Source organism: Vipera ursinii, assembly GCF_947247035.1.
Source record: "Vipera ursinii genome assembly, chromosome: 3".
Lineage (NCBI taxonomy): Eukaryota > Metazoa > Chordata > Lepidosauria > Squamata > Viperidae > Vipera > Vipera ursinii.
In genome coordinates, this window is record NC_139516.1 from 146231272 (window position 1) to 146375450 (window position 144179).

Below are 144179 nucleotides of genomic sequence, written 5' to 3' on the forward strand. Positions count from 1 at the left end.
ATGGTCAGTACCATTGATCAAGGTATCTTTCTGGAATACTTTCAAAAATGGGAAATTTGAGGCATTGTTTTATATTGTTATATTCCTTGAATGCATGGTTGAGCCCTTGTGCACTTCAGCATGGATTGTCCTATAGCCTGGCTCCTTCTCCCATTCTGTTCAACCTCTACATGGAACTCAGGCAGAACAGGAGATGCAGGGCAGGCTTGACCTGGCACCTGGAGGCTGTGAGGGACAATGGCAGTTGACAATAGCTGAATCCCAGCAAGTCAGAGTTATTGCTAGTTCAGAACTTGCTGATACCATGGTCATTCCATTTAGAACTTAGAGTTTGAACTTAGAATAGCTTTATTGTCACTTTAAATGTACACTACTGTAATTGGCATACATTAAAATGATATTTCATTGCATACAGCTCTCAAAGGGTCAACCCCTCCAATATAAACTACATCGATGTGACAAAAAAATTCATATACCCACATACCCAAATATATTCTATGACACAGAGAAACAACATAGTCTAGTTCGGATATATACATGTACATGGTAAGAAAAACAAATCTTGCAAGTTTACCAGACGGATGGCATAGGGAACAAAGCTGTTACAGAATCTGGTAGTCCTGCTGGAAATACTTCAAAATCTCCTCCCAGAGGGCAGCAACAGAAACATGCGTAAAGTGGGTGTGTGGGGTTTCTAACAATGCTTCGAGCTCTAAGTAAGTACATAGGGCTTATAAGCAGTGTCCTGAATATCGGGAAGTGAGCTTCCTTTATAGCTCTGAATGGGGCATTACTTCATCTGAAGAAGCTGATGAATAAGTGCACAATTTTTAATTGCTGAAATTTTAATGTTATTAAAGTATTAGATATTTCACAGGTTTTTACTGTATTTATCATGAACTATCTGGATGGACAATAACAGTGGCTCGACAAATTGCAGTCATTAAGTGAGGTATCATGTGAGTGCACCCAATTGTACACCCTTTTATGCTAAGGTTGTTAAGCAAATCACTATGGTTGTTGAGACGTCATATGACTGCAACTTGTGACCTTTCCTGCTGGCTTCCCCATTGATGTTTGCTTGTGTACCAAGTTCCTTTGTGCTGGAGTGAATAAGGTAGACGTTATGAATAAAAAACTATTCAATCTAATCTAATCTAAATCTTAAAACTGCCATGTTGTCAATTGCTAGAAAGGTCATGTTAACAGTACACTTTTTTGTCAAGAGACTATAAAACCAGTATTTCTGCCCAGTGTTCTTCAGTTTTCTTTCTGTTCTTTACATATAAAATGGGATTAAAAATGTAACAATGACAGCAACATCAATATTTGTTGCTTGCTCTACTTCCCAAACTCCACATTTTGCCTGCTAAATCTTATCCTGAACTAGGCTTAGTTTGAAAAGCATCGTGAATGAGCACTAGTCTGAATTAATCAATTACAATCCATAATACAAGCAGTTTACTATTCATTGTTTACTTGTTGCTAGGCATTTGCACAATATGGGAAATTGACATTAAACAATCCTTTCTGTGAAATATCATGCCAAGAAAACTTACTTCCACAGGAGAAAAAAACAAAAATGATGTTACACAAAGCTAACTCAGTCATGTTTCCTACTTCCTTTTATAAAAATTACTCATCTTTATTAATCTACACTACAATGTGACTTTCTTAAATAACATCAACTACAAAAGAAATTTATTGAAACATAAATAGACATCTGAGACGTACATCTTAACTAGTTTACTAAAATGTAAATCCCATTAAATTAAACAAGGCTTGCTTTTAAGTAAATGATTAAAGAATACGCAAGTGGTTAAAACAATGAAAAAATAATAAAAAGGGAATAGCATATACTCTGTTTGCCTCTGGGCTATTTGCAGTCAGTATGTCCATGCATTTCAAGAATGTATGTAGTATATTTATCTGAATGAGGATGGGATTCAATTATATGTTAGGCTGAAGTGAATAAAACAAAGGAATGATTTAGACTTTTGGACTAAGAAAAGCAAACCTTATTAAATGCTGGTTGCGATTTGCATTCTCTTTCATTGTGCTTATTCTACATTAAAACATCATTTATATGTTGGCAGCCATACATAAAGTATTTCTTTAAAAGTAACAATATGGTTTAAACTAACCTTTCCCAACATGGTGCCCTTTTGATCTATGAGATTGTTTTTATAATTCTTTCCGGTCAATAGAGGAAAACAAGAGTTCCCTAAAAATAATTTGACCTCCAAAGAGATAATCAAAATAGTTTTGCAAGATGCATGACATAGAATACCATCTTGGAATGTTGGAGAATGGAAAACCACAATAGGGACATTAAGTCATTATTTTATTTAAATAAAGATGTTGTTGTGATCATGCAGATGCAGGGAGAGATTAACTAGATTAATCACAATGTCTCAATCACATTAAAATAATCCATGATTTGGAGTAGAAGATGTCCAAGTGTAGGCTTGGAATGTCTGAATCCATTAAATTTCATGTCACAATGTTACATATCGTCCCCTCCCTGATTGGCAAAAAATGCTTTGACAATTCTAATTAAGATTAATCAGTGTGGCCTATTGCTGATCAATGTATCCATTTCTTCCCCTGTTTAGTAATAATGTATCAACCCTTTATGATGCTATCTGGCAAAACATTAGAATAGAATAGAATAGAATAGAATAGAATAGAATAGAATAGAATAGAATAGAATAGAATAGAATAGAATAGAATAGAATAGAATAGAATAGAAGGGACCTTGGAGGTCTTCTAGTCCAGCTCCCTGCTCAAGCAGAACTATACCATCTCAGACAGGTGATTGTCTAGTCCAGGGGTCGGCAACCTGAAAAAGCAAAAGAGCCACTGGGAACCAGTTCCATCACACATAAAAAAAGGTGGGAGCCGCACGCGTACATTCACGCACGCGCATGCACATAAAACAAAAGGTTTTGTGCATGTGCAAAATGTTTTGTTTTTTGCGCATGCACATGCGTGGATACACGCGTGCGGTTCCACTTTTTTTTATGTGGACGCACCTGCACACCAGCGGCGACGGGTCTCTGTGGTGACGGGCGCTGGATTGCGGTGCCGCCTTCAGCCCGGGCGCCGCCGGAGCCACCCCCGGGACCTCCAAACTGCTGCCCGAACACCCGTTTGGAGACCTGCTGGTGCCGGTTTAGAAAGGTGCCGCAAGCCACGGCAGCTTTCTAAACCGGCACCAGCAGGTCTCCAAACCGCACCTCGGCCTGAACACCAGCAGGTCTCCAAACCTCCGCCTGAACACCCGTTTGGAGACCTGCTGGTGTTCGGGCGGAGGTGCGGTTTGGAGACCTGCTGGTGCCGGTTTAGAAAGATGCTGCGGCCGCGGCAGCTTTCCAAACCGGCACCAGCAGGTCTACAAATGGGTACCGCCACTGCCCGTTCCGAGAGGTGCGCGCGCAGCTCTCCAAACCTTTGGAGTGGTGCGCGCGCAGCTCCTCTTGTTCGGAGTGGTGCACGCGCACCTCCGCCCGTTTGGAGAGGTGCGCGCGCACCGGGCGACTGGGAGACGCAGGAGACGGCTCAAAGAGCCGCAGGCGGCTCCGGAGCCACGGGTTGCCGACCTGTGGTCTAGTCTCTTCTTAAAAATCTCCAGTGATGGAGTGCCCATGATTTCTAGAGGCAAGCTGTTCTACTGGTTGATTGTCCTCACTCTCAGGAAGTTTCTCCTTAATTCCAGGTCTCTTCTCTCTGATCAGTTTCCAACCATTGTTTCTCGTCCTTCCCTCTGGTGCTCTGGTGAACAATGTGACCCCCTCTTTCTTGTGACAGCCCCTCAGATACTGAAATACTACTATCATGTCTCCCCTATTTCTTCTTTTCTTTACATCAGCCAAACCCAAGTCTTGCAACCGTTCTTTGTATGTTTTAGTCTCCAGGCCTTTGATCATCTTAGTTGCTCTTCTCTGAAATTTTTCCAAACTCTCAATATCTTTTTTGTGATATGGTGATCAAAATTGGCTGCAGTATTCCAGGTGTGGTCTTACTAGGGTTTTATAAAGCAGTACTAATACTTTGTGTGATCTTGATTCTATGCCTCTGATTATACAATCAAGGATTATATTAGCTTTTTTGGTTGCTGCTGCATACTGCTGGCTCATAGTCAAGTCATCGCCCACTAGGGACTTCAAGGTCCCTCTCACAGTTACTGTTTTTAAGCCAGGTCTCATCTAATCTGTACTTGTAGCTTTGATTTTTTTTGTAAAACTTTGCTTTTTTCCACATTAAAACTCATTTTGTTGGGCCCATTGTTCAAGTTTGTCTAGATCTTTTTGGATCCTGAGTTTGTCTTCTGGGGTGTTGGCTACTCCTATCAGTTTGGTGTCATCTCCAAATTTGATGAGTTCCCCTTCAATTTTCTCATCTAAGTCATTTATGAAGATGTTGAAGAGTATTGGGCCTAAGATGGAACCTTGTGGTACCCCACTGCTTACTTCTCTCCGTGTGGATGTAGTGCCATTGAGGACTACTCATTGAGTATGGTTTGTCAGCCAGCTACAGATCCATCTGGTGGTGAAGTTGTCTATTCCACCTTTTTCTAGCTTACCGAGGAGTAGGTTGTGATCTACTTTATCAAATGCCTTACTGAAATATAAGTATACTAAAGGTAAAGGTAAAGGTTCTCCCGCACATGCATGCTAGTCGTTTCCAACTCTAGGGGCCGGTGCTCATCTCCATTTCAAAGCCGAAGAGCCAGCACTTGTCCGAGACGTCTCCGTGGTCATGTGGCTGGCATGACTAGATGCCAAAGGAGCACGGAGCGCTGTTACCTTCCCACCGCAGTGGTCCCTATTTTTCTACTTGCATTTTTACGTGCTTTCGAACTGCTAGGTTGGCAGAAGCTGGGATGAGTAACAGGCGCTTACTCTGCTACGCGGCACTCGGGATTTGACCCGACAAACTGCCAACCATCTGATCAACAAGCTCAGCGTCCTAACCCACTGAGCCACCGCGTCCCTTAAAAGTAAAGGTTCCCCCACACATGTGTGCTAGTCGTTTCCAACTCTAGGGGCTGGTGCTCATCTCCGTTTCAAAGCCGAAGAGCCAGCGCTTGTCTGAGGACGTCTCCGTGGTCATGTGGCCAGCATGACTGGACACCAAAGGCGCACAGAACGCTGTTACCTTCCCACTGTAGTGGTCCACATTATTTCACTGGTCTACTAGTTTAGTCACTTTATTGAAGAATGAAATAAGATTGGTTTGGCATGATCTGTTTTTAACAAACCCATGCTGGCTACTGGTTATGACTTTGTTTGCTTCTAGTTGTTCGCAGATCTGTTTTTTCATTATCTTTTCTAGGATCTTTCCAGGCATTGATGTTAAACTGATTGGTCTGTAGTGTCCTGGGTCCGTTTTTTTCCTTTTCTTGAAGATGGGAACCACATCAGCCCTTTTCCAATCCTCAGGTATTTACCCAGTGCTCCCGGGTTTATGAAAGATGTGGTGCAATGGTTCTGAGATAACATCTGCTAGTTCCTTCAGAATTCTGGGATGTAATCTGTTGGGTCTCAGTGATTTATATTCGTCAAGGTCAGATAGGTGTTCTCTTACCATTTTCTTGCTAATTTTAACTTTTGTTTCCAATATCTCTTTTACAGTGGGTTTTTTGGTAAGTTGGGCCATAATTTCTTTTTGTGTGAAGACTGATGCAAAGTATGAGTTAAGCAGCTCTGTTTTCTCCCTGTTGCCTGTTATTTCCTTGCCCTGTTCTCTCTATACTGGGCCTACAGTTTTCTTGAATTTTTTTCTTGTTAATATGCTGGAAGAAACTTTTTTTTATTGTCCTTGATTTCTGTTGCAAATCTTTGTTCATTTTGAGCCTTTGCTTTCCTGACTTCATCTTTGCATGTTCTGGGTGTCTGCTGATAATCGGCTTTATTTATGTGCCCCTCTTTCCATTTTTTGTATTTGTCCTTTTTGTCTTTCAGTTTGTCAGAGAGTTCTTTGTGCAGCCATGCTGATTTCTTCTTGAATTTCTTGTTTTTCATTCTCAGTGGTATTGTGCTGGTCTGGGCTTTTATGATTGTATTTTTCAGGGTTTCCCATGCTTCTTGGGTTGTTTTCCCTTTTAGGGTTTTCATCCATGGGATCTTTCCTAGGTTCTCTCTGAGTTTGTTAAAGTCAGCTCTTTTGAAGTTTAAGACACTGGTTAGATTGTTTTCTATTGCTAGTGTTTGCATTATACTAAATTCCAGTATGATGTGGTCACTTTCACCCAAGGTTCCAGCAATTTCAATACCCTCTATCACTTCTTCTCTATTTGGAAGGATTAAGTCCAGTATAGGGTTACGTCTAGTTCCCTCCTCCACCTTTTGGGTAACAAAGTTATCGGCTAGGTTGGTTAGGAATCTGTTTGATCTCCCACTCACTGCAGAGTTTGTCTCCCAGTTGATATCTGGATAGTTGAGGTCTCCTATTACTACTGTGGTATGCTTCCTACATACGATTATTAACTGGTTGGCAAAGAGTTCATCTATTTCTTTGGATTGGTTGGGTGGCCTGTAATATAGACCTATGGCAATGTCACTTTTTTTCTCTTTTATATTGACCCATATACATTCTAAAAAGGGACGCGGTGGCTCAGTGGGTTAGGACACTGAGCTTGTCGATCAGAAGGTCGGCAGTTTGGCGGGTCGAATCCCGAGTGCCGCGTGAGCGCCTGTTACTCGTCCCAGCTTCTGCCAACCTAGCAGTTCGAAAGCACGTAAAAATACAAGTAGAAAAATAGGGACCACTACGGTGGGGAGGTAACAGCGTTCCGTGCGCCTTTGGCGTCTAGTCATGCCAGCCACATGACCACGGAGACGTCCTCGGACAAGCGCTGGCTCTTTGGCTTTGAAACGGAGATGAGCACCGGCCCCTAGAGTTGGAAACAACTAGCACGCATGTGTGGGGGAACCTTTACCTATAAACAATCTGGAGATTTTATCTTTGATCATGTGTATTTCTGTAGATATGTAGTGTTCTCTTACATGTAGTGCAACTACTACTCCTCTTTTTGTAGACCTGTTTCTTTTGAACAATTTGTATCCATCCATCAGTCCATTCCATTTATGGGTTTTGTCCCAGCAGGTTTCTGTTAGGCCAACTATGTCATACCCTCCCTCATTTATCATTGCTTCTAGTTCACCCTGTTTGTTCCCCAAGCTTTGAGCATTTGTATATAGGAAAATCCTATAGCACATATGATTATGGGTGTTAATTGCAATGTCAGAATATATGTCAGTGACAAAATGATGTGTATAAATATTATCAGAACATTCTCTCAGTTCAGCGAAAGCATTTCTCTTTAGTAGACTGTCTCTCTGTAATGATTTAATACAGCAATTATCCCTAGCTTGAATCTGGCAAAGGCATTTAGCAGATTTATCGATTTTGGATGGAGTTGAGAGAGATTAGTTTTAGTAATTTACATATTGGATAGATGCCAAAATGAATAAACTATTTGGCTATCTCCTACAATTTGTTGTAATTTCTGGGTAAATTTAGGGCTGATTGCTGCTTAAATAGTGACCATTTACCACGAGTTTTGGAGTTCCATTCCATTCTATACACTACATTTCAGCATTAAAACTTTTTTTAAAAAAAAAATCCAAATAGTATTTAATTGCTTTATAGTTTTGTGATGAGTAGAGTGCTCATCATTTTGCTGAAAATGCATTTGCAGACGAAATAGGCTTGTGTGTGTGTGTGTGTGTGTGTGTGTGTGTGTGTGTGTGTGTGTTGAAAGCCAGATGCTTACTTTATGTATCAGAAACAAAGAAAACAGGTGAAAGAGCAAGCAGAGTTTGCAGGGTGATGTTATCAATCTCTGTTTTTATCCATCGTTTGCTCACTTCTCTTTTGCATCCTCAGCAGTACAGGATTCTTCCAGGAGTGTTGAAGGTTTGAATTCAGCAGGAGCTTTTGCTAGAGGACATACGCCTGAACATCATAGAATGCTGAAGGAATATTGAGTAATTAATTTTTAAAAAAAATAGGTTTATTGTTTCCATCACTGGTTTTAACAGGGTAATTAATAAGCAGAAGTTCATACAGAGAAACACACACACAGCCCCTAATATAGTTTTATTTATTTATTTATTTATTAAATTTCTATACCGCCCTTCTCCCAAAGGACTCAGGGCGGTGTACAGGGCAATAAAACACAACATACAAAAATTAAAAATAAATTACCGGTAAATTAATTTAGCCCCAACAATAAATGGTTAAAAATAAACCCAAACCCTTAGTCCAGGCCGGCCTGTTCAAACAACCAAGTCTTCAGGTCACGGCGGAAAGAGCGAAGGTCGGGAGCCATCCGGAGCTCAACAGGCAGTTGATTCCAAAGGGCTGGCTCGCCCACAGAGAATGCTCTCCCCCTGGGGGCCACCAGCCGGCAATCCCTGACCGACGGCACCCTGAGGAGGCTCTCTCTGTGGGAGCGCACAGGACGAAGGGAAGTTGACACCGGCAGCAGGTGCTCCCGTAGGTAATCCGGACCCATGCCATTAAGGGCTTTTAGTTTTGATTGCGGTGTATGAGCTTAACCCAGCTATGCTAACAGACATTTATTATATCTGAAGTAAAAGATTAATTAAGACACGCACAGGAAAACCTCGCTTTTGCCTCTGCTACCTCTTGAAGAGAGAGAACGCACAAGGAAAAGATAGAGAAAAGGGAAGTACCCCCTTTCCTCCGAAACACCGAGCCCCTTCCTCTCTTTTATCTCTCGCCTTTTGTCCCGGGAATCAAACCAACTCATAGATGCAGAGAAATGATGTCATTTTCAACAATGAAACCACCAGAATTGAGGAAAGGGGGGGGGAACACAAAAACCACCCTGCCCTTTCCATTTGCTAATTTTAGCACTCTTTCCCCACCTCCACATGCCGGACAAATTGCAAGCTGCTTCTTTTTATTTATTTTTTTTCTTCTTTTGCCGTAAAAGAGAAAACCCGCAAGTTGTTTATTTCCTCTTCCTCTTCAGTGCTGTTGGATGGTAATCTGCTACTTGCATTTCCTGTCACCTAGAAGTTGCAAGTAGTGTTGGCTCTTTATAAGCAGCCCTGAGACTTGCTGCTGAGCAGGATTCATTTAGTTTTCATTTGTAATAATTAAATACAGAAACTGCTGTTTCTGGTCCTCGCTTTTCCCAGCATGCAGCAGATAATCTCTGCCTTCAGTTCTTTCTGCGTTCTTCCTTGCCATTGGAAGAACTTTTTAACTGACTAGGATTACAGGTTGTCCTTGACTTATAACCATTCGTTTAGTGACCATTTGAAGTTACGATGCCACTGGGGAAAAGTGACTTATGAATCTTTTTAAAATAAGATTTGTTTTTTAAGTGCTTAAAAAAAATCTTCAATAAAAAATCACACACACACACACACACACAATGTATTCCTTAATTTCTGGTGAAACCAATCAGGAGATTCAGGTTCCAGGTGATATTTAGGACTGTATAATTCAAGGATTTTCTGCTACGGTTAGGATTACATGGGAACAAAGTCAGTGCCTGAACCCAAAGCAACTTTGCAGGAGAAAGCTTCCAGACTATGACACAAAAAATTATGGGCTTCCCAGATTTAGAGCACATATAATACTTCCTTGATGGATGGAATTGCACATGGGTTGATCTTTGGGCAGTTATTAAAGGCTAAAGGATTGTTTGAAGGCAGCCAACAGTCAGGCAGAAGTGATCAGGTCTCAAGCACATAATGATATCTACAAATAATGCTAGCTGCTGGATTCCAGACGGCTGTTTATTTGGAGGGGAAGGAACAAAAGCAAGGCACACCTTCTACGGAGAGTAAAGAATCTAATAGTGATTTATTTTCTTACATCTTACCGTCTTGCACCTCACCACGTAAGGTGATACCTTAGAGCAGTTTTTATCTGCTTGAGATCTCTGTTTCTCTGTGTTATGTTTTGTTCAACTTGGTTGAAGCCATGAATTAGGGGTAGCCCTTTTTAAAAAATAGTTGGAAGTGTGACTCAGCAGTGTCCATGGGCAGTGGTCAAAACCAGCAAGAGGGTGGGCATGTGGTTGCTGTCTAGTCCAAGACCTACCCATGATTCACTGATTCTGCCAATGAATATATGGGTAGTCCTCAACTTACATCCACAATGGGAACCAGAATTTTCATTGCTAAGCAAGGGGATTGTTAGATGAGTCATGCCTACAGTCATTCATTTGTTAAATGAATCGCTGCAGTTGTTATGTAAATCACTCGGTTGTTAAGCAAATCCAGCTTCCCCATTGACTTTCTTTGTCGGAAGCCGGCTGGGAAGGTCTCAAATGGTGATCGTATAATCCTGTGGCGCTGCCTTTATCATAAATAGATGCCAGTTGCCAAGTGCCTGAATTTTGATAACATGGATAACATGAATTTTGATAACATGGAATATCCCAATTATTATTGGGATGCTGCAATGACTGTTATAATTCTTTATAATTTCAAATGATCATTAAACGAATCGTTGTAAGTTGAAGGCTACCTGTATTTATCTTTTTCTGGCTGCCTCCTCGAAAACTATTAATCTGTGGTAGCTTCAAGGTCTTAAATAAACTTTCATGTCGACCCATCTGACATTATATTGGTTTAAAACAGAGGAGGAGGAGAGAGGAATATCTGGAGTGGGATAATATTGGGGGCCACCCAATATTGATAGTGTGACTGTAATTGTAAATAGTGTAACTGGTAGAGAAGGTGATGACCTTCAGCTAATAGGGGAGAGGCATTATTGCCATGACACACCAGTTTTATGGGTTCTGTATTGATTATCATTGTTTTCCTATGTTTAGAACTGGTTTTAGGGCTGGTTTAGGGCTGGTTTTAGCCTATAAACCTCCATCCGGTTTGAAGTTAGAGACTTGGGAATCTACTATTCTTTAGACAGATGCAATTTGTTTGCATGAGGTTTGGTGCCTGATTGTTACTGGTGAGTCCTTTATGAACTGTTTGTTGATGCCAGATTGGTTTTTTAAAAATTTATTTATTAAATTTATTTGCCACCCATCTCAAGTTCCAGGCAAATACCTTACTTGGCATTATATTTATGTCAAGTGCAGGAAATCAGGAGTTCAGGCAATTCAAATGATGTATATAGGCACACTGGCTGAGCAATTCTGGGAGTTGAAGTCCACAAGTCATAAAAGGGCCAAGTTTGAAGACTCCTGCTGTATAGTAATGCTCTACAAGAATCTGACCTACTAATGGTAAAAGCAAATTGGCAGTTGACAAGAGTCAACAAAATTCAAGGTGGGCTGGACTTAGATCTCTTGTGAGCATGAAAGGTAAAGCCTGCTTCATGCATTATTGGAAAATCAATCAAATAAAAACAATTTTAAATAATTTGAACAGTGATAAAATAATTGATTTTCACTTGTTTTGACAGGCTCTCTCAGCAACTGAATCAAACATTGCGAACATTTCAATCTTTTAATAAGAATCTTTAATATAAAAATAAAATGACAATTTTCAGTCATAGAACAGATAAATGATTAGAATTTTCAATTATGAGCATTTAATAGCATTTTTTTGTATCCGTATATCCCCAAAAGTTTATGATTCGCACACTTGTCCCTTTAAAATAAAACAAGCATAAATATCTAGTCCTACTAGAACTAATAGATTTACAAAAGTTATCTCTAATAGCTGTAACTGAATTAAAACTGATTATAATCCCAACCCCAAGATATCACCTTATCATGCAAAAAAAACCCCACTTTTAATCATTTGAGACATTAAACCAAGAAAAAGAAAATTGCTATTTTTGTGAATGTGATAGTGGTGAATGAGTATAAATTAGTTCTGACCAGGGCTTTTTTTCTCATAGAACGCTCAGAATGGAGTTCCAGCACCTTTTTTGGATGGAACCTTGTAGGGTAGGTGAGTTCCAGCACCTTTTTCTTTTACAAAAAAAGCACTGGTTCTGACTATGATAAAAACAAATACAGCAATGTCTTTGTTAAGGTAGCTATACAAAATGGTATGTAGACTTTCAATTTCCAAGAATTCCTTAAATAGTGATTTTTCTTTTTTTTTAAAGTGTTAATGGTGATTAAGTTGGGGGAAAATATAATTGATATTTAAATCCCATCCTGACTAGCATCCATGGAGATTTTCAATCATCCTGGACATGGTTGTCCCAAAGGTGCTTTTTCCAAAGGGCAATTGGACTTTTTTGTTTTTTCTTTGAAAACCTTTCGCTTCTCGTCCCAGAACTGAAGAAGCTTCTTGGATGAGAAGTGAAATGTTTTCAAGGAAAACATCAAGAAATTCCAGTTGCCCTTTGCAAAGGCATCTTTGGGACATCTGGACTAGGGATAACCAAAACACCAGCCCTACCACACATGAACACACATATGTAAATACACAGATGCAAAAGCTTCTCGGTGTGCTTATATGAGTGTCTGTCTTTTCATTTACAAAATTGCACTAAGCACTGAGTGCATCTCTGGGATGATTCTTAATTTTTGAAACCTGAAACTTTCAGTTGGCAATGCCAAGAACTGAACCTGGGTTGACCGGGGAAAGGACAGCTTGCTTCTCAGAGGGCCAAGTATTATTTCAAGTGGAAAAAAATCCACCTTAGCCATTCCCAACATTTAGGGAAGGGGCCAATGCTGAGCAGTAGGATACATAGGCTACGGCTCATCTAAATTTATAAGGCGATTACCTCAAACTCAGACATTTTTCTTCAGAGTAATGAAGTTTTTATTCAGTTGTTCTGAAGGTTTCCATTAAAGAGACCGTATCTGTTTGGCCTTTAAAAATGCTTTTATTTTCTATGAAAAGGAAGAAACATTTTGACAGAATCATAAAGTGGAGAAAAATATCCTGTAAATTTGAACCAGTCTTGGGTTGTAACTCTCATAATCAAGAGCCAACATATTCCATTGCTCTTATTCCCAGAAAGCATGGCCAAACAACACTATGTCTGCACAAACCAAGATTTAACCTCAGTTTTTAACCCTTGACAAGGCATCTGATTGTTTCCAAATCAGATCCCATGTCACACAATCATTGGTTTGGCTAAGGACTACCAATATTCTTCTTATTACGATGATTTTATTCCATCACAGCACAACATTTTGCGTCTATGCTCTTCCTGTGTCCCCCCCACCCCATGGGAAAATAAAAAAGGATGGTCAAAGAAAAAGCAGGAACTTTTGCTGTAACATTTGTTCACTCTGCTTTTAAAAAACAAAGACTCACTAGATCAAAACAAGGTTGATTTAATGCATATGGTGACCTTAGTTCTCTGAAAATATAATATGAAACCAAACCAGTGGCATTGGTAAACAAAGGACTTTAAGAGGCCCAATGCTTATGGCAGACTAAATATGCTGAATGCCTGCATTAAGAAAAATAGAAATCAGCATTTGTGTGTGATAGAAGTATTCTGGAAGAAAATCAGGAGATACAAAGTATTTGTCCAGAGAGGTTTGGAAGTACAGGCAGTCCCTGACTTACAACAGTTCATTTAGTGACTGTTCGAAGTTACAACAGCACTGAAAAAGTGACTAAGGACCCTTTTTTGCACTTATGGCCACATGATCACAATTCAGACGCTGGGCAACTGACTCATATTTGTGACGGTTGCAGTGTTCCGGGGTCATGTGATCCCCTTTTGCGACCTTCTGACAAGCAAAGTCAATGGGGAAGCCAGATTCATTTAACAACTATGTTACTAACTGCAGTGATTCACTTAACAACTGTGGCAAGAAAGGTCATAAAATGGGGCAAAACTCACTTAACAAATGTCTTATTAGCAACAGAAATTTTGGGCTTAATTGTGGTCATAAAACAAGGACTGCCTGTACCATGGTTATACACATGGGCTCTCCTTGAGATAATCCTGGCTAAAAAAATTGCATTTCATGTACAGTATATCAGTTGCAGATATATGGGATATTTAAAGAATAGCAAGAAATCCACGGTATTTCTCTATGGTCCCTAGATGCTTCAGTCCAGTTTCACAATCACCATTTGTAATTTATAAAAAACAATTAAAATAAAACAGAGTGCCATCTACAGATACAAAAACATCAGAACTTTTCACACACATTTCCTCCCCTCCCTTCCCTCTAGGAGATACATCTACTTTTACAATGAAATTATATAAGCCATAGAGTTTTTCCTATGATAAAGTTAAATATCCTGCAGTCTGCAGCTATAATGCTAAGAACTGCACACATGCGTACTAGTCGTTTCCAACTCTAGGGGCCGGTGCTCATCTCCGTTTCAAAGCCGTAGAGCCAGCGCTTGTCTGAGGACGTCTCCGTGGTCATGTAGCCGGTATGACTAGACGCCAAAGGTGCACAGAACGCTGTTACCTTCCCACCGTAGTGGTCCCCATTTTTCTACTTGCATTTTTACGTGCTTTCAAACTGCTAGGTTGGCAGAAGCTGGGACGAGTAACAGGCGCTCACTCTGTTACGCGGCACTCAGGATTCGACCCGCCAAACTGCCGACCTTCTGATTGACAATACCTAATTAATATTAAATTACTTTGGTGCAATACAGTAATACATAGTATTTGGACTGAGAAGCAAAACCCTCTGTCTTATTTCCTGATGTTAAGACAGTCCTGTGATGATTTCAATGGATTTTTTTTTAACTCTGAGTTGGATTCATACCTACCATATGGCTCCCTTTCTACTAAAAGAGAAGCTAATTTATATTATTGTGATCTTTTGAAATAATTATTGACCTCAGACTACAACATAATAGTTCATCTTTTTGTTGTTGTTTTTTAAGGCAGAGACCAGAAGATAACTAAATGATTACTGACAGTCATCACTAATCATAGCTAGGGACACATACAAGCATCAGCCATCCTTCAGGCTCAGGGAAATTGCTGGAATCCTTTGGCAATCTGGAATGGCATCCACATTTCAGCATTCCAAATAGTAGACATATACGGACTTAAAGGGTTTACATTCCCTCATAATAAGTTGGCACACCCTGTTCAGCTGATGTTAGGCCTCTATCTTTACACTTAGGATAGGAAAGTTTCCTCTGGAAGTTATTTTTCACTTAAGGGCTTTTAACTTTGGCATATATGTAGGAATATAGTTGATATCCAGGTTGGACAGAAAACATCATCCACTGGAATAATGGAATTATTAATGTGTTAATGGCATGACAGGTAAAGGAGCAGCCCCCTTTCACCTTTAGTGAGTACCTTTGTCAATCAGGCATCCTCTACTCAAGCCTCATTGTATCAGGATTGTGTTTCTATCTTTCGATGTAACTGAAATTTGTGCATATTGCATTCAAAGAAGAGAGATTTCTGTATACAGGTAGTCCTTGAGTTACAATCATTTGTGTAGTGACATTCTAAGTCACAATGGCACTGGAAAAAGTGACTTATGACTTTTGTTTCACACAACCATTGCAGCATCCTTGTGGTCATGTGATCAGAATTTGGATGCTTGGCAACAGGCATCTATTTATGTCGGTTGCAGTGTCCCAGGGTCATGTGATCACCTTTTGTGACCTTCTGACAAGCAAAACCAATGGGGAAGCCAGATTCACTTACTAACAACTGCAGTGATTCACTTAACAAACGTGGCAAGAAAGGTTGTAAAATGGGGCAAAACTCCCTTAACAACTGTCTTGTTTGGCAATGGAAATTTTGGGCTCAATTGTCATAGATTGAGGACTGCCTGTAGTTTTTTTTTCTTTTTTCCCTTCCACTGGATTGAAAAAAAAAAGAAAAGAAACACAAGTTCTTTCCATCTTGATTTGGCAAACCCTTACGAAAAACAAATCAAACATGATGTTCATCTCTCTTGCTTGCTACCCAGTCTTTTCACTGGAAATGATAAGCTGGAATTTTTAATTTGGGGTTCTTTTTAACTGACTACAGGGTTAATTTAATATTTTTTAATTTGGTTCTTAATTTTTGTATTTTGGATTTTTAATTCCCTGTAAACCGCCCTGAGTCCTCAGGGAATAGGGCGGTATATAAATATAACTAAATAAAAATAAATAAATAAAATAATCTTCTTCCTTCTAGCAGCTGATTTTTCCCCCCTTGATGTTTATTCATTTATTATTTATTAATTCGATTTATAGAGACTCGGGGGGGGGGAAGCTATGCCACATAAAACCACAATACAAAATAAGCATCAATTAACACAGTACAAAAAGTCTACAATGGCAACCGAAGGCAAAGCCCACTCAACAATGAAATGGCTTCAAGTATCTTCCCACTCTTCATCCCCAGGAATGTTTCCAAGGCTTTAGAGGCGGAACCTAAAGATTCCTAGTTTAAGAACGATGTACATTGAATGTACTTCACCCATTCGTAAATAGCAACCTCACCCCTTAAACTCAAAAGCTGACCTGGTAAGAAATGAACATTTCAAGGTGACCTTTCTCTCTCAGGAGCCTGCCTTTTTGACAGGATGACTGAAAGGATCGTCGCTCTTCCTAGAGACCATTTTGTTTTTAAACTGAATCCCAATTTACCAGAATATTTTATGGGTTTTTTTTTCTTTCTTTTCTGTGCTACTCTGGCCCTTGTGTGGGGAAATGGCAAAATGATAAAATAGTAACATGAAACTAAATCAGTAAATGAAATAGATCAGGGGGGAAAAACAACACGCAAACTAATCTCATCGAAAGTATAATGAGCTGACAGATGCTAAGGTGGGTAGGTAGGTACACCGGGAGCCTTCCAGCTGAGTTATTCTGCAGTCATTCCTACATACATCATATGGGCTATGGCTACGCTGTCCAGAACCCCAAAAGAAATGCTCGATAGAGGACTTTGTCTCATTGCCATTGGTAACTCTTCAGCTTTTATATGTGGCATGTAAGGCAATGGGTAATATCTTGATTTTAGCTTCCAGCGGCAAAATCTTTGGAATCCCAGTTCTGGTTTAGTGATTTCCTTAGCAAATGTATAAGGCTGGCCATCTTCAGCAAATACCTCTGGGCAGTTAACAATAACAACAACAACAAAATAATAAACACAGTGTAAACAACCCAAGACCACTGATGATAGTTGAGGCATCCTTAAAAATGGCACTAAAATTAAAAGATGAAACACCCATACAGGCTCCATGTGTCGGGCTCGGCATGCCCGACATTCGGGGAGGCCGTGGAGCGACCTGCCAGCCCCCGAGACCCGCCGCCGGCACACGCGGTCTCCCGAAGAGCCGGGGAAGGGCGCAGCCGGCAAGACAGCCCAGCAGCCGCCCGCCCGATGCCTGGTGAGGCCGCAGAATGACTTACCAGCCCCCAGGAACAGCCGCTGGCACCCGCATTCGCCCGACGAGCCAGGGAGGAGCGCAGGCGCCGAGACGGCTCGGCAGCCACCCGCCTGTCATTCGGAGAGGCCGCGAAGCAACCCGCCGGCCCACGTGAGCGGCCGACAGCGCCAACGTTCTACTGATGAGCCGGGGAGGAGCGCGGCCGCCAAATCGGCTCAACGGCCACCCGCCCCGCACCTGGAGAGACCGCAGGGCGTCTTACCGGGCCTCGGAAACAGCCGCTGGCACCCGCGTCCCACTGACAAGCCGGGGGAGAGCCCAGCAGCCCCGGGGCCGTCCGGAAGGCCGGGGAGCAGCCGTGAGGAGGCGCGGCCGGCAGTTGCCCAGCGGCCAAGCAACAGACGGAGGAAGGGCGCCGGGGCGGTCCAGGAGGCGGCAGGGCCGCAGACGACGCGTTCCGTTGTTTTGCCGGCCTCCTTGCGTGCTAAGGGACTGTGTGATAGGCTCCAGCGGCGGATGGTCCGAGCGGCGCAACTCACGGCGGTTTGGGGACCTGAGGGGGGAGGCGAGGTCGTGCGGGGCTCAGGGGAAAAGGAGGGCGGTCTGGGCTGGGGGGTGGCTTACCGGCTGCAGTGGTGGTGGGACAGGGACGGGATACGTACCTGGGGGCGGGTGCCGAAAGGCAGGAGCCAAGGGGGGCGGTAGTTAAGTAGGGTGAGGGCGTGGGTAGGCAATTAAGGGTGTGGTGGTGGGTGTCGGTTCTGCCGGCTACTTAACAGCGTTGATTGTGCTGTGAAATCAACACTGACTTCGATCGTCTTCGAGTGTCTGTTTGTGAAGTTAATAAACGTGGCTCAGGAGAACCAGCTCTCGTTCCGGACTCATTCTTCCTGGTGATTCGTCGGACGGGGGCTGAAACCATGAACAACTCAGCCCCTTGCCTGGGAGAAGAGCCTGCTGAAAGTCCGTTAGGACTCATCATTCAAATCTTTTCCATAGGGGAGATCCCAGAGAGAAGCCAGCTTCCTGGGTCTTACCAAGTGACGTTGCTTCACTTGAGGGGACCTGGAGCATGTCCATTTTGTGAGAAAGACCAAAACTAATGGAGTCAATATAAAAGGCTTGTGTCTGCGTTTTTCAGGCACCTCAAATGATTTTTCGACTTTACCAGTTGTTCACATTGTGACCATTTATCCATAACTAGCTCTTTCTGTGTGGTCCTTCCATGGTGCTTGCAAAAAAGCCATTCCCATCTTCTGTTTCTCTCCAACTGGATTTCTCTGAGGGTCAGATGGTACAAACAGAAATCATCTGGTTTAGTTTATGGCTTTACTCTGAGAACGGATACATGCTTGCACTCAACAGCTTTTGGGGGGGGGAAACTACTGCCAACTTTTTTATATAATAATTTTCTATTGCTTAAGAAAGACTTATAGACAAAGATCTAAAGCTCTGATATCTTCTGGCAGTGTACCTCAGTGTGAACCTAAAAATAATCAGACTGGTTTTTCATAAGGGAACCTTTGGCATTCGCAAGACAGAAAACAGACTTATTTTTTACCTGGTATGTGTTACCTGAAAATAATGGGGAAAAATATGTTCTTGATTTAAAGACAAGCTTTATTCAGTTATTCTAGCTTTGTGGAATGAATGTGTATATTAAAAGAGAGGAAGAGAGAGAGGGAGACTATTTTTGTAACATATGTCCATTCCATATGGTTTTGCAGCAACATTCTCATAAAAATGTAACAGACAGTCCAGTGCATGTCTGTGTTGACTATAGATTTGGTTTGATTGCATACAATGACCTATAAAGCAATGCTTAAAAACATTTGACAAAATCCCCTGTAATATCAAAACTGGTTGGAGTAAAAACTCTAATATATTTGCTCTCTATGTGTTGCCTGTTTCTCTGCCTTTTTTGCCTGTTCTCGATCCCCCAGCCATTCATCATAAAATTTACAAATGTCCAGACAGTTATAAAAATAAAATTAAATCCAAGCATACATTAAGGCAGAAGAAGTTGGTCCACACCAAGGATAAAACACACTAACACAACCTGAGCAATGTGGTACATGCGATGCAATGCAGGACATGTGCAGATCTGCACACGGGAGAAATAAAACAACCTCTTCACAAAGGCACTGCACAACACAGGAGAACAAACCCATCAGGACAAGATTCAGCAGTCCATCTGCATCTGAAAGACAAAGGTCACTCTTTTGAAGACAGCAAAGTCCACATTCTGGACAGAGAGGACCGCTGGTATGAAGGAGGGGTCAAACAGGCCATCTATATTAAAACTGAACGGCCCTCTTTCCTCAGAGGGGGAGGGATGCGACACCACCAATCTCCTGTCTACAACACAGTCCTTTCAGCTGTCCCTAGAAGGTTCCACACCCATTTGCACTCTGGTTCAGGTGACCCTGAAGGTACAGATAAATCCCCAAGTAGCCACAACGACTCTCAGAAAGCTAATGACTGATTTTCAAATGATCAGATGGCTGCTAAAGAATATAAATCCTTCCCACTCCCCACCATTCAGCTAGAAATGAAGAAGCTTTTTGGATGAGCAGTGAAATGTTTTCAAGGGGGGGGGAATCCAAGAAAGTCCAGTTGCTTTTTGAAAAGCACCTTTCAGTAGAAGCAGTTCTTAAAAGAGCAGGTGGGACAAAAAGAGACCCAAACAATAACAATACAATGAAATTGCACGTATATAATTTCTCCCTTCAAATACTTGAAACCCTGTGGGGTGGGAAGACTTCACAGCCCATCAGAAAGATCAATCTGCATATAAGGAAGGTCTACGCAAAAGGTCTAAAGTGTAATTTTCAAGGAGAAATATTCCCAGCTGCAGCCAGAAAAACATCTGTCCCAAAACCTAGCTGGTAAACGTGTACGTCCATGCATGCCCAAGACTGTACATAGTGTATTTAATATTTCTTCTTGGAGCTGTAAGAAAGGAAGATGCATTTTTAAATATCATTTCAAAGGGAGACGAAAGTGCTAAAATTTATTAGGTTGACAGAACACAACAAAAGCTTGTATTAGCAGTTGGGCTGGGAACTTTCCATCCCTTTCTCCAATTAGTGTTTGACAGGCCAAGCTGTTTTATGTGGTAAGAATTTATCAGGGATGGAAATAGTACACAGAAGTATATGGTTGTTGATATAACAACCGTTTTTCATCACGTCAGAAAGAGAACAGGTGCTCCATTGAGGTCACAGCAAAGGTTTCTTTGAAGCAAGCAGTGATTGATGGCGCAGGTTGTTCAGAAGAGCTACCCGATTGTGTGTGTATTTGATCCAGCTGATTACATACATTTGTGGCTAGAATGCAAGCAACCTCCCAGCTCTTGGCATTGTGGCATTGAAACCAGAATGCTAGAAGCTGATAACTTAAAAATAAACATTATAATCATGCCTTAATTCCCAATTTGATGAAAGAAGCTCATGCAATGCTAAGGAACAGCTTTGGATCAAAACTCAGCTCTGTGTGGTTGATTGTGCCATATCCCAGTGCAGAGGATGGGGGGAAGTGCTGAATATAGCATGTCGGCTAATTTAGCACACTCAGCACAGCCTCAGGTTGGAAAATACCATATCAATGGAAAAAAGTCACGAAGAACTGTCTAAAGCTGCAGCTTGAGACTAAATTTAAATATAAGGAACGGATGCTGGAATTGGGTATGTCTAGTTTAATGAAGAGAAGGTTGAGGGGGGACATGATAGCAGTGTTCCAATATCTCAGGTGCTGCCACAAAGAAGAGGCAGTCAAGCTATTCTCCAAAGCACCTGAAAGCAGGACAGGAAGCAATGGATGGAAACTAGTCAAGGAGAGAAGCAACCTAGAACTAAGGAGAAACTTCCTGACAGTTAGAACAACTAACCAGTGGAACAACCTGCCTCCAGAAGTGGTGAATGCTCCAACACTGGAAGTTTTTAAGAAGAAACTGGCCAGCCACTTGTCTGAAATGGTATAGGGTTTCCTGCCTGAGCAGGGGGTTGGACTAGATGACCTCCAAGGTCCCTTCCAAATTATTATTATTACTATTATTATTATTATTATTATTATTATTATTATTATTATTATTATTTCTGTTGAATCTATGAAGTCTTAGTGATTCACATGATTCCCTGGATGCTTTCTAAAAATAAAATAAATTGGAGGGCTGGAGCATCCGACTAAGCAAATTTAGAGCAGCAGACTAAGACCCAGCACAAAACTTTTAAACTTTTGCCTTTCACTACAATTCTTTTAGAATCACTTTGTTAAATACCTAATTACCACAATACCATCTTATGTCTAAGGATATTTACCCATGTAGTATGGCTGTAATACTATTATCCTTCTCATATTTTCTACTACCTTCTCCTATTGATATCTTATGATTATTATGTTACTTTGTTGTTTGTATGTACACTGAGAGCTTATGCACTGGAGTCAAATTCCTTGTGTGTCCAATCTCTCTTGTGTGTCCAATCTCTTCCTAAAGATTTCTCTTTTTATCCACCTGCTACTTGTATTTTGGGAAAAAGAAAGGTACAGAGAGAGCTTTTGCTAGATGGATAAGGATCTCACCTAGATGTTCAGCCTTGATTGTTCTCCTTGGGCAAATGAATATGGAATTTACATAAGATCTCATACTTGCTAGCAAAGATTGTAAACAAGCATGAATTACTCAGCCACCAATAAAACACGTTCATTCCTTACTTTCTCCTCTGTACCACTCACTTCCATTTTTGTTTTCCAACTGGGTTGCAAATATATACAGTAGTTATAGCATGATGTAGCATCATTTACAATAACAATGAAAGAATAGGTGTCTGGATGGGGAAGACCTCAGTTGAAGAAGTACATTAGTCACAATAGGCGACATTGGATGGTGTATGCCTTCTTACACTGTTTTTTTTAATTAGACCAAGGATAGGATTGCTGAGGTCCATTGTCCTTTAATGGACTCTACCTACCATCAACCGTGACCTGTTGGCCATGCTGTTTTTAGTAATGGGCAATGGAATCCAACAATATCTGGAGGATGAGAGATTACTGAACAGAAAACATATGAAAAACCAAGTCTGCCTTACCTATTGTTAAGTGTGGTTTTGATTATTTTGAAATCACAGGCAGGTTTTCTGATGATGTCATTTGAGAACGGTGGAGCCTCTTCCTTCTTTTTCCTTTATTGTAATTCAGTAAACCTCAGTATGGTCTATATAGTATTTTAAAGAAGACAAAGGCAGGAATTCAAAAAAATTACTGCAATCTAAAGCTATTGACCAGAAAGGTTTACTCTTTGATGTCCCTGGAACACAATAGGTCTAATGACACCTGCCCAGATCTTTAGTAAAACTCTTCCAGGCTTTGCAAAACTGCAGCTTTGTGATCTGCAGTCAGCCAGACAGCATGACTTTTAGTTGGACTGCCTATAGGAAATACTACAGGCATCGTACAACCTCGTTGCATTTTTAACAAGTCCTAATCCAATTATTAAAGAGCTGACAGGAATCAAATGTCTGCCTGAAAAACCAAACTGCTAACTTTAAAAGATTGTGAACTCAGAGTTGGCCTAGAACAGGGGTCGGCAACCTCGGCTCTTTTATGACTCGTGGACTTCAACTCCCAGAATTCCTGAGCCAGCTATGCTGGCTCAGGAATTCTGGGAGTTGAAGTCCACGAGTCATAAAAGAGCCGAGGTTGCCGACCCCTGGCCTAGAATATATGAATCCATATAGGACCAAAGGTCTTTTGCAATCACTAGAGAAGAAACCCAGTGGTGCTGGATTTTAAAACAGGGTCTTGTTTCAGTTTTGCAGGAATATACACAGCAATGAGGGAAGAAAGCAAAATTAAAAGGGATTTTTTTTTACAAAGGATATTAACATTCATCCTTTTCAGTCAATAAAATATGGTGATTGTTTACAGAATATATTCTCTGATTTTCAACATAAGGCTTTATTTACACAAGACTGTTTTAATTAATATGAAGCTGTTAACATTTTGCATCACAATCCCATCCACACACCATAGCTGATCATAACTGTAAAATTATGTAGAATAAACTGATTGCAAGAAGATGATTTATAAAGAAATGCCTGAAACTTCAGTTTTATGCTGCTAATTGGGAAGTAAATGGGACTCCAAACAGAATAAGGCTGGGTATTTGCCATGCGCCAAATGTAACAGTGGACTTCCTGTAGAAACAGCATTATTTTTTTGTTTTTGTTGTTATAAGGTACACAGCATGCAGCCTAGGAAAATTCACTGTACAATATTCATACACCTGACTCCTCTGGTGACTGTTCTCTAGCCACTACTTTCCTGGAAGACAACATCATCATAAAATTATGCAATGCCCTGAGAAGGTTTTAGTGTAAAAAGAATGCAATCTTCATTATATCTTTACTGTGGGTTTGCTCAATAATTTATTTTATATAGATATTTAATATATACAGTGCTTTTTTGTCATAGAATGCACTGAAATGGAGTTCCAGCACCTTTTTTCAACAGATTTTCCAAGTTTTAAAAGTAACTTTTGAAAATTTGATGTTTGGTCCACGTGGACTTGAATCCCTGTCGAGTGTAGCAGGTCAGCGGCAAAAATTATTAAAATGGTGTGTGTGGGCTGCTTGTGTGTTGAGTCCGATGCATGTGTACTTCGTCCACGCTGGTTGTAATGGCGCTGCTCAGCTTGTGGCGCTGCTCGGCTTGTGATAGCTAATAGGACTGACAGTAATCCTCTTCTGACCGCAGACACTCAGAGAAAATCACACTCCATAGGAATGAATGCGAAGCGACTCGAAAGAATACGGTTGAAATAAACAGAGTGGTGATGCGCTCTATGAGTAGAGTGCAGAAACGCTGATGATATAAATGCAATCTCCCCATTCCGATATATATATTCCCACTCCGAGATACACACACACACACACACACACACACACTAGTAGTCCATCTGGAATATATTTTACACAGCAATAGCAACAGCACTTAAGACTTATATATTATCCCCCACAGTGCTTTACAGCCCTCTCTAAGTGGTTTACCGAGTCAGCATATTGCCCCCAACAATCTGGCTGCTCATTTTACTGACCTTGGAAGGGTGGAAGGCTGAGTCAACCTTGAGCCAATCAAGATCAAACTCTGGGCTGAATTAGCCTGCAATACTGCATTCTAACCACTGTGCCACCACAGCTCTTTATACTTTATAATTTATTTACAAATATCTTAATGAATATATTTCTCCCTCATTCTCTTGAAGTCAATGGCATAGTATCCTTTTTCCACCATAGCAGAACCTGGTTATTTCCAGGTCATTTTCTCTAAAAAGTGAGGCCTTTGAACTATGGTGCTGGAGAAGACTCCTGTGAGTCCCTTGGACTGCAAGGCAATCAAATTGGTCAGTGCTAGAGGAGATCAACCCTGACTGCTCTTTAGAAGGCCAGATCCTGAAGCTGAAACTCAAATACTTTGGCCACCTAATGAGAAGGAAGGACTCAGTGGAGAAGAACCTAATGCTGGGAAAGATTGAGGGCAAGAGAAGAATGGGACGACAAAGAATGAGGTGGCTGGATGAAGTCACTGAAGCAGTAGGCGTGAGCTTAAATGGACTCCAGAAGATGGTAGAGGACAGGAAGGCCTGGAGGAACATTGTCCATGGGGTCGCGATGGGTCAGACACGACTTCGCAGCTAACAACAACAAAAAGTAAGTTTATCTTATGTGCATAGTGAGACCTATTCTTTATGTTCCAAGTTAAAAGGTAGTAGAACTGTGATTTTTGAGGGGGTGGGGATAAAAGAGATTTGGCACATCTTAACTCTTTTATCTATGACAAAACCCTATTTTGCACCTCTGCTTTATATTATTTCAATAAGATGGGTCCAGGAACTAAGAGAATGACAGAGTGGTAAACAGAAAAGTTTTCCTCATAATCTGAGATCAAAAGCCTCTTTTATTTCCTCTAAAATAAAGAGATAATGCATACACCATTACATTTGTGGTTTACTCATTCCCTGATTAATGGATTAGTGCTGCCATGGTTAGTGGATATTTCACTTTCCATGGTTAGTTGAAAGGAAGAGGATTGTGATTTATTCTTTTTGTTCTTGCTTTTGCTATGGACATTATTGTACATTTCTTGTCTTTCTCTCTTTAAGCTGCCAAAAAGTGGGTGAAAAGTCATGGTTCTCCATAGATGACAATAAAGAGGGAGATAAATTTTGGATACTTGGAAGTTTCTTAAGATTCCTTCAGATGTGGAAGCCCCTTCAGGAATGATCTCTCTCTCTCTTTTTCTCTCTCTCTGTGTATGTGTACACACAAAAACACACGTACGTTTTGTTCTTCATTTATTTTATACTTTATTCTGACTGGTGTGCATGCATGACTATGTATCTGTTTGTCTGTGTTAAGCTTTTGTATAGGGCAGAGGGGAAAGAAAAGAGTAGTAGAGGATAAAAGATGAGAAATGGGAAATGATGTTCTTTATGTATATTTAAAAGTTCATTCAATACTGTCTCCACCCAAATTTATCCTGCATTGCTCAAGGAGTAGTAATAAAGCCACAAATAGGCAGTTCTATCAAGATACCCTGAAAACACAATAAAGACTGTCTGGCATCTCCAATCCTGTTTCAGGATTGGTTTTTATGATAAAATAAAGTTGATAAAGAAATAGTATTTGGGGTTGGTCAAGTTTGTATATGCCAATCTTTCCCAACTAAGTGCCCTCCAGATGTGTATATTTGGTTCAGAGAATTACCCACTGACTCTGCCATTAAGATCAACAGTTTTGATTAGCAGTTTGAAAGTGATTAATAACTTGATAGCTCTCCAACTGTGAAATCATTCTTTGCTATTTTGGCTAAGGTGGTAAGCAGCACCACTTTCTCAGCACTTCATTAATTAACACCAACACATTTCCAAAATCAGTACCAACTTGTTTTGATCCTAGGTGGTGTCTATACTATTGCTGTAGTCAAGCTTTTAGACTCTTTCACCAGTCTTTGTGATTGCTTAAAGGTTAACTGATTTTATCACAGCCTGAACTTCCATGAATCAGAACTTGAAGTAGCATTTAATATGCTACAAGACTCTTTCATGTCTGCCAACACAGACTTAATATTCCTATCCCTCTGTAATTTAAAACAGCAAATTCAATATATCTCTGGTTTTATTCAAGATAATGCTTACCTTCAGAATCTCTACTTTTCTAAAGCTCTGCTCTGGGACATTACATCTGGAAAAGAAGAGAAACAGATCTTACACAGAGTCCACAACCTCTGTGAAAGAAAATAGATCACTTAGCCATCATAGATACAGATTACAGCCTTCCCTCAAGTCAAATTAGCTGTTTGCCAGGCAGTGGGAAGGTAGAAATGAAAGAATAGAATAGAATAGAATAGAATAGAATAGAATAGAATAGAATAGAATAGAATAGAATAGAATAGAATAGAATAGAATAGAATAGAATAGAATAGAATAGAATAGAATAGAATAGAACCTTGGAGGTCTTCTAGTCCAGCCCCCTGCTCAAGGAGAACCTATACCATTTCAGAAAAGTGACTGTCTAGTCACTGTCTAGTCCAGGGGCAGGCAACCTTGGCTCTTTTATGGCTTGTGGACTCCCAGAATTCCTGAGTCAGCAAGGCTCAGCTTGGAAACCTCTCCCTTTTCCCTCAGCATGGCTGGCTCAGGAATTCTGGGAGTTGAAGTCCACAAGTCATAAAAAAACCAAGGTTGCCTACCCCTGGTCTAGTCTCTTCTTAAAAACTTCCAGTGATGGAGTGCTGATAGCTTTTCAGGGCTACTAGATCTAGACTGCAAAATCTGGGCTCAATTGCGGTCATATATTAAGGACTACTTATAATGAAGATTACCCATTGAATATTAGAGTAAAGAGGATGACCAACTGCTTAATACAATCTATGTTACACAAACTCAACTGTTTCCTATGATCTTTTTAATAGTCCTTAAGATTACGAGTGCCGCGTAACAGAGTGAGCGCCTGTTACTCGTCCCAGCTTCTGCCAACCTAGCAGTTCAAAAGCACATAAAAATGCAAGGAGAAAAATAGGGACCACTACGGTGGGAAGGTAACAGCATTCCATGCACCTTTGGTGTCTAGTCATGCCGGCCACATGACCACGAAGACGTCCTCGGACAAGCGCTGGCTCTTCAGCTTTGAAACGGAGATGAGCACCGGCCCCTAGAGTCGGAAATGACTAGCACGCATGTGCAGGGGAACCTTTACCTTTACCTTTTAAGATCATGAAGTGTGGCATGTACTAGAGTCCAGCGATCTTTTCTTTTCCTTGGAAATAAGGTTTGTTTCTTCAATTTAGTCTTTTCAGAGAGCCATGAAGATATTCCTTGTTAGGAATAACTCTTATTCATTTCATATTAGCAGGACAAGCTTTGTAAGTAATTTCTGAACACCTGTTCTAATAAGTTAACAAGCACTTTATTTCTAAACTATAAATTGCGATAGCCAGACACAATAACTGCATTCAAATATTGGACAAAGTTATAATGTGGGTTGTGTGCAGGTTATAATCTATGCTTTGAGTTTTAAAACAATGTGTGGACAAAATGAACTGTAGCTTAGTCAATTAATCATAGTAAAAGTTATCATGAATTAGAATGATGCCTTTCAGCTTTACTTATATTATCTCATGTTCCCCAAGTCTCTCAATGCAACCTGAGCTATTAATAAAAATGTTGTGGATTTTTTTCTGTTATACTTTAAGTATTAGTGACTCACATTATATATCCGCCTCACTGGGTTACTGTTGTGAGGCAAATAGGCGGACGAAGGAATATTAGATATTTTCACTGCCTTAAATTCTACATAAAAATAATAAAGATGGGATATAAATAAAATATGCCATAGTAAATTGTAATAGTAAGTTCTCTGCAGAAGCCTTTCTATATGAATTTCTAATGCACTACATCCAATTCATTTTCCGCAACAAAGACACCATGTGAATATTGAAGGCTTATACATTTATCAGATTAGGCTCTGTTCAATATACCAGTGGCAACTGTCATTAAATGCTACTGAGTGTTCACAGAGTTTTGTTATACTAAACCTCTCCACGGTAATGTAATTCATCTAAAGTCCAAACATGCTTGATCTAAACTATTAAACATGGTGTTAAAAAGTCTGCTGCTTTTTTTTAAAGAAGGGATGTTCTTGTAATTCAGAGAAATCTAATCTCTCTGAAGCATCCCACCTGAGTTTGTAGCTGACATCACGTTTGAGCATTAACAGATTCATATGAACTAGGCATGATTAGAACTATGTAAATTTTGCCGTCCTTTTTGGCAACCAGTTAGAGGAAAGGCCACTGGAGATTAGAAGTGCAATTCTATACATGTTTATTCAGAAGTAAGACTCATTAGGTTTTGTGAGATTTATTTTCAGAGAAATGCTTTGCAGAGGTGGGCAGGATGAAGCCTCCAGATGTTTTGAATTATGATTTCCACAGTCCTTTTCCATTGGCCATACTTGCTGGGGCAGATGGAAGCTGAAATCCTAAGCACTTCGGGCATGGATTAAAGTTTAGAAGCATAGCAGTCCTGTTCTTGCATCTGTATTGGTCATTGCACATTTATATGCACGTATGGTACAAATGAAGGGCAGTAGTGATGGCTTTCCCAATGGAAAAGGGCATGATTCATTGGTAATATTTTTCTGGTCTTCCTATACGAGGCTTTTAATTCTGCTTCAGCCCACTATTCTAGCTGTGTATCTAAAGACTGGAAATGCCCATGTGTTAAGAGCTTTGATAGTATTCCTCCACTGAGTTTCAATTTTTACAATCTTCTCTACTCTCATGATATATTCGCGTCTAACTTCTTGACTTCAGTGCTTCATGAGGTCAGCCTGAGGAAGATGTGCAGTGATCATCTTCATCCAGATTTCCATACAACTTGATTCCTTCAGTTTTCACTATTTTTCCCTTCTTGATGATGAAGGGAGCACATTTGACCAATCCAAACTCCCTTGGAATACCTTGGCCTTATTTATGGACAGTGTTGAGCAACAATTCTATTTCAGATGGTGTTTTTCCATACAGTTCCAAATTGTCCATATAAAGGAGGTGGGATAGGTTTGAAGATGTTTTTGATGTTTTGATAGGCACAGCCTGACTTGTTCAGTATTGTTGACAGAGGAATCAATGCAGTAATAAACAGTAGTGGTGAGAATGAGTCTCCTTGAAAGGTTATTCTCTCCCAGTCTATCCCCATTGACCAGTAACTGTGGTCTTCCATTGTGCCATTGATCTTTCCACAAAGCTTCTAATGTTTCTACTGTTTAAAACTTGTATGCCCCATCTGTTGTCCACTGTCTACCCAGAATTCTACATTGCTTTGACCCCTCAAATGACATACATTAAAAAGCGGGGTAAGATTTTGATTGCACAGCTATCACTGGCTCCTTGACTTTTTTGATCCCCCTCCTCGGTCACTTCGATTTTGTGGTGAAATAGTGCAAATTAGTCTTGCAGGCTTATTTGGAGTGATCCTTTTAGACTAAGTGAGTTTTTATAACTGCTACAGTTGTTATATTATTTCCATCAAACTCTACAGATCTCAAGTACACACACTCAAACTAATGTTGGAAAAAAATCAGCTTTGCTGCCCAACAAACAGCACTGGGCAAAATTCTTATCCTCTGATGGTAATGATGGGGAAGGGGAATCCAAATAGCCAAATAAGGGCATTGGTTTCTACTTCATGAATGGGGCCTGTGGAAAATCAGTAATTTCCTTCTCAGCTGCTGGGAGCATTTGGTGCCAGGCAGGGCTGCTTGTCAGTGGCTTAAATCAACAACATAAACAAACATTTTAACAAGGACTGCCAAATTAGGCCTTTCCCCCACATCCCCTTCAATCACTTAATGGGAGACGACAAAGGCCCGGAAGATTAGATCACACCTTCAAGGAAGGACAGAAATTGTAAGGAAGGAGAAGAATTTGAGAGCATGTTAAGGCTGCTTTAAAAATGCCAGGAATGTAAATTAAAACCATACAGGGGTCTGCAATCAATAAAATATGTTAAGCACAGTTCCAAAAGGTTTTGTCCTATCAGTAAATTAAATCCCAGGCAAGAGCAGCAAAAATGGTGAGGAATTCAGCAAAAAGAAAAAGATGGGGGAAGCAACAATGGGAGAATTAAACTTTAATACTTCTCATATCAAGAAAAGGAAATAGCAAGACAAAATGTGATCTCACAAGCTGAGGACCTACTGATGATCTATTGATCCTTGAAGTGAAAACAGTCATGAAAGCTATTTTATAAAAAATCTGCTGTGGTAAATATATGCAAAGCAGAATAAAATTAGATCGTTCATATCACATTGTGTGGATTCAGTAGAAAGATCTCTGCAGATATCCAGCCTAATGAGATATTGCTCATTTTTTTAATTATTAAAATTAATGAGACTTATCTCATTAATAAAACACAGCAGTCAGATAAAAAGGGCTACTAGATCTGGGATACAAAACTCTGCTTGACCACAAGATGGCAGCAAAGATAGATGGAAAAAGTTTTTGTCCAGTCCTCCAGATTTGGCAGTCTCGATCTAGTAGTCCTGAAAAGCTACCAGTTAGTTTGTGTTCATCCTGCTAGGTGTAACCTGAAAGCATAGCACCTTACACATAGCTCATTCAATTAACCAATGGAACAGCTTGCCTTCAGAAATCGTGGGTGCTCCATCCCTGGAAGTTTTTAAGAAGAGACTAGACCAGGGGTAGGCAACCTCGGCTCTTTTATGACTCATGGACTTCAACTCCCAGAATTCCTGAGTCAGCTGACTCAGGAATTCTGGGAGTTGAAGTCCATGAGTCATAAAAGAGCCGAGGTTGCCTACCCCTGGACTAGACAGTCACTTTTCTGAAATGGTATAGGTTCTCTGGCTTGAGCAGGGGGCTGGACTAGAAGACCTCCAAGGTCCCTTCCAGCTCTATTCTATTCTATTCTATTCTATTCTATTCTATTCTATTCTATTCTATTCTATTCTATTCTATTCTATTCTGTTGGAAGCTGAGCACCAGTCTCAGGAGAGAGATGTCAGTTCTGTCAATAAAGAACAATCTTCTAACTCAGCAGCCCCCAATCTTTTGGGCACTGGGGACCAATTCTGTCGAGAGAGGGTTTTTTCTGTCTCTTTGAGGGAGAAGGAAATTTTTCCATTCATCATCTGGCATATTCAGAATACAGCTATGTAGCATCAAGGAATGGGAAAAGAATTCCTTGTGCAAATAACTCTGAGCACATTTTGCCTCCCCCCTTTATCTCTGGGTCTTGACCCCACAGCCTGTCAAAGGTTAGGCTTGGGTAAAAGATTTTTTTTCCCTTGTTCCGTTTCTTTAGCTTCAGTCTCAGGACCCTTCTTTCAGTCAATTGCATCCTTATAGAAAATTAATATTACTATGTTAATATGATTAGCACAATTGTAAAAAGGAAAAAAAAGATTCCTAATCCTTTGAGCAAAGCCTTGCCTGATTGAAAAATAAAAAAAGTGTGGAAAAGTGATTCCCCCCCCCCCCCATATAATGATTACCAGAAGAAGGATTCTGTTTGGGAGTCATGAAAGTGAGCTGTATTTACAAGAAAAATGCTCAGCATAAACTAGACTACAGCATTGGTATGTAGTTTCATTGGATGTAAAACTCTGCCATCTGCTGGTACATTTTGGTAGTGCTCATCAAAGTAAGAAATCCACATCAGCAGGTTCCTGTTTCTTCATCTTGTACAGCTTAAACAGCTTGTGTGCATACGTGCGTAATATAATAAATATATAATTGTGTTCCTTATTTTCCTGTTAATAATTATTTTGAACATTGGTGCTTGCTGCAGAGGACTGCAGTCATCCTCATTCCACCTATAGCCATAAAATGAAACTTGGACCTTAAATTGGAACTCCTTTAGGGAAGCCAATCAGAAGGTTCAAAAGTTATCAAAACAATATTTCAGCACTAACCAGGCAAAAAACCACATAAATGGCAAATAATCTAATTTGATCAATTTGATCACTACAATGGTTTGAAACAAGCCCAAATATATTTTTTTTCCAATTTGATTTCCTATTTATTTGCTCTAAAATGCCCATTATTCTCATTCAGCATGCTGTCACCATGGCTTAAAATGTCATGGGAGCTTGAAATACACACACACACACACACACACACACACACACACACAAATAACCACAGATGCTTCCCTGGCTGTGAATGTAATAGAAGTTGGAGACCGAATTAGGAGAAACACTGAAGGCCCTGGGTTAGCTGAATAGGACTCTCCTTGAGAACTTGATATGTTGATGTGTGACCAATGGCTGTTTCTGCCTTGGTGTTTCCAATACATTACATTTACATACAGGTCCTTGACTTACAACCAAAACTGAGCCCGGAATTTGGTTGAAAGTCATGCTGGTTCTTAAGCAGGTTTCCACATAAGCATGCCTGATTTTATGACCTTATTTACAGTGGTTGTTAAACAAATCCATTGTCTTCAATGGGCATTTTCTGCCTAAAACAGAAGTAAATGCCAGTTTCATACATTGCAATCAGATGACCACAGGACATTGCAAATGGACATAAATGTGGGTCAACTGCCAAGCGGCCAAATTGAGATCGCGTGGGGTAGCCGTCAGAACTTTGAATCTGAGCTATAAGTAGCCCTGGGCAGATCCATCGTAACTTCAAACAGTCACTAAGCAACCAGTTGTAAGTCGAGGACTACTTGTATCTGAAAATAAATAGCCACAGTTGTGTTGATACCAATACTTGCTAGTTAATTAAAGACTTGGTTGAAAAACTTAAGCAAAACATGGGTTTATTCAGCAGTCCAGTTAAGCATGTTAAACAAACAGTTTATATCAGGAATGTCCAACCTGCAGCCCATGGGCTGCATGCAGTCCTGGACAGACAGTAATGCAGCCCCACAAGATCAAAAAGTTTTAACAGTATTATGTGATTTATGTAATTAACTATGTTTTATAAACAGAACTATCTCATCTAAATGAGAACCTTTGTCCCATCTGGGCAGGTTCTTTGAGAAGAGAGCTTTGATGTTTCAAAAGTAAAAATAACAGCTCAGGGAATTACTTTTGTTATAGTGCAGTGTACAATGCAGTTGTGTGAATTTTATGTAAATTTTTAACGTAACAAGAAGCCATCAAACACGCTTAGCTGGGACTTTTTACAACCATCAGGAAATATCTTTGTGTAAATAAATTCTGAAGAGTGTTCACGTTATAATTTCCAAATGCTATTAGCATCATATCTGTAGAGCACTAGAGTATGAAAATGTGTAAGAGTAATCCTTCCTCTTCCATTAGGCACAATTCTGTTCCCTGTGGCAATACTCAAAGTATTTGTGAAACTGAATAGTCTGTACATAAAAGTACATGAGCCAAATGTTCATATTTTATGAATATTTCAGTAAGTTCTGTTTCAGAACAGAAATCTTTTTAAAGGAATCTTTCTTTAACCGAGTATATAATGTACTGTACCTTCAATGAAAAGCAAAGTGTGATGCAACATTTTTGTTACAGTCAAAACATTTTAACAACCTATTCCCAATTCTAATAATTACTGCAATTTACCTTCTCCCTGCTTTTGGTTTGGGAATTCTTTGTTTATTATTTGTGTCTCGCTGGGACCATTAGCTACATAGCTCTGCCTTTCACAAACTCCTGATTACAGAACATCTTCAACTTACAACCATAATTGGGACAGGTACTGCTGTCCTAAGCTGGTACAGTTGTAAAGCGAAATGTGATGTGGCTGCATGAACTTATAATGGGAAATTCTTGCTATCACAGTTGCAGTCTTTAACCAAGAGTCATCATTAAGTAGCTATTCACCCCAATCCAAGCCATTTTGAGCATGGTCTTTCCCAGTCAGGTAAGGGACGGACTACAACTCCCCCCATCGGCTTATTGCCTCCTAATCCTTGACCTTTGGCTATTCCACATCCTGCCTTGTGAAGCAACAAGCAGCCCTGGAACCATGTGGCTCTGGGGCCGCTTGCCACACCCTGGAAAACTTCACCCACCCCTGTGTCAACACATCAGCCTTTCATGTTTTACACCCATTTGCCACAATCAGAACAGAAGTGCTTTGATGCCTTTTTGCTCTTTCCTTTTCGAGCCCATTGTCACTATGTTACCCAACTTCTTCAACTTCTCCAGTTTCCTACACGTGGCTCCACAAAGCATGGCACCAAGCCCCAGCACCCATGAAGCCCCAGAAAGTGCCAACATTCTTTTGCTCAGCTACCTTCTCTCTCAAGTTGGTTGCCCACACCAACCTTTTACCTTTTGCGCCCAGGCACCATGGGCGCAAAGCACGTAAAAATGCAAGTAGAAAAATAGGGACCACTACGGTGGGAAGGTAACAGCGTTCTGTGCACCTTTGGCGTCTAGTCATGCCGGCCACATGACCACGGAGATGTCCTCAGACAAGTGCTGGCTCTTCGGCTTTGAAACGGAGATGAGCACCGGCCCCTAGAGTCAGAAACGACTAGAACACATGTGCAGGGGGACCTTTACCTTTACCTTACCACGGCCAAAGCAAAAGTGCCCCACTGCTTTGCTTGTTTCAAGCCAGCCTCTTCATTGAACATTTACTACAGTTGGCTGTGCTGTCTTCGTAATGCTGAGCTATCTTGTAATCCACAAGTGACATAATTTCCCTAGCAACACAGCCATTTCACAGGCTTCAACTCCATGTTACGGGTTCTCCAGGCCAGATGGCAGAGCTGTTTTCAGGCCCTTCCAAAAGGCCAGCAAGGTTGGATCCAATCTTTTTTTTACAAATTTTATTGATTTTCTAATATTACATTTACATACTTGAAAAGCAACATGGTGGCTGGGTAGTAGTAATTCAATTACATACAAATATCATTAGTAGAGATTTCAGATTGCTACCAAACATTTCCTCTCTTTTCCCTTCATATGTACTATTTGTGAATTTAAAGTTTTATCCTATCAATCACATAAAAAATAACTTTCTTACATGTATCCATAGTTTTTAGTTTACGCATATTCTAGTTGTTTTAACATACAATCTTTTAGACAATGACCTAATAAATTTTTCAATTTTAATTTCCACTAACATTTAGATTTAACGTTTGAGATTTATCATTCCCAAATTTTTTAATATACTCCCAATTCATCTATCACCATTCCTCACAAAATCTAATATTCAAAATACACATCCCATTTACTTAACTTCTCACCCTCTATGTCAACAAATTGAGGATACAATATATCCTTCCTTTTTGCTAATTTTCAGTTTTGTTTTTTAAGTAGTAATCAAAATTTCCTTATTTCAGTATTTAATACTTCCTCTCTTCCTCTTTGTATCTGCTATCTCTTGCTTAAACTGATGATTTTTGTTTTTAATGGTCCATATAGACCTATTTACTTTCAACAATAAGTTTTTAGCTTATCTACGTTATTCACCTTTACATGACCTTTATGCACAAATCAATATTCAAATTAGCTATTATTTTATTTATTTTATTTTTTATTTTAATTCCATTTATATCCCGCCCTTCTCCGAAGACTCAGGGCGGCTTACAAACTTAGCAGTAGCCTTCATTCTATGTATATGCCTGCTTACTAGGGCTTTTTCACACACCCCCAAGCGGCATTATTACAAAGTCAGCTTAATTGCCCCCAACAATCTGGGTCCTCATTTTACCTACCTCGGAAGGATGGAAGGCTGAGTCACCCTTGAATTAGTATTAGTATTTATACTGCTAAATTTTAATGACCAAAATTTTTTCTTTATCTCAGTTCATAACAATGTCTTGTGTTCAACATGCACAACTTACCGGTATCTATTTAAGTACATTCTGTTTTAGATTTCAATAAGATGGTCAAAACTCCATTCTTCTTGAGTCTTATTCTGGCTTTTTTCCTTTGCCAAATCATCTTCCATGTCCTTGTTTTTGGGTCATTGAACCAATCTCCTTGTAATATCATGTATTTTAATTGATGTTGGCAAAACCATCCGGTCACCCTTTTTTTGAGAGGATTTGTAGGTCTAGTGGGTCGTCTCTTTATTCTTCCATATCAACGTGGTTGTTCTGAATTGTTTGTCTTCTCATCCAACTGTTCTTTTTCTAGATCCTCTAGTTCCTTCTGTGTTGTATAAGAAACCTTTTCCTTTTTCCAAGTTATCGATATCTTTTCTGGATTTTCAAATATCAATATTTGTTGAATTGTAGATTTTTCTGTCATAGTATTTGAAAGTTTCATTTTTTCTATTGTATTTTGTATAGATGGTTCTTTAGTTGTGGTCAAAGTTTGGGCTTTGATATCCGGGCTGTCTTCTTGTTCCTTCACATAGCCTCTTAGTATTTCATTAGTAGTGGTAAGAGTTTGGATTAGTGTTTTCAGCATAGCGAGTTTGTTGATCTTCATCTATAAAGAAATTTTGTTCCTGGCCTTCTTCCATATTGGTATTTTAAGCTAAAGGCTTTACACTTAGAAAATCCAAAAGAGAGATTTCTTTTTCTAGGTAGGGAACACAAAGCCTTTCACAGCTGTTATTTCAAAGTTCTCAAGGTTATGTATCTTATCTATTTCCCTGGGCAGTCAGCCAGGCCCCTTTTAAAGTTTCCCTTTGAGTCCCAAAGTTGTCTTAAATCTTTTCAGTTTTTCTCTTTTTTTTCATAAGAAAGAATCCAGATTTCCAACAGAAGTAGACAATGAAAAATAAGAAATAAAAAAATCTTTCAGTCCACATGCTTTGAGAAATAAAGTTCCAATTGGGATTTAGTTACTTTTTCAACGTTTAAAACGCCCCTGGGTATTTAGTCGCTGCTCTTTCTGGAGGGAGGGCTAAATTCCCCCTTCCCTCACCGCAGGGGGGAAGAATGCTTAGCAGCTTAAGGAGGTACAGAAAGTAATTAGGGTATAAAAAAGGTAGATCTCACACAGTGTCTTCCGCGCTGCTTTAAGAGTTGCCTGGTGGAAAATGTGACTTCGGCTGTTCACAGCCTAGGGACGAGCCATAATGGCCGGTCCTTTCATCCGCCGGTTTGGAGGGATCGCCAGATCTAACGGGAGAGTTGCAACTCTCCCATGATCCGGCAAGCACCCCTCCTTGCTGGTCGCCTCTTCGGGGTGACTTACGGCCCTTTTCAGGGGCCCCCAGCGATGCGAAACTGGACAGGGGAGAGAGAGCAAGTCTCCCAGCCATCCATAGCGGCTGCGTGACAAACTGGAAGTCCTGGATCCAATCTTTATCTCAGTGCAAATGAGGTTCCAAAAGATGGGTGCCACAGCAGAAAAGATTTCCTCCTGCGTCCTGTCAGATATCATATCTTAGTGGATGGCCAACATGACCTTTCTGTGTATTATGAAATCACATCTACCCATCCCATTGGTGATCTCTCACATATCCCAGCTCCATGCAATGTAAAACTTTACAGTTCATTTACCAGCAGCATCAGTCAGACCTAGAAGGAAACTGGTAGCTTGGGAAACAGAAGTGTAATGTGTGGTGATCTAGATGCATACATCACTGTCTGTATCACTGAATTTTGTACCAGTTGAAGCTTCCAGACGTTCTACAGGAGTAACTTCATGCAGAGCAAATTACAGTAATCAATACAGGACATGAATGACTGAGTATAGGTCTATGAATCAACACTCCTGCTTTGTTTAGTAAATAAATTTATATAACCATCCAGCTCACACCTAAGTGACTTCAGGAGTCTTATAATTAAACAAAGATCCTCCTACCCAAAATTGCCACCTGCTCATTGCTCATTCCCTCTATGCTTCCCAGAATGAATGTAAAAAGGAATTTTGTAGTAAACCTGCTCTAGATTCCCTATAATGTTAAAAGAATTTTGAATACTTTGATATGAAATGATTTTAATGCTATGCATTGTTAAGCACAGAGCTGATACAAACACCACTGTGTCTGGAATATAATATACCAGGCTGAGCTCTATTCTTTCAGAGAGACATAGAGAATGTGGTGAAGAAGCAAGTGATCTGGGAATCAGAAAGGCAGAAACATGCTTGTATTGGCCTGAAGTGACCAAGTAGCTGATCTCCCTCCAGGTCATCTAATCTCGCTACTGATGGAAAGGGAAGGGACAGGCAATGGATTTTACAAGCCTTGTGTCATGGTTCTAATAGATGAGACCAACTACGCTAAAGCAGAACTCTGACTTGACTTTTCCTCTAAGAACATGTTTATAGGCTACAACAGGGGTGTCAAACTCAATTTCATTGAGGGCCGGATCAGCATTGCGGTTGCCCTCAAGGGGCTTGGTGGGTGTGGCCTGGGTGGGCGTGGCTAGAGTGCGTATGGCCTACTGGGTGGGCATGGCCAGCTCTACATTGTTCGCATCAAGGGTGCCTATGGGGGCCTGGGCAGGAGTGGCACAGATCTGAGGGTCTCTGGGCCAGGGCCAGGGCCAGGGCCAAGGCAGTGGGGGCTGTTCCCTCACTGTTTCCAGGATGGCTTCGCGGGCCACATGAAACCACTTCGCGGGCCGGATCCGGCCCCCAGGCCTTTTGTTGGACATGTCTGGGCTACAAGGTATCAGCACAGTCAAAAGTGAAGTGCTCTCCAAAAAGTTACATTATTACAAAACCTGGTACATGTTTTGTAACCATGGTTTATTTTGTTCAGATTTCGTACTAAGCCATAATACAAGTTGGTTCAGTATGTTAGTATTCAGTCACTTCTTCAAATAAAAGAGGAAAACCTTTTCATATCTAGCTAATCTATACAGCTCTGGGGAGAGCAACATACTTACATATGGATTTCCCAAATAAAATATTACCAATACTGACCACACACATACAATGTACTTACTTGTGCTCAGGTTCCCTGTACACAAGGTATTGGATATCAAGTCTGGCATAATTCTGGTTCTCAAATTTGGCAGAATCATAACTTCGTAAAATGATAAATCCCATCCCATCTCTATTAATAAAACAAGAGTTAACTGGAGCTAGAATTGAACAGTGAATAAACATGGCACTTCTAATAATACAAATAATAATTCTAATAAATATTATGTAATCTACACAGTGTAGGTCCTCTTAATGTTTGCAGTGCCACAAACATACCTGGCGCCCAGCTGTGTGGCAACAGCTCTGCCCGAGCTGCTCGACACCCTCTCAGGGTTGGCGGTGGAGTTCCCCAGGCTTATAGTGCTGGGTGACTTCAACCTGCCTTCCCTGGGAGGGTCGTCGGAGTTAGCCCGGGAGTTCATGGCTTCCATGATGGCCATGGACCTGACCCAGGTAATTCAAGGCCCGACTCATGTGGGAGGTCACACTCTCGACCTGGTGTTCCTGTCTGGACAGTGGTTGGATGATTTGGGTGGGGGTTCACCGGTTGTTGTTCCCCTGTCATGGTCCGACCATCATCTCCTGCGGCTGGTCTTCCGTTATGCCACCCCCCGCCACTGGGCTGCAGAACCGACCAGATGGTTCCGCCCCAGGCGCCTAATGGACCCTGAATGGTTCCAGATGGCGCTTGGGTCTATACCCATCACACTCACTCACAGCCCAGTTGATGCCTTGGTGGATGCCTGGGAAAAGGCGGCCACTGAGGCACTCAACTGTGTTGTACCCTTGCGACCTCTGACCCGGCACAGATCCCGTTGGGCTCCATGGTTTTCTGTGGAGCTCCAGAAGATGAAGCGTTGGAGACGGGGTCTAGAGAGCGGTTGTAGGTCCAGCCGTTCCGAACCTGACCGATTGCAGCTAAGAACCTTTATAAGGTCTTATCTTGCTGTGATGAGGACGGCGAGGGCTAATTACTTCGCTGCCCTCATCGCATCCGCAGATAATCGCCCAGCCGCCCTGTTTAGGGTGACTCGCTCCCTCCTTAATCAGGAGGTGAGAGAGGAGCCCTTGCAGGGGTGGGCCGAGGAGTTTAGTCAACATCTGATGGACAAAATCGCTCAGATCCAGGCCGGTTTGGACTCTAACTGGGCAGAGTCGGATGTGGAGAAATCGTACGGTCTTGAGCATGTTATCTGGACTGAGTTCGATCCTGTTTCCCCTGATGATGTGGACAGGATTATGGGGAGGCTGTTCCACCACCTGTTTATTGGACCCGTGTCCCTCTTGGCTGATTTATGCGGCTCGGGAGGAGACACGAAGCTGGTTCCAGGCAGTAATATCTGCCTCTTTCAGTGAGGGTGTCTTCCCTGCCGCTTTGAAGGAGGCGATGGTGAGGCCCCTTCTCAAGAAGCCTGCCCTGGACCCAGCGATTTTAAACAACTATCATCCTGTCTCCAACCTTTGCTTTTTGGCGAAGGCTGTGCAGAGTGTGGTGGCGCATCAGCTTCCTCTGTTCCTGGAGGAAACTGATTATCTGGACCCATACCAATCGGGTTTCAGGCCCGGGTACAGCATGGAGACGGCATTGGTCGCACTGGTGAATGATCTCTGGCGGGCTCGGGACAGGGGTTGCTCCTCTGTCCTAGTTCTATTAGATCTCTCAGCGGCTTTTGATACCATCTACCATGGTATCCTATTGCGGCGTCTCAGGGGGTTGGGAGTGGGAGGCACTGTTTTATGGTGGTTCTCCTCCTATCTCCTGGGCTGCTCACAGTCGGTGTTGACGGGAGGGCAGAGATCTACCCTGAGGCCTCTCGTTTGTGGAGTCTCTCAGGGGTCGGTTCTCTCTCCCCTCCTGTTCAACATCTATATGAAGCCGCTGGGCGAGATCATTCGTGGTTTTGGGGTGGGGTATCATCAGTACGCTGATGATACCCAACTTTTTCTTTCCACCCCGAACCAACCCAGTGATGCCCTCGCCGTGATGTCCCATTGCCTGGAGGCGGTCCAGGTCTGGATGGGGAGAAACAGGCTTCGTCTCAATCCTGCCAAGACTGAGTGGCTGTGCATACCGGCATCTCGGACTAACCAGTCTATTCCACCTTTAATGATGGGGGGGTGAGGTGTTACCCGCCGTCGATAGGGCTCGCAACTTGGGCGTCCTCCTGGACTCATGGCTCAGTTTTGAAGACCATATAGGAGCTGTGACCAGGGGGGCCTTTGCCCAGGTTCGCCTGGTGTGCCAGTTGCGGCCCTATCTGGACCGAGATGCCCTGCGCACAGTCACTCATGCGCTCGTAACCTCCGATTGGACTACTGCAACGCTGTCTACATGGGGCTGCCCTTGGGTACCACCCGGAGGCTTCAGCTGGTGCAGAATGCAGCCACGCGGGTTGTGATGGGGTTTTCCCCGATACTCCCATGTAACACCTCTGCTCCGCGAACTGCATTGGCTTCTGGTTGCCCTCTGGGTGAGATTCAAGGTGCTGGTGATGACCTATAAAGCCCTAAATGGCTTGGGTCCGGGATATCTGAGGGAACACCTGCTGCCGGCATCAAGTTCCCTTTGTCCTGTGTGCTCCCACAGGGAGGGTCTTCTCAGGGTACCGCCGGTAAAAGATTGCTGGTGGACAATACCCAGGGGAAGGGCCTTCTCTGTGGGTGCGCCTGCCCTTTGGAATCAGCTGCCTGTAGAGCTTAGGACTGCCCCTGACCTTCGCTCATTCCACCGGGACCTGAAGACCTGGCTCTTTGAGCTCTCTGGCCTGGTCTGAGCACATTAATTGGGATTTTAACTGTTTTTTAACTGGGGTTTTATTGCAAGGTTTATATAATTCTTTTTAATTGATTTTAAGTTTTGTAATTGTTGTATCTGTTTTTAAAAACCTTGTGAACTGCCCTGAGTCCTACGGGAGAAGGGCAGTATATAAATTGAATAAATAAATAAATAAATAAATAAAAATAAATTTCCTACTTAAAATTTTATCTGGAAGCCTGAGGAGTAAAGCCCAGAGTGAATTGAACATCACTCCTGCTTTGTCTGGATAATAAAATGTGAGTTCGGTCAAAACTTACTTTGCCTGGCATCTCTGCCGCTGGCCTCAATGGCTACTTGGCAAACACAGTTTTACAGTCCTTCCATTTTGTTTGCATAGGCCTGTTATTTTAAAAAGACAATATTGCGGCGTTCTTCTAAGATGCTTGCAATCTTCCTGGGGAAGGCAAGACTAAGAATTTGAAATGCTCTACAGAAGGCACGTTGTCACATTACCCATGATTTCCCCAAACATCTGCTAGCCTGCCTGCCTATATCTATTAATGTCTCCCATTTCCCTCAGTTTGTTAAATTCTCTATGGTGAACTAGAGAATTTTTGTGATTTGTTTCGGTGATGATCTGTTTAAGCAGAACCCCACACGAACTAAGGAGCCATATCAGAGCACAAGGAAACAAAGCAGTATTCAGAGGTCCATGGTGCTCTCTGAGCTTGGTTGTTGTTGTTGTTTGCAGACGTTTCATTATCCAAACTAGGTAACATCATCAGTAGCAATGAAACGTCTGCAAGAAAGCAACCAAGCTTACAGGAGCACCAAGGAAATCCCTAATTCCAAACCTGAGCCGCAATCATTCTTTATTAAAGCAGCACTGGCAGTTGTAAGAGATGCACATCGCTGTTTCCCTTCAATGGGAAAAGCCAGTAGATCGCATTTGGGCTCTTTCGCCCTGTTGAAATCTGAGGGAAGCTTGGGTTAACGACCCGGTCCTATCCTAAATTCCCACCGCCCCAGCTTCGCCTCGCGAACGAGCCATGGGTGGGGTGGGGTGGGGTGGGGGCGCCTGCTTGAGCGGCCTCTGTCTTATGTGTCGGTCGGTCGGTCGCGCGCGCGCCCGTGCACGCGCCCGCCCGCCTCGCGTCGGGAGGTGACTGATTGGAGGTGGGGCCACGCGCGCAATCTTGCCAGGAGCAGCGGTTGGTCCGGCGGCCGGCCGGCCATCGCGAAGGGGAGGCGGTTGCTCGCCGGCTGCGTCTCGCGGTCGTCGTCTCCTCCTCCTCCTCCTCCTCCTCCCCCCCCGCCACTTCCCTAGCGGTCGGCGCGAGCTACTGAGGGAGGGAGGGAGGGAGGGAGGGGGGGCCATGAGGAGGCGGCTTCGAAAGTGGGCGGTGATGGCCATCGCCGCCGCGGCTGCCCGGCGCTTACCTCCGCCTCCTTTCCCCTCCACAGCCCCGGACCACCGGGCTCTGTGGGCTTGCCAGCCTTAGCTGGGCCGCGGCGCCCACCCACCAGCCGCGGCGGGAGGCGGAGAGCGAGCTAGCGCCCCCCGCCGCCCCCTTGTTTGTCCAACTGCCGTCCTCGATGTCTCCCCCGCCGGGGGGAGCTCACCCCACCCGCGCCCCTTCGGCCCCTAGAGGCCTCGTGGGAGACCAGCCTCAGCCTCCCGCTTCCCGAGGCTGCTGCTGCTGCTGCTGCCCAAACCAGGCACGACTCCCGAGGCGGCGGCGGCGGCGGCCCAGCAGCGACAAAACCGGCCTGGTCGTCTCCCCCGCGGCGACCATGAAGGCGGAGGCGGGGGACCACATGATAAACCTGTCGGTCCAGCAGGTGCTGAGCCTATGGGCTCACGGCACGTCGCTTCGGCATCTCACGGGTAAAGGCCGGGGAGGCGCGCTCAGTGGGTTTAGCGGGGAAGTAGTAGAGGGTGATTGGTGGGCAGCAGTGGGAAAGGGAGACGGGGCTTCTTCTCAGTTGTTGTGGATAGAGGGGTCGTAGACAATTCGGGGCTGCCCAGATGTTTGAGGATAAGACACCGCTGACGGTTGCCAGGGGCTAGAGGGGATGTGCAACCTAAAAACGGGAGGGGGAAGAGAAGCAGTCACCACTGTGTCTACCCGTAGCTTAAATCCGACATGTAGTAGGTCTCAGGTTCCCTGAGGAAAAAGGTGAGTAGAAGTGGCAGGCTGCAGGCTGATAGCTGATGCTAATTTCATAACTCTTGGCAGAAGTATTTGTGTGTGGGGTGATGTAGGAGGATTTTTCCCCTCTGACTTGTCTTGAGTCAGTCCGTTTTCTAGAAACTGGAAGAACCAGGTGAAATGTTCAGGAGTGATGTGTGTACCATTGCATTCTTCCTTGAGTAAGAGGGTGACTGGCCCAAGGTCACCCAACTGTTATTCTCCACGCCTAGGGTAGAACTAGAAGTTAGATTCCTGTTCCTAGTTCAGCATCTTAGCCACTAGACCAAACTGGTTCTTAGTTGGGATGAGACAGTAGAATTTGTTATGGATCAGATAAATATTCTGTAGGAATATAGATGGAAAGTAAGATGCTTTTAAGTCAGTGTTGTGTTCAAGAAAAGGAATCGTACAGCTCAGATCTGTGGGATGTTTCTGATGCCTTTTCTATTACATAAAACTCTGACAATGCATTTTGATTGTAGTTTGGTCTTACAATGTGTACTTATTTACTAAAATATCCCAGAGGAAAACTATCAGATATGTCTTTTGTACATTGGGATGTGGCATCTAATTTTCTGTTTCTTATAAAGCTTGTTAGTTGATAGGGTCTGTGGTATTCATAGCTGATCAGCAAATAGGAGAAAATAATGAGAAAAAGAGCTTAAGATATGTGAGAGTTCCTAAAAAGGAAGACCAGAAAGTATCTATCAAACAATTTCAGTAAAGGGGCAAAAAATGGAAAACATGAAAAGAAGCCAATGTGGTTACACAAAAAGCATGATGAAAAGAGGGATATAAAAGCGTAACAATGTGAGAGGAAAGATAATGAAAGAAAAGCATGTGCAGGTAGTCTAGAACTATAAATCTAATATCAGGAAGCTAAAGCTCAGAATTATATGAGATCATTAAAAAATACTAAGAACAATATCTAAGAGAGATACATTCAAATTACTAGAAATGTTGCTGAGACAAGGTGGCAAAATTCTTAACAGGTAACAAAGAACAGACAAAGTTTCCCAGTTCTTTAGTCCTCTCCAAGAAGAATATATGTAGGAAATGGCAAAAAGCAAAATAATGAACAGAGTTAAAGCTTGAGATTGATAGAATCATGGTCAGGAACTATGTACTTTCAATGTGTTTAAATTGCCAGAGCTACTTAAATCACATGCATATTAGAAAATCATTGAATTGACATGACTGGTGATTGGCAAGTATTATCTCTTATTTCCCAAATTGGGAAAGTGGCTAATCCAGGGAATTATTTATCATTCACTCTGATGTTGATACCTGAAAACATGTCTCTAAAGTTCTTTATTCTTTGCATACAGTTAAAACAAAAATACATACTCTAGAAGCACAAAGAATATGTGAAAAGCTTGAATAATATATTGCTAGTGATTCAGTTTCATAATGCAATATTAGGTTGCAGAACTATACTAAGATCCTCTGTTTCATAGTAATTGTATTGAATGTTATAATTAAAAACATAAGAACCAGTACAAACTAAAAAGAATAAAAATAACAAAATGTATATGAAAGAACAAAATATGTATCCTTTATAACAAGTATAAGTAACATCAGTGATATCACTTTCTCTTAAAATTTATCAAATATTCTGTTCTCTCATCTTTTTTCTAATGTCCTAGAATGTGATGTCTTCTCATTTTTTTCTTTTCTCACAATATTCTTCAAAATGTAACAGCTTTCTCTTGTAAATCCAGTATAAGAAAGTTACGCAAGTCAGTATTTTGGTTTAGTAAGACACCAACCATTTGTATATCCTGTATATGATCTCCTTCCATAGCATTCCCATAGCCCATCATTTTAAACCCCACTTTCAAATCACAATCTGCTCATGAGATTTCCTTCTCTTCCATATAATCTTCCAAACACAATCTGTCTATAATGGCAGACATTTTTAAAATTAACTTCTGGTTCCATTGTTCATAAAAATATTTTTTGTTCTATATTAATAAGTTAAATTTAGGTGCTTTTCTCGTTTAATAGTAATCTTTAATTCCTTCTGGTTCCCTCTAGTGCCCAACCTTCAAAATCCCATATAGATAGATGGATGGATGGATAGATAGATAGATAGATAGATAGATAGATAGATAGATAGATATTATTAAGTATTAAAAACACCAGCATTTTTCCATGAGAAGGATTCTGATTATTAATTCCAAAATCTTATTTCAAGTCCATTTGGGCCCTTAGTCCTTTTATAACTTTCAAAAATCAATATTTTAATCAGCCTTTTGCTGTTTATTCCAAAATAAGCAAAGGTAGTACCAATAGTAATAGGCCCCTTGGGTGCAATCCCAAAACAATTGGAGCACCACTTGAACATCGTTCGCATTGATAAATTTCCTTATCCGTCAGTTGGCAAAAGGTTTTACTCGGCACAGTTTACATCCTGCGCCATATCTGTAATGCCCTCAAACATCCACATCTGCCTATCCCAGTTGCAGCACCACTTGAATGCCATTGAAATCACCAATCAGTCGCAAAAGGCAGCTTTACTTGCAACAGCTTAGATCCTGTGATGATACTTTTAACACCATGAAACAATAATATCTGCTTATCCCAGGGACGGATTTCATAGGTGGATAAAAATGCCCAATCCAATCTAAACATCTGACTGAGTGTGTGATGAACCATAGTGATAAACAGCCATAATAATAAGAACAGTTGGAGCCACAAATTGACAAAATAATAGAAAACAAAGAAAGTGCCCTAGGATTTTAGAATTCAGACAAGCAGTTGCCACATAACACCCCAGACATAACAATTGTCAATAAGAAATACAAAAAAATAAGTCTGGATAGTGGACATGGCAGTACCTGGAGACAGCAGAAGAGAAGAGAAAGAACTGGAGAAAATCACAAAATACAAAGATCTGCAAATGGAAGTAGGGTGACTATGACAAAAGAAAGGAAAGATAATACCAATCATAATAGGCACCTTGGGTGCCATGCCAAAATATCTGGAGCATCCAGTGAACCATTGATACTGATAAAATCACCATCAGTCAATCACCAAAGGTAGCTTTACTTGGAACAGATTACATCCTGCAATGATACCTTTAGCACCATCATAGAACAACATATGCCTTTCCCAGGTCCTTGGAAAGGACTTGATAGAAGGATAAGAATGCCAAATCCAGACTAAACATCTGGGTGATTGTCAAACCATATTTTTAAGTTGTTAAACTTGTATGAAACTTCTTTCATTAAAGATTGAAGATAACTCACGCAGTGTAGTAAAACTTGCTTTTATGAAAATACCTAATATTCAAAAAGTGATTAACAAGCAATTTCTACTTTTTAAAACTACTGAGCCATGGTTTGGGCTAGGCTGCTTTATTTTATTTTATTTTATTTTATTTATTATATTTTTATTTGCCTCCCATCTTATTATCCAAATTTGAATTTGACTAACATAATAGCTGCCTGACATAGGACTTAGAAAATATTGGTCAGTAATCTAAACAGACCACTCTTACAGTAATAGGGATCTCTCTAAGTGTCAGAATAAAAAAAGTCTTGTTTCAGCTTTGTTTTTCCACATTTTGGCTATTGAAAAAGTAGAAAACAGTATAATTACCATTTCTCAGGATAGAATGGTGAAGAACAAGTATGGCTAAACTAATCTCTACTGTGGAGAGGGAATAGATTCCTTAATGGAATATGGAAATGCCATAAATATAAAATAATGTGATTTTAGCAAAGCATTTAATAAATTAATTCCATTAGACTTGACATTCTGATTACCAAATTGTTAATTGTGGGCTAGATGACAATTAAATAGATACTTAGCTGGTTTAAAAATTATATTCAAAGAGTGCTCTTTTATAATTCACCATTAAACTGCAAAGAGATATTAGTCTGGGGTATTGTGCCCTTCAGTTGTTTGTTTGTTTGTTTGTTTTTTGGTAACGTTCTCAGTCATTCTGAAGAGGCAGAAGAAATGCTGATCAGATTTCCAGATCAGACAAAATTGAGAAGAATACTGTTTTAGAACGCAAGAAATCAAAATGTGATCCATTAGAGAAATAGACTGAAAAGATCAAAATAAAATATTTATAGTGCTAAGTACAAAAATTTTCATTTGGGAAATAAGAATCAAACACAAGTACCTATCCCAGGCGCCTGATGGACCCGGATAGGTTCCAGACGGTGCTTGGACTGATTCCTGCCTCCCTTTCCCACAGCCCAGTCGAGACCTTAGTTGACGCCTGGCAACGGGCTGCCTCGGAGGCTCTTGACCGCGTTGTGCCTTTGCGGCCTCTGACCCGGCACAGATCCCGGTTGGCCCCTTGGTTTTCCATGGACCTGCGGGAGATGAAGCGCCGGAGGAGGGGCCTAGAGAGCATTTGGAGGTCCAGCCGGTCCGAGTCTGACCGAACACAGTTAAGATCCTTTTCCAGATTTTACCTTGTGGCAATGGAGGTGGCGAAGCGTGCTCACTTTGCCACCCTCATTGCATCTGCAGATAACCACCCGGCTGCCCTGTTTAGGGTGACCCGTTTCCTTTTAAATCAGGGGACGGGAGAGGACCCCTTGCGGGGATGGGCCGAGGAGTTTAGTCAGTATCTGGTGGATAAAATTGCTCAGATTCGGGCTGGTCTGGACTCCGACTGGGCAGTATATGACGAGGGGGAAGCGATGGGTTTGGCCAATAACATTTGGGAGGAGTTTGATCCTGTGACTCCGGATGAAGTGGACAGGATCATGGGGAGATTAAGTGCCGCCACGTGTTTGTTGGACCCGTGTCCCTCCTGGCTGGTTTATGCGGCTCGGGAGGTTACAGGAGGCTGGCTCCTGGCAGTTATTAATGCTTCCTTGAGTGAGGGGTGCTTCCCTGCCGCCTTGAAGGAGGCGGTGGTGAGGCCCCTCCTCAAGAAACCTGCCTTGGATCCAGCTATTTTAAATAACTTTCGTCCTGTCTCCAACCTTCGCTTCCTTGCGAAGGTTGTTGAGAGCGTGGTGGCATGGCAGCTCCCTTTGGTCCTGGAGGAAACTGAGTATCTGGACCCGTACCAGTCGGGTTTCAGGCCCGGGTACAGCATGGAGACGGCATTGGTCACGCTGGTGGATGATCTCTGGCGGGCCTGAGATAGGGGTTATTCCTCTGTCCTGGTCCTATTAGATCTCTCAGCGGTTTTTGATACCATCGACCATGGTGTCTTGCTGCGACGTCTTGAGGGGTTTTACGGTGGTTCTCCTACCTCTCAGGCCGTTCGCAGACGGTGTTGATAGGAGGGCAGAGGTCAACCCCGAGGCCCCTTAGTTGTGGGGTGCCTCAGGGGTCGGTCCTCTCGCCCCTCGTGTTCAACATCTATATGACGCCACTGGGTGAGATCATCCGTGGTTTCGGGGTGAGGTATCATCAATATGCTGATGATACCCAGCTTTTCATCTCCACCCCGAACCAACCCAGTGATGCCCTCGACGTGATGTCCCGTTGCCTGGAAGCGATACGGATCTGGATGGAGAAGAACAGGCTCCAGCTCAACCCGGCCAAGACTGAGTGGCTTTACGTACCGGCATCTCATTTAGTCCAAGAGGTTCCATCTTTGGTTATGGGAGGAGAGGTGTTACCTCCCATTGATAGGGCATGCAACTTAGGCATCCTCCTGGATACACGACTCAGTTTTGAAGATCATATAGGAGTCTTGGCTAGGGGGTCATTTGCCCAGGTTCACCTGGTGCGACAGTTGCGCCCCTATCTGGACCGAAATGCCCTACATACGGTCACTCACGCACTCGTTACTTCCCGTATAGATTACTGCAATGCTCTCTACATGGGGCTGCCCTTGAAGACCACCCGGAGGCTCCAGCTGGTGCAGAATGCGGCCGCGCGGGTAGTGATGGGAGCATCCCGATACTCCCATATTACACCCCTCCTGTGTGAGCTGCATTGGTTACCGGTTGCCCTCCGGGTGAGATTTAAGGTGCTGGTACTTACCTTTAAAGCCCTACATGGCCTAGGCCTGGGATATTTGCAGGACCGTCTGCTGCTGGGAATGACTTCCCATCGCCCAGTGCGCTCACACAGGGAGGGCCTCCTCAGAGTGCCGTCGGCTAGACAATGTCGGCTGGCTACTCCCAGGGGGAGGGCCTTCTCTGTGGGAGCGCCAGCCCTGTGGAACCAACTTCCCCTTGAGCTCCAGATGGCCCCGGATCTCCGGTCTTTTCGCCGCAGCCTTAAAACATTCCTTTTCCTTCAGGCTGTCCTGGACTGACAACAGGGATTTTAAAAATGTTTTTAATTTTATTATTGGGGCTGCTAGTTTAATCCTTTTTTAACTTTTGTATTATTGTATTTTTTATTGTTGTTAGCCGCCCTGAGTCCTTCAGGAGATAGGGAGGCATATAAGTCCCAAAAATAAATAAATAAATAAAATTAGCTTGGTAATCATACTGTGGGAAAAGATCTTGAAATTATTGTTGATTACCCTTTTGTTAATTCAATTTGCAATGTGGCTCCAGAGAGGCAAATGCAATTTTAGGTGCATCAGCAGAGATGTGTATCAACTGTCTTGAAAATGCAGTTTTCAAATCATGGGAAGTAATATACTTGGTACTGGTACAGTACTGTATCCAGTTCTGTGCACCACTTAAGAAACATTAGGAGAAATTGGAACATGTTCAGAGAAGAGCAAAAATATGATTAGAAGACCAGAAATGATGTCCGGTCCAAAAAAGATTTGGAGCAACAAAGAACTTGTTCGTTCTTCGTTGCTCCAAAGTGCAAGAAAGATAATAATGGATTTTAATTATAGGAAGTCAAATTCCAATTGATGTTAGAAAAAAAACTTAGATAAAAAGAGTAGTTTGAAATAAAACCAGTTAGCCAGATTGATAGTGGGCTTTCCTTCTCTGGATGTGAAAAGTCTTTGGGAGTAAATAAGTAAAATAAATGTGTTCAGCAAAGAGTGGAAAACATCTATATGGGATGTTTTGGATTTTTGCACTAAGCAAAAAGTTTGTTTTAGTGACCTAAATGGCCCCTTCCAACTCTGTACTTTTATGAGATTTGGTTTCAATTAAACATTTACCATGCCTGTCAATGATTTAGCAATCACTAATATTCTGATATAAAACATTTTAAATTATAGAAATACATCTAAAAACCACCATCTTAGAAAATGCATATAATTTCTGTTGTTGTACAGCATGTCTGATGGACTGAAGTTTCATCAATAAATTGTTTTTTCTTTAGAATGGTTATTTTATACAAGTAAAACATGTGGAGATCTAATTTTTCAATAAGTAATTTGATTTATTAAAATGTATTTAATTAAATAAGTGACTTAATAATTAAATAATAGAATTGCTATCAAACTTTTGATTTATCTAAACAAAATTGCAAAGGAGTGTTTTGTAATGGATTCTGAGTGGGAGGAAATGTGGAAGTGGAAAGAATTCTTCGTGCATTGCTTTGTTTTTCCTAGCTGTTTTTCAATGAACTGTGCAATACTAATATATTTCTTAGGGTAAGTATTTCACTTGCTATGCTGGCTCTCAGCAATAATATATTCTCAGTACTTTTCTTAGCATGGGGCGAGGGGGGGTGTCAGAATTTGACTGTTTCCATTAAAATCAATCATGGTGGATATGGCAAGACATAAAACTTGGGGGGAGGGGGTTTCTTACATTCAGTCGTGTCCAGTTCTCATAGACATGGACAAGTCCATGCATTTTTCTTGAGACGGTTTGTCATTGCCTCCTTCCTAGGGCTGAAAGAAAGTGAGCAGCCCAAGGTCAACCAGCTGGCTTTGTGCCTGAACCAGGTGTAGACCTTAGGCTCTTCTGCTTTCTAGCCTGGTGCCTGCATCACTACACTAAACTGAATCATACATTTCCAGATCAAATGGCCAAACTGACATTGATTGATTTTCTTCTGTTTATTTGCTAATTCATTTTTCACTGATAATCATTTTTTGAGGTAGAGGAAGGCAATTTTATATAAACTGGTTTTAAATAATCATTGATTCCCTAAGTTACCATTCTTTTGCTAGCTACACTGACTCAATAAATGGGAGAATGTTTGTTTTTTTTGTTTCTAGCTATGTACTTACGTATTAATATGAATAAGAAAAAGATTTGATGTATGAATGATGTTAGTTCTTACATTATTGTGATAAATTCAGCTAACAAATTGGAAATACAATTGAGTATGTTTTTTATTCTAAAAATTCCATACATGAAACTATCTTTGTAGAGGAGTGTTAAGAAGACAACATGTGTCCTCTATTTCTGATGCATAATTTATGTGACTATATTAAAGACAATTGGCAATATGTTTAGAGAAAATTCAGAAATGGCATCCTGCATCCCTCATTTGATACCACTTGTATGGTCTCATATATGTGTTTTTATGTACTCAATCAATCAAATTTAGGAACATGTTCAAATTTAAAATTTTGAATATTTCCGACTATATGACTATATACTGTACAACTATATACTATTTTAAAATACTGGGCGTGTATTTTTCTCTTTTTGGAAATACATTTTAGCCTAGTATTATCAGATGTTACATCTAACATAAGTATAAAGTGTGCAGTCCAGAGACTCCATGGAGCCACAAACCTTCCCCATGAATGGGTGAAAGGGCTTAGCTTTTATCTTTTTAAAATACTTTATGGAGGCTGTGAGATGGAAGGAAGCTTGCATAGGAGAGCCTACAAAATGTGAAGTCTTGATGTAAGATTATGTATAAGGAAAACTACAACTGTAATAGATTGAAAAAGTATAGGGAGTTTTGCCCCCTTGCCTTCCCCGCCTGGTGTTTCATACCACCACCACCACTACTACTACTATTGTCATGTTGAGAGCACTGAAGTACTTCCAGGTTGAAAGGATTAGCCATTGACATCACCATTGCCCAGGGGATGGCCAGTTGGAGGGCTCCTTTCATGTCCCTGTTCAGCTGCCCACAGATGTGGTATCCATCTCTCTACTTGCAGTTGCTTGCTTTCGGACTGCTGGGTTGGGAGGAGCTGGAGCAAGTGACGGGGGCTCACCCCGTCCTGCAGCAGCAACTGGGTCTTGAATGTGAGCCTGCTGATCATCAGCCCAGCATTCTAACCAGATGAACCATCTCGCTCCATGGTGTTTCATACAGAAGCCAAGCTTCTGGAAGATGGAACTTCTTCCCTGCTCTGTATATTCATAACTGTTCTAGAAAAAAGAATCTTTTCCTGCTTTCAAGCTCTTCACAAATGGCAGATCTCCTACAAGTGATAAGCTAAGAACATGTTATGTAAAAAGAGATGGGAAGTAAAAGCAGTTTACAGAAAAGGAAAATCTGTACAGTATCTAAAGGAGTAGGATCTCACATAAAAGCAGAAACCATATATATGTTAATTGATAACAGGCTACCATGAATAAATAGTTATAAAAATTATCTGGAGTATATCCTTAATTAAGTATTAGAGAAGCATTAAATCTTTATCATAATAAAGTTTGAGCACTGTCTTTGATTCCATGAAGCTTCACATAGAAACCTTTATGAATTCTGTTCATCTCCCAAAATGAATTTGTGACATTTCAGGCTTTAAGGCATGAATCTTACACCTTTCTGCCCACTCTCACTTTTGGAATGAAGTTCTTGATATACTATACAAAATCAGTGCCACTGTGGAATTGATGGGTTATGTAGTCCTATGTGAAAGGCAGTAGTATTTAAAATTAAATTTTACATACTTTATTGAGAAATAAACTCCATTTTGGCAATAGAACTTACTTTCCACTGTTCATAATTGTCAGCTAAAACTAATTCTAGGTGATTTTGATAGGCAGGCAGACAGACAGATAGACCAACTGACCCCCAATACAATCTCTTGTCTCTGAGGCAAAACGTGAAAATTTAAAAAGTATATGGGTTGTGTAAGATATTTTTTTATTAAAGATCATAATGTTTTTTTAAAGCACATATAGTCTTGATTAAAAATAGTCTTTAGCTATTTTTCAGATAGTGACAATTCACGGTTTGACGGTGATTTAAAAGTAACTTTGTGATCAATGCCCACATTTACGACCTTCTGTAGCATCTCTCTCTCAGTCATATGGTCACCATTACAGTCAGTAGGCATTGTCTTGTGCCTGACCTTTTCTTTTTCTTTATCCTTCCCCCCACCCCAGGAGAGAAATTGCCTAAACAAGCTACCTCCTCTTCTGCTAATTTGACCTGGTTCCAAAACCTGCTAACCACAAATTAACAAGCTCAGCTCTTTGACCTAAAATAGTTGATTAGGCTTCTGTTGCTGGCTCACCCGCTACAGAATAGGGACAAGACCCTAATCAATTTTCTACTGAATTTTTCTTTATTTCTAAGTAGTCTATGCTAGTCCATTCCTCTGGATGTGTTGTCCCCAATAAGCAATAAAAATAAATGGGTTTAAATAAAACATTGTTTATAACAAATTCTGATCAAGAATTTGTTGAATATTGGAAAAATATCAAGAACACAATGAAAAGCATAACATTTTGGAAAGAATTTGATGAAAAACAAAAGGAAGATGTAGTGAGAGCAATAAAAAATGATTTAGATGAAACTCAAAAATATAAAGAACTAGAGTACTTCCCCCTAAAGATTAACTGCATAGTTTTTGGCTCAAATCTTGAGAAGCCTACACTTCAAGCTAGCAACACAACTGAATAACCTTCTGCAAACAACAATAAAATGAAGAATGAAAGAAGATTTCTAGTACCAAAAGTCAATTGGAAAGCAAAAGATGACACTAACTTGCTGGGTCAAAACAGTGAAATTGTTAATTGGGATTATGAAAAATCTAACAAGTTTATTTGAAATTAAGCAATACAACAAAAGAGGTTTCAAAAAATCATGTAGTACAAAATACCATCTACTAACTGATGAAACGATCCTTCAGTTACAAAAAAGAGAGACGTGTAGATTTTTAAAAAAAGCATTAAAATCACTGCTCCTAGATATTGTAGGAGGAAAGTTGTGTTAACTTATTATGGTAGCCAAAAATCAGGAGGAGTTTGATAGCAACTTTTCTGATCAATACATTTTATTAAAAGTCACAAACTTTTGTAAGCTGCAGCTTACATTGTCAGATGCATAGAGTGAAACACAGGAGTAAAAGCTGGCCTAAACAGATGCGCTGGTTTGGCACTTAATGAAGATAAGAATAGAAGATGGGTTACAGCTAATGAATGGAAATACCATTAAACACATGGAACCTGAAGGTTACTAATACTGACTATTAATGAAAACTACTGATTTACTGCATGACTGAGATTTAAAAAGTCCCCTAGTTCTTATTATACCAAAACAAATCCATTTGCTAAAAATCTAAATTTAATATTTAGTTCTAATACTTCTCAAAATAAATAATGCCCACTAATATAGCATTTTATTCTACTTAGGTATTAGTATGTGTCTCATAAATTCTCTGGCTTACGATCAACAAAAGCAATTTGATTAAAAATAGAATAGTATAAAATAAAACTAAATAACATGAAATATGGTAGAACAAAACTTGCAGGGTCTCCAAACCACAGGCTGCATTAATTACTTTTAATTCCTGGTTGAACAGAAAGTTCTTCATCCTGATGAGCCAGTATCTAGTTTCTCCTTTTTAGGGAAGATGATTGAAAAGTTGTGTAGCAACGTCAGAGGACTTTGGATGAAGCAGATTATCTGGATCATTTTCAGTCAGATTCATATTTGAATATGGTATGGAAATGGCATTGGTCACACTTTTGGATGGTCTCTGATGTGGGCAGGATAGTAGCTGTGTGTCATCCTTGCAATATTTGACCTCTTGATGGCTTTTGATACAATCAACCATGGTAACCTTCTGGACTGACTCAGAGGATTGGGGTGGGTAGCATGGCACAATCTTGTGCTGGTTTACCTCCTTTCTACAGGTCAATTCCAGTCAGCAATGACTGGGGAAAAGAGATTCAGCAGTGGTGGGCATGTTACAGATTCTGTTGCCTAGAGAGCTATATTCAATGGATTTTAAGCAGTGGCCTTTTCTGCTGTGGAATCTACTCCCTGCTGAGATGCAGTTGACTTTATTGTTGAACTTTATCGTTGTCCCTCAAGAACTGGCTATGCCAACAGGCCTGGGGATCCCAAGGGACAGGTGAACCAGTGAATTGACCCTGCTACTTTTAACATCCCTTCATCTATTATTCTTTATTTTATTTTGTTTTCTATACTGTTTAATATATTTATTAACTGTTTTAGCTCTCTTGTAAGCCACCCAGAGTCACTCTTGTGAGATCAATGGTTAGTTTAATAACCGTTGCCTGGAGGCGGTCCAGGTCTGGATGGGGAGAAACAGGCTTCGTCTCAATCCTGCCAAGACTGAGTGGCTGTGCATATCGGCATCTCGAGTTAACCAGACCATTCGACCTTTAACGATGGGGGGTGAGGTGTTACCCCCCGTTGATAGGGTTCGCAACTTGGGCGTCCTCCTTGACTCCCGGCTCAATTTTGAAGACCACATAGGAGCCGTGACCAGGGGGGCTTTTGCTCAAGTTCGCCTGGTGCGCCAGTTGCGACCCTACCTGGACCAAGATGCCCTACGCACAGTCACTCATGCGCTCGTGACCTACCGTTTAGACTACTGCAACGCTCTCTACATGGGGCTGCCCTTGAGGACCACTCGGAGGCTTCAGCTGGTGCAGAATGCGGCTGTGCGAGTTGTGATGGGGGTTTCCCGATACTCCCATGTAACACCTCTACTCCGCGAGCTGCATTGGCTTCCGGTTGCCCTCCGGGTGAGATTCAAGATGCTGGTAATGACCTATAAAGCTCTAAATGGCTTGGGTACGGGATATCTGAGGGAACACCTGCTGCCGGCATCAAGCTCCCTTCGTCCAGTGCGCTCCCACAGGGAGGGACTTCTCAGGGTACCGCTGGTAAAAGATTGCCAGCGGGTAACACCCAGGTGGAGGGCCTTCTCAGTGGGTGCGCCTTCCCTCTGGAACCAGTTGCCCATGGAGCTTAGGACTGCCCCCGACCTCTGTTCATTCTGCCGGGACCTGAAGACCTGGCTCTTCGAGCTCTCTGGCCCAGACTAAGAATTTTAATTTTAATTTTAATTGGGATTTTTTACTTTTTCAGGGACTGTTGTAATTATTTTTAATTGTTTTTAACTTTTGTATTTCTTGTTTTAAATACCCTGTAAACCGCCCTGAGTCCTGCGGGAAAGGGCGGTATATAAATCCAATTAATTAAATAAATAAATGAATAAATACTGTAACCAGATCTTGAGGGCCTTATGAAAAATCATGGGGCCAATCTAATTTCAGTAGAAGGATATTCCAAGGTGAGTGCCACAGCAGTGAAGGGGTGTTTCCTGGGATCCACCAGATGTAGATCCCTAGGCAGTGTTACCATCACCATACCTTCTCTGCAAGATTTAATGGGACAGACACTCAGATAGCATGGTCCTATCCCATGAAGTGCTTTAAAAGATTAAACCAGCATCTTGGATTAGACTTGCAAGCTATCTGGCAACAAATACAGCTGATGGAGCAGACTCTTAAGAGGATCTCCAGGTTGCGCATAGGGTCTGTCTGGGGCAGTGCAATCCCACAGAGCACCAAAGATTGCATGATGTCCAGGCTCATTTTTACAATCTCGCCAAGTAACCAGAGTTGTTTTTATGATGGTCATAAAATGAGTCACCACAGTCATTAAGCAAATCACTTATTGTTAAGCGAACCACAAAGTCATTAAAGCCAGTATATCCAGTTGGCATCTTTATTCCATTTGCCACTGGAAAACAGTGAAAAATGTCACAAATTGTGGCAAGTGACCTTGGAATGTTGCAACTGGTCAGAAATGCAAGCCAGTTGCCAAGTGCCCAAAATGTGATCACATAACCATGAGGGGTGGGCAATTGCAATTTTAACAATGGATCATAAATAGCTTTTGTAATGTCCATCAAACCTTTGAATGGTCAAACTGTCATAAGTTGAGAACTATTATGTTCCTATTGGATTCTGGTTTAGTTGCATAGATTTTATATGGTTCAATTTATGTCTCTTTAAATGAAGGAATATTTTCAAATTATGAACAATTAAAACAGTAAGGCATAATTTATTTAATACTGTACTGAACTGTAAAAACTGTTTTTGGAAATTACTGTATAAGTATATTTTATTAAAACACTATAACTAGTATGTGTTGAAATTCTATGGTTTTAAATATATTTTTGAATAGTCCTACACCTGCATACTGAGTTAATTCCATAAATTCAATGATTTGTTTTATTGAGTAAATCTTTATTTACTTGAGTAAACATCTTCAAATAAACAGAATTTTAACATAACATAAACCATTCATAGAACAATTTAAACAATTACTATCTCACATATCTCAGTCCTATGTAGCTGACATTCAATCCTCAAATAATAATAAACTTCAGTCTATAAGTATTCAGAAGCAATGTATTGATAACTGAAATATTATTAGCTTCATCAGAGGAAAACCCATCATTTTGCATATCCCATTTAAGCAAAGTACTTTACTTTCACTATTATTTCCTAACAGTTAGTATTCTGTATGTTGGTTCCCTTAAATTACGTCCTTATTTTAGCTCTCAGAGTATTTTATGAATAATGTTTGTGAGTATGTATGAGAGATATTTGTATACACACACACACACGTACCCACATACAAACATACCCACCAAACAGACACATTAGCATAATTGTGAAGCGATCATTTTAAAATTTCTTAGTTTTAATATTTAATTGTTGAGATAATTGTTTTGCAACCTATTAACAAAAAGAGTTTTCTTGGTAGCTCACAGAAAAGGAAACAAAAATCTTTAACAAAGAAGTATGCACAGTCCTTTTGAAAACGGGTAGAGGACAGAATAATAAAATGAATTGGTATGTGAGGATTATTTCTATGTATTTGACATATAGCCTACTTATATTTATTTAATATTTACTTCTTTATGCCATCCGTACATTCCTCACTAACAAAAAGACTTCACTAGGTAGTGTATAGGAAAAGGGGAAAAAAAGGGAAAAACACAGGTATACATAATATATTTTTAAAAATGGGTAGTGGACAAGATAATAAAATTAACTTGTGAGAGTTACTTCTGTGCATGCATTTATATCTCTCTCATTTTTCAGAAAGAAATAAGAAATATTAACCTGCTGTTTGATTACTTTTTTCCAGAAATGTGGTACTGGGTTTTCCTATGGGCTCTCTTCTCTTCTCTCTTTGTCCACGGTGCCGCAGGAGTGTTAATGTTTGTCATGCTGCAAAAGCATAGGCAAGGGAGAGTAATCTCTGTCATTGTGGTCAGCATTGGATTTCTGGGTTCTGTAACTGGAGCTATGATAACCAGTAAGTCTTACATGTTAAAATACAGTCATGGTTGAAGATTATTATTAGCAATTGTAATAAATGTTCATATATTGCTTCTGTTCATAATTTTTCAAATTTTATATTGGATTGCTATTCATTCTCTGAAAGAAAAAAAATCACATATAAGATTGTAGCTATTATATTTTTATAATATAATAATATCCTAGGCATAATTGTCTTCCAATGCCATTATCTGATAAATGAGATAACCACAGTTCTTATTCTCAAGTTACATAATGGCTTTATATACATGTTTTGTGAATTTCTGATAATGTACTTGGATCATTTGTATGCCAGGTCTGTTCCATAACCTATCCTTTTATCCTAGTACAGGTTTTAAAAAACCTGCATTTTGAAGTCTAAAGTAGGTGTACCCATTTCCATGATTCAAACTGATAATAAAAATCTGGACCTTTGAAAAAAGGGTTCTATATTGAAGAGGATTTTATTACCTTCATATTGCCATTCTAGCTTTGGTGAAAATAGCAATAGCTATTGTTTTAACTTTGCCTCATAAATGATGTCTAGTGCAATTATAGCAATAAGTGATGCGAAATTATGACAACACTTTGTAAAGCATTGAAAGATCTATTGCAATATACTGAAATTCTGGATAAATATTAATAGCATAACCTTCACATAGGGACGCGGTGGCTCAGTGGGTTAGGACGCTGAGCTTGTTGATCAGAAGGTTGGCAGTTTGGCGGGTCGAATCCCGAGTGCCGCGTAACAGTGAGCGCCTGTTACTCGTCCCAGCTTCTGCCAACCTAGCAGTTCGAAAGCACGTAAAAATGCAAGTAGAAAAATAGGGACCACTACGGTGGGAAGGTAACAGCATTCCGTGTGCCTTTGGCGTCTAATCATGCCGGCCACATGACCACGGAGATGTCCTCGGACAAACGCTGGCTCTTTGGCTTTGAAACGGAGATGAGCACCGGCCCCTACAATCGGAAATGACTAGCACGCATGTGCAGGGGAACCTTTACCTTTACCCTTCACATTGTATAGTAAGTTTTCAGTTGCCATCAGAACAAATTTGCATTAATTGTTGGTCCATATTAATGCAATATTGCAGTGGAGCTTTAGGTATCTAAATAAAGTGGTGTGGGGAAGGGGGTTCACGATTACTGTTTAAAATTGATTCTTAGATCAAAAATTATTTGAAATGTGAATGCCCATTTTAAATAATGTACCTAAACTATATTAAGTGCAGTGCAACAAATAGTGAATAGCAACTAAAGCCTGGCACTTTTATATGTTAATGCATGTTTCTTATTGTATTTAAGATGATGAAGGTTCTAAAGAACCATTTAATAAATTGAAAATGAGACTTTGTCCATTTGTTTTTAAAAATTTTAAAAATCTGTTGCTTTTAGATTCTATTCAAGATTTTGTTACAATCTAAAGTACTTTAGGAAATAGCTACTGAAATAGTTACACCTAATAATTCTTCTCAAAAGAAAAAATAATTATCTGATCCTTTATAGAATAGGTGCACTGTTTTGCTTATCATAGCAAATTATGATTATCTGAATTCACACAAATTATGAGTATAGATTTGTATTTGTTTATAAATATACTATGTCATTGAATTGTCTCCAAATGTTAGATCTCAAGTGCCTATTAAAACATGCTATCCAGGAAAAAAAGTTTAATGTGAATTTCATTTTCACCTTGTAAAAATAAGGTATAATATATATAAAAATTAACCCCACTTGCCCCCAAAAACAAAAAGCCCAATTACTTAATGAATGTGGCAGGTACTATAGAGTGGTTCTCTCCTGGGTCAAGTTAGACAACACTTGTATGTGAGCCAGCTGCATCATTAGCTTCTTTCCATGACTTCTTGATTCCTGATTTACTAATATGGTATGAAAAGGAGCATTGCTTGGAGTTGTCAAGCTAGTCCTTAGTGATTTCAGGAGATGTGCAGTCACCCCTCATAAAACAGTTGGGATCTCATGAGTTTTTACAATCTTTTTTTGGGGAAAACAAGGCTTGGACTCCTACAGTATATAAGAATGTATGATATATATTTTTGTGTACCTGTGTGGTAGATTTATTTTCCCTATAGAAATTTTCATAAATTTGTTAGGAGCAACAATCTTACCTAATATGCCTTTGTAATCATTTTGTACAGTATAATTTGCTGTATAAATATTTGCTTTGTTAACTGTAGATGATAGGGGTTCTTTCATTATGATTTAGTTATGATTTATTTAGTGTTATGTTTTCCCTATGTCTAAAGAAATGTCTACACAGATTTTGATACATTCTTTGAGATAACCATAGAAATATAAAAAATACTTTATTACACAACTTTGAGCAAGCAATTAATGTGCAGTCTTTTTGCTTTCAGAATTTTTGTCTTCTACTGATTTGGGGTTGTGATATTTTTGTTTAATAAATTAAGCTATCACTAAGACTTGCACTTGATATGCAACCATTATTGTCTTCTTTGCAATACAAAAAAATGACGCATTTAGTTCGTTTTAACTAGGAGTCATTTCATTAACCAAGATGTGTTCTAATTATTTTTATATTTGATTTGTATGGTTCTCTTACATAAATTAGAGTGATAAAAATGAAGTGTCCTTATCTGCCACATTTGATCTGATTAAATAATTATGTACACACACACAAACACACACACACACACGAATCTTTAATATAAAGATTGTCAGATTTACAATATCTTATGAGGACTCACGTATTGTGATTAATGCTACTGCCAGCTGTTGTTTTAAATAGGAAGCAATGTCTGCTTTAAAAAATATCCAGTAAGTACAGGATTTTATTTACATACAATAAATTTTCTATATTTTTTTTAAATCTTCCTATCAGGCATATCAAATGAACAGAAAGAGTTAATGTATCTTACAGTGAAAAAGATGGTAGATTAATCTTATGCTAATAATAGAATAATTTATGGAAGTTTTCTATAAGGAAATTTATATTAAGCATCAAACTATTTTTCAGATAATTGAATAATAACTAGAATGATTCTATTTCTTCTAGAAAAAATCAATAAAATATTCAGTTTTCTGTGGGGGAAAAATTCAGTTTACTTCAAGTAGGATACAGGTAATTCTCAACTTACAACTACAGTTGGGACCGGAATTTTGGTTGCTTAGAAATGCAGTTGTTAAATGAGTCATTATATGACTGGACCTGATTTTATGACCATTTTTATAACAATCATTAAGTAAATCACATCATTATTAAGCAAGTCATGTAGTTGTTAAGCAAATCCAGCTTCTCCAGTTGATGTTGCTTGTCAGAAACCAACTGGGAAGGTTGCAGAATCCAATCATGACTGCAGGAGGCTGCAACTAATCGTAAATCTGAGCTGGTTGCCAAGTGCCCAAATTAGATCATATAACTTGGAGGAGAGGTTATAAATCATTTTTTTCTGAGGCTGTTGTAAGTTTGAACCATTATTAAATGAACTGTCTTAAATCAAAGATGACCTATAGCAGCGTTTTCCAACCTTAGGAACTTGAAGATGCGTGGACTTCAACTCCCAGCATAGCTGGCTGGGGAATTCTGGGAGTTGAAGTCCACGCATCTTCAAGTTCCTAAGGTTGGAAAACGCTGACCAGCTTTGGTATGGTTACCAGCTTTGAACCAATCCAGTATATTAAACTATGGTCTAAAGTTGATTTTGTAATTCTTCCTTGATTTAAAGTTTATTTTCTGCTCAGTTGAAAGAGGAAACTGATTCTCACTCTTCCAATTCACTACAAAAGGAGAGGGCAGAGGTCAATGCATGCCCTGTTGAACTAAGCATACGCATTAGCTGTAAGTGGAATAGCATTCAGTTGGAAGGTTACTTTGTTCCTGTTTTCTAGGTAGAATGCTTGATAAGATTTAAACAATTGAAACAATTAGACAGTGGATCAAGGTTCAAAGGAAGTTGATCTAGACTATATATAAATAAAGAATTCTTAGTATCATTGCAGAACTGAGTTCTATTTTAGGTTGTTGCATCAGCAGTCAACAATCAGAAACTAAACCTTTAGATTATTTGATCATCGGTCTTGCGTAGGTTTTTAATTATTAGTTAGTTTCTTACATGAGTTGGGAACTTTTTAAGTCTCACTGAATGGGGAACATTACAAATTGACAATACGGTGATTTTTGAATAAAAATCTTTGGTTCTAATTATAATTGTACTTTTGTCTTCCTTGTCCCTTTCAGGTGCAGCAGTGGCTGGAATTTACAGAGTGGCTGGGAAAAGCATGGCTCCCATGGAAGCACTGGTGTTTGGAGTTGGGCAGACTGTACTGACAATAATTATTTCATTTTCAAGGATTCTTGCAACACTTTGAATCTTCTTGCTACACTTTGACTTTTTTAATGAAAGTGTGTGCATAAAAGGAAGCAGTCTGCAATGAAGCTTTCCAGAAATGGCTTCAGTAGCTGATGGATTGGAATTACCAAGGAAAGGCATGGTATGTGGACTGCAAACTAGAGGTTCTATCCATCTGGGAAAGGCTTTCCTCTAGAGTCCAAAAATGACACCCTACTGCACTGTACCTAATGTGCCTCTGTCATAGGCAAGGTGTGATCCATTAAGGAGAAGCTTGAGATAAATCACCTTGTGAAGCTGCTAATCAGTCAAACAGTTGGTGTTGTGATCATTGTTTGTGATGGTATTAAAGAAAACACAGGGGCATTTCTGAAGAATGAATAAATGTGCCAAATGTGAAATTGATTAAAAAAAAGATTTATAACGTGACCATTTAGATGTGTAGTAATTGAATGCTGCAGATATAGTTTTAAAAATTCAGGTATAGCAGCTAGGTATTTGCTTATTATTAATTGAATCCCATTCAGTTCAGAACATTAGCATGGCCATGGGAACAAAACAGTTGTGAACTGATGTTATATATGAGCGGATTCAGTACCTGAAGCAAAGCTCTTAATAAGGATATGAATGCTGTTGAAGGGGTTTATTGAGATACATTGTATTCACTAAAGCCAGCTTCAGTTATTTATTTCTGTACATTTCATATCTTATAATTTATGATATACCCTGTAGTCACTACAAATTTTGAAAAGTATAGGTCAAATAATACAAAACAAAATGTCTTTAATGAAATGATCCATTACAAAGCCAGTTTTAATGATCTCTAAAATTAAGGATTCACTAATATCATTAAGATTAGTGGAAGCCAATAGTTTTGAAAAAGTCATGTTTACCAGATTATAAAGAGACAGATACACAGAAAGGAAAAAAAAGAAAACACCGTTTTGTATGTGATTCAGAACAAAATTATTCTGGTAAGCTGTTACAATTTTAAGAACAGGACAGTTTAATTTCCTTTTCAATTTCTCAATTTTATCCCAAAGGTGCTTTTCAAAAGACAACTGGGCTTTCTTGGTTCTTTTTTCCTTGAAAACGTTTCTTATCCAAGGGAAGCAAAACATTTTCAAGGAAAAAAAACCAAAGAAAAACCAGTTCCCTTTTGAAAAGCACCTTTGGGACAACTATGATCTAGATGTTCAGGGAATCTTCATAGAATTTTCCAAATTTTTAGATAGCTTGGGAGCAAATATATGTGACTTTTATCAGCTTAGCTTTGAATAGTTCTGTTTGTGTGCTTGAACAAAAGCAATAGTGGTGTGACTGCAGCTGTCTTATTATAAAATGTTATAAAATGAATATCAATAACAGAAAGTATCTTAATGGACCAATATAAGTATTAGGAAGAAATGACTAAATTGTACTTTGTTCTGACTCATATCAGTCTCCTATGCATGTGCTGGTGTTTGAAAAAACATTTGAAAGAGAGTATAAGTAGCAATGGCTGGAAAAACACACTGTTTTACCATAGAAGCTTAGGTACTTTCGTTGTCCAACTAGTTCATCATTCCTTCATGCTTCTTCCTTAAAAAGTGGAATTTCTAGCTAGAAATTGGAACAAACAATCCTGATATATATTGACAGTGGTAGTCTGTGTATGTGTGTGTTTTCCTCCATTAAGGAAGTACTGTGTGAATTGATCCTTAAAACAGATTAAAATAGGTATTGTGTCTATATATGCATCTTTTTAAAAAAGATAAAAAGACAGCTACAAATTGTCATGATAATAGAATCATACCCACAGCAATAATAATTTGACAGTATAGTTCTTTGCTCCAGAGCTTTTCTAAATTTTGTGGTAAAAATCTCAATTTATATTCATATGTATTGATATATTAATTTTCAAGGTTTATCTTGGTCTAAAAGAGTTTAAAAGAGATTTATTGTTTATCTTTTTGTCATTCTTCAAGTAGTAATGGTAGGCAGTTCTAGCAAGAAAGAAACTTATCTATATGGAACTACTTTGTCATTTGATAACAGAGCTTTCTCCGCAGTAGCCACAAATATAAATGTTGTGCTCATCCTGGGCTCAGAATCAAGTGGAAATAGCATTACTACTGGGAATTTAATAAAATTTATTTTGTTGCAGCTAATTTAAACTTAAATACCAAGGTACATTTATTTATGTATGTATGTATTTATTTATTTACTAAATAGACAGTATTATAAAATGATTTGGCGGGACGGTAGTGCCTTGAGTATATATTAGAACTAATTTTTTAGTTTTTCCATTTTTGTGCTGTTCTTGTCTACTGATGGATTACTGTTTGGCAATGTTGTGATGGATGTGGTAAGGAAGTTCCTATTAAAAAGAACAAAAAACACATTTGAAGACTATTACCCCAGTTGAAGCCATGAGGATCGTTAAAGAATTGGTTCAGTTGGAGGAAGATTATTTCTTCAAAATTTTATCATTAGAATCCTGCATCTTAATTTCCTTATTTTATTGAGCACCAAAACATGCTATATGTAATGCTGTTGTGTTTATATGTAAACTGCTTTGATATTTAGTGTTTCTGTACAGATCTAATGGTTTTACAAAACAAACATTCTCAGGCCCCAGAACTAAAGACATTTATATAGATTGTATTTGTAAATTGCTAATTATAAAGGATTTTAGGGCTATATGCAGAAACATTGTTATGCTGGAAACTCAGATGCTTCTTATATTTGTGATTGCCTCATCAGATGAAACTTACCAACAGTTTTCACAAAACAAATTCAATTGGTATTAAAACTAGGCTGGGATTAATTCATACGATAGTAGAAATGCACTTTTGGTTAAAATACTGCAATATATTTATTGTCCTCAGAATATGTTACATATTACGGTAACATTGCCATCTAAAAAAATGGATCTACTGGAAAAAAAGAAGCAAAATTACTTTACAACAGTAGGCAATCATAGATAACCCCTAGTAAGATTAAGCTGATGAAGTGTTTTGTAGGTAAATCATTGTATATGATTATGTTTGGGGGTTTTTTGTATAAAAGGATGGTGAATAGGAGTTCTTACTGTTCTTGTTTAGTAATGGACATTTAAAGACACATTTGAACAAACAATAGATACCATTTAGTGAAGACATTGCTGGCTTCCCATGCCTTTGAACAGAATACATCCAACTTGTATTTTAAAGTGACTGCAGTGATAGTTATTTATTGCTTTTAAAATGGATTTATATATTAAAAACAGGAATGAAGTAACCAAGGAAGTGTGTTTTATAGCAATATTCTTTTATATTCAGTCTTGAAAATAATACATAAGGAAAATGCTTATATACTAGGACAAATTTTCATCTAAAAAGGTTGTGTGTGTATGAATTCCTTGTAAGTTTATGTTAGAGTGCTTGTAGTTCAGGGTGAAATGTGGTTTTTTTTGTATGAATGGTATTACCATAATATTTCCAGCTGTTTAAAAAAAGTGAAAGAACTATCTATGTTGTTCTCCAAAAATATATTTGGACAATTGTTTCAACTTGGACCAAGCATTCTTAAGAAAAAATGCAGTGTAACATTTCCACAGTACCAGTATTTGAACACGACCAGTTATTAAGAACTGTTGGAGAACAATTGAAAAATTCATACAATTCAAAATAAAACACTTCCAGGCCTCTCTTTTTTAAGTAAATAATATAGCTAAAGTTTAAAGAAATAGTCTCTAATGGCATTCTAGACATTCTCTTTAATATTACTTCAATTAACAGATTAAGTTGGTTTGTTTTATAAACATATGGACCAAAGAGATGGTTTAGTCTTTGTTGTATTTATTTGTAATATAGCATTTTAAATATATTTTTCTTGTGTAAATTGAGGAAAGCAGTAGTGTTTCCTCTTTAGTTTGCACTTTGCTATATTTTGTTTCAGTATGATAAACTTATTTCTACTTGAAGCTTACATATTTTTGGTTGTACTATAGTAAAACCAAGCAATCAGCTTTTGGTATAATTAAACAGATTTTTAAAATTAGTTATGGTTGAAGTTTATTATCCATTTAGGTGACTCTATGTCTCTTTCCTTTCCCCACAACAGATTTAAGATTAACATTTTAAGACACTAATTTTGTACATGTTATCGGAATGTTGCATCATTGCATAAAATATTCAGTGGGACCAAGTTTGTTCAATTCAGTAAAGGTTTTTTTCTATCTCCATTTTCTGCCTCCAAGTCTCATGTTTACTTTCAATCTGTGTTGCAAAGGTGAGAATTATTTGGTTTTCATGAATCCATAGCTGGATTTAATTTATTATTTTGTTAGAGACATGACCAGTGGGAGAGTAGTTTTTAAAGAGCAAAACAATTGTGTTAAAGCTCAGAAAAGCTTAATACAAATTTCGTTTCTACTTTTTGGGAAAGAAGCAAAGTTAGCGATTGCACTTGAATTTTAATGACACAAATTGTGGGTGCTTTGGATTAAGAAAAGAGTATCAGAGATGACAATTCAGCTAATAGAATTAGCTGAAAAAATAGGATTAAAATGTAGGAAGGAGATGTTTCTCCCTTTGTTATAAACTGAGATTAAAATATAGACATATAGTAGAAAGCACTGAAGATCTAGCAAATTGAAGAATTTCCCTCATGTACAATTCAAATTAGTACCTCATAGAATTATGGTAAATGTGAGAAGGGCCTCAGTGCTTACACAAATGTCTGTTCAGATTTGTAATATTTTGCTTTTGATTAATACCATTTAAAGCTTAAGATCTTCAGTTAAAAAATGGAAAGTCAAAAATCAGAAAATTATCCATGAGAAGGCTACATTAGATTTTGCCTAGATGTTTCTGGATTTTTTTAAAAAAAAACTGTTGAAGGTGTTCTAGTTCAAGGCTTTTCAACCAGTGGTACGGGTACCACCTGTGGTACATTGGCACCTGGCAGGTGGTACGTGACCATCCTAGAAAAGTGGTAGCGGGGGAGGGGGATGAGCTGAACCAGTGGCAGCACTGCACAAGCCTGACTGAGACGGCTGGAGCTGCAAGGCTCTCAGGGCTCAGCCGAAGTGGCAGGATCAGTGCCAGGCTCCAGCTGGAGCTTGATGCTGATCCTGCCGCTTCTGCTGAGCCCAGAAGAAGAACCAATTAGCTGGAATGTTGCAGGATCTCCAGGATCTTGTGATTTACATTCAGATGCTTGGCAACTGATTCATATTTATGATGGTCACAGTGTCCCAGAGTCATGTAAAGTGACAAAAACCTGCTGAAACCACCCGGCGGGGGGGGGGGGGAATAAAAACCTCGGACAGGAGGAAGAGTGCCGCCAGGTGGGCAGGCAGGTGTCTTGCTCGGCTGTGGCTTGGGGGGCGCTTTTTTCAGTGCCATTGTAACTTCGAACAGTCACTAAGCGAACTGTTGTAAGTCGAGGACTACCTGTACTTCATCACTTTTTTTCTTTCTTTTTTGGGGGGGGTCATCAAATTTTTGACACCTTGCTAGGCGACTGGTGGTACTCGGATGTTGCCATTTCCTAAAAATGGTACAATGGGTGAAAAGGTTGAAAAGCCCTGTTCTAGTTTACACGGTTAATCATTACAGAACTATTAATTTATTTCTCAGAAAGGTTCCTTTCTTTGTATAAGTGTAGGTACATTTTCCATTTTATAAGCATTTGCACATTCATAATTTTAAATGTGCTCCTGGAAAAGATAAGAAAACCTTGTAACTTATTCTTGAGAGATATAGATTACCGTATTTTAATAGCTTCAGAAGTTGTTGTTTCATAATAACCTGAGACAGCTGTTTCCATACTAGTAATTTCTGCTGCCTTTATGTTTGCATAAGTCCTTGTACAGTTTCTTAAAACAAATAATGGAAGACTGTCTACCCAACTGCAAGTTCTTTATAGTGTATGATGGTGTGAAGAAAATCTATGATCCGGAAGATTCACTAGATGGATTACTCTCATGGGAGTGGGATGGGATAGTACAATGTTACTAGTTGAGATGGGCGGCCATATAAATTGGATAAAAATAAAAATCTTAGTTCAATGGGATGGGAATAGGAAGCACTGTATTGTGCTGATTCTCTTCTGTCCTACAAGGTTGGTTCCTTCTGGTATTGGATGGGAGTGAGAGTCCCGCCATGAACCCCTATTATGTAGTGTACTCTCTCCTGTTTAACTCTACATTAAGCGGCTGGGTGAGGTAATCTGTCACCATAATGTGTACCCAATTGTACATCTCCACCCCTGCTGAACTAAGTTGATATTCTGTCTCGATGCTTGGAGATTGTGTGGATGGGGAACAACAGACATCAACCGAACTCTGGCAAGACAGTAGCTTTGGGTCTTGGGATTTTAAAATTTTGGGATTTACCATCTTTGGTTTCACTGGGTCCTCCTGGATTAACAATTCCTACTCAAAGAGCATGTGGCAGTTATGGCTAGGAGACCCTTTGTGCAACTTTGTATTATGTGCTGCTTGCATCTGTTTCTTGATCAGGAGGCTCCACTCTCAGTTACTCATGGCATGGTCACCGAAGCATCTGAAACGTGCAAAATACAGTGTCGTGGGCAGTTCTGTGCACTTGCATATTGTACATATTGTACTTCTCTGCAAGTTGCATTAGCTGCCAGTCTGTTTCTGGGTTCAGTTCAAGAGGTTTTTGACCTTTAAAGCCCTATAGGGCATGTGGCTGGGTTCCCATCAAGGGCAGCAGGACCCAGGGAGCAAGCTTCTCTGCTGTGTGACCTACCCTTTGGAACATCGTTCCCTCTGAAGCTTTGGTCCTACTGACCTTCCAGAAATCCCTTAAAACCTATAGCACAATCATAATTGTGTTCAAAGAACAAATCTCTGCCAAGGACCTGATAATCCAATTCCAAACCCACTGTCTGTTAGACGTATTATTGCTTTAAATGATCTTCATAAGTGAGGAATATCTTTGATGCAGAGGCAAATTGCAAGTTCAGTTTTAATATATCAACATTATGGCTGCAGGATATTTGTATAGGAATAGTTTACCATTTTTTATACACGAAGACCAAGTATTTTTTTTTAATTGAAAAGTTTTAACATACATTTTATCTTTAACAGTCCCCCCTCCCCCACGAAGACCAAGTATTAAATGAAGTCCTTTCCAGTCTGTGTGTGTGTGTGTGTGTGTGTGTGAAGTTACACTGTGTCTTAGGCACTAATGCAATATGTATTTTCCTTCAGAAAAGTGATTTTTGTTTTTTAATGTGAAGACATTGGGTACAAAAGGCTTTAAATGGAGATTGGTCATTACTAACACTTTAATGTAAGGTGTTTCCATTATCTGTTCCAGCTAAAAGAATGAATGAAATTAAGTTAATCTGTTTTGCTTCTTCTCTTAGTGCTATAAAGTGAACAATAAAAGGAAGTGTGTACTATTTAGGAAATATTTTGTTGTTTTGTTTTGTTTTTTTAAATAGTTTTGTAGATTTTTTCCACCTTTGCTTAAAAGGTATTTGATCTATTTCAGTGGAAAGGGTAATATTAAGGTTTGAATATTATAGTTGCCGATGCAAATATGCAACTATGAACAAGATATTTTTTCTATATAAACTGGCTTGATCATTTAAGAGTCCTGTAGTCAGTGGGAATATTTATGCTCTACACATTGAGCAAAGTTAATGTGTTCATTAAGCTTTATGTTACCTAATGCATTATACTGCATGTTTTATTAATTTAGATTGGAGGAAAAGGATAAAACATATATATATATATATATATATATATATATATATTATGTACATAATGTATACCATTTTCATTTTATATAAACTGCTTTTCAATTTCTCAAATTATGTACAAAACCCACTGTAAATTACTTGTACAATAAATGTTTTTTCATTGAAATAATTGATTTTTCAAATCAGGGGAGCAGCTTTTATACATTTTCCTTAGTGCTGCATTTCAACTGCAGTGCTATACATTATTCACTGGACACCTAATTTATTTCATTGGAATTTATTTTTTACTAGATAGATATTAGGTTGCATTGTAAGTGTATTTGTCCTAAAGTCTGCATGAAAGTTGATTCAGTAGCTCAGCATCTTTCCAAATTTAACTTTATTTGCCATATAAATCAGACTTCTCCTCCTCCTCTTCATCCTTACCCTGAGGAGTGTGTAACAGCCGATTTGTTGTTGCAAGGGCCATTTTAGTAGCCTCCCTAAGGCTTTCCAGAACAACTAAGTCTTAGCAACTGACCTAAATGCCACCTTCAAGGGTGAGACTCAAGTGGTGTCTTTTTGTTCATACTGAGTAGGCAGAAACTCCAAGTCCCGATCCGTGTGCCATATGGTACCTGGTGCAGCTCTCCGTGAGATTACTTTGGTGAACTGGGAAGTGTTCTTAACTGCACAAACTATATTTATAGATTGATTGGTTGATTGATATAGCTGGCTACCAGTCGCCAAGTTACTAACAAGTGCGTGACTTAAGAATATCCGCTGAAGATGTTACCTAGCCTGGTAATGAAACATTCGGAACCAGCCCATAAGCTCGGAGAACAAACCATCCTCGTATCCAAAAAAGGAAAATGGTAAAATGCAACATGGTCAAACATACTGCGCTAGGGGCTATGATGGCCATCTGTATTTTCAAGGTGATTTTCATGTAGCAGTAGTCTTGTCAAGAGATGTCCAATATATGAGCTGCTGGAAGTAAGGTCTCCTGTGACCAGAAAAGGTGGCAATTGGAAAAGATGGCATTTTCAAAGGCCTCCCTAGAGGCAAGCAGGACCTAGGTGTCAAGAGGATTCATAGTTACTATGTAGTGTGATTCTGTCCAAAATCAAAAATGGGAGTGTCACTGCTCTCAATTGGTTTCTGATCCCACATATATTCTATCTTGACAAGATTACGCCTCATCCTGGTCTACACAGCCTCCAAGCATTGGAATAGCACCATGACTACATCCTGTATTTGGCCCAGGGTCAAGATGTTCAGCTGTCCTCATACCTATAGATGACTTAGCAATTTCATATAGATATGTGAAAGGAAGGCTAAGAATATCTAGCACCCCATAAAAGAGGGCCTTAGGGCTTGGCTTGTCCCCACCAGTAACTGGAAACACTGCAACTCATTAACCTTTCTCAGCCCCTATGGGTGGAAAGAAATGTAACTTCAATCAAAGGTGGCTAAGAAGCCAACTAGGATCAGAAGGGCTGGGTTCCTGTTATCGTGGTCACAGGAGTAATCTAAATATTGTTAGTGCCATTATCATACCTGAATGCAGTCTTAAACAGATTTAAATAATCTAGCTTCTCCAAGATCCTCTTAACTGCAACCTTCCCCTCAAAGGAGACATTGGAGAAGGCCTTTAATGATCTAATAACATTTGGATCAAGTAATAACTTCTGAGCAGGGGGCACACCAACACCTCTTTCAGGTGTTCACCTTTATTAGTCTTTTGTCCCAGCTATCTGTCCCTTCCCTGGAGCCTTTCAAAAACCAGGAGAGGCAGAAATGTATAAGTGGTAGAAATGCTCCCTTCTTCACCAGGATTAATGTTCAAATTCACCACAGATAATCCTGCAAGATGATATTGCTTGTATTAGACCTGCCCAGTTAGTGTCAACCTTTCAGTGAATCTGAATTATTTTATTCTTAGGATGCATTGCAAATTCTTCACACCATTCTGCTATATATACTTCATATATTCTTTCTCACTCAAAGGTTCTGGGTCACTTTGAAAAAGGCTGCTGGGTGAGAATTTTGCTGTTCTAATAACCTTGATTTAGATCTGAACTTGAGGTCTTAACCTGTATTTAGACAGACTTCCCTTTGTCTTCCACCTACATCACTTAATTAATTTGTATCTCACCATCATTATTTTTACAAAGAACTCGAGGCAGCAAATATCCACCCCAGCTTCCTCCTATTTTCTCCACAGCAACAGTCTTGTCCAAAGTCACAGGTGCTTCTTGATTCCAGCAAGATGATGATGATGATGATAATAATAATAATTAGTAGTAGTAGTAGTAGTAGTAGTAGTAGTAGATGGAAGGGACCTTGGAGGTCATCTAGTCCAACCCCCTGCTCAGGCAGGAAACCCTATACCATTTCAGACAAGTGGCTGGCCAGTCTCTTCTTAAAAACTTCCAGTGTTCCAGCATTCACTACTACTGGAGGCAGGTTGTTCCACTGGTTAATTGTTCTAACTGTCAGGAAGTTTCTCCTTAGTTCTAGGTTGCTTCTCTCCTTGACTAGTTTCCATCTGTTTCTTCTTGTCCTGCTTTCAGGTGCTTTGGAGAATAGCTTGACTCCCTCTTCTTTGTGGCAGCCCCTGAGATATTGGAACACTGCTATCATGTCACCCCTCACCCTTCTCTTCGTTAAACTACACATACCCAATTCCAGCAACTGTTCCCTATATGTTTTAGCCTCCAGTCCCCCAATCATCTTTGTTGCTCTTCTCTGTACTCTTTCTAGAGTCTCGACATCTTTTTTACATCGTTGTGACCAAAACTGGATGCAGTATTCCAGGTGTGGCCTTACCAAAGCATTGTAAAGTGGTATTAGTACTTCACTTGATCTTGATTCTATCCCTCTGTTAATGCAGCCTAGCGCTGTGTTGGCTTTTTTAGCAGCTGCAGCACACTGCTGGCTCATATTTAAGTGATTGTCCACTAGGACTCCGAGATCTCTCACAGTTGCTACTATTGAGCAAGGTACCACCTATACTATACCTGTGCATTTGATTTTTCCTGCCTAAATGTAGAATCTTACTTTTTTCACAATTGAATTTTATTTTTTTAGATAGTGCCCAGTGTACGAGTCTGTCCAGATCCTCCTGTATCTTAAGCCTATCTTCTGGAGTATTGGCTATTCCTGCCAGCTTGGTGTCGTCTGCAAATTTGATGAGTTCCCCATCTATCCCCTCATCCAAATCGTTGATGAAGTTGTTGAAGAGCACTGGGCCCAGAACAGAGCCCTGGGGAACCCCACTACACACTTCCTTCCATGTAGATGCAGTTCCATTGAGGACCACACGCTGAGTACAGCCTGTCAGCCAGCTACGAATCCATCTTGTGGTGATGCTATCTAACCCACATTTTTCTATCTTATCAAGTAATAGGTTGTGATCTAGTTTATCAAATGCCTTACTGAAGTCCAAGTAAATTATATCTACAGCATTCCTCTGGTCCACTAGTTTTGTCACTTGGTCAAAAAATGCAATAAGATTTGTCTGGCATGATCTGTTTTTGACAAACCCATGTTGGCTTTTAGTGATAACTTTGTTCGCATCAAGGTGTTCGCTGATTTGTTGTTTGGTTATCTTTTCCAGAATCTTCCCAGGTATTGAGGTCAGGCTGATAGGTCTGTAGTTTCCTGGATCTATTTTGCCCCCTTTTTTGAAGATGGGAACTACATCAGCTCTCTTCCAGTCCTCTGGTAGTTCCCCAGTGCTCCAGGATCTTTGAAAAATATAGTTCAGTGGTTCTGAGATCATGTCTAAACTAATCTTTCCCATACCGGGAGTCGAACCCGGGCCGCCTGGGTGAAAACCAGGAATCCTAACCGCTAGACCATATGGGAAGGACACAATGTTTTGACACAGTTGCCATCCAAGGTTTCAGATGGAAATAAATAAGCATCCTCTTGAAACCAAGAGGCACTGAGGCAAACCAATCGACTAAAATCCTCCCCATTCTGGACAGAGGAGGCATTAATCAGCTCCACAGCAGTCAGAAAGAGTGATTTGACCAGGCAGAGGGCAGACATTAATATCCTCCCTCCTCACATCACATGGCATATTTGAAACAAAACCCAGGTTTAATGCATTAGATTAGTCCTTTAAAAATTAGGACAAACCTACGCATTGTGTGAACACCTAAATTGCCACCTCCAGGGAAGGTAAATTGAAATCAACAGTTGTAAGCCTGGGGAACTCGAGCAACAAATGAGGTAAGATCCAGGAACTCAAGAGGGGACATTGCTAGGCAGTGGGGGAAGGGTACAAAAGCTGCAGTCCTGGCTAGACCTTAACTTCAGAAACAGTCCTGTACCCACTTTGCTTCTGATTGCCAGCAGAGGTTCCAGCAACCCAACCAGCATTCTTCCTCTGCCTTCTGTTTGTGGCTGGTGCCAGATCTGGAACCCAGATGGGTGCATTTCTGAGAGGGAAACATCTTTGTCAAAGGTGCTTTTTCAAGAGGCAACTGAACTTTCTTGTTTTTCTTTGAAGACGTTTCACTTCTCATCCAAAAAGCTTTTTGGATGAGAAGCAAAAAGTCTTCAAAGGAAAAAGAAAAAAGTTCAGTTGCCTCTTGAAAAGGCACCTTTGGGACAACCATGACCTGGATGACTGAGAATCTCCATAGAAACATCTTTCTCTTCACCTATCCACCCACTTTTATTAGTTGTGACTTAACATCTATTGTTAGCTAAAAGATGAGGAGAGGTATGAATAAGAAGCAGACCTGGCATTCGGAATAAGCAGCATTCGGAAACCAAAGCTTCCAAATACCTGGTGAGCTGGTTCTTGGGATGAGTGCAGTGGACCAAAAATGTAAATTGGTCCCATTCCCCAAAAGCAGCCCACACCTTGTGCCTCTTGCCATATTTCCCCGTTACTTCTTCAGTCTTCATCCAACATCCCCATCTCCTAATCTTCCATACATGAGACATCTTTTTTATCCACATCTCTGCTCTACTATCCTCACAAGCTATGGATTTAAGATACGGTACCTTTCACCCCTTGTTGCTTTGGTAACAGAGCTTCATACCTCCATCAAGGTTTTCATCCTTCTTCTCTATAATCTTTCCATTCTTGAGATCTGTCAGTCTAATAAATCTTCAGCACCTGGCCAAGTGCAATCATTTTACTCTCTTCTTTCCTAAAATTCCATTCTTCCCCACTTCTAGATGGTACAAATGCACACGCTACTGCAATTTTTTTCAGGAGAGTGAAGTGAAGGCAAAGGCAGCAAGAATCTAGCAGTCCTATAAGCCAAGGAGGTCAGTCAGCTCAGGGCTGAAGAACTGAGGCTCAGAAGATAAGCAGGAACCACACATAAAGCAACATGGAGTCACGGTTGACACTTTTGTTCTCCGTGAAGATGCTTGTTACTGGCAGCAGTTCCAATAGAGGCTGACCACAGGTGGGACTCCCAAATGTGTCCTAGTGAAGCTGATTCTTCCCACTGTGCTTCCAGATGATTGGGGGCTGAGTCAGCTTCAGGTGGTTGATTACTAGCCTAATCCTGAACCTTACCAGCTGCTGGAATAGGCCCTTCAACTTTTGACTCTTCCAAACCAGCTGGTAATTTTGAATACTATTTCCCCCTTAAGGCTAGCTTGGTAAAATAAATGGAAGAAACTGCTCATTGAATTCATGAGTTATTTTATACTCTGATCTTCATGTAAATTTACCAAATATTATTAGTGGGGTTGTGGGGGGAGGGAAGCAGCTGCTTTGCTTATTGACCACAGAAGAAATGTGCAATCAGAACTATTGCAGTTCACATTCCAAAAACCAACCAAAATTGGAGGCTCCCCAAAATTCCCCCCCCCCCCCAAAAAAAATATTCTGGTAAGGATATAGAACAGGGGTCTTCATACGCTGGCTGAGGAATTCTGGGAGTTGAAGTCCACAAGTCATAAAAGGGCCAAGTTTGAAGACTCCTGATATAGAATACAACTTGAAAGGTATTAATTGGTAGATAATGAGCAATCTGCAGAGTAGAGGATTTGTCACTAGATGGTGCTCTTTACCCATTCATTTCATACTGTTAGGAGATTCTAAACCAAATAAGATGTTCAGTTTTATAGCTTGCCTGGTATTAAGTGGTGTAGCAGGAACAGTCACACTGAATTCAGAGACAAACTTGGTTCACCTTTTTCATTAAAGTTTGTGCCTTTGATATTTTTAATGTTGCCACAGCAATATATTCAGAAATTATGTTTAGGAATCTGCAGGTTTAGTGTTGATGTAGAGAAATGATCGTGTTTTTGGTAGATGTGGGTTTAAGGTAATATATTTTGTTCTTTGTGTGCACTGGGATGCATCAACTAGTCTCTGCCATTGCAGTCATATACTCCAATGGGAATTTACAACATTATGTTTATTTTTCAGCTTGGCAAAGGAATATGGTGTGCAATCCATTCTGCCTCTTGAGTTTAATTACATCCTCCTATCAATTTTAGGCATTGAGGACCTGTTGTTGCTCTTAATATTTGTAAAGTTTTTAATGAATAAAACTGTCAGCTAATTGGTTTGCAAAAGTTTCCATTTTAGCTATGTCCTGGGAAGGCTACATAACATATGTCCAAAACATTTGTCCAACTTGGAACCTATTTGAATTGACTCCAGATCATCATTTCCCCTTTGAAAAGGCACATACCATGCAAAGCAAGACTCCACGCAGGTCAGGATATTCATACAAATCCCTGCAAAGAAGGAAGAATAGCTTCACCTATTTCTTCAGAAATAACTAAAAGGCAGCAAAGTTTGGGTCCTAACTTTTCGAACGCGACAAACTGCAAAATTCACTCCGTAAATAGCAATAAAATTGTCAATCGAAACAACCAAAGGGAATCCAGAATGACAGGAGTAATTCTTGCTGGTGTAAAGTGACAACAAATAGTAAACTATTCAGAAGGATTCACACGTAGCTGTTCCTGGAGTATTCAGAACAAAATTTTCTGGAACTTGGCAAATGCAAGATTTATACATACTGTACGTGGAATGTTCAATGAGATTTTGATCACCGAATGGTGGAAGAAAAGAGAAGAACAGCATAACCAGCAACAAGGTTACAGTGGCGTTAAGCACATCATTGGAAGACCGGGTTAGGGATAGATTGTTGAGAGAAAATCTGTCTATGTGGATACAAGCTGACAACATGAAAACAAGTTGATGGGGTATAATCAGTCAGTCAATGTAATAGAAATCTCAAAAACTGGATGATTATATAAAATGAAAGAAGCGTCGAAATCAAGAATATACGTTGTTAGGCTGCATTAACAGAGGGATAGAATCAAGAAGTATTAAAACCACTTTACAATGCCTTGGTAAGGCCACACTTGGAATACTGCATCCAGTTTTGGTCACAACGATGTAAAAAAGATGTTGAGACTCTGGAAAGAGTGCAGAAAAGAGCAACAAAGATGATTAGAAGTCTGGAGGCCAAAAGATATGAGAACGGTTGCTGAAATTAGGAATGTCTAGTTTAATGAAGAGAAGGACGAGGGGTGACATGATAGCAGTGTTCCAATATCTCAGGGGCTGCCACAAAGAAGAGGGAGTCAAGCTATTCTCCAAAGCGCCTGAAGGCAGGACAAGAAGCAACAGACGGAAACTAATCAAGGAGAGAAGCAACCTAGAACTAAGGAGAAACTTCCTGACAGAACAATTAACCAGTGGAACAACCTGCTTCCAGAAGCGGTGAATGCTCCAACAGTGGATGCTTTTAAGAAGAGACTGGACAGCCATTTGTCTGAAATGGTATAGGGTTTCCTGCTTGAGCAGGGGCTGGACTAGATGACCTCCAAGGTCCCTTCCAAGTGTGTGTGTGTGTGTGCGTGTGTGTGTGTATGCATTAATGCAAAGTTGTTTTGCTGTTCTAATTCAAAATACATATATAATAAAGTGTTTCCTGTGCTGTACATCTTCTGTCAGGGCATTTCAAACCCGACTGTTCAGATTTCAGTCAGCTTCTTCCATAGTAAGAGGGAAGTAGAAACAGCTGGTTGGGCACCTGTGTGAAAGTATAGATTGCCTGTAACACTATCTGCCTAATTACTTGCTACAAACAGGAGATGGGTCATTAGCAGGTTAAATCAATTGATCTTTTTCCTGAGAGTTATAGAAGGGGAACTGAAAGCTTAGCTTCCTTTTCCATTTTAAATCTCCAAAAATGTCACTTGGGGATGATGTGGTTGATTATGCCATCTTATCCTGTCATGTGCCAAGGATGCTTCAGAAACACATTTGCCTCAGAAATTTAGTGGCATGCAGGAGATCATAGTATTTAAATATTAGCTTAAATATTTACTGTAAGGCACGGGGAGGGGGGAAGCATTGCTTGGAATATCCATTAGCTACCAATACTTAGAATTATGATATAAGTCAAACTCGCCACATCATGTGATATGTCCTGACATATCGCAACTTTTTCCCCATTGCCAGAGCTGGGGTGGGCCTGGTTTAAGCATGATGCATCCGGCCCATGGGCCAGCAGTTTGACACCCCCGATATAAGGAATCCAAATCCATTTGGATGAATTTATTCCTAAGGAACCATGTCAATTCATCTATAATAAAAAAAGTAGATTGCAATGATGAGGATGAAGAAGAAAAGAGAAAACAGTGATATATGTAAATATAGTTAAAAACATTGAGCTCTAAAACAGAGCAGCCCATAGATCTATGTATAGAGATAATTTTCAATTTTCTGAATAAAACCCAATGGAAAGCTCCCCGCTTAAAACACCTTACTTGGGGAGTAGATGGTTATTTTAAAAATATACTGCATTTATAACACTGGTGCATAAAGCATCTAGCCTAGATAATATAGACATCGTGTTTAATTTTAGAATCAAATCAAAGTCCACCCAGCTGAGTCACACTGTTTCCTATAAGGGCCATCTTGATTTTTCTAGAAGCTTGTAGCTTATAGACATGAAGGAAATCTACTTTCCCTGCAGATGATGCTCAAATGGCTAATATTCCTTCCTAGGTTATCGGATCATTCCTTTATCATTTATGGCAAACATTCCTTCAATACTGTTACACGGTTTTATGGGGAGAGGGAATCTATTTTTTTAAACTCTGTAAAATTAAGAAACTTCTGATACTTTTCTTGCTTATTTTGGATGTAGGCCCACCACTGAGACTACCTAAGTTATAAATCCTTAACTTAAATCCTTAACATAAGTCATGTTCATGATCTGTAATTCTGGGAAAGGAACTGTCGTCTTTCAGAGGGCCCATTAATTATTACATACACTAAGCATGTCTGTTAAATAGGGTTAGCCTATAAATCTAACCGTCTATCAGGCAAAGTAAATGAACCAGCTCCATGATTCAGAAATGATCAGTTTGTTGCCTTTTAAAATAAAACACAGAATTAATTAATGACTGAATCTACATCCCAGAAGAGTCCAACAAAACAGTAGGCAGATAAGGAAAACCGCCCCAAACCTGGAAACAGGCACTCTAATCGTTCTATAAGCAGCCTGAAGACCAGGCAAACGATTGTAAATTTATTTTTGTGCAGGTCTACTCGCTGAATGAGTAGAACTTTGAAGTGACCGATAAATAAGGCAACCCTATCAAACAGCCTCCCCTGATTCTTGCCCATGTCCTACCTATTTTACAAGTAGCTGACTCATTGTGAGGACATCAGGTCTCAGACTCAAAGTTGTTTAAAAGTATGGCACCAACAACTTTTGTCTTCTAGGAAAGAGAAGATGGGCTGCATTTTTCTCATTAGAAAATATATGATCACATAGCATCAGATATCTGGCTGGTGGGGGTTATGGGACTAAATGGAGTAGCCTGCCTTACATAGCTTGAGGATGATTTCCATAGATGAGGAACCTTGTAATATGTAGATGCCCTTATCTTAATCTACCAGAGCTTTCGCTTCTTTTCTTCCCAGAGGCTTTAGAAACAGTTTCAGTTGTAAGATGGCTTGAAAAGTATGCAAAAATCAAGCAATGATGCATCGAACATAGTCTTTGTCTAGCCTGAGCACTGGGACCTTGCATCTAAATGTATAAATGTACAATATTTCCTTTGATGGATGTTGTCACCACACCTGTTGTGTACTGGGTTCGTTGCGCGGGAATGAAGACGAGTGAGTTCAGCAAAGATCATGGTTTATTGCTTGCAGGATCTGAACTAGAGAACAGGGCTGCAGATGCAGCAATTTATACCCTGGCCCCTAGGCGGCGGCCAATAGGTTTTAAGCAACCTATTGCTGCCCTAGGGGCAACCAATAACAGCGCTGGAGACGGGTTGTCTGAGGAGCTGGGAGCCGTTAGCTAGCTTCCCTGCTCAAATAGCCTCCCAGCAATACCATGTGGTGTTCCCTTAACAAAGCAAGCCCAATACATTACACCCTTCCCCCCTAGAATGAACAAACATTATAGCAACAACAGAAAATAATTACAGCAATACAATTTTACAAAAGGTCTAACAATGGTGTGAGAAAACAGGTTTCCTCTTAGCTAATACAGGTGTTCCTAGCTAGTAGCTCAATAAGGTACTTAGAACATTATAGCTTCATTATTCAGGTCAATCTTGTAGATAAGCAGGCAGTATAATAAGGTACATACAACATTATAGCTTTATTATTTCAGGACAAAATCTTGCAGATAAGCAGGAGGTTTGCGAGCCCTTGTGGAATGCCTGGGAGACCCAGGTACCTCCTGGACTACCAGCTTGCCTGCCGGGCTGGGTAGACCAGTGTCTCTCAGTTCAAGCGATTCAGGATGGCTCGGTGAACTCTGGCTGGCCTTTCCAGGTTGACCCACCCCAGAGTCAGTTTGTTCAGCAAAGTTAGCACAGCGGCTGTAGTACTCAGGTTGGCTTTCTCCATCAGGGGACCCATGTTGCACTTCTGGGCTCCCCTCCCCTATGGCCTACTCCCCGTTGCTTTGGCTGTTAGAGCCTTCAGAGTCTATGCATGGATCGGCCTGGCTGCCGGTTTGCGGCCCTTGGTAAGTACTTATGACAAAGTCCTTGCTTTGTGGCCATTCTGGAAAACGCTTCCTAAGCTGATCGATGTGGCTATGGACAACTCGCCTGCCCTCTAGGCCCACTTCATAAGAGAGAGGCCCTGACGTTTTAGTGATTTTTCCTGGCACCCACAAATTCCCATGCCCGTAGTTCCTGGCCCACACCCCATCGCCCACTTGCAGCCCCCTCGGGGGTTTGGGGCGAGAGGCTTCTTCTGCCACCCGGTCTGGCTGCAACCTGTCCAGTTTCGTGATCAGTCGCCTCCCCCAGCACAGCTCTGCTGGGCTTTTCCCAGTAGCCGTGTGGGGTGTGGAATGCTGGCAAAGTAAAAAAATCTGCGAGTCTGTGGTGCCAGTCCCCAGTCACTATATGCCTCAGTGACTCTTTCGTGGTGTGAACCATGCATTCGGCTTGACCATTAGTAGATGGGTGAAACGGGGCCGACGTTGCATGCCAAATGAGGTTTGCTCTCAGGAACGCCTGAAATTCTGCCACAGTGAATTGGGCTCCGTGATCAGACACTATGATGTCCGGCAGCCCATGCTTGGCAAAGAGTTTCCTAAGCACCTGGATGGTCCTAGCAGTAGTCATATTTGCAATTGGTATCACTTCTAGCCATTTAGAGTGGCTGTCAACCACTATAAGGAAGAGCTGTCCCTGAAAGGGCCCAGCGAAGTCTATGTGAATTCTAGACCAGGGAGTGTGAGTCTCCTCCCCCCTGTGAATTGGGGCGTGTGGCATTTCAGGCCTTGATTGCTGGCATGTATAACGTCCATGCACCTGGGCCTTAATGGCTTTATCTAATCCTGGCCACCATAAGTAGCTTCTAGCCAACACTTTCATGTGCACAATACCTGGATGGCCTTCATGGAATGATTGTATAACCCCGTCTCTTAGTGTGGTAGGAACTATGACCCTGTTCCCCCAAAGAATACAACCCATGTGAGCTGATAGCTCATGTCGTCTTGACGCGATGTGGCCAGTCTTCCCGCAGGCCCGGCACGTGGCTGTCCAGAACCTACAGTCCAAACACAGGTGGCGTCCGCCACAACCTGGACATCTAGGCAAGGGCATCTTGTAAGTAGTCTCTTGCTGTTTGTTGCTGCGATGCTGATGGTCGGGCTGTCTGTGCAATTTGTTGACTGCTGTGTCTTCTTCGGGGTCTTCTGTGTGTTTGGCGTCCTCGTGGTGAACGGCTTCTTCGCGTTGCACAGTTTTGGTGCGCCGAATGGCTCGTACGGCCCCGCCGGTGGCTTCATCTGCCATGACTTCCTTCTTGCATCCGAAAACAATAGGACCTCTTGGGTGAAAAGCTTCTGCTGTAGCTCTCGGTTGCGAAGGCCGCAGACAAGCTGGTCCCGTAGTCTCTCCTCGATGTCGGAGAACTGGCACAGGCGTGCGGCCTGCCTCAAGGCTGCGATGTATTTGGATGCAGTTTCACCCGGTTGCTGTATTCTCTGCTTGAAAGCGTAGCACCATGCAATCACCGACATCTTTGGCTGGAAATGTTCTCCGAGGTTCTTTTTCAATTCCGCGTAGGATACGGACTCCAACGGCATTGGTGTGAACAGGTTTTTGGCTAAGTCGAATGTTGTTGGGCCGCACATACAGAGTAGCGTGGCGGCCTTCAGTCCGTCCTCGGAGACTTGGTTCACTCGAAGGTAATTCTCAACCTGTGACACGTACGAGGGCCACTCTTCTGGCTGCTTGATGTTGAATTCTCTCAGCTTTCCGACCTTAGGCATTCTGCTGGTCTTTGCAGCTGGTTCTCAGCATCTTCGAATCCTGCTCCTCCATTGCCCAGGGACTGGTCCTCTGAGCGTGTGGTTGCTAGCGTGGCTGAGCTAGCTGACCGTAGGGGGGGATTTGCTTTTCCCACCAGTCATGCACTGCCTCTCCCCTAGTGACTTTCAGCTTCGAAGGAGAAGCAGGATCCCACCTTCATTGCCAGTGTTGTGTACTGGGTTCGTTGCACAGGAATGAAGATGAGGCGAGTGAGTTCAGCAAAGATCATGGTTTATTGCTTGCAGGATCTGAACTAGAGAACAGGGCTGCAGATGCAGCAATTTATAGCCTGGCCCCTAGGTAGAGGCCAATAGGTTTGAAGCAACCTATTGCCGCCCTAGGGATAACCAATAGCAGCGCTGGAGATGGGTTGTCTGAGTTGCTGGGAGCCGTTAGCTAGCTTCCCTGCTCAAGCAGCCTTCCAGCAGTTACCACGTGGTGTTCCCTTAACAAAGCAAGCCCAATACATTACAACACCTTTCTCAACTTATTTACATTTTGAAAGGCATTCTTGTAAAATTAATCAGAGACAATTTCTCTACTTGGTGCACATAGTAGGAATTGCCTTCTGTCATGTCAGAAAAACATATGGAATGTTGCATGTTGGAAATATCTGCAGCCTGTTTTCAATCTTCTTTAGTTCCCCCAGTGTTAATTATTTCTTAATGTCCGTATGACTAAGGCAATTGCTTTATCGATTTCTTACATGCTTATCATACTCAGTAAACATTCAGAGCTCTTCAAGAAATAATATTTGCAGGGCTTTTTTGTCATAGAACGCTCAGAACGGAGTTCCGGCACCTTTTTTGGATGGAACCTTGTAGGGTAGGCAAAGAGGGTTGTATGACGTGTGTGAGTTCCGGCACCTTTTTCTTTTACAAAAAAAGCACTGAATATTTGTATTATATTGATTGGATCCACAGGCTTAGCCATTTCACTTTGGAAAATGAATCTCCTGAAATAAAAATGCTAGTAGTCTCTTGGTGGAGGAAATGGCTAATAATAAAAATAAAAAGCAAAATACCACTGAAGTGCTTAGCAATAATTCAGTTCTCCCAGTAGGGCAATAAAAGAAGTCTTAATGCAATCTTCCATCTGCAGCCTGGAGAACAATAGAATGCTGGAATGTTTTTCAATTTGTTATTATAAAGTTTTGTGTCACATAGATGGGCCAATAATGCTAACACAAGATTAGAGAAATAATTAGAATGATGCAAAAAATAATTCATCTTCAGAATCTTTTAATAAGTGTAGGTTTTTCAGAATATTAAAGTACTTCCGGAAAACATGTTTCTTTACTTCTGGCCAATCACAGTAAATACTTATGCTAGCTAAGGCCCATGAACTTATAACATTCCTAGATAATTATTCAAGAATGTAATTACATTAGGAACATGATTTTGACAAAACTCAGCACACCTCCATAAAGTATATCTAATGGTGCATATTTAATAGAAACGTTAACACATAGTCTACTTTTCTGAGACCACGAAAATGAAAAGAGTGGTCAGAATTGGTCTTTGATTTGTTATAGATATGTCCTGAGTTTGATAGTCTTCCAAACCACCAGTTACATTCTGTTTTGCTGGGATTAAGTCATAGTCATAACCCATCCAATTCCTCACAGCCTTTGGACCAAAAGTAAAACTAAATACCTTCTTTTGAAAATCGTCATGGCTAGAGTTCACACATCAGATGTGGTTTGGTTAAAAAATAATAATGAAAGCTCAAAGAACGTAAGCTACAAAATGGCAGACAGGATGTAAGATACAAAATGACAGGCACTGGTTAAAACAGAATAAAAAATCAACAAATGAGGCTGTAATTCCTCTTCCAAAATGAGAAAAGTTCAACAATTAAGTTTAAAAAAAAAGGTCAGGCAATCTAGTGTCTGTTGATACATTGGTGCCCCAGATTCCCCCCACTGGTACACTTACTAGTATACTAGTCTTCTTAATCAGATTCTTTCATTTCAGAACACAAGAAATTTGGGCATGCTAAAAAGGAAAACATCAATCTCTATATTTACTATTCCTGTTTTATGTGTGCCTTGTTCAAGCCTTCTCCATGATGGCTATCATCCTGCAAGTGAATGCAAAATGCCTTAAAACAACAATAATAACTGCAATAATAATAATAACAAATGCATATAAAGCCAGATTGGAGAAGGCAGCAATAGAAAGCAAATGCCGTCTCTTCAAAGAAGCAGTTAGCTGCTGCAAGAGTGTCACACAGACTGACTACGAACAACAGCATGACAAAGTAACAACAATGGTTCATTGGAATATCTGCAAGAATTACCACTTGCCTGCAAGCAAGAACTGCTGGGACCCCAAAATAGACAAAAGTTATAGAAAATGAAGAAGGTGAAGTGCTCTGAAATTTTAGAATTCAAACAGACAAGCCTTTGACATATAAAATCCCAGACTTGTTGATAAAGAAAAAAAAAGTCTGGATAGCAGACATCGCAATAGAATAGAAGGGAAAGAACTGGAGAAAATAACAAAATACAAAGACCTGCAAATAGAAGTAGAACAATTGTGGTAAAAGAAAGCAGAGCTAGTACTGATAATAATAGGTACCTTGGGTGCAATTCCAGAACATTTGGAGCACCACTCCACAGCCATAAGCATTGAGAAAAATCACCATCAGTCAATGGCAAAAGGTGGTTTTATACCTTTAATATCATTGAACAACAACATCTGTTTACCCCAGGTCCTGGAGAGAGATTTAATAAAGGGTCAAAAATGCCAAATCCAGTCTCAACATCTGGTGGCTGACTGTGCAATCAACTATATTAATAATCTGCACATTGACAAAATTTCCACTTGTCAATTAGAAAAGGCCCACTGCCTTTTCTTATATATTGGTTATATGTATATGTATATTTATTTATTTTATTTATTTTATTACATTTATATACCGCCCTTTCCCGAAGGACTCAGGGCGGTTTACAGGGTGATTAAAAAACCAAAATACAAAAGTTAAAAACAAATTTTAAAAAAATTATATGTGTACCTGCCTAAATAAAACCCCAGTTAAAATAAGATTAATCCTCAGCCTGGGCCAGAGAGCTCGAAGAGCCAGGTCTTCAGGCCCCGGCGGAATGAAAGGAGGTCGGGGGCAGTCCTCAGCTCTACTGGCAGCTGGGCAGGCGCCCCCACTGAGAAGGCCCTATCCCTGGGTGTTACCCGCCGGCAATCTCTTACCGGTGGCACCCTGAGAAGACCCTCCCTGTGGGAGCGCACTGGACGAAGGGAACTTGATGCCGGCAGCAGGTGTTCCCTCAGATATCCATATGTATATGTATATGTATATGTATATGTATATGTATATGTATATGTACCGGTATATGTATATGTATATGTAGGGCCATTCTCAGTGGTCCTTCCATCAAGTAATGCCAAGTGATGGGACCCAGCAAACAGGCCTTCTCTATCACAGTGCCCACCCTGTGGAACAGATCGACTCCTAAAATTTGGATAGCCCTGACTAGATTGGTCTTTCATAAAGTTTTAAGGACCAGGCTGTTTCCTTAGGCATGTGGTCAGTGCTGAATAAGCGCACCTGTAGGAAGTGTGGGACTACATCAGTTAGCAACTTCAGTTGCAGGTTTGTTCTGCTGTTTTGATATGGGCTTTTTTTGTTTTGTTCTGTTCTAATGATTGTTTTTAAATTGTGTGGTGCCCAGAATTACTTTGAATTGGATAACTTTACAAAATGAATGAATGAATGAATGAATGAATGAATATAAAAGCTCTCAAAATTCCAAATGTATACCCCTGGCTCAAAAAGCTGGCCTGTATTGTAACTTCCCAGGAGTTTAATAGTCCCAGGTAGATAACAAATATGGAAAGTTGTCTACCTTTCGATGTCAGAAATGTGTGACAAATTATCTTTACAAAGAATGCATTTTGGTGGGCAGAACAGCAGTTTGTATTCCAGGGCAAGGTTGTTTTGGGAGTTTGAATCAGGCTGGTTTTACTCTGAACCCAAATCATTTCGCCCACAAGTGTATTGTCTTACTTGGTTGAGTTGGTATTAAAATGCTCATTTAAGTTTGGTATTACCTTTTGCTATACTTTTTTGAGCAGATAACAAAGAACGTTTCCTCGCTCCAGGAAGGAAGTAGACTACAGAGCAAAAGTGGGTTGACAGAGCTGCCAGCATAATGATGAACTGCCTCTCAATTTCTTTGCTTCTTTGAAGCCATGAACATTTTCTGCACAAAGAGTGGGAGGAAACTGCATAAATTGTAGCTGCAAGATGAGACAAAAGTCAGCTTCTCCAAGAATATGGGGAAAACCAAAGATTTCCAGCAGTTCCAGCAATGACCTTAATCCTGAATGAAGAAAAACAAACAAAACATCCATGTTCCAACCTTGGAAGAGCAAGGTATATTGTTTTGTATTGGAATATCTCAGGCTTTCTCTTTAGTTTGCAGATTCTGCTGAGGGAAATTAAATCTCCTTCAAGACATATATTTCAGACTGATTTATGCCCACACAATGTACTGCTCACATTTACAAGCTTGGGAAACATCTGATAGAACAGGAACATGCCAATGGCAAAGGCAATCAAATTTTAAATCCTGAGGGCATCGTATTTATCTCTGGGATAGCACGCTGCAGGTGGTTGGATTTTATTTGGTAAGATGCACGCGGTACATAGTCTTGATCCATGGTGTGAATTTCATTAGTTGGTGTACTGTAGCTGTGACAAAGGAGAGGCCACAATCTGTAGCCAAATAGTCATGGAGGTGTGTATGTGCATGTCTTTTTTATTCTCTTGATTAAAAAAAATTTGTAATTTTTTTTAAAAAAAATTGTTTTAACTGTTCTAACTTGTAAATATGAAGTGCTTTTAATTCTGTGTGTGACCAGCCCTACGCTAAATAAATAAATAAATCTCTTGATTAAATTGACAAAGAATATCTATTTGTAATAAATATTTCCCACATGCCACTTAGGAGTTGCTACATGTAAAACAGATGTAACTCACCAACTATCTATGGCTATCCAACGAAGCAGTAAGAAATAGTGAAAGGAGGGGGGTGTATCTTCCTTTCTCTGAAGCATTTCTTTTTTGGCACTTCTGGAATGTGACCCATTGTTATTGCAGTTGCTTAAATCAAGCCTTTGGTTTATCGTATAGTCCAGGCTTATGAATAATTTCCCTGGGGGATGGGGCGTCATTCTTCACTTGTACGGCGTCTCTTGGTCAGCCGGCAGCATTTAAGTTCTTGTCCTCTTAGTATCCTGTTGTGGTGTATGACCTTCTGTTCCCCCCTCTCAGATTCAGGCTGCTATTGAACAAAATGCCTTAGCTCAGGAAAGTCTCGTGTGGCGCCTGGAAAGAAAAAAAACAGGGCTGGTGTTGGGATATTTTAATTATGCTTGTGTGCGCAATACACATTCACACATATATTCGCAAACATGTCCTGCTTGAGCAAGAGGAAAGCAGATTCTGTTCCTGTTCCTGTTTTGGAAGGTTTGATGATCCAGAAGAATTTTGCACACACGCAGAATCGAGCAGGTGGAAGCGAAGCACCTGTGCTGCCTGCACAAAGAGGAAGCATGCAAGCATCTTCTCTTGAAATTCGCTCTGAAAGCCTTCAGCCTTTTGGCTTTGAAACGAACAAAAATTACAGTTATTGAGATATTGAGATAGCCAGACAGATAGAGAGAGTACTGTGTTCAGTGTTCAAATCAGTTAAAGTGGATAGTATAACATAAAATATAAATACTAATGATGAGAACTAGCATAATGACCAATATTGTGTCATATTAGCACAGTGCCCAAAATAATGAACGTTGTTACTTGTTATGCTTTTGCTTCTCTGGAATAGGATCTTGGTCTGTTTTTTTAATGGTTGCTGTTTTATCACTACTCTCCCCATTTTCAAAAGCAGCCCTTATCCTTAGATTCTTCAGCCACAGAATTTTTCCTTAGTATCATCTTCCTTTCTTTTCCTATACGTCATGAATGCAAATTCCCTTTTCTGCATATTTGCTGACTTAAGCTGCACTCCTGAAGTCATTAACCTATAAATTCAGTGAAGCTTACTTTGTTACAGGTATTCATAATACTGTGTTTCTATATTAGGATATTTAGAATAAGACTGCCAGTCTATGTGATGGATTAGGTAAAGGTAAAGGTTTCCCCGCACATGCGTGCTAGTCGTTTCCAACTCTAGGGGCCGGTGCTCATCTCCATTTCAAAGCCGAAGAGCCAGCGTTTGTCCAAGGATGTCTCCGTGGTCATGTGGCCGGCATGACTAGACACCAAAGGCGCATGGAACATGTTACCTTCCCACCGGAGTGGTCCCTATTTTTCTACTTGCATTTTTACGTGCTTTCGAACTGCTAGGTTGGCAGAAGCTGGGATGAGTAACAGGCGCTCACTTTGTTACGCGGCACTCAGGATTTGACCCGCCAAACTACCGACCTTCTGATTGACAAGCTCAGCATCCTATTTGTCCCCCATAAATACAGATAACTTTGGCATATGTTTTTTCTGTCTAAAATCAACTTATGTTATTTGAACATTAGCAATGGTCATATCTTGTGGTCCATACCCATGGACAAAAATGTGCTTTTGGAGCTAACTTCATCATTCCTTCCTTGTTGTGACAGTTGAAGAAACTCATTAAAAATAGCTGATTCTGCAGAATAAACAGTGCCTAAGTCTATTGTATACAACTATTAAAAAGTCCTATAGAAAAATGGCGACTTATACAAACGTTGACATATTTTTAGAGATAGAAGGACATCTGGCACTACTTTCCAGAACCCCCTTCAAAACCACAATGGAGACCTGATGTGATGGTATTTAATCATGAATATAACCTCCGTATTGGTTAAAACATCAAGCTTAATGCCAAATATTAATATAACCAAACATAATAAATATTTTGACCATGATTTAGTAAGGATAATTAAGCATGTAAAACTTAATGTTATGCATCAGTACACATGGTGTATATACATGGAGTGTATATCAGTATACACAGTATACAATATGCACATTTTTATATGTGCCAGTGTGTTCAGAGAAAAATTGTCAATAAAGGTTATCTTACCTCATCTCATCTCATCTTATCATATTATCTTATACACACAAACAGGTCTAAGTAAATTCCTGGGTAAGTATTCCCTGGAATCCTTATTTTAACACCTTATTTTTAAAAAACATTTATAATAAAAGATAACAATTGTATGTCTACTACCATCATCACCATCATCATCCCCAAGAAAAATATAGGTTCCCAAAGGATGGCCTTGGAATCTGAAATCAGGGAACGCTGATCTACAGGAAAGCTTGCGTGGATCTAGCATGCTTTTTGCAAGAATGAATCAGGAAGGAAAAGGAAAAAAGAAGCTGCTCCACACAGCAGAGTTCAGCATTTCTCAAGCTGTGTGTTTGATCCAGATGAAGCATAATAATAATAATAATAATAATAATAATAATAAGAAGAAGAAGAAGAAGAAGAAGAAGAAGAAGAAGAAGAAGAAGAAGAAGAAGAAGAAGAAGAAGAAGAAGAAGAAGAAGAAGAAGTTGGAAGGGACCTTGGAGGTCATCTAGTCCAACCCCCTGCTCAGGCAGGAAACCCTATACCATTTCAGACAAGTGGCTGGCCAGTCTCTTAAAAACTTCCAGTGTTGGAGCATTCACCACCTCTGGAGGCAGTTATTCCACTGGTTAATTGTTCTAACTGTCAGGAAGTTTCTCCTTAGTTCTAGGTTGCTTCTCTCCTTGACTAGTTTCCATCCATTGCTTCTTGTCCTGCTTTCAGGTGCTTTGGAGAATAGCTTGGCTTCCTCTTCTTTGTGGCAGCCCCTGAGATATTGGAAGAATTGCCATCATGTCACCCTTCACCCTTCTCTTCATTAAACTACACATACCCAATTCCAGCAACCGTTCCCTATATGTTTTAGCCTCCAGTCCCCGAATCATCTTGGTTGCTCTTCTCTGTACTCTTTCTAGAGTCTCTATATATTTTTTTACATCGTGGTGACCAAAACTGTATGCAGTATTCCAGGTGTGGCCTTACCAAGGCATTGTAAAGTGGTATTAGTACTTCACGTGATCTTGATTCTATCCCTCTGTTAATGCAGCTTAGCACTGTGTTGGCTTTTTTGGCAGCTGCAGCACACTACTGGCTCATATTGAAGTGATTGTCCACTAGGACTCCGAGATCTCTCTCACAGTTGCTACTATTGAGCAAGGTACCACCTATACTATACCTGTGCTTCCTCGTTTGGGTTATCCCGCTTGCTTGAAGGAGAAGTTGGAAGCAAATGGCCTGAAGATATGGCATGTTGACGAAGTTACAGTTTAAAGATGGGTGTAATGGAGGAGGAGAAGACATTTGTTGCCCTGTTCTAAAGAAATTAATCTTCCCTCCAGAAAACAGTGATGATTGAGATATGTTGTGCCTGGGAAGAGCTGACCCTGGTGATTTGCAGCTTTTTATAGTGGGCTCCAGGCAGAAATTTGACCATCTCTGCCCTAGCGAGGTATCTGCCTTAGGCTCACAAATTGGTGGACAAGCAAGAACAGGTGCTCAAGTTAAATATAATCCCCACCATGTTATCTGCCAAACTACTAGACCTCAGGCAAGTTTTAGCCTCAAGGAGTCAGGGGTGCCCATTCTTTGTTAATTTGTTTGAAAGAGAAGCCCTGGTACCAATGGGGCAGAGGAAAAGCAGCTGCGGCAGCTGTTCCCAAGGCAGAAGAAACCCTCGTGACCTCATGGATGCTGCTGCATCACACTAATCCACTGACAGAAACAGTTGCGAGCTGTTCCGTCTGCTTTTCAGCCAGTGAGTGCTGGCTGAACACGTTGGAACAGTGTTTGTCAACTCTGTCATCTTTAAAGAAGATGGGACCGTTTCTTGTTCCAGAATGCATAAGACTTCCAAATTCCAAGGACAAGTTTCATTATGGAGTTGCCAATCTTTCTCTCTCCCTCCCTCCCTCCCTCCCTCCCTCCCTCCCTCCCTCCCTCTCTCTCTCTCTCTCTCTCTCTCTCTCTCTCTCTCTCTCTCTCTCTTTTAAAGCAGAAATTTAAATGAAAACTTCAGGCAAACTTCCCTTTAAATCTGACCATTATTCTTTACATTTGCTTAGTCAGAAAGGGTAAGTTGCAAGAAACATCAAAGGATAAGTTTTATATAAAAGAAAGCAACTGTGTCCTAATTTAGAAGGCAATTTCCCAGAAGTTGAACTAGATTTTTGCCCTGAACGGAATGTGAAATCTTACATTGTTACTTGGTATTGTATTGGTATCTCTTTCAGAAGATTGGTTGAAGAATCATAATAGCTAAAATTATACAGGGATAATGCTTTTGACTTTCAGACTAGAGTCTGGAAGCAGAAGTTTTAACTGAAAAAAGCTGATTAAGTCTTTGGATATCCCAGACCAAATAAAATGTAAAGGGTCAACAGCCACTCATCATGTGGAATGAAACATACAGTACATGTTCAGTCAGATGAACAGTTACTCTATTTACAACAAGATTAGCAACATTTTAGAATAAAAGAGACTGAAAAATTATCTTTTCATTTTGGCTCTACTGGAATTTTTAAGAGCAAACTTTGGCATTTAAAAATTTCTCCTGTCTCCATCACATTTTTCTTTTGTCTGGCTGGAAAGGATAACAAAGGTCAAGACCTTCAAATTATCATGTATTATTTCTTTGGTACAGGATGAGTTTGGTTAGAGATAACATTCAGCCTGATATTCAAAGCTTTGGAAGTACAACACAAGGAATTCTTGCTAGAAACAATCCAGTTTGTCAGTCTCGGGGATGCTTTTTTCTATCAAATTCTATATTTTCCAATCCCAGGAAATGCCCTTACCAGATTATATTGCTAGAAAGATAAAACTTTATTTAGTTCTCCAGATGGTACTGTCACAGCAGGTTGGCTATAAATACTGCCAAATTAAATTGACAACGACATCTCTCTAATGCAGACATGTCAAACACAAGGCCTGGGGGCCAGATGCGGCCCACGAAGTGGTTTCATGTGGCCCGCAAACCCATCCTGGAAACAGTGAGGAAACGGCCCCCACTGCCTTGGCCCTAGCCCAGGCTGGCCGGGAGCCAATGTACAATTTCATGGTGGCCATCTATGCTGAAATGCATTCAGTCTTAGCTCCACAAGGCCGTCTGGAAACATCGAGGTACCAGCCCCTGCTGCATCAATCCCGCCCCCTGGGCACGCTCTGGGGAGGTATCATCCTTTGTGAGGAATGAAGAAATGCACCATTGCCTGGAAGTGGCCAGCACATGGCCCTGCCTACTTCGGGCAGGCTAGGGGCTGGGCAGCATTGCGCTTCTCTTTAGATTCATGCCACCCAGCTCAGCCTCTCCGCACTGTGAGGAGAGCACCCCGCTGCCTGCCAAAACCAGGCAGGCTGGGGGCTGGGCAGCATTGTGCAAGTAACATCGACTTTCATGCTGCTCATGGCATCCCCTCCCCCAGAGCCCACCAAGCCAGATATGTGAAGTAGGCGAGGGCCATGTGCTGGCCACTTCCAGGCGATGGTGCATTTCTTCATTCCTCACGAAGGATGACATTTCCCCAGCTGTATTTCTTGCCTGTTTTTCTCCCTCCCTCATCTCAAATATTTTCCCACCACTCTAAGGAAGGAAGGAAGGAAGGAAGGAAGGAAGGAAGGAAGGAAGGAAGGAAGGAAGGAAGGAAGGAAGGAAGGAAGGAAGGAGAGGGAGGGTCTGAGGGAAGTTCTCCCTTAGTCCTGCCCTGCTGCCCTTTCACCATCCCCTTGCCTCCTCCTCCTGGCCTATCCTGGGGGGGTCTCCCATCCTATTGCTAAGGAAGCTTTGGATACAAAGCCAGGTCTCCTCACATGGAGAGGGAGTGGGCCTCCCTCTTGACTTTGCTCTCGTACCCATCATAAGCAACCTGGCTAAGGAGAGCAAGCACAGCAGCAGCAGCCTTGAGGAGGAAAGTGCAGCTGGGTGCCCCCTTGGGGAAGTGGGGCTGGGCTTAGTGCCACAGGTGCTTGAGGGCTGGGCTGGGCATTTGACTTCTGTGCCACAGTCCAGCCCCCCCCCCCGGCATGGCCTGAGAGGAACAGTGAGGCTCTTCCAGTGGATCATGCCTTGGCACTTGCCCCAGTCCCATCTCCTTCTGCCAGAGACCCTCAGATCTGCCCCATTCCTGCCCAGGCCCCCATAGGTACCCTTGATGCGAATGATGTAGAGCTGGCCATGCCCACCCAGTAGGCCACACGCACTCCAGCCACACCCACCCAGTAGGCTGCACCCACCCTGGCCACACCCATCCGGCCCCTGAGGGCAACCGCAATGCTGATGCGGCCCTCATTGAAATTGAGTTTGACATCCCTGCTCTAATGCATGGAATGATTTTTTGCCTAATGGGTTTTGTTTGACTTAATGAACTTTACAGTCAGACCAGAATGGTGGATTCAAACCTCTAAATTTTGCTAGCTCGTGACAGAGACTCCCTGATTAGATCCACATATATTATTTAACCATTTAATATCCAGTATATGTTTTATATAATATTTAGCCAGAATATTTTTTTGTTTTTCAGGCCAAACTGTTTTTGTTTTTTTAAAAAAGACCTTTTCCCTTATTTACTTTTATAAGTAACTCAAGGCAGGGAACAGACATAATATTTCTTCCTCTTCCTATTTTCCTCACAATAATCACTCTGTGAGGTGTGATGAGATCTGGACATGTAGAAGGAGGGGCGGGGAGGGATGGAATCCCAGTAGGAGCACTGCAGTTTCTCAGGAAAGAAGCAATACATTCCAGAGAGAAGCCCAAATTAAGAGACTGTGTAATCCCCAATGGGACAGGGGTGGGAGAAAGAGGTCCAGGGTAGCCACAATCTAGAATCTCTCAGGAAATATTTACAGGTAGTCCTCGATTTACGACTTTGCTTGTTGGAAGGTCACAACAGGTGATTGCATGACCCTGCAATATAAAATACGTGCCAGTTGCCAAGGATCTGAATTTTGATCATGTGACTATGGGGAAGCTGCAACAGTTGTTTGAAAAATGGTCCTAAATCACTTTTTCCAGTGCTGTTTAACTTTGAACGGTTACTAAATGAAAGGGTGTAAGTCAAGGACTTATCTGTATTAGGTTAGAAGGTTATAGCTTTAGTCTGGCAAGATTCTGTCTCCCAAGTGCAAGCAAATAAAGAATTGGACTCTATTGGATTTCTTTGTGACACAGGTGGATTGCGCTGACAGAGACTGACTTATCCAAGGTCACACTGCTGCCTTTTTTGACTAAGGCGGGACTAGAACTCACTCTCCTGGTTTCTAGGCCAACTCCTTAACTAGTACATCAGTGATGGAATGTGTCTATGGAAGGGAAGTGATCGTGAGATATATTACAATAATGCTGCAGGTTCCCAGGAAGAAGGAAGCACATTTCAAGGAAAGGGAAGACAAGCGACAGAACAATTTGGAAGTGGATTGTGGGAAGTGGAAGAGATTTAGGATAGGCACTATCGAGAATCTGCCAGGATATATCTGTTAGGTTAGGGTAGTACAGTTTAATCTGGCAAGATTCTGTCTATATGGTATAAGCAAACAAAGAACTTTGGCTGGATTGTGTTACAGTGGTATCTTGGAACCCAACTGCTTTGAAACTCATTGAATTTGATACTCAATGTATTTTGATGTTAAAATTTTATCCAGGTACTCATTATTTGTTTGGTACACAAAGCAACAAGCTAGAACCTGTCGGTGCTGCCTTGTGACTAACTACATTATTCCTTATGGGGAAAAATTGCTTGGAACTCATAGTTTTCAGTATTCATTGTGCCTCCCAGAACAAATTAAGAGCACTGAGGTACCACTGTACATTATTCTTAGGTTAGACCTGGCATCACCAGGCCTGCTCTCTTTTTGTTTTGTTGCAGGTATTTCCTTGCTCTAATCAGCAAGTTCTAAACTGATTATGTTACTGAATCACTTGGATCTCCTAATGAAGTTTCCCCCAGCCTTGGCATTCTTACGATGTATAGATTTAAAGTCCCAGGATTTTTAGCCAGCTTTTCTGTTGCAGCCAATTCCAGGATTTCAAATTCTATACTGTACATTGAAAGGATACCATAATGTAAATGTAAATTTTGGCTACAGACTCTTTTGAATCCAGCTTGACTTCTAGTGATTGCAGTAATTACACATCTCTGTAATTTTCTTGGCAACAATATGGAAATCATTTTCTTCTGGGATATTTTGCCACTGTTTATTCTGGGATGTTTTGCCAACTTCTGCATCTCATCAACAGATTAGGAATTTCCTGGTAGTCTCCCATCTGAATTAATATAGCTCTGTTTATCTTCCTCCAAACAGCCAAAGTTGCTCATATGCTGCTCCTAACTGGGCACTACAATTTTTATGGATTTGCTTAATGTGATGTTGACTTCTGTTGTCTAATTCTGCCTCCATGTCCAGATGTAAGTCCAAGAAGATAGAGAAGATATTTCAATAAAGACAACTACCAAATGTGTGCTTAACTGTATCTCTACCTGGCTGAATGGGTAAAGGCAATGGCGAATATCTGTTTTCAATGGAGAGACAATTATGCTTAAATGATGGGTGGTAACTTATATATATATTTTTGATTCTCCATGAATGTAAGCATATTGTATTTCTTCAATAGTTCATGATGGACAAGATACCACCACATGTGATAATGTCTCAGCACTTACTTATCTGAAAAGAAGGCCATTCAAATTCAAAACAATGCTCATGAAAATGAAGAATAATAACAAAAAATAGACAAAGAGGTTTTATCCTATGCCCAGCTTCCCCAACCTAGGTTTTTCACCTTCAGCTGAAACCAGTTCATATTTCTTTCTACCCTTAAATGAAAGTATGTCACACTGTGAGTGGGTCTGTATTGCCAGAAGTTACAATCAAAAAAGAGCATCGCCAAATTAAAAAAAAAAAAGAGGTAATAGCTGCTGTTTAAGAGAATAAGATACCTGCAAAATAAGATACTCATATACTGTACAAAATTAATATCCCATTTACAAAGATTAATCATTTCCTATTTCAGATACAAATTATCCTTGCACGCACTTGCCTTGCTGAACAGCAGCTGATCTATTCAGATATACCATTTTTTGGCAGATTTTTTTTAGCTATCTAGGAACATTTTGATTATAGCAAGTGGCATGTTGTAATTGAAGATTAGCATTAAATTATCCCATTGATTTTTATCAGATGGTACTTAAGTAAACTCCTAGGTATATTGCTGAAATCAGTGGAAACTTGTCTTGTCAGGTTTGTGGCTGGTACCTATGCCTAAAATATTCCTTTCTTTGAAATTTGCTTTTTCCAGTTATGCGCAGTTCAGGGGTTCTACAGCAATCGTCGCAATTAATTCATCTATACTCCAAGTGCAACTTCTCCTCCTTGCCAGAGTTGATGCAATCTTGGGGTGGAAGGAAACCATGGTGGCACTGATGATCAACACAATAATTATTACTAACATCTCCTAGAAAAGTTCAACAGTTGCAAATGTGTCTTAGAATATCCCGAGGCAACAATCCTCTCTCCTTCACACATCATCACACACGAGAATACAGTAATCAGGGAAATATGTGTTAGTTATTTAGCAAAAGGGTCAAATCCATTTAACTGGCATTACATTCTCCCTGTAATAACAATAGCAGGAAACCTGGGAGAGCGGGGACTTCTTAGTTGGCTTCTGCCTGCAAGCCTCTAGCACAGGACTGTTGAAAGAGCTGGCAGGACACTTCAGCTGCTTTCTGTTTCTTTGTACTGAAATACCGTGATTTGTTCGAATACAATGGTAAACCCTGGGGCCTCGAGCCAACAGGAACCTCTTTTTTATGGTGAAAAAAAATGGCCAGGTAAACTGTGTATGCTGTCACAATTGTTTGAAAAGGAGGTATATAAATCTAACCTTCTGTATTACCTTTGGGGAAACACGTTCAAAATAAATGCACAAGTTAAACATCTGCAGGAATAGATAGATGTTTCAAACCCTTTGCATTAATCTGGGCAGTGATTTTCCCTGCATTCATTTCTTTAAAAATGCAGGTGCACCCATGTGATAGCCTCCAGTTTCTTGAAATATTTGGAGAAATTACATTCACAGCCTAAAAGCTATATTGCCCAATTGTAAATAGAACTTCTGTTTTTACCATCCTATTCTGTCATTTGGGTCTGGCATATACTGTAACCAAAGTTTCTTATTAAACAGGTATTTAAAACGCTCCCAGTAAAAGCAATACACATAAAAATATTTAACTCTGACTGGATAACACTCATTTTTCTTCTTATAAAACATGCATGGCATGAAGAGATTAAGAGTTGGAAGGGACTTTGCAGGTCATCTAGTAGTCCACCACCCCCCGCCCAATCAGGAGACCCTACACCATTTCTGACAGGTGGCAGTCCAGTCTCTTCTTGAAAGCCTCCAATGATGAAGCTCCCACAACTTCTGAAGGCAAGCTGTTCCATTGGTTGATTGTTCTCACTATCAGAAAATGTCTCCTTATTTCTAGGTTGAATCTCTCCTTGATCAGTTTCCATCCACTATTGCTTGTCTAGCCTTCAGATGCTTTGGAAAATAGGTTGAACCCCCTTCTCCCTGTGAAAGCCCCTCAAATATTGGAACTCTGCTATCATGTCTTCACTAGACTAGCCATGCCTGGTTCTTGTAATTGTTCTTAATATGTTTTAGCCTCCTGTCCCCTAATCATCTTTGTTGCTCTTCTCTGCACTCTTTCTAGAGTCTCAACATATTTTTTATTGTGTGGAGACCAAAACTGGATGCAGTATTCTACGTGTGGTCTTACTAACACTTTATAGAGTGGTAATAGTACCACACGTGATCTTGATTGAATCCTTCTGTTAATGCAATTTAGGATTGCATTGGCTTTCTTGACTGCTGCCAAGATAGCACATCCATGGGATTTATTTTACACTGTACACCAGTTGCTCCCTGTTGGCACCATCAGGCGGTTGCCTGAGGCATCATACAATGAGATAGGAGAGCATGGAGGATGGTAAAGCTTACGCCATGAATTCCCAGCCACTGCAGAGTTAAGCAGGATTCAACTGTGGAAATCTTGTTCTTTGCAAAACATTTTCCCTTAGCTCTCGTGCTTATCTCTCTTTGGCTGGGTCAAAGAGGGAAAGGCTTATACAGATCTACAAAACAGCTCGCAGCATTATGTGTATAAAATCAAACACTAAAATGGCAAACACCCACGAAACTGCTTGCAGTTTATCCAAAAATAAACCTTAAGAGGGCTTTAAAATGAAACTCTCTTCCTTCCAGCACTTAAAACTTGGTAACATTTTTGTCAGTTGGCTTTTAAAGAGGAGCTTTACCAGAGTTCTTCCACACTTTTTATTTTAAAAAGGTGCATTGAGGGTAAGATAGGGGGGAGGGGGGGAAAGTGGAGAAACACTTTTTAAAAAAAATTACTGGAGTGACGATTAGATACTCATATATTATGAGATCCCTCCAATTTATTTTCCTTTTTTGTACTTTTGCATGCAGCTTGTATTGAATGGACTGAGGTGACTGGAATGAATGTGAAGGAAACATCTCCAAATAACACAGATGGTGACTGTGTTTTAAACAGGAAGATGCCTTACATATATGACATATTTGGAGGACAATCCTCCTTTTTCCACTGGAAATGAACATTCAGATTAAAGGATGAATGACTTAAGTGAGTCAAACCTTGCTTTCTGAAGCAAACATGTCATTCAGAAAGACTCTTATTACGTACTTTTGAACAATGCAGTAATCTATTAATAAACACATGACATAAAGAGAAACTAGAAATACAATTACTGAATAGAAAAAGTCTTTCAGGTGTTTATTCCGATCTGAGGCAATAATAATAGTTTTAATGTATGGCTTACCAGCAGACTTGCAAATGCATGCTAATATTTGCAGGGGGAACAAATGATTTATTTATATTATTACTTACTCACTTATTAGCACAGGTTGAATGCATTTGCTGCATTTGTGTACTTGAGCAAAATGAGCAGAATTCTTTTAAGTAAAATACTGCAAAGCATTCTGACTGCCCTTTCCAATCTGATTTGTCTTAGTTAAAATAAACATTTATTTATAACTTCCCACTGATTTTTATTTTTCACTTCTCCACCTCCTTCTTTGAATAATTGTCCCTGATATTTTTAAAACTTTGTGTGCCAGTTAAGATGCATAATAGCCTCCATACAAAGCAACCCCCTGCTCTAGAAGCTGTTTTGTTTTCAAGGCTTGTCGCTGAGCCAGGAGTGGGAGCACACACACAGTAGCACCAAATATTGGTTTTGGCAGTCCTTTGAGCCACGCACAAGGACCATTGTTCACTTACTGGCATCAAGGAAGAACTGAGAATGTGTAGTTGCTTAGAATAGAGGGCATGTTTCTTATCGGGGCATATCTTACTTTTTGATCCAAAAGTTCAACCAAATTAAGTAGCTGATCAATTCAGTAGAATAAAGTTTTTGTCGATTAAATGGCACAGAACAATTTGTTAGATGGGAAAGCACATCCTGTCCTCTAGGACTACCAGGTAAGAGTTTGACATTACTTTCCAATCTAACTCTGTGATGTTGTGGCACAAAGTTAAAAACTACTGACCACAACCATTTAAAAGAATTTATACTTCAAGCATTTGCACAGAAATATTGGTACAATGCAGAAAGATTAGCGTGCAGATTTTTTTTTAATTAATGTATGAAAAGGCAAGTCAAGATGGTGTTTTATGCCAGGTTAAAAGAAGTCTTCGTTTAGTGAGGTATAAAAGGTAAAGGTAAAGTTTCCCCCGCACATGCGTGCTAGTTGTTTTCGACTCTAGGGGCCGGTGCTCATCTCCGTTTCAAAGCTGAAGAGCCAGTGTTTGTCCGAGGACATCTCTGTGGTCATGTGGCCGGCATGACTAGACGCCAAAGGCGCGCGGAACGCTGTTACCTTCCCACCGTAGTGGTCCCTATTTTTCTACTTGCATTTTTACGTGCTTTCGAACTGCTAGGTTGGCAGAAGCTGGGACAAGTAACAGGCGCTCACTCTGTTACGCGGCACTCGGGATTCGACCCGCCAAACTGCCGACCTTCTGATCGACAGGCTCAGCGTCCTAACCCACTGAGCCACCACATCCCTGTTTAGTGAGGTATACAAAAGGTAAAATCTTTGTAAAGGTTTCTCCTGTCCAATTGTCTCCTATCTAAGGGGTGGGGCTCATCTTCATTTCTTAGTCTAGGGAGCTAGTGTTGTCTGAACATGTTTCTATGGTCATTTGGCCAGCATGACTATTCACCGAGATGCACGGGATGCCATTACCTTCCCACTGAAGAGGCACCCTATGCTCAACAGAGATTTGGCAGCCCTAATAAAAATGTATGAAAAACAATAATTCAAAATGCTAACCAAAAGAACTCTATGAATAATAGTCACAATCTAAAAAACGGTTCCCTTTTTAAGCCTAAATAAAATGAATGGATGCAGATTTCCCTGCCTATTCTAATAGAACTGCATCCTCCTTAAAGATGACTATTTTAATAGATGTCTAGGCTTTTCTTTTTACATACTGAGGTCTTAAACTCCAACAACCTAGTCATAAGAAAGAAAATAAAAGAGAGATGGGAAACTCATAAGGTATATTTATACTCTTCGAATATAATTGTTACTATCAAATTTTGCCTAACATTGCAGTAGAAAAGTATCAGAACTCAAGGAATTTGAATAGTTTAGCCAAAAACCTATTTCTAGGATTGTTTAAAAATAAAAAAAAATATGAAAAATTAATGAGAATAGCTCTCAGCAGCAGCCTTGACTGGATTTGAGAAGCTAAGCAGTGTCAGAGCTGGTTTAATAATTGGGTGGGAGACCACTAGGGCATTCCAGGCCTATAATTTGGGATATTGAACAATATCCTAGAAGAGAACCATGCCACGTGGAAAAAGATTTCTATGTGACCTGCCAAGAAAGCTATACGGATGTGTCCATGAGATTATTAGGAAGTCAACTTTCACTGGAATGAAACATTTTCTTCCATCATTTAAAGCAGGGGTCCCCAACCCCCGGTCCGTGGACCAGTACCGGTCTGTGGTATGCCAGCAACCGGTCCACACAAGCAAGCAAAGCCTCATCTGCGAGATGCAGGCAGCACACAAAACCACACAACCTCTGTTCCATGGTAAAACCTCTCTCCCTGGTGCACAAAAGGTTGGGGACCTCTAATTTAAAGGGTGAGGCGCTGAAGTTTTCTAGATGCAATTTCTCCCTCCCATGTTCCAACTCTTGTTAGCATACTGTTCGGTCTAGAAGTAGTTAAGGCACCGGGCTAGAAAGCAGGAGGTCGATAGTTCAAATCTCACCTTAATCTGTGAAAGCCAGCTGGGTGACCTTGGGCACTTCCTCTCAGCCCATTTCACCTTACAGGATTGTTGTTGTGGGGAAAATAGGAGGCGGAAGCTGTGTTGGATATGTTTGCTACCTTGTAAAGGTAAAGGTAAAGGTTCCCCCGCACATGCGTGCTAGTTGTTTCCAACTCTAGGGGCCGGTGCTCATCTCCGTTTCAAAACTGAAGAGCCAGCGCTTGTCTGAGGATGTCTCCGTGGACATGTGGCCGGCATGACTAGACGCAAAAGGCTCACGGAACGCTGTTACCTTCCCACCACAGTGGTCCCTATTTTTCTACTTGCATTTTTACGTGCTTTGGAACTGCTAGGTTGGCAGAAGCTGGGACGAGTAACAGGCGCTCACTCTGTTACGCAGCACTCGGGATTCGACCCGCAAAACTGCCGACCTTCTGATCGACAAGCTCAGCATCCTAACCCACTGAGCCACCGCGTCCCTCTTGCTACCTTGAGTTACTCGTAAAAATAATAAAAGTGGGATACAAACAAACAATCAAATAAATCTACTTGCTCCTGGTTATGGATACTGGGCTTCAGGATAAATAATCATGTAGGTGTAAAGGTAAAGGTAAAGGTTTCCCCGCACATGCGTGCTAGTCGTTTCCAACTCTAGGGGTCGGTGCTCATCTCCATTTCAAAGCCGAAGAGCCAGCGCTTGTCCGAGGACGTCTCCGTGGTCATGTGGCCGGCATGACTAGACACCAAAGGCGCACGGAACGCTGTTACCTTCCCACCATAGTGGTCTCTATTTTTCTACTTGCATTTTTACGTGCTTTCGAACTGCTAGGTTGGCAGAACATGTAGGTGTAAACAGTGCTAATTATGGGCTGACAGACTGCTTTAAAAGTAATGTCAACATTTTACCAATAGATGGTGCTAAACAGTTGTTCCTGAATCACTTTTTTTTAAACATATACCTTTATGCAGATAGTTGACAAAAGAGAATATGAGGAGCTTTTAGACCTGTGAATAAACTAAGAATGTGCTCATTTACATGGGATTCCTCTAAAACTTTGTTTCAGCTGGAAAGCAACCAAGTTTATATAACTGGAAAAGGTGCAAAAATAATGGCCAAAATAATCAAGACTTGAAAAGCCTTAAAGTTAATTTAATTTAATTTTCAAAAAACTAAATACTGGGGAGGTGGAGCCATAATATTTATACATTTAAGGTGCACATAAAAATTATCTTTCATCTAAATTTCAATAAATAATTATTTTCAAGGAAAACATAAGAAGTCTTGTTCACACACATTGCAAACTCAACCTATAGTTTGCTCATCCGATTGATAATCATCCGATTACTTCATTCCTCTCTAAAAGAGCTGCAATTGCTCAACTTTTATAGGTAGTCCTCACTTATTAACCACCCATTTAGCAACCATTCAGTGTTACAATGATGTTGAAATATAATTTTATGGCCAATATACGGCTTTTGCAGCATCCGTCTGTCATGTGATCACCATTACATCAGTATGAGTTGTCATGTCCTTGACCTATGGTTCCTTCCCCCTTTCTTACCACAGCAGAGAGGTTGGAGAGGAAGAGATTTCAAGAGAATAAGCTCTTTGTGTAATGTGCTGGTGGTTCCCAGCCATAGGCTGCCCTTGTGATTGCATTGCTTTCCGAGTGTACAAGACAATAACCAGGCACTTGAGCATTCCAAAGGCAATGGTTAAGAGGCAAAGGAAAACTTGAAGGCATGAAACTTAGTATTCTTCAAGTCTGCCAAGCCAGAAAAACATATGTTCACATGATTTCCCATTTAGCAATTGCTTCACTTAGTGAGGGATTTGCCAGTCTCCGTTAGGTCATGAAATGAGGACTACCTGTATTGTGATGTTTATTGTTCAGGCATTATTAGCACACTCAGCCTCCTGTGAATAAAACAGTTTTCTACAGTTAAAAGGCAGTTGAGTGCTTTCACTGTTATAGATCCTGCATAAATAGCAATAGCACTTAGACTTATATACCACCTCACAGTGCTTTACAGCCATTTCTAAGCAGTTTACAGAGTCAGCATATTGCCCCCAATAATCTGGATCCTCATTTTACCAACCTCAGAAGGATGGAAGGGTGAGTCAACCTTGAGCAGGTGAGGATTGAACCCCTGGCTGTCAGCAGAATTAGGCTGCAATTAGGCTGCAAAAGGGACGCGGTGGCTCAGTGGGTTAGGACGCTGAGCTTGTCGATCAGAAGGTCGGCAGTTTGGCGGGTCGAATCCCGAGTGCCGCATAACAGAGTGAGCGCCTGTTACTCGTCCCAGCTTCTGCCAACCTAGCAGTTCCAAAGCACGTAAAAATGCAAGTAGAAAAATAGGGACCACTCCGGTGGGAAGGTAACAGCATTCTGTGCGCCTTTGGCGTCTTGTCATGCCGGCCACATGACCACGGAGACGTCCTCGGGCAAGTGCTGGCTCTTCGGCTTTGAAACGGAGATGGGCACCGGCCCCTAGAGTCGGAAACGACTAGCACGCATGTGCGGGGGAAACTTTACCTTTACCTTTTTACTGCATTCTAACCACTGTGGCACCACGGCAAAATTATTTCGAAATGTTTTATATGGGAATACACTGCACTACACTTCGGTTTGATTTTAGTTGATTTATCACTCTTTAATTTTTAAAAGTTAGACCTAGTCACAATTTATTTTCTGTAAATTAACTGAAACTGATCTTACTCAGGATCTAAAAGTAAATACATAACGTAATAATTAGAAATAAGCTCCAGCTTTCTTATTCATTCTCTAGAATTATGCAAAATACAAGAACTATTCATTAACTTATTTATAGCACATGTATTAATTACAAGTAAGAGTTTATTTCAGGCCTATCTTGTTGATTTATACCACGCACCCCCATTCCAAGTTCAATGGCTTTGAATTCCTGGATAGTTTTATGTGTTGTTTTTTTTAAGGAATATATAGTTCTCATTCAATAACCACTTGTTCAGCAAGCATTATAATGTATGATGGTGCTCAGTGACCGGTCCTCAAGAATGCTGGCTGCCACAGCATTTCTGCTGTCACATGATTGTGATCTGGGTGCTTGGCAACCAGCCAAGATTTCCAGTTGTTGAATTATCACCCCGTGATACAGTTGTGATGTCCAACCTTTCTAGTTGGCTTCCACACAAGCAAAGTCAGTGGAGGAGCTGGTAGGAAGTTAGAAGTCCTGATCATGTGAGATCACTGTTCTTACTTAACAACCTGGACAGTCTTTGGTAAACATGGCAACTGGTTGGATTGCCATTGCTAAGCAATGCAGTCACACGACATCATTCTTTATGACCTCATCACTTAGCAGTAGAAATTTGGGTCTTAATTACTGTCATTAAATGAGTACTACCTGTATACAAATTCCTAAATTATTGTATTTGTAGCTTGGGCTCATCTAAAGAGGTCAAGAGGAAGATCAAATGTTATTCCATATTATCCTCAAAATAATCCTAATTCATTCTAGCTATTTTTGTGGGCCTCAGCTGCCTTACTAGGCTCTTATCTATTATTTACCACTGAGCATTTTATAGTCTCAGATTTCATATTACAGAAAGCCAATTATCATTAAAAAAAATACATGACTGACTTGGGGTGTTTTGTTCAGTTACAGTCTAGTAATTTATACAGGCGCTTGTTGAATAAAGAATATGGCTATAAATGTATCTAAATAATTTTATAATTGCAGTTGAATGAAAAATTAGAATTTAGCCTCAATACACTTGGGTGACAAAATCATGTTAGTCATCGGTATTATATTTATCTCTCAGTGGGTTCTGATCATCCTACATAACAATTTGAATTCTCTAGCCAACGGCAATACTTCCTTCATAGTGGTCCACATGTTTCCTGGATCTCTGTTCATCTCTGCTGGCAGAACTTTTTATTCTAAATAATTTATTTTTATAAATATTTTTATACAGAGAGATTTCATAGCAATTTTCTTAGTTTCATCATATATCTAGATCTTGGGATGACACCCTCAGCTTTTCATTTGCTTTTCTTCTTGTAAACATCAACCACTGGAACTGTGTCACCTGTAGAAAGGCATGAGAAGTTAAACAAAAATAGGAAAAAAATGAAAAAAGTGAAGATTTAAACATATGTCTTGTGGACTTGCAACTCTCAGAATTCCTCAGCCAGTGTGCCTGGCTGTATGCCAAAGAGGAGTCACTACCTTAAGAATCAGCAAATGACAGCTGCTGAACAAAATTTGGTAGTGCTGCTGACTTTCATATGTAATGAAAAAGATAAAATTGTGGAAATGGGACTTAGTAAATAGATATATACAGTGCTTTTTTTGTAAAAGAAAAAGGTGCCGGAACTCACACATGTCGTACAACCCGCCTTGCCTACCCTACAAGGTTCCATCCCAAAAAGGTGCCGGAACTCCGTTCTGAGCGTTCTATGAGGAAAAAAGCCCTGGATATATATTCTTACCTCTGCTCACTTCTCAACATGGCTGCTGAATGGAGTACTAAACATTTGATTGGTTTAGCATGATGTGAACCCACCCATTATATCTAGGGAACAATATCAGTAAGAATTGCTCAACAAATCCTGGCTTAGTATTATATACAAATAGAGAATTGAGCCTGCAGCAAAAGAAACCATTTGCTAGAAAATGGACTTTTTGTTACCCACAAATAGGCAACACTTGGCTGAGAATTAAACTACTTTCCCAGAGTATCTCTCTGGTGGGAAACAGCAGGAGACTCTAATCTAGACCTCATAACATTCTAGTTTTATGCTAATTAGCCCATTTATTCAGCCTAGCAGTCTTATTTTCACTGGCTAGGTAATATACAGTACAGGAATGTTTCCTGTACTGTGAGGAGTATATTTATCATAGCTTGCTATTTTTTTAAAGTCTCATTTTCTCATTAAAAATTTGAATTGAGGAATGAATGAACCCTCTCAGGAGAAAAAAAAAGAGAGAGAAAGGTTTGGTGAAGTAAATGAATGTACAAATCAAGCTATATCTGAAAAACGATGACAAATGGACAGAAATCTGGAAAACATAATCAAGTGTGTACTTATAACTTTGAAGGATTTCTTTGCAAGATTAGACTCACCCCAAATCATGCGGTTGAGAAATCTTCCTAACATGTAGTAAAACAAAAGGGTGACAACACCAATTCCTGTAAACACTATGATGCCAAGTGGACTTAAAAACTTGAAGATTGGATATAACCATTTGCCTGTTTTAGCAAAATAGTACAGGACCCTAGAAAGGGAGTTAATTTTTTTCAGTTAGGATATCTCATTATGAAACAAACATGATCAATTGGTTCAAGTTTAATTATAGTTAGAATATTCTAATAATGATTAACCCAAGGATCAGTACATCAACTGTCTAGGCTTGTGCAACTGTCATCCATCTGTCCATCCATCCAATACAGAGTTTATATTCTTACCTTTCTGCCAGAAAGACTTCCAAAGAGGCAATGACCTCACTGAGCATGAGATCAACTCATCCTCAATGCCATGGGATGTGTGATCCTTTTGATTCAGTAAGCCAGGGGTCTTTAAATATGGCCCTTTTATGACTTGTGGACTTGCAACTCCCAGAATTCCTCAGCCAGTGTGCCTGGCTGAGGAATTCTGGGAGTTGAAGTCCACAAGTCATAAAAGGGCCAAGTTTGAAGACCCCTGCACTAAGCCTTCCTCAGGATAAACATCCACACTATACATACAAAGGCCTGCAATTCTACACTGTCACTCATGTGACATCACACAACATCCTTCCTACTGCTGCTCCCTGTTACTGGAGAGGTCTAGTGAATGTAGTAACTGAATTGAAAATATTCATGAAATAAATTTTAGAGATAAAAATAAACAATAACTTTAAGAAACTGTACAGAAGCATCACGGTGATAGGAAATGGGAAATAAAATGCAAATGTCTTTGATGAGTTTAAAATCGTGCATTTAGCTAATAACACAATCCTGTGCATGTTTAGAGCCCAAGTGTGTGTTACATTTGCAGAAAGAGGTAAAGTGTTTTTTTCCCCATTGCTCATATACGCTTTTAGGAAATTGGCCTGATATGTCTATGCAAGAATAGGCCTTCCACTGTGGGAAAGAGGCAGACAGATTCCTTGAAAGGCTTTCGTATTTTAAATTCAGGACATGGTTTATGTCAGAGATCCAAATCTTCCTGTCTGCAGTTTTATCTTTTTTGAAGGCAGGCTCAGGACAAAGCATGGGGCGGGGCCAATTAATTTTAATTTTAAAGTTAATTTTTTCTTGAAATGAATTAAATAAAATGAATAAGTGTACTCCACATTAGAGCAAAGCAATAAGATGCTTCCAGGCATCAAATTACTCCTAGAAGGGTCCCTTGATAGAGGAAGTTATGACGGGTCATTTAGCGACAGTTCAAAGTTATGACAGACCTCCCCCTCTGCCACAAAGTACTTACGACCCAGCCCTGAAGTTACGTATGTTGCAGCAACCTTGTGTTCATTCACCTTTACAACCGACTACAGAGATGCTGCAACAAGGCATCCCCACCTATTTTCCCCTATCCTGCCCTGCCAGGTCCCACCCGCCTGTCAACGATCACTCAGTTACCTTTCAAACACTAGGCCCCGTGGTCTTCCCAACCCAAGAAACTCCATTCGCAATTAATGACCCACACATTCATTGAACAAATGCATTGGGGAGAGCCAGGATGGGGGCTCATTCACCTAATATGATTCACTTAACATCCTCCCAACCTTCACCTATAACGGGCAGGTTCCATTATAGTTGTAACTCAAGGACTTCTTGTATACCCCTCCCACTTCATTTCTCTATGCATTCATTCAGTGAAAAGAAGTTTAAATAGGAAGCTTCATGCTGCAAAGCAAAGCATCAGCTTCTAGCTTAAAAATGTATTTACAGGAATGCCTTTGGGTGCCGTAATAGTCCCACTAAGGTTACAGATGACATTCTGGTAGACTAGGCCCCCATTCTGATGACTGAGTGTTTTGAGAATATCTTGATAGCTGTTTTGTGAGTGATCCCACTGTGAGCTTCCAGAGCACCTGTACCACAAAAGCTTGCCCCTCCCTTTATTTCACAATTTGCCTTTTTATGTATGTGATCGTTTTCTTTTTCTGTTCCATGTTTTTTTTATAATTCAGGGGCAACTTTGGGAAACATTCTGTGGGGCTTTTCCTTTCTTTACTTCCCTGTTTGTGTCCCTGTCTGTTACTCAGAAATAACAGTGAAAATAGAGCTGTTCTAATATATCTGATACCAAGAGAAAAGGAGATGATAATGTTAGCACCTAATTTTAGATACAGAAGCCAACCAGCATTTCAAATCTGGGAATGACCCAATACATCTGAGGAGATGCAAAGCAGGCTGATGGTAAGACACAGCTCTGTCACCTATTATTACATCATATTATTCCGCTGTCCAGTATCTGCTTCCGGAAGCAACTGTTAGGCTGGCTAAAAGCACCAGATATCTAAATAGCAACTAGCATTGCTAGGCTAGTCTCTCTCTCCTCCTTCTAGGGCTGTAAGGAAGTTGTAGTTCAATATGTCTGATGGGTACTATGTTCAAGGAAACTCATGTAAGCTTTCTGTTTGAAGCAGGGTTGGGAATATGCTACCTTCCATAAATTACAACTGCCACAATTAAGCTATGTTTGCTGTAGATCAGGGTTGTCGAACTCAATTTCATTGAGGGCCGCATCAGCATTGCAGTTGCCCTCAGGGGGCCGGGTGGGTATGGCCAGGGTGGGCGTGGCCTACTGGGTGGGCGTGGCTAGAGTGCGTATGGCCTACTGGGTGGGCGTGGCCAGCTCTACAACGTTTGCATTAAGGGTGCCTATGGGGGCCTGGGCAGGAGTGGGACAGATCTGAGGGTCTCTGGCAGAAGGAGGGTCTCTGAGCCAGGGCCAAGGCAGTGGGGGCCGTTCCCTCACTGTTTCCAGGATGGCTTCGTGGGCCACATGAAACCACTTCGCGGGCCTTGTGTTTGACATGTCTGCTGTAGATGCTAGATGGTACAGTATAATTGTACAACACAAAGAGGAGCAGGAGGTGTATCCCATCTTTGGTTTGAAACAGAAGTTTTGAGGAAAGTTTGAAAAAGCAAAACTTGCACAGGCAGTGATTTGTGCAAACTGGTACTATGGAATAGCAATAAGATCACCAAGCCATGAACAATCTGAATAAGTTTAGGAGTTGATTATCCCCTTGTGTGACTTAGCTGTATAACGCAGTTCCAAGGTCCCTCAAGGTCAGATCAGAGTTCACTCTAGCTGCATTTGAGGATAATTTTTTTTTCCTTGCAGGAGGGAGAGAAAGAAGTTGCATCCGTTGCGGATACTCAGGCTGAATATTCAATTAGATGAGGGAAAAAATTGTTTCCTTGCTTTTTGCTAAACATCATGTAAACACAAACCCCTTTATTTCTACATTTTCAGAAACTTACCAAAGTTGATAGCTCAGTGCAGCCATTCCTAAGATGCTGAGGCTTTTACCCATTGATGAATACTGATGAGCGTTAACAATAATTTCTATCAAGGCCAAAGGAAATGCCAAAGTGTGCTGGAAAAAAGACAGTGCTTTAGACAAACTGAATTTGTAATGCGAAAAATTAAAAGTACAATCCGCCTAGTAGCACAGAGTTATATTTTCAAGTTAAGTGGCAAGGATATAGGGAAGTGTGGCTAGCCCGACAGGCAGCAGAGATATTCCACAGAATCTGTAGAGGTACCAACAAAAAGATAAATAAATGTGGAGCTCTTCCATCTTTCCCTCCGTAATGTGTTTTTTTTTAAATGGAAAGCTAAAGGAAGGAAGTTGGGAGAGTTTCAAAGAGAAGTTGTAGTCCTCTGGGTTCTAAGGATAACGCTACGAATATGGTACGGCAATTGTAGAATAAAAATCCTTCTGAAAGAAGAAATGTACCTTTTAAAAAGTTTGTAATTCTTCTATCTGAAACCTCCAGATGGCAGCAACTGACCAGGCTTACCTTGATTCAGAAGCAAAGTCATGTTGAGCCTGGTTAGTATTTGGATGAGAATTAAATAATCCCAGAAGAAAACAGCAAACCGTCACTGTTTGCCAAGAAATGTGTGCACAAGTGAATCTATGAAGTCACCAAAAACATGTTTCTAGATTCTACAGTCCCTTCTTTATTTCTGACCTCACTTTAACCCATCAGGTATATGTTGTATCATTACTATACGTATACATAAGGACAGTGCTTTTTTTGTAAAAGAAAAAGGTGCCGGAACTCACACGTCATACAACCCGCCTTGCCTACCCTACAAGGTTCCATCCAAAAAAGGTGCCGGAACTCCGTTCTGAGCGTTCTATGATAAAAAAAGCCCTGCATAAGGAACATCGGAAAGGGTTGAATGGTATGTATAAAACTAAATAAACAAAAGGTTTCTGGATGCTAAAACTGAGCTGGTCAAGAATTTTTTTTAAAAAAATCATTTAAGTTTGCCTCATTTTGGTTTTATCCATTCTTAACAGTATAAAGTGAAAGAACAATGCAGTTTACAATGGCAAATTAGTTCACAGTGATTAACGTTGATACAGCCCAAGACCACAATCATTGCATGATTGGCCACTTATTGCAAAGTTTTCTATTTGCCAGTGGCTTTTAATTAGCTCTCCTCTTTTGCTAGACAATAGAAAACTGACTGTAGAAATGACATTAGTAATGGACCATATACTGCGGCTCAAAGCAAGTTGAAAGCCCTTTAAATGCATTTTGTTTTCCTCTCTGGAAACTGGTCCCTTCTCATAGCAATTTTTAATATAACTTTAGTCAAATTACACACCATGAGCCATTAAAAGCAATTAACTTCATTTCCATGATAACATTGTTTAATTTACCATTCATTCAAATAAATGCAAGCTTTGTATTTTGAGCAGATTAAAAAAAACTGTTTAAAAAGCAAATCTTCGTAATTATGCCTCAATTGTCATCAATCTTTGAGGGTTGATAAAAATGGTGACTCATTTTTACAGTTTTCATTATCATTTTTTTTTCATTTACTTGTAACAAATGAAAAAACCAAAAAGAGAAAATGATTCTCATACTGGGATACTCCTCCTGATAATAAAACAGAGAAGGGAAAACCTGATCTAAACAAGGCATCTCGCTATAAATAAACAAAACCCACAAAGAAATTTACCTCAGTTGCCCATAGACACTTTCTTTCAGGATGAACTCTTGCATTACCTTGCTTTTATTTATTTATATCATAACAGAGGTATTATTTACTTATTCATTAAAAAGGTTTGCTTAATTCAGTACCTGCTGCTCTGAGGTTGTACGAAATGATAATAACAGATTCAATTTATGTGCAGTGAAATACTTGAGCAGAAGATTTAACATTTTCTTCAAAGACAGACTGCTGTGTTACTCCTAAGGGAAGACTTTAAAGTTTGATTTTTTTTGCATTGATGGTACAAGGTAGTCAGTGGTGGGATTCAGTCGGTTCGCTCCAGTTCGGCAGAACCAGTAGCTAATTTTTTTGTTGCCCAGGCCCAGAAAGGACTTCCGGAAGCGGTATCCACACAGCGAACCGGTTGTTCTCATATTTGAATCCCACCACTGAAGGTAGTCCTTGTTTAGCGACTTCCTCATTTAGCAACTCTTCAGTTATTATCATGTTGAAAAAGTAACTTTACACATTTACAACCTTTGCCGCTTTGTAAAGCAAAGGAAAGCTGAAGTAAGACCATAAGCACCATTGCAATTTTGCATAGTGACTGCTTTGCTTAACAACCAAGTTGCCGGTCCCAGTTGTGGACACTAAATAAAGACTATCTGCATCTGCATGTCTGTCATAATGCTGCGGGGTATTTTAGGATGCAGACTTTGGATCTTTCTCATTTCCACTTGTACCTAATGTCCTGGCGGTATCTGTCTTAACCCATGAGGTTGTCTTCCATCTTTTTTCCAGTCTGTATGCGAGACAGACTTAAGTTATCCTTAACTGTATCAGTGTTAAGGTAGTGTTTTCTTCCTTATTCGGATATTACCTAAGAGCAAGTTTTACATAATATAAAATCTATTAAGCTTTATTGCCTTGGAGGAAATAGGTGAATGCAGTGACTGAGAACAGAGGCAACAGAGGGACTGGCAATAAGGATAGTATAGTGCAAGTGGATTCAACTTTTTGCCAGTTGAAGTATTCACTTAAAAAGCATATTACTAACTTAACAACTGCCACAATTCACTCAACATCTGCAGCAAGAAAGGTTGGGACATGGGGCAAAACTCACCAACAACTGCCTTGCTTAGCAATGGAAATTTTGGGCTCCATTAATGGTTGTAAATCCAAGATTACCTGAGCTCTGTTACTGCTTGTCTTTTTATCTCATATACAGGCAGGTAACTTGGAATCATAACCTGAACTGTCCAATTTAAGCTGTGTCCAATCTTCTACACCAGCATTATATCAAATTACTGGTTATCAAATTATTACCGTTATTATTAGTGGTTAAAAATAGCATTTTGTTGTATGTTTAATTCTGGGAGAGAAAGCAGTGTTTCTAAGATTTTTCTATCACAGCTTTCCAAACAACTGAAAGGCTCTGGGATATCTATGGTGCCTATTACAGAGGAAAGGGGAATGCATCAAACTCACCATTTATTGGGCTAGATTGGCTGACTTGTCAATTGGCATTTCTGGAGAAACTGACGATGCTCAACCTTAACTGTAATTATTTTCAAGGAGCTACCACAGAATTTTCTGAAACCTCATTTGACAAACTTGGCTTCATGCCACGTTTTTAATTTATTATGTTAGCCTTGCTCAAAACCCAACAGCCAGCCGTGTGACAGAATGGGCTCCTGTCAATTTGTCCCAGTTCCCGCTCACCCAGCAGTTTAAAAGCATACGAATGCCGTGAATAAATAAGTAGCCTTGGCGTGAAAGGAGCCTTCTCGTGCATCCCCTGGGCAACGGTGATGTCACTGGGTAATTCTTTCAACCTAGAAGTGCCTTGAATAGGTGCTTCCAATACAAACATAATAGTAGCCATGCTCAATCCGGTACCCTCCATACCTGAGGCCTCCAACCACTGGTTTACAAAAAAATACATATTATTACCAACTAGAAAAGGATAATAAAACTGTTGGAAGTCAGCACCCACCCACCCTCCTAGAGAAGGAAATATTTGGGGAAATATTGGAAAAGGCAGAAAATTATATTTCCCCAAACGAATAATGGAGGAAAAATTCTTAAAAGGCTTTTCTGCCCAAGTTTCCCCAGGCAGAAACTGAGCAGGCCAGCTTTTAGATTTGGGGCCACCTATTCATAAGCAAAATGCCTTCAGCCATAGCCCCAGGGAAGGTTTGAGCTGATGGGTTTAGAAATACAAAGACTCCTAAGGACAGGAATATGGCCTTTAGGACGTAATAGGAATTAACCCACCACCATTAGAATATCAAAAGCTCAGGTCAAAATACATGACAGAGGAACAACCTCAAATAGGAACAACTCCAAATACAAAATCCCAAAAAGGTATAAAAACCCACCAACTCCCAGCTCCATTTTATCATCCACCTCAGAAACATGCTGTGTCACTGAAGTTTCTGGCAACTCAATAAACAAGAACCTTCTTTCCAAGCAGCCTCCATTTTGTTTACTCCCAGCTTGGAACCGGACCTGAAGATTTTTCTTTCAACAAAACATTTAAAATACTAACCTATTGTTGTAAAATACCATGAAACATTTTTTTCATTTCTGATCACATAAATATTTAGTACTGATATTTTTAATTCTTTGGGTTATATTAATTTGGGGAAAAGTTTGTTTCCCTTCTATTTCTTGCTTCTGTTTGGTTTTATTTGTTAATTACTAATTGTCTTTAGTATTTGTCTTTGTTTATCCTTGTTGTAGGTTTGTCGTTATCCTGTATCAAAAGACAATCAAGGGAAGAAAAGGTATTCTTAAAAAAATTAGCCAAACATTTGAGAAGGAAGACTGCACTAGGGTAACTAGATACAAAACAGCCACTGCAGATTATGAAAACAAAGACATTCTGAATCTCGCGATATATCCTCTTCTTGGGGGGAAAAATTAAATTAATTGTAAAATGTTTTTGGAAAGGAAGGAGATGGTGGCTTGCTGGAGGAAGCACTGTTGCCACAACCAACACGTGGGATAGAAAAATGGAGGAAACAGTAGAAAATGATTGGCATTCATGAATTGATTGTGAAGATGAATATGTTGTGATTCAGGGTCAGCCTGTGGGTTCGGCAGTTGGGTCGGACGACTCAGAGGAGGAGGAGGGGGGTGTTGAAGATCTTGCTGAGGGGGTTGAAGATCTTGCTGATGAGAGCCCTCAGCCAGGCCCCTCCCACTTGGTCACCACGGAGACCCAGCTGTGTGAGCCTGACAGCGTGGATGAAGATGACCCACAGCTGGCCCTGTTCAAGGACGCCCGACGCAGGAGGCAGTCAATTAGGAGTAAACAGAGGAAGGCAATGGGGCTCCTCGGAAGGAGGCAAAGAGAAGCCACGCCCTGAACTCTATATAAGGGGAATGTGTGGGAGGGCTGGTTTGCTGAAGGCAACCGCTTGGATAGTTCCTGTTTCTAAAGCTCCTGTTTCTTGGTTTGTCTTGTTCCGTTTGTTTTTGTAGCAATAAATTTGGCAGGCGTAATTCCAGCCTCTTGCCTTCTTGTAAAAGGGGTTGTCCCTGCCTTTTCTGCAAGGCCGGTAGCAGGCTGGTACAGAACAGAATAGTATTGCACTATCCAGATGTAGCACCCCAGATTCTATCATTCATTCTTACAGGGGAAGCTGATCTGTGGATCGCAGGAATAATACCAATGCCGTAAGTCCTAAAGCCATCTCTTCACTACTCTTTTTGGCAATATTTCTGGGTATGTGAGCGTATTTTAGATTTGTTAGTGCATTTTGATGGGAAAAAATGAATGCAGAAGATAACTTCCCAAGAATATCTGCTTTCTTTTTTTTTTTTTTTTTATTGAAAAGTTTTACAATACAATTTTCCATTAAAAACCCCCATCCCCCTCCACCCTCCCCTCCCTACCTCCCCCCTACCTCTTCCCTCCCCCCTTCCCCCCTCCCTCTTCCCTCCCCTCCCTCCCCCCCACCCCCCTCCCCCCCCGGACTTCCCAGAGCTAAATACAAGGTATATATATATAAAAGCAATCATAAGCAACCATATACTAACAACCATAAATTCTAAAAACCATGACTCTCTAACTTATATAAGAACAAACAAAACTTAACATTATTAAATATATATAAAAAAAAAATAGGAAAAGAAAAGAAAAAACACGAAAGAAGACTTATTCGAATGCTAGATAAAACTTCTTAACCCTATACTTATTCTGGATAAACTCAATCCACTTTCTCCATTCCATAATATAACGTTCTTGCGAGTGATCTTTCAAATAAGCCGATATCTTCGCCATCTCTGCCAGGTCGGAAACCTTTAAAGTCCATTCTTCTATAGTCGGCAGCTCCTCTTTCTTCCAATATTGTCCTATCAAAAGTCTTGCTGCCGTGACTAAATTCAGCATCAACTTGGAGTCCACCACTGTAGCATCAACAATTATTCCCAACAAAAAAAATTGCGGACAAAACTTTATCCTCCTTTTAAAGATCTTCTGTATATTCCACCAAATTTTAATCCAAAAGGCCTTAACCTTTTTACATGTCCACCATATGTGAAAATATGTTGCATCTTCAACCCCGCACCTCCAACACTTAGGCTGATAATTCGGATACATACTTGCAAGCTTTTTAGGATCTAAATGCCATCTATAAAACATCTTATAAAAATTCTCTCTTAAATTTTGAGCTTGAGTAAATTTCACATTCCTCACCCAGATCTTCTCCCACATGTCCATTGTAATAACTTCCTGGATATTTTGGGCCCATTTTATCATACAGTCCTTAACAAGCTCTGTTTCTGAATCAATCTCTATCAATGCAAGATATATCCGTTTAATATGTGCAGGTCCCTGATTTCTAATTTGCTTTATCAGATTTTCATCAATCGTTGCAAATCCAATTTTCTGGTCTTCTTTCCACCTGGCCCGTAACTGAGTATATTGAAACCATGTTTGAACAACCTTCTCTTCTCGCAAGAAGCTATATGATTTCAAGCACCAAACATTCCTTTCCAAACTTAAAATTTCCTTGTAGGTAGTCTCATCGTGTTTGAAACCAGCATGTATATTTTCTATTGCGTGTTTTGGAATTGCCCACAATGGTATCTTACAACTTAGCTTATGTCTATACTTCTTCCAAACTCTCAGCAATGCCTGTCTTAAAATATGCGTCCTAAACACAGTACCTACCTTCTTATCATACAACAAATATGCATGCCAGCCAAACAACAAATCATGGCCCTCAAGATTTAATAACCTCGATTGCGTCAAATTGATCCAATCACTTATTCCTACTAATGCAGCAGCTTCATAATATAATTTAAAATTAGGCAATTTAAGGCCACCTCTCTCACGAATATCCTGCATAATCTTAAGTTTAACTCGTGGCTTTTTCCCTGCCCACACAAATTTATTGATACCACGCTGCCATTCCTCCAAATTAGAGTCTTTCTTAAGAATCGGTATCATTTGGAATAAAAATAAAAATTTGGGCAGGACATTCATTTTCACTGCTGCAATCCGTCCCAACAAAGTCAATTGTAATTTTTGCCAACTCTCCAATTCTTTTTGAATTTTCCCCCACAATTTTTCATAATTATTTTTATATAGCTTTGTATTCGAGGGCGACAAAATTACCCCCAAATATTTAACCCTTTTAACAATCTCAAATCCAGTTAATCCTTCCAAGAAGGCCTTCTGTGAAACTGTCATGTTTCTAGCCAAAATTTTAGTTTTCTGTATGTTTACTTTAAATCCAGAAACCTTCCCATATTGTGTTATTATCTCTATCAGGTCCACAACAGAGTTCTCTGGCTGGGTCACTGTAACAACCAGATCATCTGCAAATGCTCTCAATCTATAGTCCTGATCTCCAACTTGTATCCCCTTAATTTTTTCCGAATTCCGAATCTTGTTCAATAATATCTCTAAAGTTAATACAAATAACAAGGGCGATAACGGACATCCTTGCCTTGTACCCTTCTCAATATTACATACTGCCGTCAGACTATTGTTAACTATGATTCGGGCAGTTTGCTTTTGATATAATGCCCTAATCGGCTGTAAGAAATTTTCCCCAAAATCCATTTTATCTAACATTCTCAACAGAAATTGCCAATTCAATTGATCAAAAGCCTTTTCAGCATCTAAAAAGATTAGCGCTGCAGAGATCTGGTTGTGCCTTTCCAAATACTCTAACACATCAACTATATGTCTAACATTATTTTTCATTTGCCTACCACTAATAAACCCCGTTTGATCCCCATAAATCACCTGTTGCAGAACCCTCATCAGTCTATTAGCCAAAACCTTAGCAAATATCTTATAATCTGTATTTAAAAGCGAAATCGGTCTGTAATTTTTAACTTGAGTAGCATCCTGATCTTCCTTCGGAATCAATGAGATAAAAGCTGTTCTCCAAGACGGTGGCACCTTTCCCCCCCTCTGGATTGTCTGGAACAGTTCCTTTAACGGTTTTATCATCTCAAATTGTAAATTTTTATAAAAAGCCGCAGACAAGCCATCTGTACCGGGCGCCTTATCAACCTTCAAATCCTTAATTGCTGTAAGGATTTCTTCTTCTGTGATCAGTTGGTTAATCCCCTCTCTTTGTGCTTGCGTAAGGACCGGAATATTAGCATTCTCCAAATATTTATCAATGTCTTTTACCTCAATTTCCTCTTTGGTATATAATTTCGAATAAAAATCCACAAAAGCATCCTTAATAAGATTCTGTTGAAACACGACCCTTCCTTTATATTCAATCTTGTCTATATTAGAGGCCCTTTGTTTCTTCCTCAGTCTATAGGCTAACCATCTGCCTGGTTTATTAGCGTTGCAAAAAGTATTATGCCTAGCAAACCGCAGATTGGTTGCCACTTGGTCTGCCATTAATTTATCAAATTGTCCTCTTAACAGCCTAATAGCCTCTTTAATCTTCACGTCCCCTGGATTCAAAATCAAAGCCCTTTCTTTTTCCTTTATTTCATTCTCCAGTTCTTTCCTTCTGGTTTCCACTACACGTCTACGTCTATTATTCATATATATCAACACACCTCTCATATAGGCCTTACTAGCATCCCAAACCATATCCATAGAGGTACCCTTATTCATATTAATCTCAAAAAAATCCTTCATCCGCTGTTTACATTCTTCCACATTTCTCTGGTCTCTAAACAAGTTCTCATTTACGCGCCACGAGCGCCTGTCTCTTTTCTCCTTATCAATCTCCAACCAAACTGGACTGTGGTCTGAAATAGTTCTTGCACATATCTTCACTTTTTTAGTTCTCAAAAAGAAATCATTAGTCAACAAAATAAAATCAATCCTTGAGAAAGATTGGTGTCTGTCAGAACATCTGCTTTCTTCTTTCATTGGCTTTTGGCAATGCATTTCTGGGAAGCCTCAAATACTCAATATTAAAAGAGACAAGTTCTTGAGCAATGTAGTAGTGTTTTGACTTTTCTAATGTTTTTTCCCCCCAGCTTGCTGTTTAGAATGGGCTTTTAGTACTATTGTGCATTTGTTCTTAAAGTATGAAATAAGTATATGATAGCCAAAGGAATCCACCCTCTAGCTCCTTGGATAAATTGAATAATTAATATTGCATAATTTGCTTTTTGAGGGATTTCATTCTATTTCTGAAAAAAAGCCTCCTATGACTTATTCATGAATTCTAAATTCTTTGGGTTGCATCTGCTCCCATTTTCCAGTGATGTCAGTGGACATTTCCTTTCCAATATAAATAACATAAAAAGGGATCCCAATCCCTCCAAAGAAAGCTGGCAATAATTAAATTCCTCAACATCCTCCAAAGAGGGCTGATCCAGTCGACCCCTTGTTTCATTAAAAAGGAATCTTGCCATTCCACTCACTGTTTAGTGCCAACTGCACAACTGGGATGTTCTATTTTCTCGGTTTTTCTTTTGTTATTAAAAAGGTATTGGTAATACTGGTACAATAGCAAGCTGCTTCCAGTATCAGAAGATACAAGACTTGGATCATTGAACCCGCAAAAGGTTCTCAGTACCCGCAAAAGGTTCCACTCTTCAGTATATCCCATCAAAAATTTTAACATTACTCTGGCCTCTGTGTAACTAAACCAGCTTAAAGATTATTTTATTATTTCTTATGTTTATACTGTATTCTGACACATGAAAATAACTTCATTGTAACGCCTTTGAGAAAATGATTATCCCCAATAACCAAGTAAGCTTCCAGAATAAGTGATTTAAATCTCATTCTAATAGTAGTGCGAGTCTAATACTTCAGCTGCCGAAGTATATTGCCTACTAAAACTGCTAAAGCTACAACAGGCCTAGACCAGTCCAATTCAGAAGTCAAAATGTACGTTTTAGTATTCTACCCATTCTCACTGATTATCTTCCTCAGAGCCAGTTTTCCAGCTGATGGAAATTGATTTCTATAACATCCCAGTGTTACACATTTTGTACACATGGTGTACAAATTGGAGAGAGGTGGTTATGGCATGTATTGTTGTCATCATCCTGAATTAAGAATCAATAGCCAGTAGCTATGGCAGAGAAGATTTGATTTGACTATGAAAAGAAATGAACCTAAATCTGAATAATTATCTGGAATAAAATGCATAGCTTATTCTGACTGTATTTATTATATTCAGCTTTTTTCTTTTTACTCACCATTCCATGATTTATCCATTCAGGAACACCTGAACTCATAGATTTTGGGTAAATAAGTTCCCGATCATAGAGGTATATACTCCAAAATGAAACATTCACAAACTAGAAAAAAACAAATAAGGAAAGTGTTGATTGACTGAGTTTACAATAAATGTTTACCTACCTATCTTACAATGTCCGTCCATCCATCCATCCATCCATCCATCCATCCATCCATCCATCCATCCACCTATCCTCCTCCATCCGTCCCTTGTCCTTCATAAAGCAGTGGTAGTTATCAATAGTATCAAACAATAATAAATAGCAAAACTATCTACATTTACCATCACAAAGGATACTGGAGCAAGTTTTTAAAATGGCAACTATTTGGATCAATTATTTCTGAAATGGGAGGGTGATGACCACCACCAAATCTGGCTAGAAGACATCTGGAATTGGTAGAGAAAATTCTACCTGTTACGGGTTTTTTTTCAAATGTTGTTGGTATGAACCTTTTTCAACCTTTTTTCTGTCTTCTGTCTAAATCTAAACTCCTCTTGTTGTCTCCTACATGCACTGAAATCCCTGAACTACTCTGGTCCTGCAAAAGGAGCAGGTAGCATTTTTGAGAATGGTACCTTGGTACTCTTTGACACCTATCTTAGTACCTAGCAGCCCAAACCTGACTTCTCAGACACTTTTTCCTATGTCATAACTATTGCCTCTCCCCAACGCTATCAGCGACTTTTCTAGACAGCTTATAGTACCTATATCTATCAGCAAAGAAATCACTATATTTATTTTCTGCTTGTAATTATCAAATCGTCCACATCAACAAAGCTTCCATTTTAAAAGAAACATTTCCAGGACGACAGGATGTGGGTTCATCACTCAAGAATTGGGTTCTGCCTACAATAACTTTTCTGTTATCTTCAAAACGATGTACTCCTTCCCATGACCTCTACAGACATTTAGGAAGAGTATACTAAACTGGGTAACAGCTATAATTCGCTCCTAGCATAATACTAGGAATTAACTTAAAATCAAATTATTGTTTATCCAAATAATTATCTAATTCATAACACATTTAATTTTGCACTGATAAATATTATTGCAACTTACTGTGGAAAATGGAAAAACCAAACTACTAAAGATCAAGTCTTTAAAGGACATCATGATTGTGGCAATTCTTTGTTTCTTCATTAATATGAACGTACTGGTCAGCAAGGAGATCCCATAGAAAATAACCTGTAAAACCTAAATTAATTACATCTAATGAGCAGTTGATCATACAAAGGTAAGTTGTACATACTGTATCTCACCAAACTGTATTCTTATGCTTTAGAGAATAGTTTTCAGGCTAAATATATTTTTCTTGCTGGAAATGTTTTAATGAATTAGTTTGGGTGATAAACTGCCTCATTTAATGAACTTAAATAAGAGAAGGCAATTGAATGTGCAAATATCCAGTCATTACAAGAAGAAAATCACCTAAAAGAAGTAATATGGATTCTACTCTGGGAGGAATTTTAATACAAAAAAGTTATTTCATAATATCTAAGACCCTGTGAAGTTGTGCAGTATTATTCTGATTAGCAATACTGTTTTTCTCCAGAAAATCAGATTGCTTGGATCTGATAGATCAGAACAATCCAAACCAGTATTCTGAAAAAACAGCAAATTGAATCATCAAAGCAGAGCAGTTCAATAAACAATAAAAAAATGAATTGATGCATCAGTCTTGCATTCTACTTCAATGGGATTCAATTAAATCCCCTTTTTTTAAATTCAACTGAAGCCTTTATCATTTGAACAGTCCAAATGGAAATGCATCACAAAACATTATACAAGACCAAGCCTACATTTGATAGAATGATGCAACTGCTTGAGATACCAAATAATAGAACAGAGGAGAGCTAATCTCTCATTGGTTCCTCTTAACCATCCATGTCATTCCTTTCTGCTGAATCTGACTTGCCACGGGATTTATTGAGCATTACATATTGGTTTATTACTTCTACAGCTTTGAAGTAATATTCAATGACAGTCCAATCATCTTACCCAAGCTCATTGGAGGATAGGAGAGTACCATCTTGTTTGTTTGCCTCAAGTATTAAAAATCTCTAGGCTAGCTCTTCAATTATATCCCAGATATTGTACCAAAAGTACCAATTTGACACAAATACATTAAAGTTACAAATACATTATGCTGGGAATACAGTCATTATTGTATTTATTTTACTTTCCTTCATGTAACAGGAAGGCAACTTTTGGAATATTTTTGGCGTCTTGGAAACATATCAGGGTGACTCTCACAAAAAAGCTGTCATGATGGAAACATAAAAAATGGATGGAGTTGGCCATAAAATATCTATATACCAGAAGGAAAATTGGACAGATCCCTGCCACCCTATCTAGACAGATAGGGTTAAGAAGCAGCAAATGTGGTGACCACTTTAAATTATCTCATCAAATCACCAGCCCCATCCATATATAAGGCTTCTAGTAAGGCAGTATTCAAGTCAAAAACACAGGCATGGGTCCAGAAACTTGCAGCCCAAAGAGGTTATTGTGCCTAAGGTAAACGTAAAGATTCCCCCGCACATGCGTGCTAGTCGTTTCCAACTCTAGGGGCCAGTGCTCATCTCCGTTTCAAAGCCAAAGAGCCAGCGCTTGTCCGAGGACGTCTCCGTGGTCATGTGGCCGGCATGACTAGACGCCAAAGGTGCACGGAACACTGTTACCTTCCCACCATAGTGGTCCCTATTTTTCTACTTGCATTTTTATGTGCTTTCGAACTGCTAGGTTGGCAGAAGCTGGGATGAGTAACAGGCGCTCACTCTGTTACACGGCACTCGGGATTCAACCCGCCAAACTGCCGACCATCTGATTGACAAGCTCAGCGTCCTAACCCACTAAGCCACCACGTTCTTATTGTGCCTAGAGTTCCCTTAATCCTCACAGCATCTTGGTGTAGGGCAGGGGTCGGCAACCTAAAAAAGAAAAAGAGCCACTGGGAACCGGTTCCATCACAAATTAAAAAAAGAGGGAGCCGCGTGCGTGTGTCCATGCACGCGCATGCGCAAAAAGGTTTTTTGCGCATGCGCGGACGCACGCGGCTGCCATTTTTAAAAAAATGAGATGGAACCGGTTCCCGGTTGCCCGATGGCGACGGCCCGTCTGCAAAGCTGCCGCTTTCGGCAGCTTTGCAGACGGGCCGTGGCAGCTTCCGCAAAGAGCGGCGCCCCTGCCCATTCCGAGAGGTGCGCGCGCACCTCTCCGAACGACCGGAGGTGCGCGCGTACCTCCGCGCGAATGGGCAGTGGTGCCGCTCTTTCAGGAAGCCCGCCGCGGCCCGTCTGTGAAGCTGCCGAAAGCGGCAGCTTAGCAAACGGGCCGCGGCAGCTTCCGCAAAGAGCGGCACCCCTGCCCATTCCGAGAGGTGCGCGCGCACCTCTCCGAACGACCGGAGTTGCGCGCGCACCTCCCCAAACCTTTGGGGAGGTGCGCGCGTACCTCCGTGCGAAGGGGCAGCAGCGCCGCTCTTTCAGGAAGCTGCCGAAAGCGAAGGGGCAGCGGCGCCGCTCTTTCAGGAAGCTGCCGAAAGCGGCAGCTTCCTGAAAGAGCGGCACCGCTGCCCGTTCGCGCGGAGGTACGCGCGCACCTCCCCAAAGGTTTGGGGAGGTGCGCGCGCACCTCCGGTCGTTCAGAGAGGTGCGCGCGCACCTCTCGGAATGGGCAGGGGCGCCGCTCTTTGCGGAAGCTGCCGCGGCCCGTCTGCTAAGCTGCCGCTTTCGGCAGCTTCACAGACGGGCCGAGGCGGGCTTCCTGAAAGAGCGGCACCGCTGCCCATTCGCGCGGAGGTACGCGCGCACCTCTCCAAAGGTTTGGGGAGGTGCGCGCGCACCTCCGCCCATTCGGGGAGGTGCGCGTGCACCTCTCCAAACGGGCGGTGCCACTCTCCATTTGGAGAGGTGCGCGCGCACCACTGCCCGTTGGAAGAGGTGCGCGCGCACCGGGCGGCTGGGAGCCGCAAGAGACGGCTCAAAGAGCCGCATGCGGCTCCGGAGCCGCAGGTTGCCGACCTGTGGTGTAGGGACACACATGGACATTTGTATGCATCAATGAACAATTTGGAAGTTATACATGCTTGGAGCAATGCACTGTGTTTCTTTGCTTCAGCCACCTGAATAAATTTGATATTATGGCTTTATATATACAGAAACATAAACAAGAGAAATGATCTATAGCAAATATAATACAATATCTAACTATAGTTCATCTTTTTTTCCTTGTTAAAAGCAAACATTCTTGACTGATGATGTATGAAATCTTCAACATGCAATATGCTGCAGCAGGATCATTCTTTTTTAAAAAAATGATTTTATTAAACATTTTAAAAAGTTAAAAGAAGTTAATACAGACTAATAAAAGCAAAGAAAAAAGAGAAAGAAGTGAAAGAGAAAGCTAAAAGTACAAGAAGGGAGAAAAGGGGGAAAGTAAAATAGAAAAGAAAAGTTACAAAGAAGTGGCTTCCAATCTTCTTTACAGCAGTTATAATTATAAATTTATCTTTTTCTCTAAAGTTACACGTCTCTTTTCTTTCTATAATCTATCCTATGTAATCATTTAAACCAGGGGTGTCAAACTGCCAGCCCATGGGCCGGACGCATCATCCGGAAGCCATGCCCACCCCATTGCTGGCAATGGCAAAACTGTCCCGATACGTTGCATGTCACGTGACGTCACGAGTTTGACACGTCTGATCTAAACCATAAATCATACGTTCATTGTCTGTTTTATGCAAAAAAAAACTCCATAAGGGGTTTCAACCAGCAATAACAAATATTGTCTTTTCTCAAATCAAAGAAGTCAATTTAACCATCTTGGGAAGTTCCATCTTTACCATCATTGCTTCATTTTAAGTATATTATAAGAGGATCATTCTTGAGAAATCACAAACTAAGCAGACTGGGTTATGAGTGAAGCTGTTTGTTTAACTTATATACTGCCTATCTCATTGTTGCAGAAACTCCAGGATGGTTTACTTATTTACCCATCTGAAATTTCAATGTATTTCAAAAGAAGTTTGCTACCCACCCTCCATTACTGAATTTTCCCATTTAGTTTGGCTGATGTTGACAGATTTTATTGTAGTGCAAGGTTAAAAACCCGGCTACTTTCCTATAACCTAGTGCACTTACTTACTTTCCAAAAATATGAATATTGAATCATTCCAGATGGTTATCTTAGATGTCCCTGAAACAGGATGAGTTATAAATACTATAATTAAAAAGTTTATACTATCAGTTGATGAACTTTCATCCAGCGTTTTCATCAGCGTCTAGAACTAGTTACACAATACTTTCTTTTCACTGAATGCATATCAAGGTATGGTGAATCTGAACTTGATAATTGCATATTTTTAAACATCTGGATTTAATTTCTTATATGTTTCTTCCCTTAGAAATGTAAAGATACATTATAAAGATCTGGGAAAAGGCAAGGACATTTTTGTAGAAAGTTTTCTGGACAGCTGAACCTCCCATAAAACAGTCCTTTGGATACAGCCGTTTCTGCCTGTTTCACACTCCTGGATTTTCTATAGGACCCCTACAAATTGCCTGCCTATATCCTGCCCCTCCCCAAATACTCCCAAACAGACTACATTGATACAGGTGTTATAAACTCATATAAATGCGAACTACATTTTAAAAAAATTAATGATCTGCTGGCAGGGCATTGATGTTGCAATCAACTCCCCCCAAAATGGTTGCGTTTGTTTTTAAGAAGGTTGGGGTCTTATTTGCAGCCGGAAATACAAACTCAAGGCTCAAGAGGCCGGCCGTCAGCTGGGCGAGAAACGCATTAGCATACTTACCACAAAGAGAAAACTCAGGTATTTCCACTGACCGCCAAACAACTGGTAGAAGCGGCCTGTGGACGTGACGGGCTTTTCCAGTTTGGCAAAGTTGTGGGAGACGGCGTAGAAAAGAAAGACATGCCAGGCGAAAACAACGCCGTAGTAGACGGGGCGGGCAGAGAGGGACATGGTACGGCTGGGAAAGAGCCCGGCGAGCAATTCTTTCCCCCTTCTCACGTCTCGGCAGTCCCGCACCGCAGAGCCTCTCTCGCGGCAAGAGCGCCCTCAGCTGCCGCGAGAACTTCGGGTGGCTTTGCACAGACGGTGCCGGCTGACACGTGTTGACAGCCCCGGCCGGTCAACTTGGTTTTCCTTCCTTCTTTTTTTCTTTTTTGCTTTTTCCTGCCCGTGGTTTTGTTGTCTGGTAACGATTCCTCAATTAGGCTATTCAGACAAATATCTATACACCACCAGGTCGTTGCAGATTAGCTGCCCGCTGAGCCTTGCTTTGATCTTTTATACAAAGAGTGTGGGGGTGATTGCATAACTCGATACGTGCATAAAGTAGTTATGGAAGCCAGGAGAGTAGCCAGTTTCATCAAAGAGAGAGAAGAAAAACCAGCTTATCAAAAGAGATGTGCTAAAGTTTGCCCCATAATTGTTTGGAACATCGCCATTGCATCATCTTCAGATAGAAAGATAAAGGTCATACTGTTTCTCTCCTCTTCCTCCTCCTCCTCTCCATGATGAAGGTAACAAAGAAGAACCACAGTATTACACCCTACCTATTGCGGTTGGTGTTTTTTTTTTAACTTTAATACATTTCGCAGGACTTGATGCTTTGATTTGCACCGATGTGCATGTTCCTGTGGTTAAATCCTAGCCCATGTGCATACGAAACAGTAATACTTCTGAGGGGTAGCTTTGCATACATCAGGGGTAGGCAACCTTGGCTCTTTTATGACTCGTGGACTTCAACTCCCACTGGCTCAGGAATTCTGGGAGTTGAAGTCCACGAGTCATAAAAGAGCCAAGGTTGCCTACCCCTGGCATAGATTATGCATCTGGCAAAACTGCATAACACAAACAGCATGGCAACTCCAGATTTGGAAGTCAGCATATATTTCTCATATGCTATACTAAGGTATTTTCTGAATCATTCTGCATCCATTTTCTACCAGTAAATGAGCATTTTTATTCCATTCTGTTAGTAAATCATGCAGAAGAAAACTAATTTAAAAAACAAAAAACAAACATGCATGGAAGCCAGAACTTCACTACTGGGAGCAGTAGGCATTATCTATATAGTCTTGCCCCTTCTCTTTATCCTTTGTTGATTGCATCTGCTCAGTTTGAAAATGTTGAAAATGTTATAATATAATGTTAGCTTTGTAAACAAAAGCCATTGATTTCTCATGATTGCTCCACACCATCTCTGTCACAATACACTTTTAATGTGTATATATATTGGCTAGGACAAGGGTAGGCAACCTTGGCTCTTTTATGACTCATGGACTTCAACTCCCAGAAATTCTGGGAGTTGAAGTCCATGAGTCATAAAAGAGCCGAGATTGCCTACCCCTGATGTATGCAAAGCTACCCCTCAGAAATATTACTGTTTCGTATGCACTCTGTAAAAGTGTGTTTTGAGTGCGGCTTATTCTTATGAAATTTGAGTCCTAGCGGCATTTTAAAAGTTCCACTTTAAGAGTTTTCTATTCAGGACCAGAAAATTACTGATAACACTGATGTGAGTTTTCCATCTCTTGTGAAAATGCCTTAAGAAGTTTGATATTACCCTGAAGGAATCAGTCAGTGCCAAGTTATTATGATTAGTAGGTAATGTTGAATACATGTAGCTGAAACAATTCTCCCCCCAGCAGAAAGTATTCTTATTAATGAAGCACACAGCATAGCCTCAATCTGTGTAATTGGTCTTTCCTTCTAATAAATGTGTTTAGACTTAAAAGTTTAAAGCACACTCGTAAGCACAATATTTATAAAATGGAAGTCTTCTTAATCATTGCAGTCTTTGAGATTTCTTGTTGGGTCAGGTCACTGTTACTCAGTCTATTCGTCATCTCCAGTAGTAAAGGGGGAGGACATGTCTCTTTCCTAAAAGATAGAATATTAATTAACATCATGGGTTCGCCAAAGGTTAGGCCGAAGGAGCATAGGATTGATTTGCAAGTTGCATCCCTTAAAAAGAGAATGATTATGCAAATGGTATGTGTTATGTACTGGGCTCTTGTTTAACACCATGAGACTTTAAGTCTCCTGTGCTGCAATTGGCTATCTGCAGGCGGCAATGGTTGATTCAAACCTATTGGTTGCCGCCTAGGGGCTAGACTATATATTGAAGCTTGTTGCAGGCATTTCCCCAGTACAGTTCCAGCACGAAATAAACTATGAGTTATCCTGTACTCTGTTCCGCGTCTTCATTCCTGCACCAAAGAACCCACTATTTAACAGTATGCATCTGGAAAATCTATACATGGCATCCTTATGTTAGAAAAAGCTGAGCCTGTGCTGCTGGAAACATGATTTATTAGAAGTAACCTGAACAATAAGTACACTTGGTTTGAGAACTAAATCTACTTCAATCATCTCTTAAGGAAATAGAGGGAATCTGCTTGAACTTTATGATGCCATCTTCTGAATCGTCTCAAAGAAATGTGGTAAACACACTGTTTTAGGGCAGTTCCATTCCAATTTGCAGTAATACTTGGCAACTATGCTTTAGTACTCTGGTAATTCTAGTTTGTGACAATTGCCCCATAAGGCTTTGCCTTAGTGTTCTCTAACACTAAGAGATAAGGACTTATTTTTGTGATAGGTTTTCATATTACTAAATTTAATTACTCGAGTTAAAGATGTAATCAACATATCTTGGAAAGTCGTCTCAGTGACAAAACTATTTTTATTCTCTGATTGTAAAGCTTTTAATGTAACACACCACTAAGAGAATATGGATGAAGATCAGGAACAGATTATTTTTATGTTGAAAGCAATTTATGAAACTATTCTTACAGCCACTGATGAAATAAGAAGCTACAGAAAAGAACAAGATGTCAGCCTAGATATAAAAACCCAAACTTTGATTACAAGTAAAGAATCAACTATACAGAATATAATAGAAGTGGAACAATTAAATACTATGATAGAAGATTCAACTGATCAACAAACACAGTTAGTGGAAAACCCAGAAAAGGGACTGACAACACAGAAAATAGAAAAGACTTTCTATATAAACCAGAAGAAACCTGAGAATCAAGAAGAACAAATTGAAGGGAAGATAAACATTTCAAGACAACTACGCCGAGATGGAAAAATAGAGAGACGATCTGTTAGCTCTTCCCAAAAAATGGTGACTGGATGGCCTTTTCTAGTCCATATATATATAATATATATAATAACAGAGGGAGATCTATTTGATGACTTTAAAGCACGGATATGGAAGGCAAGTTGGCAAAGAAAGCAAGCTAGAATAAGGTTGAAGAAAATTGGGGTTTTGACTTATTAGTGAGCATTAAAACAGAACATACTCAAATAGATAAGATTTGTACTTTGAATACTAGATTTTGTTATGAGCTGGGATAAACAAAACTTTGGTCATTTAAAACTTGGAAGTATAAATATTAAAAGTTAAATTTGAATATTGATTTGTCTATAAAGGTTGAATGTAAAAGTAATTAAGATATATATAAGCTAAAAATCTATTGATAAATGTAATAAACATGTTTTACTTAGCTGTTATAATAAAAACTACTAGCTTAAATATGAGATAGACATTAAGAGAAAAAGAGAAGAAGTATTTAATGTTGAAACGAGAAATTTTGGTTACTAAATTTAAGACATTTGGAAATTAATAGAAAATAAGAATGTTATACTGTATTATTAATTAGTTAATGTAAGATGGTGAGAAATAGAATATATTCAAACAGATAAGACGTGTATCCTGAACATTAGACTTTGTGATGAATCGTGATAAAGGGAACTTTGGTTACTTAAAACTTGAAAATTATAAATATTAAATTTAAATATTAATGGGAAACTAAAAATTGGGGAAAAACTAATTAGGATATTGATTGTCTATAAAGACTGAATGTTAAAATAACTAGGATATGTATAAGCTAAAAATTATTGTTAAATGTAAAAATATTATTTTTATTTAATGGATATAATAAGAATTGTATTAGTTAACATGAGACAGTAAATACTAATGGGAAAAGAGAGGGAATTTTTAATGTAGTAGTTTGAGACTTGTACTAAAGGTACTTGTATGTTACTGAATTATCAATTAACTCAGCCGCCACGTTGCTTTTTAAATACTTAAATGTAAAATTAGAAAATCAATAAAACATTTTTTAAAAAAAACAAAAAACATTTCTTGGAAAGTCTTATGGCATAATATAGAATACTATTGTTCTGGAGCTTTATTCAATTTCAGTAGGAGCAAGGTGGCTCGTGGGGTTAGGATGCTGGGTTGGAAGCTAGCAAGCCCATGTTAAAGGCCCAAATGCTGCCGAGGACAGGGTAAGCTCCCATTTTTTGCTCTAGCTCCTGCCAGGGACATGAAAGAAGCTCCCAACTGGGCATCCCCAGACATTGGTAATGTCACTGGCTACTCCTTTAAACCCAGATATTTCTGTACTTCTGACAGGAATGTTATGTGATTCAATTTCAGTTTTTTAATTGACTTTCTGAACTTATCTTCAGTTATACATTGATTAACAACTTCCTTTTGATAGATAAATTTTGTGAGCAATTCAAATTACTTAACAAAATTTGTTTTTGTCTTTTCTGGATCATTTGTCTGTTTACTATATAATCTGGAATAGTAATTACAAACTGTTGCTTCATCTCTTTCATTGTAGAAACATGTTTGGTTCTATCCCAGATAGAAGCAATAATGCTTTGATCTTTGATCCTTAAGCAGTTAGTACTGCAGGCCAGCAATTTATCTGATTTGTTGCCTTTCTCAGAATATTTTTTTATAAAATTGAGCTTCCTGTAGGACTCTTACCTCTGATAAATGTAGTTGACTCCATATTGCTTTTATCCTTTTTTCTAAATTTAATATTGGGTTAAGTGTTTATATATTCAATTTATTTCATTTCATTTCATTTCATTTATTCGATTTCTATACCGCCCTTCTCCCTAGGGACTCAGGGCGGTTCACAGGGCATATATAAATAACTATACAAAAATTAAAAGAGAATTAAACCATGCCCAATTAAAATACAGCAATAATAAATAATAAAAACCAATTAAAAACCCATATTCCCCATCAGGCCAGACCAGCTAACTCAAACAAGTGGGTCTTCAACCCGCGACGGAATATATATGGTTACCTATCTTGAACATATGACTAGGTGGCTAATAGAAAACAAAAACAAGATAAAACATAAAAATAACAGATACAGGAGCTGAGATAAAACCAATCAATATAATCAACATACAGATTCAACCACACAATCTGGGTTCCAAGCTCAGCAATAAAGCTAGACTTTGAAGACCTTGCAAAAAGCCAGTAGGGGTGGGGCAAGCCTAATCTCCAAGAAAATGATGTTCTAGAGTGTGGGAACCACAACAGAGAAGCCTATCTAGGCACCCACCTGCCAGATAACACTCCCTAGTAGACAGGACCCAGAGGGTGGCTCTCCTGTTGGATTGCACAAGATGGGTAGGTACAGTTGAGAAGAGAGGGTCCCACAAGTAATCTGATCCCCTACTATGAAGGGCTTTATAGATCACTATTAGCTGCATGAATTGAACCTTGATGGCTTGATTCTAATTATTTCATATTATTTAGTAATATAGCCTTTATTGTTGCATGGCTTTCTTTCTATTTGAATCCACAAAGAAAAACCTCAGACAAATGATATACTAACATTAGGACTTTAAAAGGTTTGGGAAAAGTCTGTTTCTTGGTAACACTTTAATATCCTCTTATAATAATGATCGACTAAGTTCGTATCCATTTAAACTGAGAGGTCATCTGTTTGGTATTACACCTACCATATCTATGAAGTTGATTAACAATGATTTAGAACTCTTTAGAGGTCTACCATCTATTTTTATAAAGTTTAGGAATAATAATTATACAAGGAGTCCTGGTATATAAAGTGTTACAGGATGCAAAGGAAAGAGGAAGATTGGGTCTGCCTGATTTGAAACTGTACTTTGGAGATCGTTGTTTGTTTTGGATGAATGAATGGGTACTGCTGTGAAATAGAAGGCTCTCGGGGTTAGAAGGACATGACCTGTTGATTGACAAGAGGCCTGTTTCCCAGGCTTCAATCATTTCCAATGCTATTTTTGTACCTGTTCAGCCAACAATCTTAAGTAGCTGCAAAATTGAATGTATGCCCTTGTTCATTGCAATGTGAGGCTACCAATGAGTTCAGGTCTCTTTGTCTGACTCCTCATTTAAGTTCTTGCAGTCTGGTGGTTAGCTTCCTCCTCATCTGTCCTACATAGTCACAGCAGTAATCTGTGCAGGGGATCCAGTAGTTTACATCAGAAATATCCCCCACCTCAAAGCGATCTTTGCAATACATTATTTGTTGATTTACCACCAGCTTGGGAGCCAAGAACTTGCCAGCACTTAACAGCCAACAACTTAATAACCAGCCATCAACAGTCCAATCTACAACTAAAAAGCCACACATAACCAGGCACCACATAAATACTATGCATAGAATATTCCAAGGCATACATTCTGGTGGGAGAAAAGTTCCCTGAGGAGGAGCTCCAGCAAAGCTTGGAAGACTAAACCTCTGGTCACCTCTGGTGACCAACCCAAATTGGATCTTACGACATTATCCTGAGAAATGTATACTGTATTTGCCTTCATTTATAGGGGATTATAAAATAAAATCAGAAGAACTAATGGAAAAGGGATAGAATTGTCAACGATTTTCGTACCTACAGTTATTAGATTTAAGGTGGACGAATGAGTTTATGGTTTTGAAGGTTGTAAGACCGAGTTTAAAATATAAATGTGTACAAATGATGAACATTGTATTGTTAAAATATATTTCAAAATGTTTACTGAAGTTTAAAACAGAAGAAGAATAAGTGAAAGAATATATGATAAAATGGGCTAAAAATATTGGTTATAATGTACAGATGGGACAATGGTAAAATATGAGCTTTATGAGGGGGACAATGGTAAAATATGAGGTTGAAATATGTTATACTCTTAAAAGACTGTTTTCATAAAGTGCACTGTTGGTATCTACCATAGGAGAAATTTTCTAGAATGTATAGAGGTGTTGCACATGGGGAAACATCTTACCATACTTGGTGGACATGTAAAAATGCTAGAAAATTTTATATATTGTACATAATGATTCAGAAGATTTAAAAAATTAATATACAACTGAGACCAGAGTTTTTTCTTTGGGAATTGATGGACAAACAATTGGAAGAAAGTGAGAGAACTTTGTTTTTTGTAGATGATAACTGCAGAGAGATTATTGTATGCACAAAGGTGAAAAGATTCAGCCTTGGAGGAATGGTTGGTGAAGATGATAGAACTTACTGTGATGGCTTAATTGAGTGCTTTGAAAAAATAAAAGACAGTATCAATGTTTATTGTTGACTGGAAATGCTTTATGGCAGGGGTGTGAAACTGCCGGCCTGTGGACCGGATGCGTCATGCCAAAACCGCACCCACCCCATTGCCGGCAATGGGAAAAAAGTCGTGATACATCACGACACATCACGTGATGTCGTGAGTTTGACACCCATGTCTTTTTGTGTAAGAAAATATAAATGAATTTAGGATTTATGATTTTGGTAATTAGGCAGGATAAATTATAGAAAGTAGAGGATCTTGCTATAAGTATAGAGCAAGAGATAAATTTGTAAATGTACTTAAAATTGCTGTAAAGAAGATCAGAAGTCAAGTTTTTCCTTTATTCTTTTACTTTTCCTTTCTTGCATTTCTGGCTTTCTTTGATTTCTTTTTCTTTTCTTTTTCTTACTTCATATTTCTTTCTATCTTCCTTTTTTAATTTTTAAATAAAATTATATATATATATATATATATATATATATATATATATATATATATATATATATATATATATATATATATATATATAATGGATTTTTTTCTCTAAAAGCATTTGTACATTTTTCACCTATATAAGCTACTCCATTTTTGAATGGGAGGTTTGCATTCCAGCAGACTTAGATTAACATTTTTGAAGGCATGTAAGAAGTGTTTTTTTTCCTTTTTTAACTTACAAAATATTTTTCCCCTTTAAAAATATCTAGCGCCCAGCGCAGCTTTTGATTTTTTGTTTGTTCTTGATCTGTACTTTGTGAAGTACTAGCTGCTTGATCCAATTTTCAGTCTGTTTCTTCTTGGTTTTTATTCCCCTGTTCTTTTACAGATAAAGATTAAAGCATTCTGTTAAAATTGTCAACAGAGCATACAAAAGCTTTACCTCAGTCCATGAAGACCTCCAGTCAAAAGGTACCTCATCTATATCTAATATTTTTATCCCAAAGAATAGTTGTCAAAATCTCATATTTGCTCTTTTGAAGTATAACTGTGATTTCTAATCAGATATATTCGGCTGTTGGTAATTGGTTAAAGAAAATGAAGCAGAGGATTATAATAAATGGAGACAATGAATTGTTGGCTACCATAAAATATCTGTGGTGGGATTGTGGGATTGCTTTTAAATAATGCAGAGCATTTACATGTAATTACAGAATTGCAGAAGATTGTGTAGTTAATTGATGTAGTAAGTATCTTGAGTCAAAAACCACATTGTGAAATTGTAATGTTGTAAGATGTCCAGAGTCACTGTATGAGTTGGGCAACCATTTAAATTTATTTAGTAAATACATCAAAGTATTCATGTATATTACGAATGCCATATATATTACAAATGTACATTATAAATTATATTTATTTAATATTTTAAATATTAAATATTATTCAATAACCTCATGGTACAATCTGTTTAACATGTTCTCCAATTTTCGTATAATACCGTAACATTTCCTTCAGTTTGTTCTTGAGCACAATATCTAGCAGAATCTATTGTTGCTGGATATTTGGTCATTTTTAAGCTACATACATTCAGCTCCATTTTTATAAGGGAATACATATTTTCATTTTATATTAGGAAAGAGTGAGATTTTAAAAGAACTACCGTAATACAATTTTCATTATTTTTTCAAAGCTTTGTTGCAATGCTAAGAGTTACCATTCTCTTAGCAATCTTTGCCCTTGTGACCAATAGCAGTATAATTACCACACATATTACCAGATATTTACCTCCATGCAATTGATAATTGATAAATTATCTTCTAAATGTAGTCAGAGGAAGTCTTAATTTTTTTTCAGATCATTGGGCAATGCCTGCCATTTGATGGCCATGTCATTGCTCAGGGGTCTTCAATCCTGGCCCTTTTATGACTTGTGGACTTCAACTCCCAGAATTCCTCAGCCAGGCATGCTGGCTGATGAATTCTGGGAATTGAAGTCCACAAGTCATAAAAGGGCCAAGTTTGAAGACCCCTGTCATTGCTGATAATTATGGGACTTTAAAACTTGGAACAAAAGTCCATTTTCTCTTGCATTTTCCTCTCTTTTCTGCCTAGCACCACATGTGCTCTAAGTCACATCACGGATTCCAAGATATCTAATTCATTTACTTCAGATTCCTTCCAAAACCCCAAGCTATCTTTATAGATTTTTATTCACTGAATTAATCATCAAAGGATAATGCCTTTTAAGGCCACCAAATCAATAACACTGTATCTTCAATCCTTCAAAATTTCTCCCATGGTTTTTTCTGATTAAAACAACCTGTCTCTTCATTTATTCAAACACTTTTCAAACATCTTACTTGTTGTTCTTAATAAACAATAGCCCAACAGTAACTTCCTCACTACTTGTCTAATAGGCCTTTAAAAGAAAAAGGCACAAACCTCAGCAGAAATCAACAATATTTCAGGCTCAAATCCATTTGTTTGGCTTATAGGTAGCAAAACTCAAGTGCGGTTAAGTACAGAAGGTATAAATTTTATTTGCCCATGCACAAATAAAGGCACAATTTGAAAAAGATGTGAAACATGTAAGAGGGAGTAGGAATGAATCGGAAATAGCATTATGTAAATATGACAAACATGTAAACACAAGAATTTACAAATTTCTGTTAAAATAAGATGCAGAACAAGTTACAGTATGTAGTCTCAGATGGATGCTAAATTTTGGGGACAACATCAGCTTGAATATTTCCATCCAAGAAGCAACTCTGGACAATCTGAGGCCCACCTTTACATGGAATTGCCTGAAATATATCTACAATTTCATCCCAATATCTACAACGTAGAGACGCATTTAAGTTGCAGATAAAGATGATACAATGAATAAGCACTGAGGTTGTGATACATGTCCCTGCAGTCCCTCTTTGTTCTGACCCGGGTTCTCCTGGCATGAGCAGGTACCAATATAATCCATTTACTGCACAGCTTTGCAGCGAAAAATGCCCCTCCCCGTGCCAATAAAGCTCCACCCCACTTTCCCTGACAGATGTCACCCACAGACAATACTACCTGATCCCACAAACTAGGTCCAAGGCTGACCCCCGAAAGCAAGGTGATAGTCTGCATTCCATAAACAAGGTTCGGAGTCCACAAGGCAAGGTCCAAAGTTCGAAAACCACAAAACAAAGTCAGGATCCACAAAGCAAGATCCGAGGTTCAGAGTTCACAAAGCAGAAACATGATCCAGAATCCATGAAACGGTTCACAGAAGCCAGGGAAGTGCGTGCCAAAGCAAACGTTCCCCCAAACGCACCTTCCTCCTGCATCCGGCTAAATTACAGATGTTCCTTGCGAGAAGGGGCAGGGCTGTGTCTGCAGATTGGATGGAGGAGGTAGCTGTTCCTGTTCGGAGGTGACCCGTTGCCTTTCCTCACTGCTGGCCTTCGGCAACTGATCCTCTCCTGCTTTTCTTAAGGAAAGTAGTTTTCAGTCTGGCTGACTACTTCCCCCAATGCTGGACAGTCCCAGGATTGCACCATCCTCCGGCCCCGGGCTCTCTAGGCATTATTGGGGAAACCCCTAACGGATGGTCTCTATTCTAGCTCCTCTTCCTCCAGACAGGCTTCCAATGGGGTCATCACACTCTCACGTCTTCTTGGAGGATGTGGCTGAATCTTACATTCAGTTTTTATAGAGTATTTTTATAACTCATTTCCAGAAAATGGGAACTGACACCAAATCAGTCAGAGAATCCAGTGGAATATTCCTGACATTTGACATGTTTGGAACCACCAAATGGGAACAAGTGAAGATATAATAATAATAATAATAATAATAATAATAATAATAATAATAATAATAATAATAATAATGATGATGATGATGATGATGATGATGATGATAATAATAATAATAATAATAATAATAATAATAATAATAAGAAGAAGAAGAAGAAGAAGAAGAAGAAGAAGAAGAAGAAGAAGAAGAAGAAGAAGAAGAAGAAGAAGAAGTTGTTGGAAGGGACCTTGGAGGTCATCTAATCCAACCCCCTGCTCAGGCAGGAAACCTTATACCATTTCAGGCAAATGGCTGTCCAGTCTCTTCTTAAAAACCTCCAGTGTTGGAGCATTCACCACCTCTGGAGGCAGGTTGTTCCACTGGTTAATTGTTCTAACTGTCAGGAAGTTTCTCCTTAGTTCTAGGTTGCTTCTCTCCTTGACTAGTTTCCATCCATTGCTTTTTGTCCTGCTTTCAGGTGCTTTGGAGAATAGCTTGACTCCTTCTTCTTTGTGGTAGCCCCTGAGATATTGGAAGGCTGCTATCATGTCACCCCTCACTCTTCTCTTTGTTAAACTACACATACCCAATTCCAGCAACCGTTCCCTATATGTTTTAGCCTCCAGCCCCCTAATCATCTTTGTTGCTCTTCTCTGTACCCTTTCTAGAGTCTCGACATCTTTTTTACATCGTGGTGACCAAAACTGGATGCAGTATTCCAGGTGTGGCCTTACCAAAGCATTGTAAAGTGGTATTAGTACTTCACTTGATCTTGATTCTATTCCTCTGTTAATTCAGCCTAGCACTGTGTTGGCTTTTTTGGCAGCTGCAGCACACTGCTGGCTCATATGGAAGTGATTGTCTACTAGGACTCCGAGATCCCTCTCACAGTTACTACTATTGAGCAAGGTACCACCTATACTATACCTGTGCATTTGATTTTTCCTGCCTAAATGTAGAACCTTACTTTTTTCACCATTGAATTTCATTTTGTTAGATAGTGCCCAGTGTTCGAGTCTATCCAGATCCTCCTGTATCTTAAGCCTATCTTCTGGAGTATTGGCTATTCCTGCCAGCTTGGTGTCGTCTGCAAATTTGATGAGTTCCCCATCTATCCCCTCATCCAAGTCGTTAATGAAGATATTGAAGAGCACTGGGCCCAGAACAGAGCCCTGGGGCACCCCACTACACACTTCCTTCCATGTAGATGCAGTTCCATTGAGGACCACACGCTGAGTACGGCCTGTCAGCCAGCTACGAATCCATCTGGTGGTGATGCTGTCTAACCCAGATTTTTCTATCTTATCAAGTAGTAGGTTGTGATCTACTTTATGAAATGCCTTACTGAAGTCCAAGTAAATTATATCTATGAACCACAGGCAAGACAACCGAAGCTTTTTTAAGTTGCCAACATTTGCACCCGTCCTTCTGTGTGTCTATGTGAACATATGGTTAGATTATATCCTTCCTAGGGAGATACTCTTAAAAAAGACCCTAGACACAAAGCATGAGGACAGTAACAAGAGGTTGCCTAAAAAGCAGGGCTTTTTTTCTCATAGAACGCTCAGAACGGAGTTCCGGCACCTTTTCTGGATGGAACCTTGTAGGGTAGGCAAGGCGGGTTGTATGACATGTGTGAGTTCCGGCACCTTTTTCTTTTACAAAAAAAGCACTGCTAAAAAGTGTTATCTAACTATCTACCAAATCATTATCTCAGTTGTATAATGGGATGGAGGGAGAATCAGAGGAATGGCTACTATGTGGAGATCTCCAAAATTGCTGAACAAGACATTTTCCGTACGTGCAGTGGCTTGCTGGTATAGTAATTTCCCCCTATCACATAAAGCCTCCATCACACACCCCTTTCCTGCCCCCAAATTCTATGCAGTCCGGAATGTCAAAGAGGACTGCTTGGCCTTTGTGACTGGCAGCTTGGTTAGCCTCAAGGCTTTACCATTGCTTGGTTCACCCTCGCATTTATATCATTATTACATTCTTAAAGATGCTGTGAAGTGAATGTAATTTTTGGTCACCTGTGATTAGCTGAACTGCTCATGCGATATTTTCTCGAACAAAGCAGCCTTTTTCTGCTTGAAATAGTACAAACATGGAGGGAAATTTAGAGGGGGGGGCAGAAGGGATATCTTTTGCCATGATTCAGTGTTTTTTGCAATGGTCACTGAGATTTTACCATATATGAATGTTACTTTCTGAGGTCATTAAGTTCCAACAATTCCTTCCAGACATAAGGATAATCTCAGTAATGTCCTATTCTAAAAGGGGAGGGCTATCTTTTAAGCAATTATTTTTTGCACCCACCCAAATCCCTACATGTCAAGGGAAAAAGATTGACATCAGTCCTCCCTCCCCCCCACCCCCAGCTCTCTGCATTTACAAGGTGTGTGGTACATTGCTTTTGATTTGGTACATTGTTTTTAGAGAGATGTGGGGTTTCTTTTTCAAAATTGGCCAATATGCAGCAAAGTTCATGGGTCAGCTCTTGTAGTTTTAAAATATATTTTGGTCCTTACCAAAAACAGTGCTTGCAGAAGAGAGAAGGCCAGCAGTTTTCTGACTTGCAGACTAATCTGGACATACTGTGCAGCTTTTGGTGAAAAAGAGGAAAATGTATTTGGTCCTCCTTTACCTTTGGGAGTAAGAATAACAAACCTAATGATGCTGATGATGTCATTATGGAATTATAATGAAGAAGCAATAGTAAAAAGATAAAGTTTAAAAGTCAATATTTGATAATACAGCTGTGAATTGTGTGTGAAGAACTCATAAAGCCAAAGGATTATGATATATCATTTTCTGACAGATAACACAGGTAGGTGGGATATTGGTTTTCTTGCATTTTCTTTTCTGTTTGTTGGAAATCTTCTCTTACATCATGCTAGCCTCTCCCATCTCACGTACAAATTTCTTAAACTACGCTCTGTCTCTACTATTATAAGGGTCAAACGAATCACACCTGTTGAGAGATTCTGAGTACTGGATCTGATCATGTGAAAAGCAAGATTTTGGAAGTTATATGGATTTCTTTTAACTTTATGCTAAGGAAAATTGTTTTTGAGGAAATTGTTTTGCTCTTATTTACATGTACAATAAAAAATAATTTGATGAATTTAAATGGTGCATAGCCACTATCCCCTACACCAGGGGTAGGCAACCTTGGCTCTTTTATGACTCGTGGACTTCAACTCCCAGAATTCCTGAGCCAGCATGGCTCACCTTGGAAACCTCTCCCTTTCCCCTCAGCATGGCTGGCTGAGGAATTCTGGGAATGGAAGTCCACGAGTCATAAAAGAGCCAAGGTTGCCTACCCCAGCCCTACACAATAATCCCAATTTGGGTTGGGAAGAAGGGGGTTAGCGGCATTTTGTAAAATGTAACAAAATGTTACATTCTAGGATGCATGTAAAGCCAACTATTTCCTTTCTTTCATTAGGTAATAACCTCCGTGGTTGTAATTTTTCTGATAGAACATATTCCCCATCATTCTTTTCTATTGCTGAACTATTTGGCAACACCATCCACAAGGGAGCACTGAGCAAGCTAGACTCACCTCTTCTGTGGGTACAGGTGACATCCAAGCATGTATAAAAAGAATAGGATCTGCATTGTGATACCAGGTTTATCATCTTGTCAGTTTAACTCTTCCCTTCCAACAGCTATGTTATTCTGCATAATCAGAATTAAGATTTATAAATTCATCACATCTGGAGACACCAGAAAGAAGAAGATGCAATGAATAAAGTCAGAGTAGTATTTACATCTGCAGCAAAGTAGGTCTCTCATCATAACCCAGATATTTTAAATTAGATCCCGTCCTTTGTTCCTTAGAAATGGCAGTAGGTAATGTTGAAAAACTTCAGCAAGGCTGTCCAAGACTTAATGCCTTTACATCGATTGCACTTGCTATCAATCTAGGATCAACACCATGCCCCAGTTTTCTCCCAGCGTTGGACCTCTGTTGCAGTTCTGATTAACTTCCAGCATAGCTTCGTTTCAGCTTAGGAGGAAATGCTGAAAGAATCGCTTTGCAGCATTAAAACTGGAGCTCAAGAATGCAGTTTCTAGTCGGTGAGCATTTTGCCTCACCTTCATTCCCTTCATTCCCCATTAAAATCCAGGCACCAGGGAATCTTACCACCATTTTAAGATAAGATAAGATTTATTGTGATTTTTTTACTGTGGGTATAACGGAACACATCAAAAATGAAATTTAGTTGCCCGCTCTCAAAGTGAGACACATACATGACACCCCCCTCAAAACATACTACATACAACATATGTATAGACCCACACCCCTACATGTACATAACAATAAAATATTAAATACTGTCTATCCTGAATATATAACTCAGGGGTCTTCAAACTTGGCCCTTTTATGATTTGTGGACTTCAACTCCCAGAATTCCTCTGCCAGTTTGCCTGGCTGAGGAATTCTGGGAGTTGAAGTTCACAAGTCATAAAAGGGCCAAGTTTGAAGACCCCTGATATAACGAGAGGAGGAAGTTCACAAGGTTAATGATGTATGGAATGAAACTATGGCTGAATCTGGATGTTCTGCTTCGGATACCACGAAGACTCAGAAGGTAACAG

The 144179-nt window shown here is 40.0% G+C and overlaps 2 protein-coding genes and 1 long non-coding RNA gene across 4 annotated transcripts; 1 reads left to right on the forward strand and 2 right to left on the reverse strand.

Moving 5' to 3' along the window:
* Positions 1-18218: 18218 nt before the first annotated feature.
* Positions 18219-42229, reverse strand: LOC310637323. Its single transcript, XR_014491911.1, has 6 exons — positions 42169-42229; positions 39113-39223; positions 26445-26490; positions 22339-22463; positions 19311-19451; positions 18219-18531 (listed from the first exon to the last, which is right to left on the reverse strand). It is a non-coding gene; the product is annotated as an uncharacterized lncRNA (long non-coding RNA).
* A 1218-nt stretch (positions 42230-43447) lies between these two features.
* TMEM170B (transmembrane protein 170B) lies at positions 43448-63758 on the forward strand (the record flags this gene model as incomplete). The annotated part of the gene is made up of 3 exons (XM_083360393.1): positions 43448-43739; positions 59236-59406; positions 63628-63758. 3 exons carry the CDS (start codon positions 43448-43450, stop codon positions 63756-63758), a joined length of 594 nt encoding a protein of 197 aa, XP_083216519.1.
* A 42743-nt stretch (positions 63759-106501) lies between these two features.
* ADTRP (androgen dependent TFPI regulating protein) lies at positions 106502-128790 on the reverse strand. Of its 2 annotated transcripts, XM_083359950.1 has the most exons (6): positions 128295-128790; positions 123536-123670; positions 122435-122536; positions 112090-112205; positions 108733-108884; positions 106502-107694 (listed from the first exon to the last, which is right to left on the reverse strand). In XM_083359950.1, the coding sequence occupies exons 1-6, from the start codon at positions 128463-128465 to the stop codon at positions 107648-107650; spliced, it is 723 nt and encodes a 240-aa protein (XP_083216076.1). In that variant the 5' UTR covers positions 128466-128790; the 3' UTR covers positions 106502-107647. The 2 variants fall into 2 exon arrangements, with proteins under 2 accessions (XP_083216076.1, XP_083216077.1); XM_083359951.1 differs by lacking the exon at positions 108733-108884.
* Positions 128791-144179: the final 15389 nt, after the last annotated feature.

Excerpts from the sequence above, each read along its gene's own strand:
- ADTRP (XM_083359950.1), bottom strand. The coding sequence starts at position 128,465 with ATGTCCCTCTCTGCCCGCCCCGTCTACTACGGCGTTGTTTTCGCCTGG. Across the intron at positions 108,885-112,089 it reads GCACTGAGCTATCAACTTTG|GGTCCTGTACTATTTTGCTA; the intron begins GTAAGTTTCTGA and ends CTCCCTTTCTAG. Across the intron at positions 107,695-108,732 it reads TCTCAACCGCATGATTTGGG|GTGACACAGTTCCAGTGGTT; the intron begins GTGAGTCTAATC and ends GCCTTTCTACAG.